This window comes from Archocentrus centrarchus, chromosome 22 (genome assembly GCF_007364275.1).
Source record: "Archocentrus centrarchus isolate MPI-CPG fArcCen1 chromosome 22, fArcCen1, whole genome shotgun sequence".
NCBI lineage: Eukaryota > Metazoa > Chordata > Actinopteri > Cichliformes > Cichlidae > Archocentrus > Archocentrus centrarchus.
Window position 1 is genome coordinate 14,815,958 of NC_044367.1, and position 121,896 is coordinate 14,937,853.

A 121,896-nucleotide genomic window follows, 5' to 3' on the forward strand; every position below is an offset into this window, starting at 1 on the left:
ATTTTAAATGCTTGGCCCAGAGATGACAGCGGCATTTCTATATCATGTTCACATATGGCTTTTTGTTTGCATGATGGAGCATTAACCTGCATTTGTGCATGGCACGGTGAACTGTGGTCACAGACAATGATGTCTGGAAGCGTTCCTGAGCCCATGCAGTGATTTCCATGACAGAATCATGCCTGTTTTTAATGCAGTGCCATCTGACGGCCCAAAGACCACATGGATCCAATGTTGATTTTTGGTCTCTGGAGAGATTTCTCGAGATTCTCAGAATAGTTTGACAATATTATGCTCTGCAGATGATTCAAAGTCTTTTCAGTTTTATGCTTTATGAATGTGGAAAATTATTCTGAAATTGTAGTGATCTACACTTTTTACACTTTAATACTTTTTTAAATAATTTATGTTTTTATTGGTTTCTGGATGTGCTTTACTCAAAAATGCACACGAAAATAAAGCTTTATTACTACCTTGTCAGCAATTACCTGTATCACCACCCACAATTTTTTTTTACTTTCCATAAACAACAAATGAAATAATTAGTGAACAATATCAAAAATTACATTAAACGCTTGCTAGAAGTTGAGCTTTTAAACCTGAAGCTTTCCTCATTTCAACAATAATATTTTGCACTAATCTGCAGCGGATTTAGTTGCATTTAAAGGTAACCTGGCAACAGTCTATTACGGTGCAGCCTCTGAGTCGAGCGATGATGCTGGAGTTGGTACTCAGCTGTGTCTCAGTGTAACTTGTTAGTGGGTAATTAGGTCAGCTTGTTACATCAAACAGCACAAATGCTCTCAAGGCCCAACAGTCCTCTGCATGAAGCCAAATTAAAGCAGCAGCCTTGAAAAGCAGAGCCGTCTTGGAGTTACACATGATGAGGGGACACACAAGATTTATAACTGGAGAGCGTGATCAAGTGAACGCAGATTCATGGGTTTCAAACTGGAAAAATTCTTGAGAAAAGAAAATGAGCACAATCCAAATAAGGCACCTCACATGTTGGGTTTTCATATGTAATTCTGTCTTCAAATACATGCTAAGTGGAGTAAAACAGTAAGTAATTTAGCAAGTAATAAATAATGAGAGATTTCATGTGAAAAGAAAAAAATAAAGAGAAGAATGAATAAAAGAGAGGCAGGGAATATAAAAGTAAAGATGGATGATTTCCACTGACAGCAAGCAGGCGGGTGGTTCCCGGGGGGCTGCAAGGGTACTGTGACAACTTCACAGAAATAAACACACACACAGATAGTTACCAACCATCAGACTTCAAACTGAGCCTCGGCTCCCTTTTTTTTTTTTCTTTCTACCAGTTCTCTTAAAATTTTTTCATCATAATAGCACAATATGTTTCTGATTCTCTGTCCTCTGTCTTAAGGCATTCAGTGAGATGATGCATCCCTCAGTCAGGGCACAAGCACTATTTCCAGAGCAGGTCATAACTCAGTCAAGCTGCCTTGATGAGACTCATAACTACTGTGTTGAATTTACGGTTGCTCAACTTTGCACTCATGGCTGCGTGCTCTCCTCCATTCAACCTCTTTGGTTCAGTGTAAGCCATCACACTGACTTTCACTAAGCCCTTTAGGATAATTAATTTATGGCACAGCACTGTGACATCCTAAAGTCCTCTTTGAGCAATTACAGTGTGGTCAACTTATTCGTCTTGTCAGCAGCACAACTTAAATGCCCTTAATTCTTTCAGAACAGTGGGCTTACTGGGATGTACATATTGGTGCTGACAGGTTGTCAGCATGCTGGATTAAGACCTCCACTGGCCCTTCTGTGTTTAAGGTCAAAGTGCCACTCATGATGTCAAAACACATCTGCCGGCGCCCACAACAAACACATATCAAATTCATTTAGAGTCATGTGGAGCACTTGTCCCCAAACATCACTAGACATTTATCATGCAGCAATCAATTGAGCCATGAGTTAAACCTGATTGACAAAAAGACAGGAAATATTTTCGTAATGTGCCACTTTGACCCTGCTATGAAACAGAAAGCAACTAGGTAGTAAGTAAGTAGTTATTCCCCTTGGTTCTGACAGGCTGGATTATTTAAATTCTAGCAGACTAGTTCAGTAACACTTTATTAACTGTAAAACCAAAGCGAAAAGCTTTTGACATTCCTGTTGTGGATGCGGTCCACAGTTTATTCTTGTGTCACCCCACATTTCCTAACTAAACCTTCAAATTAAATTGACGGAATCTGGACTTGTGTTAAATAAGCCAGTTGTGGTCCACACCTAAGGGCTGAAAATCAGGCCTTCATCTCATGCCACTCCTACACAATTTGTTGATGTAATATGTGGCCGAAGGGAGATAACAATTTGGGACTGATTCCAGCATAGTTGACTTCACACATGAACTCCAGACTATGTCAGTAAAATGTGGTCAGAAGGTTGCACTATTCTCACATTATTCAGATCAATGCAAATCACTACAAATGGGCATCACACAGACTTTGTAAAAAGGAGCTGGAAGTTTACAGAAACTTTATTGTCTGATCCTACTGTATTGGACAATTGCATTCTCACATGCAGCGCTGTTGGGTCATGTCTCAAAAAAAACCTAAGTCATGTACTACATGTGTAAAGCCAGCTCAAGACATGAGTTTCAGTCTTTACACTGCAGAGGCAATGAGCAAATCCAGGTCACTCTTTCCTTCCAGCAGTGCCATAACAATGACTGCACCCTTTCATCATCGTCACACCATCGTAGTCAGCATTACAGTTGATGCTTGTCAAGATGGCAAATGCAAATGCATATCTTGTTTTACCATGAGCATTGTCATTGTTCCTACACTGACATCATCTCTCTCTTTGCAGAATTACAGATGAGTGGCTTTTGCCCTGTTTGTTCTGCGAAGTGGTGAGAGCGAGGAGTGCTGTCCGCAGACTTTGTGAGTTTGTGGTAATTAAAGCTGGATAGAGCCCTATCAAGTAAAGCTGCTTATGTTTAATACAGTCAGCCATGCAGACATGGGCCGGCGGCACACGGCCCTGTGCGGTAGGGAGACGGCACGGCACACAGCCTTCGCACATAATCCCACCCAATGCATCAGCATGAGAGAGGGATGGGAGGAGGGGGGAGATGAAGAGGAGAGAGTGGTTATTACGCTTGGGTATTCAGCAAAAGTTAAAGAGCATTTTATTGTGTGTGTGTGTGTGTGTGTGTGTGTGTGTGTGTGTGTGTGTGTGTGTGTGTGTGTGTGTGTGTGTGTGTGTGTGTGTGTGTGTGTGTGTGCGTGTGTGTGTGTGTGTGTGTGTGCGTGGCAGAGACTGAGAGCAAAAGAGAGGGGGACAGGACAGTTGAGAGGGGATGGAGGGAGTTGCAGAGAGTGAGAGGGATTTAGTTTATGGCAGATAGACTTCAGTGACTAACTCCATTGTGCGGGTGCTCTGTGGCGTGTGGATCAGAGACAGAGAGTGTCCTTTCTGCTTAAATCTGCTGGCATCTCCAACCAGGCAGTCACTCACTCAGTCACCGTGTAACACAGCTGTGCAGTAAAATGTTACTTCGAAACCCTGAAACACAAAGAAAAGCATGTAAATTGATGTAAAGGAACCCCTTGGTTCACACTAGTTCACAAGCTTTTACTAAATATGAAAGGGCTCATTCACCTTTCTTTCAATACAGCCTTTGTTTTCATGTCAAACATGTAAAATTTCATCCTATTAAACTGCCAGGGTACTAGCAGGATCTCAGTACATCCCGGGTGGTCTCAGGCATCTCCAGCGCATATTTTGCCATGCGAATTGCTTCCAGGGGGATGCAGCTTTAAGCCATAATCATAATGTCCCTGGCTATAGTTCAGCAGTGACTTTGAGGGTTGTAGCATTTCAGCCCTGCTCTATTTCCCTTCCTTTTTCCCTCTCTGTACAATCACTGTGAAGGGTAAAAGTGTTTAAAAATTTTTATCACCTAAAATAGGTTCATTAATTTCACTTGGTTAATCAATCTGTGATCACAACTTTGATAACACTTTATAATACAGCTCGGGATTAAGGGTGTATTTCTCCTGCAATCAAATGGAATTTCCATGTATTTTACCTGAAATTAGGATATAAATAATTGCCTACAGTACAAATGTGGTAAATACACTAGAATAAGGGCGTGCCTACTCAAGATTTTACAGGAAAGAGGAAATAATTATACTGTAAGTAATTTTGAGTAGTCCATAATTTCCATGTATTTCAGTGGAATAAAAAAAAAAAATTCTCCATCTTACACTGTAAATCTGCTGTACCTTCAGGCACACAGGCTGTATTATGTAGTGCAGGGGTGCCCGATACGTCGATCGCGATCTACTGGTCGATCGCAAGAGGCGTGCAGGTAGATCGCATGGGACCCCCAGTGGAGTTGGGGGGGGAAATGTAGATTGCACGGCATTAAACGAAGTAGAAGATGATTGATGAACTGTCATCCATCCGTTTCGTTACCACCCTACACACGCACATTTAACCATGCTAGCTTTGCGTGTAGCTCGCGAGCTGAAAAAGTGTGGGCACCCCTGATGTAGTGGCTTAAACTTATCTTTTTACACTTTTATTATGTTTTATTCTGGTATGCATCATGGAAGTTTTGCTATTCAATTGTCCTCTTTTATTACATATGAAAATATGATAAGGACTCTTCTGGGGAAATTTTGTGTTTTCCCACTAACATACATAGAAATTATGCATTGCATTACTTACAAACTACTTAAAATTACTTACACTGAAATTATTTCTTCTTTCCTGTAAAACCTTGAATTATCTTTCCTTTATTCTGGTGTATCTTCTGCTATGTATTTTTAGGTAAATACACTGCTCAAAAAAATAAATAAAAATAAAAATAAATGACAGGAACACTTTGATAACACATCAGGTCTTAGTGGGAATTTTTTTTAAAAATCACACTGGATATCTACACTGATATGGACTGGGTAATGTGTTAGGAAAGAAAACATGCCACATTTTTGATGGAAATGGAAATGTATAAACCTACAGAGGGCTGAATTCAAAGACACCCCAAAAATCACAGGGAAAAAAATGATGCAGCAGGCTAGCCCGTTTTGCAGAAACTGGTATTCAGTAGCTTGCATGGGCCCCACATGCTTGTATGCATGCCTGAGAACATCGGGGCATGCTCCTAATGAGATGACGGATAGTGTCCTGAGGGATCTCCTCCCAGATCTGTACCAGGGCATCACTGAGCTCCTGGACAATCTGAGGTATAACCTGGCATCATCAGATGGACCGAAACATAATGTCCCAGAGGTGTTCTCTTGGATTTAGATCAGGCAAGTCTGGGGGCCAGCCAGTGGTATCAATTTGTTCATCCTCCATACTCTCATCACATGAGGCCGGGCATTGTCATGCACCAGGAGGAACTCGGGGCCCATTGCACTGGCTTAGTGCACTGCACTGCATCCAAGGATTTCATCCCAATGGCAGTCAGGGTGGCATTGCCTCTGTGCATCCATGGCTTCTGTAGACCCTTTCACGTCTGCTGCATGTGCTCAGGGTGAACCTGCTCTCATCTGTGAAAAGCACAGGCCCCCAGTGGTAGACCTGCCAAGTTGCTCTTCTATGGGAAATGCCAACTGGGCTCCACAGTGTTGGGCAGTGAACACAGGGGATGTCGGGCCCTCAGGCCACCCTCATGTAGTCTGTTTCTGATTTTTTTTCATCAGAGACATTTGCACCAGTGTCCTGTTGGCGGTCAAATTGTAGGACTCTGGCAGTGCTCTTGTTCCTTCTTGCATAAAGGAGCAGACAGTGGTCCTGCTGATGCATTAAAGACCTTCTACATCACTGTCCAGCTCTTCTAGAGTAACTGCCTAGAATCCTGCCTAGAATCTCCTCTATGTTCTTGAGACTGTGCTGGGAGATACAAAAAAGTTTCTGGCAATGGCATGTGTGCAACCTCTGTTGAGTCTGTAGTGTAGTATGGACTTATTAAATACTGTATTATAAATTGCACACTATTGCCTGCATGCCCAGCAGTGTGATCTAAAGGAGTATAAAACAGACCTGTGGCATGGATAAAGATGTGGAACATGTTTTAGATTATCAATCGACAGCTAATGATTAAATTCTTCGGTTGCGCCTCCATTTTGCTGCCGTAACTGACCGAGCTTTAACTTGCTACTCAGCATGCATTTACATAACTGATTTCTGAGAAGTGGAGAGGGAGTTGTCCAGCTCATAGACCTAAATGAGAGGCGTACAGTGCTGTAATTTCACAGCTGTAATGTGGCATCAAATTAGCCTTTCAGATCAATGCCTAATCTAACCTCGGCCCAGAAAAAGATCTGAGCGATCCAGTCTTGAAGAAAACTGCCAAATCCCCCAGCATCCTTAGTGGTGGTGCTACGACACTTTAATAAGCTGTAAGCTCTTCTTCTGATTTAAGACAACCTGAAATAACACTAATTCCCTTGATGAAAGGAATGTTATTTCTATAAATGTGACACATGTAACACAAGCTGAGGCAAGAGGAGGAGAGAAGAGGATCGTGTGGGAGATGAAGATGAGGATTTGCTTTCTGTCTAATGCACATATTTGCTGAAGTGGCTTTAGCCAGTGTCTTTGGAGCCGACCTCCTCTCACTCTTTAAAAAAAGGTTTCAGTGTGATATTCCTTCCCACTTTTTCTCAAGACGTTTGATCTCTGAGCTCAGCAGAGGGTATTAGACTTCACAAAGGCGAGCCGCTGATACCCCAGGGATCAATACACCCCGGCTGGTCAATTCATTAGAGCTGTACAGTGATTAATTAAGTTGTCTTAACCATCGGAAGCAGGGAACGACAGAGGATGTTAAAAGGGGGCGAAAGAGAAGAAAAAAGCCAGCTTGGCTCGACGCGGGTGGTGCGGAGTCCTGAAATGTGAAGCTGGGCTCTGATGTGTGCTTTTGAGCTTTTCATCTGTCTTCAACCCTGTCTGCTCTGTCCTTGGAGCTGGGGCTGTTCATTAGAGGATGAAGAGGAAGCTGGATACCACAGTGTGAAATAGGGAGAGATGCTAATCCTGACAGGTTAGTCATTAAGAAGTCCTCAGAGAGAAAGAAGACACTGAGCAGGCGGCGGGTGGGCGGTGCAGGAGAGGGAAGGAAGGAGCAGAGAGGATGAGAGAAGGCATTGCAGGCTTGTTATAAGGTCAGACATAATGTGAAGTAGAGGAACCTTTGACCCCAACATCCTGTTTTCTCTCTGTTCACCTATTGGTGATTGCTTTTAGGTTTGATCAACACTGCGCAGATTTCACTTATAAATGTCACTGACTCTGGCAGTATTGACCTTTGAGTCTGACAGTCTTCTGATGTCGTCATTGCCTTTAACGCCCTGTTACTGACATATAGACAGAAATGCAGAGGGCAGAGGAGCAGAGGTTAACAGGATTCATGCCCCAATTTGTGTGTGTGTGCGTGTGTGTGTGTGTGCTTTCATACCTAACCTGTTGCCCTTCTAGTAGGGTTGTTTTGGTCTTGTCTCTGTGAGAGCACCTTTAGGATAAATTCTTCTTCATCATCACGTCAGGCTTAATTGCTAGAAATTCCATCTACTACTAAAAAACTGAGAAGAGGGCAATGTCCTGATAAGGAAAGTTCATATTTATTCAATTCAATTTTATTTATATAGCACCAAATCACAACAAACAGTCGCCTCAAGGCACTTCGATGAAGGTTCCTTTCTAAATATTCCCAATAGCAAGTGAGTGAAAGGAGTGTATATGATATATGAAGTGTGATCAAAAAAGTTGTCAAATCAAAAACTTTACAATCTCCTTCATGGTGGTGTCCTTGTGCATCTGTGAACCATTTTCAGTTCTTCCGTTATTGTTATGTGGCTCAGTTGAGGTCCCGTTCTGACCACATGCTCATGTGTACAGTCAATCTCCTCCATCTCCTTGATTTTGGGAAATAGAATGAAGTTTAAGGAGAAGGGTAGGTAATGAGAAACACTTCTATTGCTGTAGCCAATACACTTTTGCCTTTACAGTGCACTGTGTGGTATCAGGTGTGCCATGTAGGAAATGTTGTCCTTCTGATGGATGACGAAGTTGCAGTAGAACTCGAACCCATAGTGAAATCACAGATGCGCATGTGAAAGTGGTCAGAGCTTTCTGAGACTAATCTAAAAATAACATTAGCAGTGCTGATCTACAGAAGCATCTAGAGGAACACAAGGAGACAACCTTGAGGGGAAAAGAGGCAAAAAATTAATGTAAGATTTTTTCCTTTTTATAAGTTATGGAACTTTTTAATTGTGATTCAATTTGCTACAGAAACACATGAAAACAATATGGAGACAAAAAGGGCTGCATGGTACTGTCAGATTCTCAATAGGTGCCAAAATATCAAAAACACCACAGAAAGGGTTTTTTTGGGGGTTTTTTTGGCCTGACCAGATGAAATGAAATACAGGTGCATAAAATCCCTCAGTCCCTCTGTCAGTGTGGCTTCTCTCGAGTCAACATGAATCTTCTCCTCACAAAATTCCCTCCAGCATGTCTTTTAACACATATGCTCATTTTAAGAGAGCACAAAGGTGCAACAGTCAATGCTAACACATTACCATAAAGCTGAAGGGATTCAAATTATAGGCCGTTTGAAGCCTTCGAACACAAATTGGGCAAAATTACAACTAGCGCGGGTGGCTGTCGCAGAGGCTGATGTCTACATAATTATAGTGTGCTGCCTTCCTTGGCAGAAAAAGAAGGCTCTGATGAATCTGCCTTGATTGCCAGTATTTAGCACCATCGTCCTGATTGCACGCGTACTGTACATGTGACAGTTCAGGTCTTTCTCCCATAGCATATATCTCTCTTTGTTTCCTTCTAAGCTCTGACTTGGTGTTCATCACTCTTTTTGCAGAGATTTCTGTCCGTCTCCATCTCCAAATGTGTCCTTCAATGTGTATTTAGTGTCTCGTCATCCTGCCGCGCCCTGCGTGACGATGAAGCTGTCATCTCCAGAGCTACGAAAAGGAAGAATCAAAGTGCTTCTATCAATACCTGTTCAATTAGTATGGCTTTCATGTGATTTGATTATGGCAACAATGGGCATGGGTGTCAAAGAATACAAGATCGCGGGGGTGTTCACTAAACAGATACGTGCAGGTAAGACAGTACACCGTAATCCGAATGAGCGGGACAAACACACACAAAACACACACGCACAAACTCGTGCTCATGTGCATCATCTACACAAGTCCACCCACACAAAGCTAATTACTGGTATCCTTTTTGCTTTTTTTCAGCTGTCAACACAGCACATTTCCTGCAAGGTGACAAATAAGCAAATGTAGCAAGTTTTTTCTTTTCAATTATACTGATGCATTGCGAGATTATTGTTTCACACAAGAGATATTACCTCCATTTGGCCTTGAAAACTTGTTAGATGAGCATAATTATATATTTTCATGCAGACAAGTGATGCATTACAGTCTGCACTCTGTGACAGTTGGTATCCAACGTGTGTGTAATGATATCAAGCCGAGTTAGAATGAGGGAAAGAAGAGCTAAGAAAAAAAAACATAATCCACCAGCGGGATGAGGAAGCCTGTGGAATCCAGTATTCCTTCCATCGAGGCCCCTGGGGTCCCATTTTAGATAATCAGTATTTCACAAATAGGACTGTTTTTTGCTTCTGTGGAAATAGCTCCTCAGATGATGGCTTCACAATAAGACAGGATGGAGCTCTCTGTGCTGGGAGAATGCCTTAAATAATAAAAGCACATGGGGTTTCATGAATAGAGTATTATGGGGATGTGAATGGGAGCTTTTGCTCCCCCCCCCCTTTCTGCCTCTTGCCTTTGCTTCCCAATGCTGGCTTCAAAAAACACTCTGCCCACTGTCCGACTTTTCCCTCGGGAAATGCAAACAGACAGATGGAGAGAGTGAGTGAGAGGGAGAGAGCGAGATCGGGGCACTACCACATACACTGCATTAAAGCTTGGATTCATGAGATGAAATCTGTTACATGATTTGAAAAATAAATATTGTCTTTGAAATTAAAAAGTAGCTTTTTTGATTTAGCATTTAAATTACACATTTAAATATCAATAGTATTATCAGTATCAGAAGACCAGTTGTTCACAAACCCAGTGTTGAGTGGGGAAAAAATGTTTATAGAAATGAACTGAAAGTGCAAATATCTGACACTGCATGTTTCTATTATATAACATAAACTTTACATTACTGCTACGTGATTGGTTATTCCTGCAAAATTTATTCCTCACCAAATCAAAGACTTAGGAAGGCAGAACTATACTGCACCAATGTGCTCTTTTGTCCTGTCTCCCTCCCCTCAGCCCCAACCGGTCACAGCAGACTGCATGCCTTATTCACCCATTCACCCAGTGTTTCATCAAGGGGTTTCAGGTCACATGCAAGTGATGTTTCTGCCTTTTGTTTTGTTCTGTGAGTCAAGAGTCTGAAAAAAGACGACTGGACTTATTTGAGTTTTTTAAGACATTTTTACCTCTCATCCAAGAGGCTTCTTCAATTCTAAAACCAAAAGGTTCCAAAACCCTGATGGGGGTTGTTCCCTTTTGAGGTGGTCATTGATCCACTAATAATCATGTGCATCATCACATGTTTGTCTGTTATGTGTGGACACAGCCCTGGTTCATCTCTTGAGTTAGGTGACTTTTTATGCTTAAAAATGATAGGTTCAGATCATTTTAATAACTCAGAGAACAAACACACAACTCTTTTGAACTTGCGCAAGGAGGAGAGATCCGTTCCTTGAACTCAGCTCGCGGCTGAGCGGAAGTTATCTGTCCCGAAGGACCGCTTCCTGCGCAGCGCTTTTATTCGGACTTTCACAATAAGATCACGTGGGTTACACCAAACGCAGTTTACAGCATGTAATAAACAACATTCTTGGCTTTTTCCTTACCATATATGGTCGTAAGCATACTGTGACATGTGCGCATGTAACATGGCGTATACGAGACACGTATCCTATATGTGTTCTCTGCAGGCTTGAAACAGCCTGCAGATAACTACAACTTCCTTTGTAAGAAATGTCACCACGTGTTCCCATTTCAAACATACAAACAACAGTCATATGTACATAAAACAACTTATAGAAAATATACAAACAGAAGATATGATAATTTATAATAAACAGAATGGAATTTATACCATAACTCCAACAGAATGATTCGTAGGTCATCTTAAAAACAGACACATTCTTCTGAAAATTGTCAGGTACAAGGACTGGACTGAAAATGAGTAACTCAAACCAAATGATTAGACAACTACAACTTAAGTTAAAGGATAGGCAAACATCAAGTTTAAGGTTTCTGATTGGACATAAGGTCTGGCCTAGTAGCCACACCCTTAATTTCTACTTCATTACAAATGGAGACACCTGTTGGTTGAACATGTGTGCTGTATAGGTTGCACAACACCCAGTAAGGATAATGATACCTTGGGATATGTGCTAGGTTTTGCCTATGCTTTTTAACCACACCTTCTGCACAGTTTTGCCTCCACAACAATCAGAGTTTTCATGCCGGCTATCACACATGTGAGTGCATGACAATCTGTTCAGAGCTCTGACAGGTGGGTGTGTGTTAAAAGCGCATCTTGCAGCCTGTGGTCCTCTCCAGCAATCAGCAGAGGAATCCACAGCGTAAAGTCTCCTTTCCCCCAGTTCATGCATCACCACCTGGCGCTCTGACAGCGTCTGCTGCCCGTCGTGGCCCCCTTGTCAAACCCTGTTGCCATACCCCTTGACACCTTCCCCCATATCTCCGCTCAAAGTGCCAAAACCTCAGCCGGTGAATGTTTGATTTCTATTTATTCATGTGGTGTTTCTGCTCCCTCCACCCCCTTGCTCTTGAATAACTTTCAAAATATACTGTATATCTTAAACACAAAGCAGGCTGCCTGTGTACGGGAGCTGTCAGGAGGCTGTCATGTTAGTCTGCTCTGCCTGGCATACACACTGTCTTATGAATTCATGAGCTTGAAGTAGAAAAATCTCTGTAAAACTGTGTGTGTAGCTGTCTGTGTGTACACATGTTTGCCTTTGATTATACATTTGCATGTAGGTGCCATTGCTTTGATGACATGTTGCATAAATAAAACAGTGCAAATATGAATATAGGCAATGATGAGAAATGATCTTTACCAGTCTGTGCAATTTTTAGTTGATATATAAACATGCAGCCAGCATGGAATTATGTGCATGATACGACTTTAACCATATAAAAAGATCCCAATTCACCAGCCAGAAAAGATTTTTAAGCTTCTCCAGTTTTTCATGTAAAGGTTTTCATCTAATCAGCCCTCAGTCTGGGCTGATTTAACATCGGAGCCCATCTCTCCCTGTCCTTAATCAGGCTCTCATCATGTTTCCTGCGCTCCATGAATGATTCACTGTCAGTCAGATCTAAGCACGTGGACAGCCTCTCAAGGACTTGTTTTCTGTCTAGAAGTTCTGTAACATCTTCCAGCCTTTTAAGATAAAGCAAAATTATTCTGGAAGCTTGAAAGATGAAGGGGGCATATTATAATATCACAGAAGACTTCTCTCTGATAAACCGTCACCACAGTGCTGCTCTGCAGGTCACCGAAGGTTGAAGAAAAGGCTCGAGTTCTGCTGTTAAACCCTCTAAAAATTCAAGTAAGCTGTGTGATCATCGACTAAGGAAAAACACACAGTATAGTTAACCTTTCATTTCTGACAATTTTCTGACAATTTTCCTTTAATTTGTTCCAAATAAAATGCTGTTTCTGTTCCCAGTAACAAAACTTAAAAAAAAAAAAAAAAAAAAAGAGAGAGAAGAAGAAGAAGCCCCAGCTTGGATGTAGGGCAATCTACAAAAATATTTCAACTGCAGCATCATCACAAACATATCCTCTACATCATCAGTATGGATGAGTTGTTACAATCTGACTCCTGGGTCCCAAAATAAAATGAAGACCAACACCAGAGTTTGCAAAAACAGTATTTGAGTTAATATACAAAGTTAAAAAAAAAAACAACAAAAAAAACAGGAAAACATGATATGATGAGCTCCAGCAGCAAAGTGTGGGGAAAATCACAAACCACCTCCATGGATGCCTTTATCAACACCTTCTCAAGAGTGGATAATTTGGCAATGAAGCCAGTCCACCACCTAAAACTACTCATAATGTTCACATGATGTCACATCATTATAGGAAGGTTCACCTGGAGGGGAAAACAAGGCTTTCTTCTGCTGCCTGCCAGTTATTTTTACCAGGTTTGTTAAGCCAAATGCTGGATCATTCAAATCAGATGCACTAATAGCCAGCACTGCATGTGAACATGTTACATATGCACAGGGGCCAGATTGCACTAATCCTTCCATCTCCACAGCAACACAGGATATCATTCGAGGATCATTTATATGAAATAAGTTTTGATAATCTCATTAGATATTGTGTTAACCTAACCAGAGTATAACTAGAACTCATTGTTCCTTTGACAATAAACACATTCTTGTACTTGGCCTTAACAGCGACATATTATTGGTCCATCCAGATCAAAAATAAGTCACTGTTGCATTATACACAATCAAGCATAACATTATGACCTCTGACAGGTGAAGTGACTAACCCTGATTATCTCTTCGTCATGGCACCTGTTCCCAGTCTGCAGTGGTCAGTATCTATCAAAAGTGGTCCAAGAAAGGAACGGTGGTGAACCAGTGACAGGGTCATGGGCAGCCAAGGCTCGCTGATGAATGTGGGGAGCGAAGGCTGGCCCGTGTTGGTCGATCCAACAAACGAGCTACTGTAGCTCAAATTTCAAAAACAAAGTTCATTCTGGTTCTGATAGAAAGGTGTCAGAATACACAGTGAGTCACAGTTTGTTGTGTATGAGGCTGCATAGCTGCAGACCAGTCAGGGTGCCCATGTTGACCCCACATCACTCGCCGAAAGCACTGGACTCCAGAGCAATGGAAGAAGGTGGCCTGGTTTGATGAATCACATTTTCCTTTTACATCACATGGATGGCCAGGTGCATGTGCTTCACTTACCTTGGGAACACCTGGCAACAGGATGCACTGTGGGAAGAAGGCAAGCCGGCAGAGGCAGTGTAATACTTTGGGCAATGTTCTGCTGGGAACCCTTGGGTCTTGCCACAAAGCAAAACTGGTTCAGAAATGGTTTGAGGAGAACAACAATTTTGAGATGTTGACTTGGCATCCAAATTCCCCAGATCTCAATCCAATCGAACATCTGTGGGATGTGCTGGACAAACAAGTCTCCAACTTGCAACTTAAAGTACTTAAAGGACCTGTTGCTAACATATTGGTGCAGATACCACAGCACACCTTCAGAGGTCTAGTGGAGTCCATGCATCAATGGGTCAGGGCTGTTTTGGCAGCAAAACGGGGACCAACACAATATTGGACAGGTGGTCATAATGTTATGCTGGATCGGTGCATCTATTCTATAAGCATCCATCCCCAAAATGGAACTTTTAGACTTTGAATTGTACAGCCACTACAAGGCCAATAGGGGTTGCAGAAGAGTGTAAAAGACGTCCTTTAAAGATGCACTCTGCTGGTTTTGAAGGTCACTGATAATGACTGAAAATGCCAGAATTACTTTTTTGTCAGTGTTTTCTGTAGTTTGCCGTTATCATAAATTACTACCAGTGCAAAGTGATAGACTGTAACATTAGCTAATCTTTTATAGAAAATCAGTAGTCATGTTTATATACACAAATTCAGCTGACATAAGTTTTCAATATAGACAGAAACACCTGCACTATGTCCTTCTGTTTTTCTTCCCACTTGGTCCCTGTGACATCCTCCCACATTAATCCTTTGTCCTTCCTTTCACCAGCTTTCCTGACCCCCCCAGTTCAACATTTGCTCAGCTAATAAGCATAACGTTTCAGCCGAAACCATTTTTTTTCTCTCTTGATTTACTGCACACCATGGTGGCTCTCCAAATTAGAATGTTTATTTATGGCCATCAATATTTAATTGCGTTTACTCTAATCTTGCGTTAGTGGGTTCAGAAGTCTCTGCATGGCTGTTTAAATATTAAAATTAATTGGAGCGGAGATACTGTAAAGAGGCTTGGCTTAATTGTTCTGGGAGAACAGGTAGCTTCTGAAGCCTTGGCGTAAGGTGCGCATGCACACACATACACTTACACACAGATATTGTGCTTTTACCAGATGAGCTCTTTGAGATTTCCTGTTAAACGCACAAAGAGATTCTTGATCTGCACCTGAGACACTGTGCAACGTGTGATCATTCAGCTGTAGCACAAGAGTTCATATTTTAACTTCATTTATTACCACCCAGGTGATAAATGAACCCAGAGCAAAGCCATGCAGATACGGGAAGACCACGCAAACCCCTGCCAGATGGTGGATTCAAACACAGGACTTTCTTGCAATCAGGCAGCAGTACTAATCACCACACCACCGTGCTGCCCTTAAGGGAAAATGTTTTAAAATATACATCCATTCATCCATCCATTCTCTTCCACTTATCCTTGTCAGAAGCTGTCATAGGGCGAGACTTTGGACAGTTTTATTTTTTCAATATGCAGAGCAGTCCAATAAATTTCAATTGTAGTCCCTCAAGGTCTGAAAACAGCACATCCACTGTATCCACCCATCCCTCTATTTTCTTCCACTTGTCCAAAGTCAGGCCATCATGGCAGCAAGCTATGCAGGGTGTTCAAGACATCCTTCTCCTCAGCAATGTCATGGAAGCATTCCCATGATAAACACAGTTAGCTCCATTAGTATTTGGACATTTTTCTCTAATTTTGCATGTGGAATTTAAATCAAACAATCATTGCCTGTGTATAAATAGGTAACCAGTTAAGCCAGCACATTTTATAAAGCTTAAAGTCTGCACTTCATTCACATCTTGATTCCTTGACTTAAAATCCAGTGTGGTGGTGTACAAAGGTAGAATTACAAATATTGTGTCACTGACTTAACAACAACTCATGCTCTTCATGCTCTTCACTCAGCATTTGAATGGCTTCCCTCAGGCCGACGGCTTCGATGCCCGCCATGTAAAACTGAGAGAAGGAGAATGACTTTTATTCCCAAAGCTGTTCAGCTCTTGACCATGTAGTTACGAGGGTTTTTATTTGTTTGTTTTTTCATGTTGTGGCTTTTTATCATGTTGTGGTTAAATTGGTTACAGCTCAAATACATTGTCCACTGAAACACCATTCTTTTTTATCTGCATTTGTCCATATGAAGCACTGCATTTACTTTATTTATTTATAGTACTAATTAATCTGATGTGATATGTATATCGATATGTTGGGAACATATGTGTATGATTGTAGTGCGGTTTGTGCCTCTATTTATTCTTATTTTTATCTTATTATTGTAGGACTTTTATTTATATTTATATATATATATATATTTATGCTGCTGTTGCTCTGTGTGCTCTTAAATTGCCCCTTGGGGATAAATAAAGGTTTATGAAATGAAATGAAATAAAATGAAATGAAACTGTAGTCTCTCCAAGTTCTCGATCTCCACCCAGTTGGATGTCTCGGAAACCAGGAGGCATCCTGATTAGATGCCCAAACAATCTTAATTGGCTCCTTTCAGCAGGAAGGAGTTGTGGGTCTGTTCCGAGTCCCATCAGGGTGTCTGAACATGTAACCCTACAGAGTAAACCTGTTTCCTCAGCATGTATTTGCAGCCTCATTTACCTAAAATTAATGACCCTAGGTGAGGGTCAAACAATACAAGTTGTAAGTCTAAAATTTGCCTTCTGGCTCAGCTCTCTCTTCACCCCAGCAGACCAAAGTTAGTTTGTTTTTTCCCCTTGAAACTACCCCATAGAATAGTGGAAAACCAAATCAAACTATAAAAAATAGTGGTACCAGACACAACCTGAACTGTCATCTCATTTGAAGTTGTGTGATTCCTCAAAAAAAATGACCCTAAAGGGATACCTCTTGCTTTAAAATATCACAAGAAGGGGTTCTGACCATTCCATCACTATATGACGACTCGAGAGTGACAGCACGTTGGATTGGACTCGGTGTGGCTAAGACTGCGAGCGTCTTTTCGTTAGGTTGTCTTTGTCAGAGTTTATTTAGGTATGATTAAGCTTAGTTCGGTTGGCTGAGGTATGAAAACAGGTCTGGAAAGCAGCAGAGAGCCTGTGTTAGGCCTCAGGTTATGCTGTTGAGGTGATTTAAATAACACTGTCTGTCTCTCATTTCATTAATACACTTTCCCTCTCTCACAGTGCCTCGGGGCATACAGCTACAGCAGCGACTGAATGAAATTCTGTTTTTCAAAATGAGCAGCATACTCGAAAGCGATGGTAATCTCAGATGTAGAAATTGGAAAAGTCAGCACAGCAAATGCATCAGCAGCTTTCCTCCAGACAAACATGCAATATTGATTCCCTTTCTGAACAGGTCATATTTTATGTATTTGTTTTAAAGATTTCGATATTGTGCTGCAGCGCTCGTCAGGTTTCCGAGACAGGACTGCCCATAAATGAACATTAATGATGACTGAAGTAGACATACAGTGCACTCACTGCCTGCTCACCTCAGAAACCTGTTCACTTAATAAATCTTAATTGGATAGGTTTGTGTGTGCGTGTCTGTGTGTGTGTGAACCGCTTCCTGCAAAAGACTGTATGATGTTTTCCAGTCATGTCTACAATAATAACTTTTGTTTATTCCCATCTGCATTTTACTCCTGTAGTTAAACTTTAAATACGCAGGAAATCCAAATATATGCATCACCTCTGTTACTCTCAGATATTTATGAAGCAGATTATTTTCCATAATGGCGTACAAGTAAATAACAAATGAATAAAGGCGGGGGGGGGGGGGGGGGGGGGGGGGGGATACCCTCCAATATTATTTCTGTAAAACGCTGTGGATAAAAGTCCCTCTTGCAGCCAATTCCAGTTACAATGAATTGTCAAAGAGTGAGGACATCAAGAAGACAGATACCTTCATAAAAACTTCCTTCACTGCCACATAAACAGCAGCAGGAAATTAACTGGAGTTTGAATTGCAAAAGACTGGGATGTGCTGAGGTCTATGATCGCTACATCTCTGAGGAGGAGGAGGAGGACCACTGATGGATGGGTGGATGCACTACGTCTGAGTCCCCTGGGGCCTCCGTTCTGAGCTGTCCTCATGCTTCATGCAAGTACTTTGCATTTCTCTGGGCCCATTTCTGCATGCATATCACATGACAGTGGAAACATTTGCAGAGCCGTCAGTCCATCGCCTGACTGTGCTGCTCTGTGGGTTTATCCATACCGACTTTCACGACTTAATGGGCTACATCTAAAAGCAATGCAGGTGTCTTTCAGGGCTCTGCTGGCAACAAGTTCAAAATAATAAAAAAAATCACTTTTTTTTTTTCTATATGCACTTTTGAAACACAGTGGCTGCTAACCTTTAAAAATTACTGACTGTGAAATAAAATGATGGCTCTTTTTGAGCACAAGGCTCTCGCTAACTAAGTGAAAAGCATTTTTAGAAACAAAGCCACGTTTTCAAGTGTTGAACACTTGTGTGCTGAGTGATGAAGTTCAGGTGCTGAAGAAATGAACTCTTCATTGGAATTCCACACGTCTTAACTCCAGCTCCTCAGTGAATAGAAACCAATAAAAGGCACTCCAGCTGCTCCTGAACTACAGCAACTACATGGCAAAAAAAGGAAATAGTCTCATAGTTGTCTTCATTTTCCTTGTTTTCTTTAAAAACCATTCAACATCATCTGTGGTTTGCACATTGAACCTGAATTTCTATGCAAAATAAACATGTTTTCAGATCAGACATGATTTTATTAGTGCAGTGAAGCTCCAAATGCTGTTTAGAAGACTTAAGCAAACACAAAACAGCCTTTATGATTATCTTTGTGTTTATTTCAAAAGAGGGAAGTCACAGATTAACAGAGGCAGACAGCAGAAAGTCAGCATGATTACAAATCTGCTCATGACCAATATTGCAATGCAGGCTTTAGGAACAAATGATGAGGATGATCTGGGCGGGATAGAAACGCAGATGAGAAGAAGGCATGTTGAGATTTAGGGAACAAGGGGAAGGTGATGGAAAAGGAGCGTGGGTGTGTGTGTGTGTGTGTGTGTGTGTGTGAGAGAGAGAGTGTTAAGGGGTCTGACGGCTTTAAATTAGATGGCACATTGCTGCAACGGCTGAAGAATTTTATTAAGAGTCTTTATATCTTCTGCCTTAAGCCGCTCCGATCAACATAATCCCTGTCCAAACATGAGATAATGAATCCTTTCTTTTAGTGCTGGGTTAGATAGAGGAAAGCATGATGCTAGTGTAGGGAGGGAGAAGTGCACAAATTATTGGATTTAGATTAGGAGAGGCCTATTTTAATGGGTTTCAAGTAATACCATGACATTAATGAAAAGTTGCCCTAGGCCTACATGGAGTGTGTGGGGGGGGGGTTGCATTTGAGAGATGGCGAGAGAGCGAAAGAGCAGATTGGCCGATACATTGTGCTTAACTAAGCTCCGTGAGCCGGATGCGATCTTCTTTGGTTGCTTTTGTTGACTTTTTTGTCATGCTGCACAACTGTGCCCATATATGTTATGATTATTTTTAGCAGTTATTCATCATCACTTGTGGCTGTCTTTATGAGCCACACATCCACGTGCTGTATGGGCCGCATCCAGACTGACACACGGCGTTGTCGGAGTCTGCTTATCTTGTGTATGTGATTAATCTTTAATTTACATTTTCTCCTCCAGTTTGTTCAAAGACAAAGCAGGAATATAGAATTAATTAAACTCTTTTATGTTTTCCGGTTTATCTGCGCTGGCGGTGCCGCGTCACATGCAGTTTCTAATGACCTTGCCAACAATGTTTGGTCTCGCTCAGCTCAGTGAGTGGCAATGTTTCTCCAGACTGCTTAAAAATATCTATTGTTGAGGCACTCACGCAGAGATTTTTTTTTTCTTCTTTCACTTGCGTAACTCTCCACATCTGCAGACTTTTATTATTAAAGTACAGCCTTATTGCAATGCCAGATAAAGCAACAGAGGGAATTCCTGAGGGTCTACCTAATTTATTCATCCATATACATAGGATGGAGCGGCTATTATCATGCAGAGCAGCAAAAACACACCTTAGTCGAGTCGTATTTTGGGGGGTTTAAAACTAAAGAGACTGTCCACAATATAAGCTTTATCCAAATAATTTCACTTAGACTGTCAGGAGGTTTATATATGAAGAACAGGTGTTGTAAAGGATTTGAAAACTGTGAGCAATGTTGACTCATCCTTTTATTTCTCAAGCTTGCCTTCATAATATAAAATCAGCCGACCTTGGGCGCTAAATACCAGTTTGCATGTACATGCGCTCTTTGGCACTCTTTTAAGCAGAGTAGTGCCAATTAATCAAAGCAGAAATACTTCAACCTTGGCAATAAAATGAATAACCAGGCAGACAGCAAATACCCTTTTAGAGGAGTTGTGTCTGTCTTCCCCTCTTGTTTCCATTAGACAAAGTGATACAGTGTAGAAGTGGAAAATATGAAAGGAACAAGGGAGCGAGGGGAGACAGTGCTGCTGTACAGGCTGTACTGTAGCAGATATATATATAAAAAGAGCTGGATTGGCAGATATGGGCAAAATGGGAGACAGACAGAGATGCAGACTGTGATAAGAGCAGACATGTACAAGGCTCACTGTGGCCTCAGTCTCCCAGGTGACGAAAGCCCAGACTTACTTCCAACAATCATGAGAAAACGGAAGGCGGTGCAAATATCCTGTTTTACTCAGCTGAGCACTCTGTGTGTGTGTGTGTGTGTGTGTGTGTGTGTGTGCGTGTGTGTGTGTGTGTGTGTGTGTGTGTGTGTGTGTGTGTGTGTGTGTGTGTGTGTGTGTGTGTTTTGTTTTTGTTTTTGGTTGTTTTTATGTGTTTGTTTTCCCCAGAACAGATTTATGAAGAATAAAAGTGGCTCCACACAGGTCATAAAATGAAAGGTCCTTCATGTCTTAATCGTTGAGTAAATTACTGCCAAGTATTACTATGTTAATTATAAAAAAGAAAAAAGAAACAAGAAATTTGGATTCAAGTGCAGCTAATATTCTCTGAATACTTTTGAGCTGTGGATATCCACCAAGCAAATCAATAAATCTGAAGCTATGTGGTGTCATAGAAATGCTTATAGATTGCATACATGTGTACTCATTTTTAGCTTTCCATTTGTCATTTTATACCACTACATGGCTCTAACGACAGTCACAGTGAAGACATAGGACAGGAACAATGGCACATAAAGCAATTTACGTGTTGCTGTAATGTGAGAACTGACTTAATACCCTTCGTGACACCAGGCTGATTAAAGACGACACGTGAGAAGTTTTAATGCGAACTTCTTACTTTTGTGGGCCGGCTAATAGAATACAGATTAATCTATTATTACTGAATATGTCGTGCAGATGTGGGTAAACTTTCATCAGTGAGTAAACCTTTGCATTACTGATGAATCGGAATATTTAACAGCTTTTTACCAGACAACACACAACCCCTGTGATCTAAGTCATTACTGACAGTGAGAAGGACCTTAAGCTTACAGGATTAAGTTAAAAGCAAGCTGCAAAAACAATCCAGCACGTCTGAAATCACATTATATTTGCTACATAGTACACCATAGTTCCTATACTGTTGATTTATTGATATACGACTGCCGGCGCAGTCCAGCAGTTTCCTAAACTACTCCACCACTTGTTTGTATATGTCTCAGTGTTTTTAATCTCTGCCAGCTAATGTCTGAGCAGCTCATCCAGATGTTACATGTAGGTAGTGCAACGTGGATGTTTCATTCGTTACCATGACATCAAACCCGATCATAGAGTACCTCCTAATACCTTCACAGCAAGAGGTGTGAAGCTCCAAATTCCCTCATTTCACTAATTACTCCACAATTATTTGTCCCTCCTGCGCTAATTACAGCTGCATTGATTTAGACCCCAGATCCTAATAATTAACTGGGTAATATTACACATTTCCATGCACTCACTAGGAGGCTTCACCTGTTTAATGGCAGCCTGTTGCTACATTACACCAGCCTGTGAAACTGATGTGGTTGTCAGCTTCAATTAAGAGGCATAATGTCTTGGAACAGAGGAGTGAGACTGGCCTGGAGAAAGGGGCAAAGAAGGAGAAGAGGGTCACGAGGAGGAAATGTTGTGGCTCGGGCTGAAGGACAGCAGCTTAGGGGGAAGGAAAGGTCAGACTGTGATGGCTCGTGTGACGAGGTTAAGAGAGTAACCGTGGACAGGTGAACGCTTAGAGAAAAGAGCTTAGTCACAGAGAAAATTAGCCAAAACACTAAAGGATTAAGGGAAAGAGTTGAAAGTGCACGAGGTTGCAGCCATAAAAGTCTCTGCAGCCTCTCTGTTGTTGTGTCCCTGTTTGCTCTTGTTTTGCTCAAATATGGGAGTAAATGGAGCAGCTATAAGCCACCAATGTGGTTGAGAAAAGCCCCAGAAAATGCATGTGGTGGAAATCACAGGAAAGATGTCATGTTAGGTTAGAACAGCCCTTAAAATACAATCCTAGTACAAACCCAAATGTGAAAATGGGACACTGTGTAAAATGTGAATACACAGCATGCAACAATTTGCAGATCTCATAAAACCATATTTTATTCATAATAGAACATGGAAGATGTATCAAATTATTTAAAATGAGACATTTTACAGTTTCATGAAAAAATATGAGCTGCTTTTGAATTTGATGGCAGCAACACGTCTCAAAAAAGTTGGGGTCAACAAAAGGCTGGAAAAGCAAGTGGTACTAACAAGAAACAGCTGGAGGAACATTTTGGAACTAATTAGGCTAATTGGCAACAGATCAGTAACATGAGTGAGTATGAAAAGAGCATCTTAGAGAGGCAGAGTTTCTCAGAGATAAAGATGGACAGAGGTTCACCAATTTGCACAACAAACATTGTCTGCAAATTGTGGAACAACTTCAAAATAATGTTTCTTAGTGAGAAATTGTGAAGATTTTGAAATTTTCCCTCATCTATGGTGCAAAATATAATCAAAAGATTACGAGAATCTCTCTGTGTGTAAGGGATAAGGCCAAAAATCAAAAATTTTTAATTCTTTTTTAGAAAACATGAATGCCGCATCCTCTGGACTAAAGATCAGAGGAACTGAGCACTTTGTAACAGCATCAGTGCCTAATTGAATTTGGCAACTTGCACATCTGGAAAGACACCATCAATGCTGATAGGTACATACATGTTTTAGAGAAACATGCGTCATTGATTTACAGTTCAAAAATTAGTGGAAAAAATGTGTAGCTTTATAACAACGCCATGACTGCTGACATTTTGACACAGAACATGGTAAATACACACACAACTTGATACAAAGCAAAACACTAAATCTCTTCTTTATTGTGTGTACGTGTGTGCTGATGGGACTGCTGCCAGGCCAGAGTGCTGAGATTTAATGCAGACACAGATGCAACAAGACAGATTAATCCGAGGGAAAAAAAAGGGGGGAAAAAAATTGCCCTTTCTAATGTTTACGCCCGCTGTGCGCCCATATTAATTACAGACACACTCAGGAAGTACAAATCCAGGGACAATGTAGTCATTTGTCTCTCCCCTCTCACACACACGTGGGCACACAGGAAAAGAAAAAGATAGCACCATGCTAATGTGGCATCTCTTTTGTGCCTCGGGGATGTCAATGAGATTATGCCTGTGTTCGTGTATGTGTGAAAGCGGTGTGGCAGGAAGTTCATTACTGCCTTACCAGTCAGCGTGAGGCCACTCGGCAAGGAGCATCTCACCGGGACCTCCTCGGCATGCTGGGAGCTCAGCCTGAGGGGAAACACACCCAGTATGGAGGCGCATCCCTAACAGCAGAGGCGTAAAACGGCATAAATCTGAAAACAAATATTCCCACAATCACTTATACCTGCTAATTTGACTATATATTTGTGTACATTGTTAATATGCACTGCATTATTAAATATCTTTACTGTGCCCGGGCACACTTGGAGATGAATAGTTTTGCTTAAATGGCTTGACATTATTAAATGTAACCAAGTTTTGTGCACAATTATGCAAACTGTAATCTAATTTGGAAGCATCAGCCCAAAGAAAACGTCCACCTTCATGTTGCATCAAGTTAAAAAAAAGAAAGAAAGAAACACGTCTGTGTTTGAATTGGCTGAATTTATCTGTATAGCTGAGTCAGAATACCCAGGATTATGTTGTGTTGGAGGGCTGTACTCCACTGGAGCTGAGGTTGAGGTAGGTGTGTGTGTGTGTGTGTGTGTGTGTGTGTGTGTGTGTGTGTGTGTGTGTGTGTGTGTGTGTGTGTGTGTGTGATTGAGTGCTGGGCCAGAGTGCAGCGAGACACAGGTGTATTAAATTGGGTCAGCGTTTTCATTTCCCAGGGTGAACGCTCTCACACACACACACACACAGATACACACTAACAGAATTGTGCTGTTTCAAAGTAAACCTTGATACAAACACACCTGCACATGTTACGTATAAGAATACACACACACTCAAATAGCCCATACAGTATGCACACAAACATTAACTCACACACTTCTCAGATAAGCAGGATTAGGAGTTATTTTTATATTGAGACAAAGACTTTCAGCATGAATCAGACACAAGAAGAGGAAGGGAAGTTGTTTGTTTTTTTTCCCCCTCAGTTTGTGATCATGTATATGTTTATGTATTAATGTGTGGAAATAGTGTTTACAGGGCTGGTAAGTCCAGGGTCCAAGCCACAGGGGAGCAGAATTGGAGGAAGGTCAACTCCCTTGAAAGCTTCTGTAAAAAAAAAAAGCAAGCAAAGTTTAAACTGTGAATGCTGGTGTGTTTGTTTTCGCAGTGACCGCCTTTCCCGACGCTCACATAACTGAAGTTTCTCTAACATCAACAATAAGAAGGACAGACAGCGAAGATTAACACTGAAGAGAAGCAAGACAGGCTAGCTTGTGTGCTGCTGCACAGGCAGGACTCCAACCTGTTCTTTACAAGCTAACAGTGCTGCAAAAGCTTTGAGATTAAGTAAAACAGCTTAATCAACTATTTTGATTATGAGAGGCAGCACAGAAAGAGTGAATGGACAGCTAATATACTGCTGGAGCTGGTGACATGCATACAATACAGGCATAATGAGGCTACTGGAAAACTGTAAATGTAGACTAATTACCTTCATTCATAATCATAATCTCTGTGGCTGTACTAATACATTAGACTACACACATGAAAAGTAGTGTTTTTTTAATAAACACAAAAAGTATTCAAACTAACACACACCCCTCTGAAAAAGTCTTTTGTACTATTTGTTTCAGCACAGAAAAACAAAAATTTCAAATAAAAAAAAAACATCTTCTTTTTATAAGGACATATTTGTGTTATTGTTGAAGCTACTCAGATTAATTACTGTGTTTTGGAAGCAGGCTTATCAGTATGTGTGTTTTATACCAGGTAGGTCCATATTAGCTGCAAATTCATCACTTTTCTGCTGCTGGTTACTTAGCCAGCAAAAAAAAAAATAAGTTGCTTTCTCACACAGTGACTGCAGTTATAAGCACAAATTCTCATTACAGTTATTCAGATTGAAGATTTCAGGGTCAACTGTTTGCTTGGGTTATGATTTTATTATGGTCTGGTGAAAGAGCTGCATCAGTCAGACTGTCAATATGGTCTGGCACTGATGCATTTAATTAGAATTTTGCGATATGGATGCACAAAGGAGATCATGATCCTCCTCACAGCTATTTCATCTCTTTGGCACATGTTTGATCAACTTCCTAAAGATTTATATCTGTTGTCTGTTCTGTGCAGCAGTCTTCCATTTATTGTGTTGCTGTGTATCAAAAAAAACAAAACAGGACTGGTTCAGTATGGAAGCCTCTATTTTTGAAAAGAAGAAGACTGTGCATACCCATACATTTACTGCAAGATGGAGGGCATGCACAGGAAGTACCAACCACAAAGCATCCATCCATCCATCCATCCATCCATCCATTTTCTTCCAATTATCTGGGGCTGGGTCACAGGGGCAGCAGCCTAACCAGAGAAGCCCAGACCTTCCTCTCCCCAGCCACCTCCTCTCGCTCATCCGGGGGGCACCGAGGCATTCCCAGGCCAGCTGAGAGATATAATCTCACCAGTGTGTCCTGGGTCTGCCCTGGGGCCTCCTCCCAGTAGGACATGCCCAGAACACCTCACTCAAGAGGTGCCCAGGAGGCATCTTAATCAGATGCCCGAACCACCTCAACTGACTTGTTTTGATGTGGAAGATTAGCGACTTTACTCTCAGCCCCTCCCAAATAACTGCACTCTTCACCTTTTCTCTAAAGGAGAGGCCAGCAGCCCTTTGGAGGAAGCTAATTTCTGCCGCTTGTATCCTCTCATAACCATAACTACCCAAAGCTCATAACCATAGTTGAAGGAAGGACATAGATTGACCGGTAAATCGACAGCTTCACTTTCACACTCAGCTCTCACTTTGTAGACCAGTGCAGCGTCCTCATCACTGCAAACAGCTGAGGACCATGGCCTCAGACTTAAAGGCGCTAATCCTCCACAAAGCAATCAGGTTAAATCTACATGATCCAATTTTTCCTCTAATTACTACATGAAAAGGAAAATTATAATGACACATATGCCTAAGTTCAGTTTAAATGCCTGCATTCCTGGTCTGCTAGCCTACTCTTTACATCACTTCCGCTTTCCCGGGCTGTTAAACTCCATGGCCCACTCATTATTCTTGCCTGAATTCTGCGAGCCAGTCAGTCTCTGTTCCATGTGCTTTAAATCTCAGCCCTCTTCTGTCATTCTGCCTTTCAGACGCCACATCTCTATCTCATCCTGGCCAGACAGAGATCCTCATCCAAGTCTCCACCTGCTTCATCTCTGCCACCACCAGCGTCTAGACTCCAGGGGAGGCCTGTCCGTCTTCCTACCATCATTGGACTCCGCTCTGGCATGTAGCTTCATCAGTCTCTAATGGCCAAATAGTTTATTGCGTTCAATAAATCATGTTCAGTTCCTTCAAATGATCTCTCCTCATTGGAGAGATTTCGCCAGGTTTGGACGTGCTTAGACTGTTTGGGCCTTTAAACCAATTCTAACTGAAACACTGGGTTCCATGCAAACCAGTTAATCTGATGCATCACAGCAGGAAAAACAGCTCACCTGCTCAAGTCGGACTTCCCTTTCAGAAACTCAGAGCAGCAACACTGAACTCAACTTTGCGATCCAAGATTGCAGCAGTTCACATAAAAAGTAGTAAAACTGTAGAGCTTTTTATCTGTACCACCTCTTGTCTATTTGTGACTCACTAAATAAGCCATACACAGAGTACCACCCTGGCTCTATCCGTGAATGTGCTGCAGCAGCATTTTTAAGAGCAAAGAAAAAGAGACATTGCTTGTACTCCAGGTACTCTGTGCACAAGAGCTGTGTGGCCAAGTAGTTCCTGTTGACCATTTCCCGTTTAAGCATTACGGCACTGGTGTTAACAAAGAATAACACAAAGAGCTAGGTAGTGAGTATAGATGAGGGGATTTAGGACTGGGGAAAGGTGACTGGCATTCCAGACAATGAGAAAGTTGGAATTACATTGTTTTTTCCTCATTCTGGAGGACCGAGGAAAATGTTTTTCCACCTACTGCTGCTAGAACGTGGTCAACTCAGATGTGACGTCTGACTTGTGATGTAAAAGGAACGCAGAATCTGTTGCAGGTCAGGGTTCAGGTATCACCCACCATAGCCACAGGCTTGCCTTAGAATTACATCTTCCCCATAATGCTGAACATTTGTGTTTATGTTGAGGAATTAGACGTAAACAGGAGATTGATATATAATAAAGGCTGGGCCAGATTATTCAGTGGGCATTTTGGACAAGTGCCCTAATCTGCAGGTTAGCTGTAGCAGCAGCTCTCAGTCACAATGGATTTATGATTTCTGTTGTATCCAAATGAAGGAGCCGGGCTGCCTTCAGCAGTGGAGGGCCTGCTGCACCTCACACCCACAGAAGCGACTATCCAGGGGATATTTCTTTTTTACCTGCATTACTTTTTTTTTTTTTATTGAGAAAGAAAAAAATGTTTATTCCTTTTCTAAGTGGACACATCCCAAAAGTGCTTTCACCGAGAAAAGGTCTCTGAGGTCTACTTCATTATTGTTTCAACACTCAAATGGGAGCGGTGCTGTGGTGCTGACAAAGGAGGAAAAGGAGGAGGAGATTATCAGGAAAACAGAAAGAATGAGAGAGGAAAACACCCACAAAAGTCTTGCATTAAAAAAGCATTATGATATTAAAAAAAAACATGAAAAATTCTAACTGCTTCATTTCCCATTTAATATAAAGTACTTCAGAGCTTTTAGTAAAGTTGTATTGTGATGGTTTCTTTTCATTTTCCAGTAATGTACACTTGCTCTCCATTTCAAGCAATTCTGTGTATGTCCACATTCCTGTATGATCACTGAAGAAAGAAAAGAAGGTCTGATCATCAGAACACGTTGGCGACCACCAATAAAGAGTGCCCAGGGGTCTGTAACTTGACAATCTAGGCATAAATAAAGGGCATTACAGAATAGATATAACACCATAGATTTTAAATGCCATTCATCTGGATTCCAGGGCAGCATCAGAAGTGTAGCCACAGTAAGTAATGTTTCAGTAAACACCATGTGGCTGGAACTGGGAACAAATAACAGCATTAATAAAGTGACTGTTGTCTCAGGTTCACAATATGATGACTAATATTATAGAATATAATATTAGTAATATGTTATATATTTTTTTTTAAATCCCCACTCAACCTGCAGGCGGTCTTTGTCCTCCAAAGTCAGGTCCTCTACCAGAAGCCTGGGAGCTTGAGAGTCCTGCACAGTGTCTTAGCTGTGCAAAGAGAGGGAAGGCAGTTGTGACTGAGAGGATTGCACTACATTGCAGAGGATTGCAGATGCTGAGGACAATTTCAAGTACCTTGGAATCCCACAGGGAAATGGGAACCACCAAGAGGCTGCTAGGAAAGCTGCAAGTATATGCAGAGAGTAAGGCAAGTCCTGAAAAAACAAGAGCCGGGCAATCAACACCTACGCCCTGCCAGCTGTCAGGAACCCCGCTGGGATAATAAGCTGGCCAAAAGAGGAGATAGAAGCCACTGACATCAAGAGAATAAAGCTCCTTACCATGCATGGAGGGATTCACCCTGAGAACCCTGAGACTGTACGCTAAGTGGAAGGAAGGAGGCCGAGGACTAGTGAGTGTCAGAACCACTATCCTAGATGAAACAACAAAGATCCATGAATACATCAGGAAGACGGCCACAAAGGATTATGTGCTTAGTCAATACCTCAGGCAGCAGAAACGCAAGAAAGAAGAGGAGGAAGAACAGGGACCATCAGGCCTCTGCACGGCATGTACTACCAGCAGATAGAAGAAGTGCCTGATATTGAAAAATCCTACCAATGGCTGGAAAAAGCTGGACTGACAGAGAGCACAGAGGCACTAATCATGGCAGCACAGGAACAAGATCTGAGCACAAGATTGATAGAGGTCAGGGTCTACCACACCAGGCAAGACCTCAGGTACAGGCTGTGCAGAGATGCCCCTGACACAATCCAGCACATAACAGCAGGGTGCAAGATGCTAGCAGGCAGGGCATGCATGGAACGCCATAACCAAGTGGCTGGCATAGTATACAGGAACATCTGTGCCAAGTGTGACCTGGAAGTCCCAAGGTCAAAATGGGATGCGGCCCCAAAGGTGGTCGAGAATAACAGAGCTAAGACAGACTTCCAGATACAGACAGACAAACTTGTGATGGCTAACCAACCGGACATTGTAGTGCTGGACAAGCAGAGGAAGAAAGTCGTAGTGATAGACGTTGCAATACCAAGTGATGGTAACAACAAGAAAAAGGAACACGAGATGCTCGATAAGTACCAAGGGCTCAGAGAAGAGCTAGAGAGGATGTGGAAGGTGAAGACAACAGTGGTCCCTGTGGTAAGTGGAACACTCTGGGCAATGACCCCCAAACTGGGAGAGTGGCTCCAGCAGATTCTATCCATCCATGAAGTCAGATGACACACAACAATTAAACTGCAGGAATGAAAGACCTGGATGACCTCTAATGTCATCCTTCTAAACTCTGACAAAACTGAGGTTATTGCACTCATACCTAAAACCATGCCTTCTACCCAGATACTTACTCTGGATGGCATTAACTCGGCCTCCAGTAACACTGTGAGGAATCTTGGAGTCATTTTTGACCAGGATCTGTCCATCAGTGATTGCTTTTTTTTTTTTTTTTGCATTTGCCCAATATCACTAAAATTAGAAACATCCTGTCTCAGAGTGATGCTGAAAAAAAAACCTTCATGCATTTATTAATTCTATCCTGGACTATTCACTCGATACTCATTATCAGTTTGTCAGGTTATCAAGCTGAGTATTGGGGCTTTATATTGTAGGGTCTTACAATATAAAGCCCCTGGAGCCGACAGTTGTGATTTGGTGATTTATAAATAAAACTGAATTGATCTGAATATGGCTACGAGGTGAAAATGTCAGAATCTGTAATTAAAGATTATGAAAGATAATTACGATTTGTTGCTTTTACCATGGTTGGAGATGTTCTTGGAGATACAAGTAAGTAGAAAACAGGCTGAGGGGATTGCCACCTGCAAAAAGCTCCAGAGGGGGCCAAGTTCAGCTTGATAAAATGGGAGAGGATTTTTCTAAAAGATGTCGCACCTGCTGACACTCGAAACGACTCAAATTATTATCATCTCGGGCTGCTGATGTCTTCTGATTCGCTGTGTTGACACATTTCCTCAGTGGCAGAAAAGTTCCCATCCCTCAAAAGTCCTGTACATCTCTTTACAGCAGCTTGGCTGCCATAACCTGTTATTTTGTGGTCCACTGCCACAACTTATATTTACAGTAAATTCAACTTGACATGAATGCAGCATGTCCTGTGTCACTTCTTTTCTCTCTTTTTTTTCATTATTAAACTGTTGCGAGGGGGGACATGCAGTCAGCAGGGACAGAAAAGCGACAGATCTGACAGAAGAAATCGCACATACACACACACCAGTTAGACATCCTCTGACAGCATTAGGTGACACAGCAGGCCTGCAGTATTCACACCTGTCTAGATCGCTCAACACAGAAGCAGCACAAAAAGCAGTGGGAAGGCCTGTTGGATTGGCGAGGAAGATTCATCATTTCATCCAGACTAGAGCGGCGTGACAGATGGTTCAGCAATTTGAGTTCCTGTAGTGACATCTTTGCATCGGTGTGTACGTGACTGTCGAGGAAAATGTCAGCAGGCATTTAATTATTTTGAATGCTTAATTCAAAATAAGCTATTACGAAGACATTCGAAGCAGGAGATCTTGTGACATGTGTGCCACCTACTGTGTTTTGAAGGGTTTTTCTTGGAAAGATTGATTCTCTTAAGTCACCTGTACTACAAAACCAAGTGACTGATTTCAGAAACAGGGAGAACTACTCACTCCTGTCACCAAATAAGTAATACTTCCCTGACCTGTGCATCTCCCCGTCTTGCTGTCTTAGGATGCCCACACACACACACACACAATCCAGCTGCTGGACTGTGTCACTCTGCACAGGTGCCCAAAGAGCTATAGAGTTTCATTCATCAGTCTGAGCTTGAAACCTACAACAACTGTGCCCACTAAAGCAACTCACTACACACAGACACCCACAAAAACACACACACAACAAGAGAGAGAGAGAAACAGCTGCACTCTGATGAATGCCCTACATTCATTTCACAGGAAGCCGGTTCATCTGTCACCACTGATGCAGCCCTTCCACTCTACCCATTCAAAACACACACAGGCACACACACTGAACTCCAGTTCTCTTTCTCTGATTATACTCCCAGCTGGTCTCTGCGACAAATGCTCCTTTGATGCGTCTTCCCGGGGGCCAAAGCCACCGTCGGTACTCTCCTCCTTTTCCTCCCTTCCACTCCTCTGCTCTCTCTCTCCCTCCCCAGCCGCTTCCTGCGTGACATTAAAAGTTGTGAACTCACCGTCCCATTCAGCGGCAACTCCGTCCTCCAGCACGAGGGTGAGAGAAGGAGAAAGAAAGGGAGCGATGTCTTATGATCTAGATTTTTCATGCAGTTTGCCCAGTTTGAGCTGGAATGAGATGCCCACTTCAAAATCATTTAACCTATTTACTGTATAAAATAAAGGGAATTAGCTGGCTTATTTCACCTTTGCACAATAAGTCATCGGGAAGCACCTAGAAGAGGCAATACCCGTCATTTTCATTGCAGGTTGTAAAAATGTCTGTGTTTTTAGCAGATGTGCCTTCCTCAGTAACCTACAGCAGACATGATATGTTTGATAATCAGGGTAAATGCCTGCGAGAATGCCCAGCAGCCAACAGCAAACATCTTATATTGGCTCCATGAAACAGGAAAAGGAGAGGGGCTGTTGTTTGTTTTGATGAATTTAATTTTCCACCTGGGCTTGCTGTGAGCTGATTGTATACAAAAATACCACTTCACATCCAGTTGACATGTGTACAGAATGAAAATGCAGATTAATGTGTAAACATACATACCTTTAGTCATTCTGTTGATGGGATTATGCTTCTCTTTTCAGCCTCCAAGCCCGACAAAGATTTTATTTATACGACTCCAGGAACAGCCAAGATTTCAGCTCTTACCTTAATTTTGGAGGCTGTCATCTGCACCTGACAGGGTGCTATTTAGATAATAACTCATTGAGTTTCGACACAATTATGGATGTAAAGTAGGGGCTTTGCTGATTTTACTCACCCACTGTTTGGGGCCATGGACCTAAATAGTGTGGAAATAATTACACTGCTCAGAAAATTAAAGGAACACTTTTTAATCAGAGTATAGCATCAAGTCAGTTAAACGTCTGGGATATTGATCTGGTTAGTTAAGTAGAGGGATACACAGACCTCTACAGGCTCATTAGATATCAGGATGAAATCCTTGGACCTCTTGTCAGACCCTACGCTGGTGCAGTGGGTCCTGCGTTCCTCCTGGTGCACAATGCCCAGCCTCATGTGGCGAGAGTATGTAGACAGTTCCGCCTGACCAAAATCCAATAGAACACCTCTGGGACATTATGTTTTGGTTCACCTGACACCACCAGATTGCACCTCAGACTGTTCAGGAGCTCAGTGATGCTCTGGTTGAGGTCTGGAGGGAGATACCCCCAGGACACCTACCATTGTCTTATTTGGAGCCCCGATGTTGTCAGGCATGCCTACAACAATGTGGGGACCATACAAACTACTGAATATCATTTTGAGTTTCTGCAATGAAATTTGGACCAAATGGACTTTCCTCCCACATCATTTTTTCACTTTGATTTTCAGGGTGTCTTTGAATTGAGCTCTCTGTAAGTTAATTTTTGTTTCCATGAAACGATGTGGCATCTTTTCTTTGCGAACACATTAGTCCATATCTGTGTAGATATCTAGCATTTTTTTTCCCCCCATTGAGATCTGAAATACTTTCAAAGTGTTTATTTTTTCGGGCAGCATATAAAATCATTTTCTTCTTTGACCTTTTGAAAGTCAAACATAAAGAAAAGACTGAAGTGCAATGTGCAAACTGAGCTTGCACATTGCATGAACCTTACAAAACAGAGATTCGCATGAAGCATTTTAATTATTTTAAATATTATTTTAATCCAAATAAAGGAGGCATCTTTGATATTTTTTTTAATACTTCTTTTGTGTTAGACAAGTGTTATCTAACACAGTGATGTTACTTATGTTTGGGCCTCTTGGTTAACACACCTTTTAAATAAATAAAACTGCAACATCAAAATATACTTGACACACATTCAATAGCCGCTTTATTAGGTACACATTGTTTCTATCAGGTCAGACCCCCTTTTGCCTTCAGAACTGCCTTAACTCTTCATGGAACAGATTCAACAAGGAACTGGAAACAACGGTGTGATCTTCTGCTGCTGTAGCTCATCCACTCCAAGGATTACTGTGTATTCAGAGATGCCCAATATGTGTTTGCTACTTTTGCTGTAATGAACGGTTATTTGAGTTAGTATTGCCTTCCTGTCAGCAAGAAGCAGTTTGGCCGACTCCTCTGACCTCTGACCTCAACGAGGCATTTTCGTCAAGAGACCTGCCGCTAACTGGATATTTTCTTTTTCCGACCATTCTCTGTAAACCTTACAGATAGGCGTGTGGGAAAATCCCAGCAGATCAGCAGTTTCTGAAATACTCAGACCAGCCTGTCTGGAACCATCAACCATGCCACATTCAGTCATTTAAATCACCTTTCTTTACATTCTGATACTCAATTTGAACTTGTGTTGACCATGTTTATGTGTCTCAATGCACTTGCTGCATTGGTGTACCTAGTAAAGCGGCGAGTGAGTGCACACTAAAAAAGGCATATTGTTAATTCAGGAAGGCCACAGAGTCAAGCTCAGCTGCAGATTAGCTGATGGCTTAGCTTATAAATCTCATATAATGTGCCATTTCAATAGCTGGAGCCTGCCCACACTCCTGTGTGTCTGCAGGAACTGTGAAACGTCTTCTCACGCTGCATCTGCTTTGATGTGATACCTGTTGCCGTTGAAGCCCGGTGTGTTTTGTGCAGGGGGTTCTTGCTGTTGCTCTCCCCACCACAGAACCATGCCATCAAATATAAATATTAACCATCCTGACTGACTGACTGAGAAAATTGAGAGGGAAAAAAAAAGTGCTGTTTGCACCAAATGAACAGTAATTAACTGTTTTACAACTGAAAACGTAAAACACCAGAACTAAGTAATACACAAGCTAAAAAAATATCCTGACGATTCCCCCCCCTTTTAGTGCTGTTTAGCAGGTTACAGGGCCTCCAGGACTACAAATAGCACATTATTTTTAAAATGGAGAACTTTAAAGTCAAAGATCAGTTCCTGTATAGCAGCAGAGGCATGACATATTACATTTTAAACACCTGGTAAGAGAATATCAGCCCTTGTGGTTTTGAAATCATTGACAGATGCAAGCGTGACATTTAATGAGTGAAATACAGCTATTTATAGAAAGCAAGCCACGTCAACACTGCATGCTGCTCATTCAGTACAACGCACAGCTTTTAGCGTGCGGCTGACCTCGTGATGAGTTCACTGTGTGCAGCGATGATGAGATGACACATCACTTTGTGTCGTCAGCCTTTATTAGAACGGATCCGCCTCTAAATAGTAGCACTGCTCAGCTTGCTGTCGAAGTGTCAACTCTTTAACCTGACGCCTGTATACTTCATGTCATCTGTCACGCGTGATTACCGGCGGTTGAAAACGATTGACTGGCCAAGAGAAGAATGAAATACACGGACTTATGCTGCAGCAGCAGCTCTCGGCACATATTTTAAAAGTCAGCACGAACCGAATGCCATCTTCAGACAGAAAGCTTTAACTGTGTGACCTCTCTGAAGGTCAGCATTTTACATTTTTCCAACATCACACTCAAATCCAGCAGAGGGCCTGATCTCACTTTAAAGGTTTAGGTGAGTTATTTTTCCAGGGTTGAACTCGTGCATTTTTGCTTCCTGTAAAATATGGCACACCTACCTTTTAACTCCCCAAAGTCACAGCAAATCCAAAGAAATGATGTCACAGATAAGTGCAGAGGCAAAGGACGAGTCCAGGTAGAGCAGTCAGAGGGAAGCTTGTAAATATGGTTCTTTATTGCACACATAACATTTGTTCTCTTTTATTTTTTTTCCCTTTTTTTTTTTCTTTTGGTGTGAGCAACAAAAACTGGCATTACATGTTTAACACCCTATTCAAAATTCTCAATCTAACCTTCTGTATTTAAAAAAACAAACAAACAAAAAAAGACAAGGTAACACAAAACAAAATAAAGACTACTTCACATAAAAACTTTCAACTCCACAAAAAAAGAAGAAATCTCACAGATATTAGTGCATCACTATATGGATGACAAACTTACATACTAGTATATATATTTTTTTACGAAAAAAAATGTTTTAAACTATTATATGCATATATATCATTATCAAAACCAGAAAAAGAATTTTTTTTTTAAAAATAAAAATCCAGTGGGGCGAATTTATTTCTTTATTTTGAAAGCATTTGCCTTTTTAACCACCTGAGTGCGACATCACTGAGACCAATACTGATTGGTTGACCTGCTGTTTAACTCATTGGAGGAATGTTTGTTAAACAGAGGAAAAGAATTTAAAAAAAAAAAGAGAGAGAGAGAGATTGGCAGGTGAGAAGGTAGTTAGTAGATAAATCCACTGAATGCCCTGTGACAGATTTGGAGAGGCACTGAGAACTCTGCCAGAGATGGCAGCAGTACGCAGCCAGCAGCTCACTGCATACTGTGGTCCTATTAGAAAGAAAGTTCTCAGCAGATCAAATCGAAAACAGGACCCATTAAGCCAAAGTTTAATGGTGGGAAACATCTGTGACCAAATTCCCTTTTTTTTTTCTTTTTTGGTCAGATTTCCCATTTAAAAAAAACCAAAACAAAACAAAAAAAAAAAAACATGTGCATTGTGCTTGGGGGGAAAAAAGCTTGGGGATTTAGTTTTGTGCTCAACAAGAATAAAAATTAAATTAAAAAAAAAAAAAAAAAAAAAAGCTTTTGGTGAGATAAATGGAGACAGAAAATTGGCACTTGAATGATAAAGTACAAAAATATATAATTTCCCAATCTGAGAAAAAAGGCACTTTTTAAACACAGCCACAGTATTTTAGGCAGTGTTTGTAGTTTTTATTGTGCTTCAGAAAATAACTCCCCGCTCGTTGTCTTTTTCATCAGCTCATTTGTTGACACGAGCCACCGAAAACCTCTCTGACATATAAAAGGCGAGGCTCGTGACAGCATAAATAAACACTGACGGCTAATGGACGGATTTCTTAACTCAAATTGCTCATTACGGCGCAGAGGAGCCAATCAAAAAACATTAAAGGCCAATCCTAGATGAATAAATAAAGGACTTATGTCTGACAATGCAAAATGTACAGTGGAAAAAAAAAAAATTGATTTGGCTGCCTGTAATCTAATCTCTGCCTCTACTTGCTGGTGTACAGGAAGGTGTTATAGACAAAAACTCCTGTTTTTCAGATCAAAGCCACAAATGTTAATTTCCAAGTAAAGAAATGTTAGTTTTGATGTTAGACACGTTTAATCCTCACTCTTCGCTTGCCGAGACACGAGGAGAATTGCAACAGTTAAGGCCAAGTTGATTTTTGTTTCTGCAGATATTAAAAAGGAGGAAATTAAACAATATAAAAAAAAAAACCTGGAGGCACCAACTCAGTGGGTTAAAGTAATATTCAGGATTAATGAGGTTAATCTTTTGCTTGTGCGTCAGTGTCAATACCTCGAGTGAGAGTGGAGGAAGAAGAAAGAGAGCTGAATAGAGAGAAGAAAGCTGAATGAACCCCGGACGAGTGTCGTGACAGCAGGAGAATGAAAAACACACACTGGCAGTGTTTCAGACGAGGAAAATCCACCCCGAAAAAAAGACGATAAATACTAGCAAGCTGAAAGCCATATCAGCATTTTACACTGGAAGAAATAGTAAGGTTGTTTTGATCCCAAAGCACTTCATATTGGTATGGTGTACTGGTGTGTGTCTAAGCGTTATAGATGCTCCCAAATGGCCTAGTATTAGCCGTTACATCAATAAGCTGAATGGGGAGAAGTGTTCACCAAACAGGCAACAGCTGGTGATAACAGTAATGCTCCTATCCAGGCATAACAAGCCATGGATGCGATGGAGGGAAAGAAAAAATAAAAATACAGCTTTAGATGCTCACAACTGTCATCTATAAATTTGCCCCCGAGTGTTTGTTGTAAATAACTCACATCTATAATATGCAGTGATGAGATGTTCTGCTCTTCACATTCACAGTAAAATTAATCCCTTTGAGATGACTAATATGCAGTATTTTTGCACAGCTTGCGATTAGTCCTGCACTAACTAATGGTTAGAGATGGGATGTGTGTGTGGGGAAAATAGAGTTTTATCTTAAGGGATTAGGGTGCTTTGACTTTGCCAGTAACCCGCGTGTACAGATAAATCTTTTTAATCAAGAGTGTGCTTTGTTCAAGAGAGAACGGCTGACCCAGAGGTTAACCAGTGACCTCAAGCAACATGCAGCTTGTTGTTTCAGACACTGCGACACTTCCTGCCGTCTCGCGGATGGGGTGGAGGGTCAGTGACACGGGCGGGCAGGACAGCTAACAAAAGTTGCCTCCGAGAGAGACGACAAGACACAGCAGCAGTGTTGGAACGGAGCGGGGCAAGTATGGAGAGTGTCAGCAGATTTCTTTTCCAGCACAGAGGTGAGAGTGCGTGAGCGGGAGTGAGGGACGCTTATCAACTCGTGCAGTTTCCAGTTAGGCTGTGTGCAGGTGGTGTGTGTGTGTGTGTGTGTTGTGGTTTTACGTAGAGCACATGTGCGTGTGTTTGTTTACATAATGTGCGTTTTGACAGTCAGTGGAAGTGGTGGCAGGACACTGGTTTTAATCGTGTTAGTCCGTGAACCAGACCAAGGTAATACATTCATGAAACTGGTTAAAAACACAAGACAAAATATCAGCAAGTTAGTAAAATTCTTACTAAGAATGTTTTATTAAAATAAATGCCAAGAGGTTAATAAGAAAAATAACAGCATACACCATGAAAACTAAATGCAAGCATGTAAAAATACTTGACAAGAAAACTAATAAAGTAGCTAATGAGTTAAACAAGCTGGGAATCAGCAAGAAAACAAAACAAAAATGTAACAGGGAAAAGGCAACACTCCCCACAAGAGACAGTTTTCAAGATGTAAAAGAGATGGGGGGAGGGGGAGAGAAGAGAGGGTCATTTGGGGCGAGGGGGGGTTGCAGTGGGTTTCATTAAAATAATAATAAAAAAAAAAAAAAGCACTCAGAAACATGATTAATATACATATAAAATGAGATTAGAAAAATACATTATAAACCTGTAACAATGGCTGTTAATTACATTATCATACATGTAGTAGGCAGGCCAGAGAGAATACGGTAGGTATAGAGTCAACCTTTCCCCTGATGGTCTTATCCAGCCTTTCACAATGACACAGCAAGTTGTAACATTGCAGAGGGAATTTTCTTAATACTGTCAAATGCTGAATAGCCATCTCTTGCTCCGCTTTAATATTGCATTTCAATTTAAAATAATAACACTGAAAAAGAATATTTCATTGACCTTTCGCTGTAACAGCCTGATGAAAGAGCTATGAATAGAAAAAACAAACTGCCAAGGGTTATATTGGATCTAAGAATTCCTCGATTTAATATTATTTCACCTTCCAGCAATAAACTGTCAGTTGTTTCAATAGCTGAAAACTGTTTGGCTGTGAAACAGGCTTTGCTTGTTTCATTATCCCACGTTTCAGCCGTCCAATTTAAACCTCATGATTGTATTGATACTTTGCTGTCAAGCCGACACTCAGAGATGCGGACTGGATGCTTTCAGTTTGCAGCTGCTGAAACAAAACAGGCGTGACGAGGACGACCCCGCTGTTCCACCCACTCCCTTGAATGTTATGTATTTTTCTCAGCTCATGATCAAAAACATGTTCCGGCAGACTACTGGGTCACTACTGGCAGTTCGGTTTGTTCTAGGAAGTTAGTCACAGTCACGAAAAATCAAGACAATAGCTCGTTTGATCATTAAAATCGAAATAATAATAATAAAAAGAGAATAAAATCTGCTCATATAGCAGAGTAAAGGGCCATCAGGTAAAGGAAAAGAAAAAAAAAAATCATTTCAGGAAGACAAAACCATGGCACATATTTTTAGCTGGTCAAAACGACTGCTATTCTTTTTGCATAGAATAACTTCGGTAACGCCACGTTATGGTGGCAGCTACCCTGCTCATCCTTTCAGAGCGTGTAACACCAGCCATTCCTCTCTGCGCCATCTCGGTGGGTGCTGGATATTATTGAACACAACTGGAATACTAGAAAACAGAAATCACTGTAGATAAGGCACTTTGATTTGATCCTTTTAAGCTCGCTAGGCGTCCGTCTCACTCTGATGCTCGCTAACGTTCCGAGGGTTGTGACTGTTTTGGTCTTCCTTTTCCAATCATATTCAAGCTTAACAGCGCACCCCCAGCCCCCCTCCCCCACTTGGTTTTTTTCCATTTTCTCCTATACGGTTTTAAACTTTTTTTTCTTTATTTTTTTTTCTGATTTTGTAACTGCAAGTAAAGTATCAAAAGCTAAAATTGCCAAAAATAGATCTCATTTTTTTCTCATCTCCAGCACCCTGTAAAATTATCTATTTTTTGTTCTCTTCTGTATTTGTATATGCAATGACATATCTACATTTTTATATATTTATATATATTTATATATATAAGACGTATGTATAAAGCAATTTGAACAGGCAGGCATGGCTTTCACATCCTATTTTTTCTTGAGAGAGTTAAACAAAAGACTGTGGGCTCAGAAGCTAGACTATGATCAGAGGGAGGTGTGACACATTGTGGATGCGCTTTTGGATAGTTTGTCTCAAGTCAAAAAAGAAATTTCATCAGTAAAAAATACAAACAAAAAAAAACCAAAAAAACAATTAAGTTCCTAATATGCAAGGAGGCTCCGTTTACGCCAACTGCACGATCCAACTCATGTAAAGTTTTCAAACTAGGGTTAAAACTTAAAGTACATTAAAAAAAAAAAAAAAAGAATTAGTCAAATGTGGAGATGAAAAAAATTAAAATGGCAAAATAAAACATTTGCTTGGCAATGTGGCTGATGAAACAACTCACTATAGAATCCAGGTAACATGACAAAAGCATTTATGTACAGAACTTCAAAGTGCCCTCCCCCCTTTACTGTCACTGTGTAGCAGGTTGATTTAGTGTTGATTACCATCGCTTCACCTTAGAACAAAACAGAGCAGTAATGGGTGAGAAATCATCTGGCTGACTGTCTGTTACAGCTGAAGGCAGGCACTAAAAATTCACACCCTTTTAAACTCTAAAAATCACAAAGAGAGCCCTCTGTGAGACAGATGCATAACTGCAGATATATAATTCACTGGCAAACCCTTTGGCTAAATATGCACACTTAATACTTTTTTTTTTGTCTTTGTGATCACAGCTCAGCTAACTCATTGAGATTTTTTTTTTTTTTTCAAAATACATCAGGCACTGTATAGTGGATGTAGTGTGGATGGGGGGCAATGTCCCCCGAAGCCTCAGCACACCCTACTTTCATTGTAGTATTAATTAAAACACACACACAAACACACAAAGAACCAACAGCCCAAATAGTGACCTTCCCATCTCACCCTTCATAATTTCTTAGTTTCTGCAGCCTGCATTGAACATTAGTTTGTGTACTGTTTTCCAGCGCTAAACACCTCGCCTTGGTTTTGGCTGGTCAATTTTAAGCAAAGCTAATTAGTCAAATATGGAAAAAAAAGGACAAAATCAAGTGGAGAAAATGACTCAAAACGAAAAGCATTACAAACAGACAGGAGAAAAAAAACAAAACATACAAATCATAAAAAGCTCCTTTAGCAATCATTTCAGCCATGCTTTAAAAAAAAAAAAAAAAACAAGACAGAAAGCTGTTTAGAGGGGCACACCCAGAATGTGTCAGCTCAAAAATACATCTTAGAGCTCAACAACTGAACTACATGTGAAAATGACAGAAATTAAACAAGTTAATGTGAGTGTATGTTCTCTTTCCTTCCGTTTCTTTTTCTCTCCCCGTAGGTGGGTGTTGGAACAGGGTGGGAGCAGGTAGATGCTCTTATATCTATATTTTGAGGGAGGTGGGAGTGGGGTGGGGACATCTGAGGGCCATTACTCTGAAACCAAATGGTTTGCGTCAAATAAATACTCAACTTTGATTCATACAAGTGAGGTCACCAGATCAGAGTAATTAAAGGAGGGGGAGGGTGGGCAGGGTGGGGGTCTTTATTGCTATATAATTCAGTGCAGATTTGTGAGTCATACCACAAAACACATCCACCCAGTATATGATTCATGAAGAAAAAGAAAGAGAAAGAATGGGAATCGAACTCAATGAACAAAGGGAAAAAAAAAATGAATAACACACAACTTTGTTGGGTTTTCGTTGTGTTTCTGTGAAGATTCTGCGTTGTTTCTACTTTTTTTTTTTTTGTCAGAACGTGTTAGGGTAACTGTATGGGCAGGCGCCTCTCTCTCTCTCACTTGCGTCCGAGAGGCTAGCAAAAGGCAATTACCAGTTAACTGATCAGCAGGCAGGCTTGGGGCGGCTCGTCATTGGGTGAAGAGTTCAGAGGTCAGAAGGTCATGTGTTAGTTGCCGGTGGCGGCTAGGTGGTTAGAAACAAAAACAAAACAAACAGAAAAAAAAAAGATAGAAAGGATATTAGTGTCAGCAAGAAGAGACTGGAATGACATCATTTTAACAATAAAATGAATGCAATCTCTTACGTCGCCCCCTGCTCTTAATCCCCTGCCAATATGAGGTGAACCCAACTAAACTCACTGCAATCATGACGCTGTCGCATCATGATCCCAACTGCTAAGCCCCACCCCGAGTAAGGTAGCTTTGTGGTTTTCAATAAAGTGCACATTGCCCCCAAAACCAAAAAAAAAAAACCAGAAGCAAAGAGGTTGAACAGACAAACAAAGTAACAAAAATCTAGTGTTTTAGTGTCTTTCGAGTTGGAATGCAAGCTACAAACAGTGTGATTAGTGGTAAGGAGACTTAATAACTAGTGTTATGTGAAGCACAACTGAGACTAGTGTTATATGTGCAATGAATAGATGAATCGCTGTTTTCCGATTCTTTCTCTTTATTTAGCAGTATATTTTTATATAATATAAATATACACAAAACCATAAATACATTTGATATAAAATGCTCAAATATAAAATGACAGTACCTCATGTACAACTGAAATATTAAAAATGTACTTTAGCTTTATTTCAATATATTTGCAATACACTGGAGAGAATGCAAGCTACCTCAGCTTATGTCTGTGCGTGCCTATCTTCCATAGAAAAATAAAAATTAAAAATAAATTTAAATTTCAAGGTGAAATGGGGCTTGGTAGCAGCATGGCTACTCGCCTTCTGCCTGCTATGTCTTTATGATACAGTATAGAGATGCGTCTCCTTTTTCTCTGCTCCTCATGAGCTGAGGAGATAAATCATGTATGGGAACAAGCGTGCCCCATTTTAGGCTCTAATCTCACATCAGAGGAATGTCATTATACACTTTCAACACTGCCTGCAAAGTACTACCTGTCCTGGCTTCACAGCTGCAAAAAAACCCAAACCTTTCAACATCGCTTTTGCCTGAGCTTTGACATATATATACACAGTCTGCATATACTGTATATGTTAAGTACTAAATGTAAACGAAATGTGCATACCACAATCAACCATTTAGCTGGTGTGTGGCGATATGGGGTAGGACAGGTGGCAGGGGGACAGGAAAACAAAACAAAAAAAACAGGCAATGTAGAAATTCCCAACTAAGGCATCGAGGCATAATATAATAATCATTAAAATGCATAAGTCAACATCAAAGTGTAGCTAAGAGACTAAACTGACCTCTGTCAGCGGTCACAATCCTTTGGTAAGGATGGACCCGCGTGTCATGCCGTCTCACTTTAGTAGCCATTGCACCTAGATTGTAACAGGTCCACAAGGTTAGAAACCATTCACTTTGAGGAGGGCAAAAACAGTCATTTGTACAGTAACAACATTCACATTTTTAACCATTATAATACTCGGATAATACAATAATACACAGAATAACATAATACAGATTATAGTACATATACACACAAACACATATCTTCTTCTTTTTTTTTTTAACATGTAGAAAAAAATGCAGTAGAAAAAAATAATAATACACCTTTTTGGAGATCTACTTGGTATTTAAAAATGCATAACTTAAGTACTAAAATTCCACAGTGCTCAGAGTTATATTGAGGGGGAGTCTTTGAAAAAGAGGGCAGGTAAAGGGTATAGGCTCCAGGGCTGTCTAGAAAAATAATGTGATTCTTCCTGTGGGATCCAAAAGGGGAACTGAGAGAAATTTGTCTCTTCATTTTGAAAGGTGGGGAAATCCAATACAGCTCTGATGGTAATTGAATAGTGCCAGACACCACCTGCCTCTCCCTCTCTCCTTCATTTTCTCTTTCCCTTTTTCAACATTTCTCTCTGGGTCAATCTGCTCACTCGCGGCAGAGGCTGTCATTTTCCTCCTATATTTGCCACAACTGATTTCTTTCTCCTGCAGTGGTTGACACTGCCTCATATGCATGACAAAAACAAACTGTTTGCGTGCCACAGTATGTTCAAGTATTACAAATTTTGATATGTGCATGAATTTAGGGGGGGGGGGGGGGGGGGGGGGCATTCCCGGAGGAAGCAAGGACATGTGAAATAAGTTATAAAAAAAGATTTTGTTCTGGCATTATCAAGAGCGGCTTTTTGGCTGATGACTACACAGCTAACTACACTACTCTGAAGTAGCAGATGGCCTGACATTTCTTTATTCTCAGAGAAGCCATTGGTGGCTTGATACAGTAGCGCAGGAAACTGAGCCAAGTCTGTGAGTGTGTGCGAGTATGAGAGGGAGCGTGTTCCACAGGGCCCTGTGTTGCTGAAGGCACCAATCGATAGTGTGAGTAAATAAAATGCACTAAGCTGGTGTAACCCTGCAAGTTAAAGAGAGAAAAGCCAGTCAGCTGCCCCTGTCTGTTCTACACATGACTCCCAGAGGCACCTCAAATACACAGGTCAGCTAAAACCACACTTGTGTCTGCTGCTGCCAAATGAATCTGTGAACATTAGAGAAGCACAGTGTCAAATTAAATCTGGAAAGCAACTGACAAAGGTTTCTCCTGTCTTAAAAAAGGAAACAGTTTTTCTTTTGTTAACAAGAGCTTCAATATAACACATGGTGAACATATCAGGCCCAAACCTAATCCTTTCTTCTTTGGTAGCTGATGAGCTGAGCTTAAAGCACATTGAGAATAAACATAACATAGATTATTCCCTTGTACTGAACTGTCTTCCCGACAAAAAGTAAGGGGAACGTCAGGTATTAGAACAGACCTAGGTTCAAGAGGGGTAAAGCTAAGACAATGGAGAGAAGGAAAAAAAGGGAGTGAGTGGAGGAATTTAATGAACATCCCCAGTGGGACTGAGAGAGGGACTATCTGCAGGCATCAAGACCTGCCTGCAGAGAACAGCACAGAGAAATGATTTCAAAAGCTGCAGAAATCTGAGGGGATCTGCCGCCAGACTGAATTTACCTCCAGGCCAGTGCATGAAAGGGTTAGAGAGCAGACCTGTGTGTATGTGAGTGCGCTGCTGTCAATGTGCCTCGTTTCACACTGAGGCAAGTGCAAGTCCACCTATTATAAACCTTGCAGACAAGAGGCAATATAAACCTGAGAGCAAAACTGTTTGGCAAGAACATAACTAAAACAGTGAATATCCTTAGTCTATAGAGAACTTCCCAATAGCCTGGCCCTCACAAGGTAATTATTGTCCCCCTTTGCCATTTAACATAGTGTCCATGAGCGACATAGCTGGTCATCCCATCACCAAGAGCTTCATCAGTACATCCACCCTGTGAGTTTGTCTGTTTTGATCCTCAGGTGGACACGACATATTTACCTTTCAACAAGTCCTGACTGTGGCTCATGGAAGCCGCGTCCAGCACCCCGGCTCCGGGGTAAAACAAGCTGCCCTCCTGTCCAGGCTGGCTAAAGCTGGTCGCTGTACCTGCTGCACCCATGCTTCCCCAGGCTCTCTTACCTAGAACCCCACTGTGCTCGATGGGGTACTCCAGCAGGGAAGTGGGTGCCAAGGCATAAGGGTACTCGTAGGGGGTGGTGTAGATAAGCCCAGCTTCCGGTGTGGGAGGCACCAGGGTGGGGGTGCCATTGGGCAGCATGGCAGCCATCTGAGTGGGCCGGATGAGGTTCATGATGGGGGCCCCAGCTGGCGTTGGGGGCCTCAATGCCGGGGGAGGCAACACCTGACCTGCGGGGGCCGCTATGAGGCGAGGGCCCTGAGCGGCTGCTGCCGCCGCTGCAAGAGAGAACGCAAGGGTGGCTGCCATAAGCAAGAGAGTGAAGGACAGGAACAGAAAGAAAGAAAGAGGACAAGAGATAAAGTGTAAAGTGGTTGATCATTATCACAGATGAAAAGTGAAGGGTGAAAATACAAAAGGGGGAAAGGAAGGGTGAACAGGAAGTGGCAGAGAGAGAGAGAGAGAGAGAGAGAGAGAGAGGAGCAAAAGGGAAAATTAGTCCATGCAATGATCATGGTGGTGAACCACAAAAGCGACAATCTGTTGCCACAAAAATAAACATTGCCAAACAAAATTTAAAAAAATAAATAAATCCCTCACACCAAAACACAAGAAGCACAAAAATAATGAAATAATGCTGTCATCCCCAGTGCATGTGAAGCAGACAATCACCACAGCAGCTACACATTCATCTACTGGAAAGGATATGGGTGAACTGAATGACACGCATGCCAACAGAAATGGAGCTGTTGACTTTATAAAGAGCAGGAAGCAGTTTTCACAGAAAAGCAAAAAACAAAACAAAACAAAAACAAAATCTTGATGTGAAGGTCAGTGGGGGAGCATTTAAACTTAAAGAAATGCTGATCCTCTGCAAAGTTAGCAGTTATGCTGGATGACAAATGGACACACAAATATAATTCTTATAGAGGTTAAGTATTAGCATGTGCTTTAAGCTGTGCTACACAAGATTCCCCAAAGGCAAGTCTATTAAATCGAGTGCTATTGTAACTGCAGTTAGGTGGTGGGCTACTTCATCATGGCTACCATTTAGGCAGATGTTAAATGAGAAAAATTCAACAAAGAAATTAATCACTTAAACTTTCATTTAAAAAAAAATGTACAGAATAACCCAGTTTAGTCACACTTTTAATTAAATTTAGATTAATTATTGAGAAAATAATCAAGGTCGAGACAGTACATGCACAAGTTCAGATTAACTTGCTATTAAGTTAAATGTTTGCACTGTATACCATTTACATTTTTAAATATAATTTGGTGATTACAAAACTAACGTGATCTAGCAACTGACATGCAGAACTGAGCAGGTAAAATACAGCAATGTGCTTCATATTTAAAGTCTGCCAGGAGCAAGTAAAACAGGGTGAATGCATCTGGATTGCAGGAGAAAGGATGGCTGAAAGGATGGTTGAGAAGAAAAGAAATATGGAGAAAAATGGAATAGAAATAGTCCTACTTATGGTTGGAAAACAGCTTGAGAGAGAGGTCTGCTAATAGTCAGAGATGGTACTGATGGTATGTACACAGTAGATCTGACTACACATTTATTTAATGAAAATAAACAGTATTAGTTAATGAGAAATGTTGGAAAAATATCATTAAAATATTAAAAGTTTTTATTATGTATGGAAGAAAACTGATGGATTGTGGAAACTGTAGATGTGGGTGGTTTTCACTGCAGCTCACTTACGTGTTTTGACGTTGTTATCTCTGTATGTCCCATTGAGAATAGCTAGCTCCATCAGCTGCATCTTCTTCAAATTGTCCTCTCCCTCTGCCTGTAAATAAATAACAATAATAATAGACTTTAATATTCACAATAACGCGCCCCACATTTGCACGAGCCGAGGCCCGTTAACAGGGCTACTAAAACAATCCACATGAAGACAATTTCACCTAAGCACATGTCTGGGGGTTGCAGTTAAATCATTTGGACATGACATGTCATCTGCTCTCCAGAAGCACTGGTTGGATTGGGTTTAGGGAAACAGCGATGAGATAAGCTAAAGTGCTGCTGTCATGGCAGAGTGCCTTGTTGTTACTAAAATGCTGACAGAGACATTAAGTGTGGGAATGCATATTCATAATCCATATCAGAATGATAATTACTGTAATTTTCTTTGCTCCCTTGTGCGCAATCAAATGCGCAATAACCGCCCTGGCTAATGTCAGTCCTGTCAATTAATGTTTGGATAAATAAATACAAAAGCAGCAGCCACTGTCATTATCGCCAAATTAGGGGACTGAAATTATTCACGGAAAGCAATTAAGATAGCACCCTCCCCACACACACACGCATCCATTCCTCCCCTTTCCCTTTCTGCAAATCGCCCCACCCCCAAAACTCCATTTCCCCTGAAGCTACCGAACATTCAATAACCATGACAACACAATCCCACCACCACCACCCCTGTGATTTTACAGGTTGTACATCATAATATAAGCAGTGTCTTACGCGGCTTATTCACCAAACCTGAGGGTGCATGTGAAGCCTTGCTGACCTCAGATTAACCTTAACTCAGCTATTGATTTTATATCTTCTGCTGGTTTAAGGTAAAATTGTGATGCTTGTTCCCTCACTAGTTCAACTCACAAACACAAAGACAAATGGCTAAAGTACATACATTCTGTACATGCATTTAAATGCCTCACGTGTGCAGAGTAAGGCAAACCCGCCTGTCAGGGTGGCAGCAATGAAAACAGAAAGGCAGATACCGAACCTCCTCCATTTCTCTATTTTGTCTAGGTGTGTGTCTCCTGGACTAATTCACAGTTCAACAACAGTCTGCAGCTCCATTCACAGGACGATAAGGAAAGAAAAGACATGGAAGGGGAGAGAGAAAGAAACGGAAAAAGAACGAGGGCTCAGAGTTAAGCCCTCCCCTGAGACTCCTCTTCAACACAGCCACCGAGAGAGGAAGAGAAAGAGCGAGGTTAAGCAAGAGAAAAAGTGACAGAGGCTGGTCTCCCTTGACTAAATATAAAGCTGTGGCTTCAGAGCAGTTGCAGCATTCAACAGCGCGTGTGTGTGTGTGTGTCTGTGCGTGCACGCACAATGTTTAGTGTACCACAGAGCTGCCAATTAATGAAGCAAGGAAACTTCTTTTTCCTTCACTACCTCCACTGTGATCTGTCTCTTTTCTTTTAATGGGGAGGTCTTACAGCATGAAAATTATACCAAATTATCCCAAGCTGCAAAGACAGATCAAAGACGAATAATAACTAGTGATACAATGGACATGTTTACATTTTCCAGGTGATCAGAAATTAGTTGATTGAACAAATAGCTTTATGTTACCAACAATTAGAAGATAATTATCAATTAAGCCTTAATTTAGTTCAAAATGACATGCTAATTTACAACTCTGAATAGAGTATATTATGTCAAATCAAATCCATAACTTATCCTAACTGGCACATTTGGAAATGAGTTAAAGTAAATGAAAAATTGAAAACAAAGGCGAAAAGGTGGGTGTTAAATAGTAGCTAAGCACTATTGTATTCCCTCACCATCATCATTTGGAGGTGAGGAAAGGGCCACTTGACATGCAGCTTCAACACTAACCGAACATGGCCCAGGTCAATCACTAACACGGGCCAATAAACCCTCTTCAACAAAGAGACAAAATCACTACTAATTAGATGCTGCAATCTCTATGTAAACAATCATACACATGAATGAACAAGCCCTGAAATAGCTTCCCATCACACCTAAGACAGTGCCAATAGACATCATTAAAGCCAGTGTCTCACTGTTATCACTGTTTCTTCCATTTCTGACCAATCTGACCATGATGTTTACAACAGTGCACAGTCCAGACAGTGGGGGACAATAAGTCTGCTGTTATTTAGTAATGACTCGCATAAGTCAAACCACCAATCTATTCTTTCCTTCCTTGTATGTGTGTGCGTCTCCCTGTAAGCTTCGATTATATATGTTCAACGTCTGCAGATGTCAATGTGTCTTGTCCGCAGGGAATTAACATTGCAATACCCCAACTACACAACTGCCGCAGGTGGTGGATATCAAGCAGACTTCAAAAAAATATAACAAGAACGAATGCTATCTGTGTCCGCAATGGAGTATAATCAAGGCATAACAAGTCAAAATGAGAAATGAAAAGTAAAGAGAAAATACAAAATAAAGAATATAACTTCAGCAGAGGCAAATAATGAAGGGGACTGTATGTGTAATGCTTTCAAAGCTCGATATGTTTATTGTGACAACAATAAATCAAACAATCTTGCTCGTATTCCTTGTGTGGAGAGTTGGATAAAGAATATCCATTCTGCTAAAACCATTCTGGCACCTAAGCTTTGCATAACATATAGGCAGACTACCCCCCACAACTATAATTTAAATAAATTGACGTGCTTGCCTCTCAAATTATGATGTAGCCCCTCATAAGTACATAGTATTCCAGCAAGCTGAGAGCAAAGAACTTGGCATCAGTTTGGTTGCAACAGACTAATACTAAAAAAAATCAGACAAATTAATTAGCACATTTCTGGGGCAAAACTCTACAGTATATGACAATACAATTGAGGGGTTGCTTAGTAGGAGGCTGCAGATCAGGACAAATGCATTCAGGGATGTGGGTGTTACATGTGTTTTTGTGTGTGTTGAGCAATGATGGATCTGCAGGGCTGTGGGGGTTAAATAGGCGCAGGGGAAGAGGGTGCCACCATCCATCCAACTCTGCATAGGTGGCACACTGCCTGTTGAGAGGAGAGACAAAATAGAGGGCAGCGAGAGGGGAAGAGCACAGATGCTGCTGCTGCTGCAAGGATGAGGTGTGCATTGCTGTGTGTGAAATGTGTACATCCTCAGTGGAGGGCTGCTGATATAGCTCCAGCCTCTAAGAGTTTGCTAGATAAATCCCCCAAACACAGACAGATGATTTCTGTTTTACATCTGAAACAAGCTCGTTTTTTGCATCAAAACACAAAATCCCTCTTGCAACATTTTCCCCACTTTTCTCTGTAGCAATCTATATAGGGTTAGAAAGTGTTCATTATATTAGCACCACAGTCTGAGCAACACAACAACTTAAAATAACAGACTCAAAAATGGCTAAAGACAGGAACATTTACATGGAGAGAAAACAAAAGATGATGATGGTGGCACTTTAGAAATCATGTAGCTTCCCCGCATAGAAGCACAGATTAGATAAATGATGAACAGTGCCTGGGAGAGCAGTTAACACTTAAATGTTGTCTTGCTCAAGGTGTCGTCACAATTAACAGACTCCTCAGTCAGCATGCACAATAAATAATAAAATCTTCACTCAGATGCTGCACTGTGTGTGTGTCTGTGTCTGTCTCTGAGCTTCTTTGTGCATGTGTGTCTAATGATCTGGCTGCTGGAATTCCCGGGAGAGGAATAGCTCCTGGATTACAGAATGAGAGGAATGGGGAAAGGAAGTTTTCTCTTATCATCTCTTACATGCACAGATGCATGTGTAACAAACACATACACACACACACACACACACAAACTCTCACGCTCCTGTCCATCAGCAAAAAAGCCACTCAATAAAGCTGCTCTATCCACCAGAATCAGATTCAATCAATGAGGCCTATTTGTGAAATCAGCAGAGCGGTAAAAGCTATCAGGGACAAGCAAGACGGAGGGATGAGGGAAGGAGGAGGTGGAGGAGAAGGGAGTGTGATGAGCTAAAGTAGACGAGCCGTGTCCCACTGCCTACCTGACAACCCAGCGATGAGGTCACTAGATGCATGCTAAATTACTGTCACGCTTCAGTCTTCTGTGTCTCTCCTGATCAAAGCTTGTGTCAGTATTTTATATGAATACAAACTGTAGCTAATGCCAGTTTTTTTTTTTTTTTTAAACCAATATTGTTTAATGACACACTGCATCTGCATCACACGAATGACTGTCTGCACCCTCACTCCAGTCCTGACACCCCAACTACAGGTCCTTTCCTTCCCCTCGCACCCACAGATAAACGCAACAGGCGTCTGGATTAGGTTGGATGAATTTCCTCATGTCTATGACTGCAGCTGAGGGGGAGTTTTTGCTCATATCTGGCAAGAGTCACCGTCTATGCAGCTCAGCTCAGCTAACAGCTCAGATGAAATGATGAGCAGTGAGAGATACAGAAAGAGAAGTGGAACAAAAGAGTAACAGGAGGAGAAAAAGCACTGCAGAGCAAGTACAAGAGAAAGCGTGAAAGATTGTCTTCCAGTTGGTGGAGAGATGGAGAGATAGGCAAGAAGAAGAAAGAAATAGCGTAAGAATATGAAACAAGAAAAGACAGACAGAGTAGTGAAAGCCAATTTGTCTGCTCCCTAGTGGGCTGACACTAGCTAAGGCCTGCTTTCCTTCCCTGGCCTCTCTGCCAGTCATCACAAACAGGCGTATGCACACATGTGAGTATATGTGTATACACACACACACACACACACACACACACACACACACACACACACACACACACACACACACACACACACACACACACACACACATATATCTTGGGCCTTAGCAGGGCTAGGGTCAGGCTCTCTCCAAACTACTCCAATTACCTCAGCAGTAAACACAGCCTGCCCTAGCTGCCTCCTGGGGTACAGAGAAGGCAGTATGTGTAGAACTGAGAATGAGAAGGGAGGGAGAAATTCAGCAGAAGGGAGTGGAGGAGGTGGTATTGGGAGCTTAGAGGAGGGAGGAGCAGGTGACTTCATGTATATGGGTGGAACTGGCAGTGGCGGCAGCTGGTTTTCCCCCTGTATCCCTCCCTCTCTTCACTCCCTTTTGGTTCCTTCCCAAACTCTAACATCTGGAGGGAAATGATTACTCTTGCTACGCTGCCAAGACGACTTATCAACAATTCTACACTCTCCAGAAGTGGAGGGTGAGAGAAGAGGATGGAATGGGTACTTGTAGCAAGCTTCAAAACATCTCCACACTAAATAAATAAGTGACAAGAAGTTTAATCCATGCAAGATAGATAAAGCAAACTTGCAATCTGGATTGGGGCAAGAAATGAAAATGCTTGTACAGCAGAAATAATTCCAGTGTTTTCATAGACAAGACTGTAAATCAAAGAGAAGCTCAGGAAAAAAAATCCAACATGCCATTCATATATACAACTTTATTTTTCAAGTACTACAAGGGATCTCACACACACATCCACACAAAACCTTTATTTTTTTTCCAGTGACAAGACCATGTATCAATCAACCACAGGGAAAAAAACAAAGTGCTTTACAAATGCGCCTCACATTTTTTCTATTCTCTTTCATTAATAAAAAAAAACAAAAAAAACTTTAAGGGTTCTAGTGGAGTAAGTGCTGTTTGTCCTTTTTCAAATTCACTGCTGCACTTTCAAAGGCAATTTTCTTGCCTCTGCCTTGCTCCTCAGCTTCTGTGAACATATCTGCCAAGGGAATCAGGCCTCAACTGTATTTTCCTTTTCCCCTAAGACTAACAATGCAATCTCCTGCAACTTTGCTTTCTCACTGTCTCATTCCTTCACAACATTCCCGCAAAGCCTCTTTATTTCTGTTGCACTTCTTTGCTCCCATCCTCACACCCAGACAGCTCCGTTAGCGATGCGCGCCATTAGTCATGCTAAACCACCAACACACTAGCTCATTAGCATAGAAGTGAACCTGACTCCAGTCAGATTATTACAAACACATCACGGCTGCTCCGCCCCATCACTGTCAATCAGACAGCTTACTGAGGTACAGTTGAAAGTGGCACATAAAGTCAGGAGCTAACTCTTCTGTTAATACTTCTCTTTCTGCATCATAACAAAGCTCAAGTGCCAAAGCTCAGGCTCAGAAGTGCCAACCCTGTTCTGTCTACTGAAACATTGGTGGTAACTCAGTATATAAGACACGCTGCAAAGGGTATTAATTTAATTGCATACTTTATTCATACAGTTTCTCAGGGGTTGTTCATAGCATAGGGTTGTAGGTATATGGGTGGTAGAAAGAGCCTGAGCCATGGAACTAGAAATGGTTACTGGATCTATGGGGCTTATTACTGCCTTTTATTGTACTGGAGAATAGTGAAGTGGCCAGCCCTGGTGCTCAGTGCTAACCCCATCAATATCTGCTGACAGACCCATACATAGACTCAGTGCCACCAACAGGAGAAAGGATAAGAAAATAAGAGCGGGAACAGAATTTTTTTTTTTTTTTTTAAACCAGTTTATTGCACTCTCTAGGACCCAAAAATTCTTTTTTCTCTCCCATGAAAAGCATTTCCAATATTACAAAGGAAATAGCTGTGGAGAAATTCTGAGTGATGATGTTTATCCTTAGAAACTGGGCTGGTGTTTCACGTAACATAACAGCATTAAGAGCAGATTAAATTTCATATGAATAACCCAGAGGGAAAATACACAGATTTAACAAAATGATTTAGATATAATTAAAGCTTGCTGGCCTGCACTGCCTTTGACAAACCAACGATGTTACAAGCAAAGAGCATAAGGTATCATGTAGTCCCTGTCCCCGTGCTGTACAACCTAACAGTTGTCTGATTCTCCTGTCCCCACACTTGTCATAGTTTTCATTGCCTAACAATAAAATTCCCTCTGCCTCCTCCCACATTCACAAATTTTCACTCACAAGCTCTACCTTACGCATCCATTTCTATTACATTTTTCCTTCCACTCTGCTCTCTGTTCCTGCCCATATCTTTATCCCTCATTCCACCACACTGCCAGACGGTGTATTGTTCTGTCGCTGCGATCCTTTAATGCCATCCAATCGAGCAGGGAATATCTTGAAGGGATTTGGCCAGGGATGATTTGGGAGCTTTAAATACTGCTAGGGGATTTGCATCAGATTCAGAGATCCTGACTCAGAGCTGATCACTGGAGCTTTCTCTTGAAACAGGGATCCAAGTACCTCTTGCAAGATCTGGATTCAACCCTGGAACTTTTTGGATGGATGTGCACATGTGCAGGCCAGGAACTATTTTTTGAGACAAGTTCCTTGGGTAACCTCATTTTACCTGGCTCAATGCAACCTGGTGAAGCTAAAACTGTCAGTCTTAACAACGGTACAAGTCTCAGTTCACTCACTGTGCCATACAACTCTTTATTGCCTTCATCAACAAGGAAGCAAAGGGAGAAGGTTGATTTCAATCACTAAGTAGCATAAAACTATGAGGCATCGCAGCAGTTCCTACAATGCATTGTTGAAAAATGTATTCAGTTTTATTTAGTATGTTAGTACTGCAGATGTTGACTGCATTCTCCCCTCATACAAAAACACTGGGATTTTAATGTAGCTTTTTGAAGAACAAAAAAGACAACCCAACCCAACTTCTACCATGGGACTACCAGTCAGCAATCATCAACAACTGAACATCCACCCCTAACAAACAAAAGCAGTGTGGAAGAGAAAGAGAAAAGTAGGGGACTGCGATAAACAAATCAAACCAACCCAAGTGAGAGTTTAAAATAAAAAAATAAATAAATATCTGAGGCAAAGCCTTTACACTCAAGAGACCATGGAGGAGGCAAAGAAAGCCATCAGTCCAGAGCTGGCTGGTGGGACTGAGAGAATGGAGTTTGAAATGACTTGAGCGATGGCTGGCAAAGCGAGGCATCACAGTCTGTAGGAGCTGAATTTGATGGGCAGCCTTTGGGCTCTCAAAGCGCTGAGCTCTACACAATCCTATTTTCCTGCCTAAACACTGGGACACACTGTCGCTGGAGAGGCTGAGATGAAAGCACTGAGTGTGTGTGTGTGTGTGTGTGTGTGTGTTTGTATGTGTGCGCCTTCTTCACAGATGCTGAAGCTTGGCCCTGGTATGGGCCCTGAGGAAGTTCAGAAACTACTGTGGGTGGACAGTATAAAGTGGTGTGTTTGAGAGACAAAGAGACAAAGTGGCAGAGAGACAATGTGCACAAGTCTTGATCAGCACTGTGCCATTGGAGACAGAGTTCTAACCGCAACTCCCCTGAAATTGACTCACGGGCATATGCACACTTCTGCATTTCCTTGCCTCTCTAAAAGGATTAAAGGGACCTTCAAAGAGTGGCAGAGAGATTGGCCAGGGGCCTGCAGGGTCCCTTTCCTCACCACTGGAGGACCAGGGCAGATTAAAACTGCCCGGGCCGCTCAGCCTGCCTTGTTACCCGCCTTTACTTCCCGCGCAGCGTATTAGGACACTTGAAACTCCCCCCAGAGGAGCCAAGCACAACCAGGTGGATTAGGAAGGAGGTTATTTTACAATGATGTGAGGGACCTGAGTGTTTAGAGACTGAAGAACATGTGTGTGTGTGTGAACTGAAATTAAAAGGACAGTACAAGTGGGCCAAGCAATTTCATAAGTGGTGCCTGTGTACACAGAATGCACCCTCACAGGGGATCGTGGGTGACTGAAATCTAAATGAATGAGACAGGAGAAGAAACAGGTCTAATTCTCCTTAGACAGAAAAAAAATGAACAAGATGGATTAGCAACAGGATAAGGTTTCAAGGAGAAATGAAGTCAAGAGAGCGCATAAGAGAAAAAGTTGCTAACTGTGGCTTGATGATGCTGAGTTTGGTTCGACAAAGAACAGACCATCACAGGCAAGACCTCTAAGTATTCAACTAGTTTGTACCAACAATTGATTACTGACCAATTACCCACTGTTAAATTTGATGGTCTAAGAATACAGTTATCCTTGTTTTACATCCAGTTTACTTGGCTGTCATTTGTAATTTGCATGACAGCACACATGCATGGTACTGAGCTTCTTCTTTCCACAACTGTTCCCAGTCGTGAGTAGGTGAATGCCAGAGGGATAAAACAAGCGGGAGAAGGTGCGGAAGGAGATGAAACACACCATTCAGCATGAATATTATTGCAATCTGAATCTTCTCCTTGCCTCGGATTTTCACCATTTCCTGTGGCTGGCTCCGTGAGCAGACTGATGATAAAGGAACAGCGGGGAGAGTGGAATACAAAGCCACATAACCACATTCCTTGTTCATATGTCACTATGTGCATGCAAGCAGCTTACTACAGGTACACATCCAGATGGATGCACACAAGCAAGGAATTTTTATCAAAGACTGTTTTCACACCTTACCTGTTTATGTCAATTGAAACCAGGGCTGGTCTGTTGGGGCCACTTTATTATGGAGTGAGAGAAAGCTGAAAGTCAAACCAGACTAAGACGGTTTGAAAATATGGTCCCAGTTTAATTCCAGGCAGAGTCTAATTCACTCTTTTCACAAATTTTCAGTTTTTAGTTAAAAAGCAAACAGACAAATTATAGTATTATTCAATAGCAAATTTATAGCATAAACTATCCTTAAGATGCCATCAAAACTGACCTCTACATGTAAAGACTTTGTGGGAAGCAAGGAGTAGGGCCAAATTGCTAAATCTAGAGATCTAGAGAAATCACTAGGTTAGCAAAAATGAGGTGGAATGAAGCATGATGATCACTGATGTAAGCAGCAGGGATCCTCCTAAGCGTGCAAAAATGGAAACAGAAAAATAAATACCAAATACCTATGAATACAAGCAAAGTTCAACTGAATATTTACTTCCAGCGCTAATGCTAACAGTGAACAATAAAACTAGGCTGGACTCTTACAGACTTTGAGGCTGAAGCCTTCCAGTCCCTCATCATTTCCAGCAGCTGTCTTTGCAGTGGTGAGGAGAAAGGAGGAGCACATCATATGAACACAAAGCTGTTAGTTCACTGTTAAACGCTGCAACCTTTTCAAAACGGTTTGGTTTAGCAGGTTATGTAACCATTAACTAGTCCCAAGACTACCTAAGGTACCTAATACGTTCTTAACCTATCTGTGCTTGTTAATGTATTTTATTATATAAGACGATATCACCAAAATGCATTAGTGAACCGCCCATCTATATGACATGATGTTATACTATTCTATATTTTTCACTCGTATTTTTTATACATGATAGTAATAGCCTTCTAGTTAAATGGCCTGCAGCTTTATTTCATCAAATCTCCGGTAAACTGTCCTGTTTGTTCTGTATTTTCATCTACATATGGGGAAAAGAGTGGCCAATTTTAGTTAGACTAAAACTGGTTTGAACTGTAGGTTTGGTAAATTAAAGAGGAGAAGGCCAGGGAAGGTGGCCAAGATTAGACAGGTTGCTCCCTACGGGATTACAGTTTCTTTAGGGTCAAACCCACCTGTCTGCCACCCAGGAGAACCATAGAGTTGGAGATGAAGAGAGATGGACAGATGGAGATGTGGAGAGATGGCAGGGGAAGAGCCCTTAGGGGCAAGACCAGACTGAGTCCCTCCGGTCGGCATTTGAGCTGACAGGAGGGACTCGGCACACATCATTTTTGAAAGTTAAAAAAAGAGAAATTAAAAGGTATGCAAATAGATTTATATGCCAACAAGGCTGGCCTTTTAATGTGATTGATAGCTTCCCTTTCTGCACATTTCAGAAGTAATACACAGAAATATCTTCTTTTCTTCTCCGCCTCTCAGAAAGGCACAGAAGTAAGGCTTGAGTTTAAAAAAAACTTCTGAGATTCTAGATGTGTGGTCATTTATTTCATACCCAGTCTTCCCTGGTATACTGGAATGCTAGCGAAGATCTTGTCTGAGCCTGCTTTAAAATGTTTGAAGTTAACACCAACATTTAAGCTAGAGGAGGTCTGTGTTTCATTGTTGTTTCAGAGTGTTGCTGAAGGAAGGCTACTGGGCTAAGCTTGCATTTATACAACTAAACCAAAAAGTTAAAAGCAAAGTCTTTGAGGAAGGAATGTATAAATGTCAGTGTCCACACTTGATTAAAGACCGTTTCACCTGACATGGCCAATCACGGTCACTAACCCATTAAATGACATGCACTAGTAATCATTATTGGCATAAGTGTCAGAAAATCCACATCTGTTTCCTGTGGTAACAGTTCAAGTGGTCCATTTCAATTACCCACTTATCACATCTAGACCATTAATCAGAGCTGCTTTATACATCACTATTTTAGTGTTTGCTCTTCACTGCTCTCCTGGTTACAAGGTTTCAATACGAGTCTGTGCGGTACTTGTCTGAAATGTATTAGCAAGGGCACAGAAAAGGTTGGACAAATGAGTGAAGAGTGTGAGTGCTGAAGATGGATGATGATGAAAGTAGAGGACAAGAGGATGGTTGGAAGTCAGAGGTCACAGTGCCTCTAGGCCACATTCTCTACTGCTTGACTACACACACACACACACACACACACACACACACACACACACACACACACACACACACACACACACACACACACACACACACCAAGAAAACAGCATAATTGCACTGAAGCAGGAGCACAGTGATGCAGCCTTGCAGTCTCTAGCAGAGGTCACCATGTCAAGGAAGCCAATTAAAAAGATGATTAACATTCATGTGGGAGAAGCATCGTTGACGTGCAGGTGGGACAGGCTCACCATTCCCTCAACCCACATACACACATATATAATGGGAACACTGAACAGTGCAGTCCAGCCAGTTGTAGCTGTGGTGTCCTGGGAGGTGAAGATCCGGAGGTTAATATGATCCTAGCCAGCTCTTTCATTAGACTGATGAAGGTAATAACAGCCTACAGGGAAGGAAGGACTGCCAGAATGACTAAAACCATATACCCACAACCTGCCAGCAAGATCTGTAAGCCTACTTGAGCTGGCTGGCATGGTCGGATAATAGCTACTTTTGTCATTCATCACATTTAAATGCAGATGAACAGAACATGGATCAAAAGCAGATATGACGTGGTGTGGTGTGTGTGTGTCACCCATTTATTACATAGCCACACTGCAGGCCTTACAGCTAGCTTAAAGGTGGCAAAGAGAAAAGTGCATAGTATGACCATTAAGGTGCCGTTTACACGAGACCGTTTTCATTTTGAAACGGTGTCGTTTTGATGCGTTTCGGCCTTGCGTTTACACGACAACGGTGTCGTTTTGATGCGTTTCGCCCTTCTGTTTACACGACAACAGAGTGAAAACGATGTGTTTCAGAAACGGGGTCCAGAGTGGAGCGTTTCAGAAACGCACCGGCTTGCGTTTTCGTGTAAACACTTGAAACCGGGGTGATTTGAAAACGCTCGACTCGCACATGCGCACTATGGTTGCGACGGCCAGTTTTTCGCGCACGCGCAAACTGATAAACAGTACTCGCGGATTCACGAGTGCTTCTTATGCTTTTCCTGTGTTTTTACCGTTTTGTAATTCAGCGTTGTGTGCAGCAGCGATCCAACCTCATCATCTGTCCACACAAAACCTCTCACATTGGCCGTTTTGTAAGTAATGAACAATTTGCCGCACTACCTACTGTGTCACTCCACGCATGCGCGTCTTGCGTAAACAAACTGCAAAGAGAAAACCAACGCCAACTTGTGGCCTGGCATGGGAACTACATCGTTTTCATCGTTTCACATGTCCTCGTGTAAACGCGGATCGTTTCTGAAATGCCATCGTGTAAACGAAAGGCTGAAACGCATCAAAACGACACCGTTTCCAGTGAAAACGGCTTCGTGTAAACGGCACCTAAGTTGTAGTTTCACATAACTACATACTACCTGTTGCAAAGTGTTTTCTTTATTAGTACTGAAGTCATTTTTATTTAGTACAGTTCAAGTGCATGCATCACCCAAGCACATCAGTCAGGTTAAATAAAAACTGTGAGCTTCTCTTCATGGATATAGCTGATATCATGCATGACTGAGGATGTGAGGCGGGGGAGTAGATTAAGAGTAAATAAGAGGAGAATGGTCGTGATAGGTAGCCCCAACAAAGAATAAACATCATTAATTGGGGAGGCACACATGGATGGACACAGCCAGATGGTGTTTTATGCTCATTTGTCATACACTGCTGACAGAGAGGAATAAGTGAGAACCAGAAAGAGAAAAAGAAAGGAAAAAAAAAAAAAAGGAGGTGTTTATTGATTGCAAAAATCAGCACATTGCTGCCTAGAACACACTTTTACAGTTCAAATCTAGCTCCGCTTGTTCTGCACCATCTTCTCTGTGCCTTTCCAGACTGAGTGGTTATGATGGTGATGCCACTGTACACTCTGCCAAGCCGGATGCATACTGGTGAGTACAGACCCAACACCCCACAGATAGCCAAGCTTGGCATCCATTAAGGTCCATCTGTCTGCCTTTCACAAAAACACCATCTACTGTATGTTCTTTCTCAAAGGTGGCCCACAGGAGAGAGGAGAAAAGAAAGAAGAGTGACAGGAGACTCAGGAGAGTAAGAGACAGGAGCAAGAAAAAAGGGGTTGTGTGGGTTTGGGGAAAAAAGAAGCCCGGTGTTGGCATAAAGGGACTCCAAATGACAGCCAACTGGGCTCAAGCTTGGCTACTCACTGTTTAGGCTTTTATAAAACTGAAAAAAGAAAAGCGGAGTGAAAACAATCTCTTATTTTGCATTATGTGTACTAGAACTTATAAAGAGGAAAAAAATAGCGGTAGGATGGAGTGGAAAGTAAGAGAGATGTAGCACAAGAGGGAGCAGTAAGTCTCAGCCAGGACTGGGTTTCCACCATCCCACAAATGCAGAGTATTGCTCAAGGCCATGGGCTGCTCAGGCAGCTACCGTGCTCACTTTGTTCTCTGCGATGACAGTTTCATTCAGAGAGGCATGCACTTGGCTCCCCAGGGCCAGAGTGCCCCTGCACCAACTAGCTCTTTCTTTCTCTGCTTGCTGTTCTCCTTTCAAACCCAACCTTCACTGCCTTTTGGATGCCCGATATATGTGTATATAAGAATGTTAAAAGAATCAAAGCTAACCAGCTACTTCTATTAATACAGTGTGAATACCTTAACAGTAAGCGCTTTGCTGTCACTGAACTGAATCAGATCTAGAGCTGGTATGCTTTCGCTATGTATCAGAGCCTGCAGACCACATAAGGTAATAAGAATGCCTGAAAACATAAAACAAAAGACTTTCTTTTTTTTTTTTTTTTTTTTTAGTAGTATAAATTCTTTTAAAAGCTCAATTATCACTACAGAGCCTAACAATTTGCTGTTAGAAAAAACAAAGTGCTAATTGTTGTTTTAGGATTGGCCAGACACATTCTAAGACACATTCAAAGCACTCAACGAATCCTGAATAGAAATCTATTAGAGAAATTTGTAACAGCAGAGATGGTGGCTATCTCGCCCCCATCTTCTTGACAGAGTATACAAGTATATAAGCATATAATATAGAAGACTGAGTATAATATATAAGAATTGTATTTATGTCTGTTAAAAGCACTGGAACAGCTTGTCCAGTTCTTGTATCAAAAATCTGAGCTCTATGCAGAGGTTTTTTTGTTTGTTTTTTTTTAAAAAAAAGGAACCTTTGCTGCTCCTTTTCTTTCCTCCTGCACACCCTCATATACAGAATGTTACACAATGCATCTCTTGGCTAACATAGTTATTGCCAATTTAAAATAAAATAATTTGGAGGCAACATCTGCCCCACAATTTGTGGTGAAACAGTCAGGCCACATTCTCAACGGGCACATTCTCCTAGTTATCAAAGGTAAAATACCTGCACTGACCTGATTAAAAAGGGGTGTGGCTAAAAGTGCATCATGCTTAAATATTTTATGCAGAGGCCATGTTATTACCTTTAATGAGGATTATAAAGAAATTGCTTAAAAACTACAGCCAACTCAAGTCATGCATTTTATTTGGCACCCCCTGTGTGTGCAGCTGCCAAGCCAAGACTTGATTATGCACCAGAAAAAAATGCTTGCCATCAATGCTTTGTTTGAGGTGGTGAGTACAAGTAAGCAGAAGATCATTAATAACATGTGGAAATAATTCAGAAGGATTTGGATTTAAGCATGTGTCTGTTTACACAAGTCAGCTGTGAGCCGATTCTTATTTGTGATGACAACCGCATTCTACATAATCTTGGCATACACAAAAGTCAGATTTTTTGCCTTCCTCTTAATTGGCCAGAATCTTCTGTCAATCACAGGACAATGCCTTCCTACAGGCCAATAATTTTTGCTCTCCTGCTCTTCTAGGGATACTGAGGGGAAGCGCAATGAGCCATTCAGGGTTTATGCATACAGCACTGCAAGCTGAGGTTACCTAAAGTGCAGTGGGGTTCTGCTGCTTGCTCTGTTTGAGGCCTTAATGAAGGACTCAAGAGATGAGAGCAGCATTTTAGTCAAGTGTGTATGCGCATGCATGCCTGTGGAAGCATTTTTCTGTGCGTGTGTATGTGTGTGCCCACTAGTGTAGGATCAGTGAAGTAAATCCACACTTGAAAGCGTAGCTCAATCAAGCTCTTCCACCCATCTCTCCCCTCCATCCTTCTGCCTCTCTCAACATGCCGATGTTCCCCTGCTCCCAGTTCATTTAGAGTTGAAGAGTTCAGAGGACTAAGGAGCAAAAGAGCAATATAAGGGGCAAAGATGAACAACTATATATTTAACAGCTACTATCACCAGTGCTTTTCAACTCTACATCATCTGTGTCAGAAGCAGCCTTTGGCTAACCGACAGATATTTACAACATAAAAACCCTCACATGCACCAAATGAGTTTACAAGTCACACTTTGTTAGCCCTAGAAAAAAGAAAATAAGCTCATATTGTTACTGCTAAATGCAGCTATTTAGCTTAGGGACTTTGAACAAATCTTCAAAATAAAGTTCCACTTTGAATAATTAAAATTAAATTACTGTTAAACAAGCTTCTACAAACAATTTTCTTAGGACTAAAATAAATACTATAAGCCTGACTGAGTTTAGCTAAGCGGGTGGGAGGAGAGGATTTTCAGTGCCAGCCATCCTGGTGTTTAATCCCAATTCAGCCAATTGTGAGATTATTTAAGAGCAAAATTATTATTATTATAATAAAGCCTTTAACTTCAATTTAGGACCAGATTTGTAGAACTTTTGGTTATCACGCTATCCTCCCTCTTTGTTTCTTTTCTGCAGCTGGGACCTCTTCAATGACACGTAAAGCCTTTTTCTTTGAAAGGGAATAAAAAGCATGACCTCATTTTGTGTCCTGTGCGATGTAATAAAGGCGATTTTACGCTGCCAAAACGTAGAGGAGATGCCCTTCATTAGAACCGTGCATGCTCGGCGTGTCCATACTTTAATCCAATTTAGTTTAGCATGATAAAGGGCATTACTGCCACCCAATCCCACACCCACTCATGACATCTAAGCATTCAGATGCAAGAGACAACATTTTTTGGGGGGGTGGGGGGTAGTAATTCGTGGGTAGATAATGCACCAACCCAGTATTGAGGAATATCAGACAATTATACTGAACCCAGAGGACAGTGAGACACCACTGTGGTGAGCAAAATCTATAACAGAAAGTCAAACTTGGTTTATTTCATACATCAATATAAAATAGGAATATTAACTGAAAATATGCCTTAGTCTAACAAGCTTTAGCTTTTTTTTTTTTTATACATATATGAATGTGAGGAAAACGTGTTCCCCTTATTTCATAATATTACAAAGCAAAACAGGATACAGTGATCCTCAGATCAGAACATTTGTATGCAAATTTGATAAGTTCAGAAAAACACCGTCTATCTAATGTCTAACTAATGGAAGGCACTTTTCATTATGTTTAAATGAACAAAGATGCTTTGCCTAAAGGAAAAATAGCCTTTGCATCTGGTCATTAATTAGGTTCATAAACCTCTTATTCAAATTAAGAGCAAAACTTTATGAGGAAAAAGATTTCATTAGTGTCTCAAGAGAGCAAGAAGCTTTCTTGAGTTTGAGGAATAAAAGAGCACCTCTTTACCCTACTCAGTGGTTCAGGTACCGACCATGTTTAATATAGTTGTTAGGGTGCAAAATGTACAGAGATTTCTAGAAAAGTGATGAAGTTATTTTTGTGGCACTCCATTTGGATGAGTTTTAGCATCTGGCAGCTGTCATTATCTTAAAGGGTATTGCTGTGTCATGTTGACACATGTGCTAGTGACTCATTGTTGCCTCCAGATATGGCCTTCATCCTCAACTGTGCATGTGTATGTACATGTGAAAGTCTTTCAACATTCTCTATACATAGTCACAAGTCCTGAAATTAAAGTCAGGAAATGAGAACCGGTTCCAGTTGAGAACCGGTTCCAAATTGCCCAATCCATCAGAATCACATGCCTCTAGGCTTAATGATTTCCTTACACTGATGCCAACATGTTTTTCTGACTGTTGTGTCTTGCAAAACAATGTTGTTAAACTCTTGCATGCACTTTGCCGGAAACTTGTAACAACAAGGAGTCGTGATGAAGAGGAAGAAACAGTGCAAAGCATGGCTTCATTTGAGAGGGAAAAAGATGACAGTGCTAGTTTTAATGGCTTTAAAATGATCATTTCAAGTAAGGGTGGAAAAACCAGCAATATGCTGAAACATCTGTCTATGCAACATGGGCTTAAAGCAGGAATCCATTAGACACTACTGCTTCTCAGCCAGGCAGCATACGTGTTATAAGGGTGAATATTGCATGCTATAGTGGCACAACACAGCCAAGCTTAGCAAATGTTTTTCTTTGACTTAAAAAAGAAAGAAAAAAAATGAATGCTGTGCAAATATTCTCATTGTGTCCATTTTAGGTTTTGACTAACTGTTGCTACAATTATGTCTTAGGCTGCAGTCACTGACAGTTGTGCTAATAAGAAAATTGATAGCAAATACAACCAATAAGCAAAATCAATGAAGTTTAGGATCAATGAAGTCATCAATTCCCACCCTTAGAGGAGATCTGAAACACTTCAGCATTCAGAAACAGTCAGTGCCTAAACAAATGATAAGCCGAACAAAGACAGGATACTGAGACAAGATGGTGCCTTCCAAACTATCAAACTGGGCTAAAGCCTTCTTGAGACAGACTAGAAACATCATAAACAGGAAATGCATGATGCGCCTCATGCAGCAGATATGAAGTTCAGATGACCTAAATGAAAAGATGCAGTCCGTGGCCCGAGAACGATGCAATAATAACCACTTGTTTTAAACCACATTTGTTCTAACATTTACTTGCCTGCTGTGGCAGATCCCAATAAAATAACCACTAACACTGAGCTTACACATGCAAACATCTGACTTAAAATATAGTGATTTATAGACTAAATGCATTTTCCTAATACAACACCAATATTCAGAGCACCTTTACCATATCAAGAATGGCCGTGTAAAGTTTCAAACATGCTGATTTTGTAGATAAAGGGGTGACTTTGACTTGACCATCGGAAGGTTTCCATTTTTAGCAGTTTGAAGTTCAACTAGTATAATCTGATTCTCATGCAGCACTTACCAGTGCACATTTGAATAACAAAAACTGTTTTCATCAAACTGTGACCCAAAGTGCATTTTTAGTTTGTGCATGTACAAACCCAATCCATTGTGTAACCAGAAAGCAACACAGATCACATGAGAGACGAAGAGACAAAAATCACCATTTAGAAGTGGGTTCTGAATGGCGGTCACTATCTGCAGCGTGCCCCCACATTTATGTGAATAAAGACTTCATTCCATATAGAACAATAACAAATCAGCGCCAATAATAGAATCACTGCAGATGTTTTGAGCATCCCTATTTTGATGTGTTCAGATCACGTTCAGGCATCTTTTTCCCATTGAACTCTGGACTACATACACAGTGTTAAGGTAATTAAGACCTCATAACTGACACTGAAAATAAGAACATGCTTGTAATTGTAATACAGGTACAACTAGGACAAACGTCGTCCTTGTTGTGTATGTTCCTCCCCGGGAGAAAGAATCTAAATGTGAAGCACACGTGTAAGAATAATTTTGCATTAACAGGATAAACTGCATGAAGGAGAGCAGCTTAACAAGGGTAAAATGCAAGTAACGCTGCATGCCTTGTTTAACCTTGTAGGCCTGACATTGGCTGGCCCCATTTCCACATACCACCAAGTCCTGTGCATTGCCACCTGGTGGTAAACCTGTACCTTCAGCTGTCCTGCCCACCTGGTCACCACAGCTAAAAGTAAAAATATGCACTGTATGCCAAAAGCACTACCAGCAGCTATCACCAGTGGCACCATGTAAGAGGAAGTCTTGGCAGAGGGGAAGCGGAGATGAAATGTGGCAGTCACAGGAGGTGTGTACAGCTAGCTATGTTTTTCCACTCCACTGGAGGTACAGCCAACCTGTTCTCCTTGTCTATATATGGAAGTAAACAGGATGCTAACAGTGGGATAGAGGTAGTGTGCCATATGTAGGTCGATTATCTTGTTGTTTTGACCAAAAGCTTCTCATAGGACTATAAATTCAGAGCTAATGTAAGTCCCTCATCTTCTGGGAAACTCAAATGGAGAACATTAAATCTCTCATTAAACCACAAGCTGCTACCAGTGCATCCATCTATGCATCCATCCTACGGGCGAAAGGCAGAGTACACAATATGTACACATAAGCTTGTGTACAGTATGTACTTACTGCAGGTACAAGGAGCTTCTTGACCTCCTCCACCGCTCTCCTCATCTTGATCTCTGCTCTTGCCTGTGTGTCTTCCACTGTGATGAGGACATGAAGGTCTTCATTTAGGTGTTCCCAGTTTGGCTTCCCTCTGTTCTGCTCCTCCTGGACAGAGAAATAGGAAGAGCAAGAGAGATGGTGAGTGAATGTGACAGTGTGGGTGTGTTAGAGTACCGGTGCAGTAACACGGCATATCAGAGAAAGTGGAGGCGAGAGGCAGGCATACACAGAGGACGACGGGGCCCTGTGAAAAGAGAAAGGATGACAGGGCCGGCCCTTTAGTCAGCTATTTAGCTTTAACTTTGAAAGGACACCCTTCTTTAATAGATCCCTCGCTTCGCAGAGACAAAGATGACAGCTAGCCCTGCAGCAATTAATATCAGTGAAAAATGGATGGATCAGAGAGAGATGGATGGGAATTTATTTTTTTTAAAACCACAGCAACTTTACTAGTAGTAATAAAATTATAACACATGGCTATGGTTCAAAGTATGTGAAAGTACATGAGTGTGCATCTGTCTGACACTTTGGACATACACTGTAAAAGGTAAAGAAAGCTCTATGAAGGAGTCATTTTCCTTCCTATAAAAAGGCAGCAGCGCAGCACTTTCAGGATCCCAAACTGTAGCAATAGCAGCAACTAAAAGGCAAAATGGGTTGCATTCAAAACCAGCCATCACTGCTAGATAGCCTTTCAACACAGTTAAATAGGAAGCAGGCTCAAAATTTAAATTGAGCAGACTGAAGTTTGGAAAAGCTTTATGTTTTCAGTTGCCTCAATGAAAAGCCCAGTCATACCCAACTCTTGTGAAAAGGTAAAATGGGATACATACAGACAAAAAGCCTTACATTTACAGTTTGTTTTCTTTCTTTCTTTCTTTTGTAAAATGGATCCTCAATTTAGCATAGCTACTTTCCTCTCTCTTCTTATTGCCTGGCTGACAGTAAATCTAGTGAGCAGACAGAGCTCTAAAAAGCTTTTGAGGTTGTATCGCATGTCAGCGTACAACCATGAAAGCCAGTGGTTTGAAAGCTGACTACTTCCCCTTGAGGTGAGGAGTTGAGGTCTAGGTTGCCTGGAAAAAATACAACCTCAGATTTTGATGTGTGACACCGCATTATAGCATTATAGGATTTTAATGCTCGAACGTTTCAGTTTATGAAGACAAAACGTGTAACGTGGAAATGAATTTGACTGCATTGTAAAAATCAGAAATGTTTTCCAAAGGAGGCCAGAGTCTCAAGCAGTCAACTGCACACCCTCCTGCTGTTGTTCATAAATACTGTATCGTTTACGCCCGCCCATACAAACTACCTCAACTCCAGATCATGGCTCATTTGTGAGTAGTGAGCGAGCTGCTGCAAGGGTGTCTAATTACAAACATTGCATTGCAGTGCTCTGCATGGGGTCCACCTGACATGATTTCAATACACTCAGCTAGCACCACGAAGTAAGATGGAGCATGCACGCACGCACGCACACACACACACACACAACCACAGCTAAGAGCTTGAGCTGAGTGCCACCCACCTGCTTTCTACTCCACAGAGAGCTGTTGCCATGGCACTGCTCTTTACGACACACACACACACACACACACACACACACACACACACACACACACACACACACACACACACACACACACACACACAGAAGAAAGTTCAATATTCCACTCTCGTTTTCCCCTTTTCCACACATGGGTGTGGGTGGGAGGGTTGGTGGGGGGCTAGGTTTCAGCAGTCAGGCCATTATTTCACCATGGCTGTTTGCTTATGGCCTATTAGGGGACATAGGGACTGGAACGTGACTCAGCACTTTCTGGAGGGGACAAGACAGAAAGGCCACAAGGGCTGCCACTGTATACAGGGCACAGTATGAAAAAACATGGTGATACATAAATGTATTTACACTGACAGATTCCTGCTCAAGTTGGAACCCCCCAAAAAAAAAATTTAAAAAAGATTACCACATGCTTGTGTACATGTGTAAAAATTGTGCCAGTACCAAAGATGGGCAGATTCTGATTTGGTAAGGATTTTACTCAAATAGATCTGGCACTGTGAGGGGGAATGCGCGCACCCACGCATCTCGCACCAGCATGACTGCCTGTGAACAAGGTCACTGTGTGCCTCTGAGAGAATGTGACAGCATGACAAACAGGAGGAAGGCTGGAGGGGCAAGCAGGGGGAGAAAAGAGAGGGGAGGTAAGAGGAGAGCTAACAGAAATACTGGGAAGGCCTTTGAAGACAATGTCCACTCTGGCCAACATCAAATGCCACGGCAATAACCACGTACCGGAGGGCAATGGGTTTTGGCAAAGCACGGAGCATGAATAAATAGCATGGGTATTGCATCTATAAACACCATCTAAGAACAGGATCAAGGGGAAAGGCTGCTAGGCAGTTATGTCGCCTGACTTCCAACGTCTGTGCAGCACCTGTTGGCCTGCTGGACTTCACACCTCTCAGCCTGAGCCCAGTAAAACTTTAGGCCTCAATTCTCACCACGTGGTAAAAGGTTACAAAAATACAACACTGATATTCTGGACTATGCGCTCCCTTTTTTTGGTTGTCCTAAAAATTGTGATTCAGTGGTAATAAAATGTTATTTAATGGCCTAATTTTGTTCACACTTTAAGGTTGGGTACATGACAGGCTCTTCATCCATGTTAGGCTACAATTTTATTCTTGTTCTGTTACATTTTAACAGTATATCGGCATGGTTTCTATAACTATCTACACTATTTCAACTCTTCCTCTGCTACTCTGAAAAGCCCGTCTGCTTTTGATCCTGAAGGACTTCCCAACTAAGGTCATTACATGTGAGGCTGAATGCAAGCAGGCCAAACAAGTGCAGCAGAGAGCTGAAGGACATGGAAGGACAAGAGAGAGCAGGGCTGGAGAAGAATGATCAGCACTGAGGGGAAAAGATCTAATTAAATGTTAAATGTGTAAACACAGAAAACCAACACATTCGCTCCAAAATTGAGGATGATGGTGGTTAAAAAAATGAACTTAATAATGGTTTTGGTCAATACATATACATATTTTGTTGATATTATATGTCAGCTTTAACCCTAAAAAGCGTCGAAAAAAAAAAAAAAAAAAAAAAAAAAAAAAAAAAAAAAAAAGGACACAGCCACCTATCACAGCAATTACATAAATTACTGGACAATACTGCAAATATAGCTGCAGTTTCTGCTAAATGCCAATCATGAGTCAGATTAAGGGAGGTCAAAATAAACCAAAAACAGCCTGCAAAACAACTCAGTTACAAACAAGGCTTTTCAGACTGCAGGGAGTACAGATCGCTCTCTGCCATCAATACCATATGGTTGTTGTTGAACATTCACGTGTTCGGCTTGACCAACATTTCATTTTAAATCCGTCAAAGTGACTTTGTGTGACACCCTGTTTCCATTAGGCGTTCAGTTTCAATCACTCAGTGTATTGCAACCAGGGCTAAAGTGACCCCACAGGCTCTATGCAATGGGAAATCTTGTTTTTCACGGTGTCTTTTATACATAAGCTTACTTAGTTAGCTAATGTTAATAATTTAACATTACTGTTGAGTGCATTGAAACATAAAAACAGCCTGAAAGAGTTAGAACTATAAATATAAAATAAGAGAAAAGAACCAGGCAGATATTTTGACTCAACACTATTTACCTTTAGTTGTTTGGCTTAAGGTAAACAGTGTTAATAACCGTCCACTTATATTAACTAATTAAGTCAGACTAAATTATTCACTGCTTTCTCTCTCTGTGCACCAGCATCTGTGCACCAAAAGCATGAAGCAGCAATGCCTGCATCTGCACTGCTCTGCTGTTCTCACAGTTTGCCCTTCTGCGGCTGGATGGTGCCAAGTTAACCAAGTCGCAGCCCCGATGTCTATCGGCTTTTCTGGTGTATAATCAGCTTGGCAGTCTGTGCTTTTTCCACAATCAAATATTAATTTTGACAACTGAATGACTTTTTTTTGTTAATTGGATTTTTAAAAATTTTATATAATATATATATATTATATATATATATATATATATATATATATATATATAAAAATAAAAACACACACACACACTACTGACTGACTGCCCCAGTCCTTTTCCACGACAGTCACCTTTTAACCTCCTAAAGCCATTTGCAGAGAAAAACTCTAGGGCAACTAAAGTAATACCTGGACTCTACAGACTTAATAAAGCAGAAAAAAAAAGCTATTTGTTGCAGTATTGAAGTGGGACAAGAGACGGGGGTGGTGGTGTGTGTGTGTGTGTGTGTGTGTGTGTGTGTGTGTGTGTGTGTGTGTGTGGGGGTGGGGGTGGGGGGGTGGGGGGGCAGTTTAAAATGTAAACAAAATAAGTAGGCATGCTGCAGTGCCAATGGGCTAATGGAATTTGGTGTACAGACTGCCAATGTCACATATTAAGTCTTAAGCAATAAATGTGGGAGCTGTAGTGTGACTCAGTCTATTGGCTGCCAGAAGCTGATGGTTCAAATTGGAGTCCGATTCTGTTCCATCAGTGACCGTGCTGATAGCACAGTTTTAGCCATTATGTTTTGGGACAATCAGCAAAAAAACAAATCAAAGCAAATTCACTTGATGGAGAACATTTTTCAAAGTTCAAGTCTGAAAGGAAATTTAGTGTTGCTCTAAATAAAACAGCCATCTACGTAATTTCACTGTGTAGCAGCCAAAATAGAATTAGGGAATTGGTTTTTGCAAAAGGGAAGGGAAATCCCTTTTCTGCTTGTGCAGCGGTCGATACAACGTACCTGTAATTTAATTGCAGTTGTTGTTGCTGCTGTTTTGCATTAAGAACAACTGCAGAAGCGAAAAACAGAGACCAAAGCTGCCACGTCAGATGAACATTTGATTGGAATATGGCTGCAGAAAGAGTCCTTTTTAACTGTCAGGAAAATAATTACTCAAATGTGTCGGAAAATCTTTCATCTTTCCAACCACACTTCTCCATACAGAGAAGCTGTAAAAATGTACTTGCACCAGTCACTCTTACAGAGATCTTACTAGTTATTTTCACGTGTTACATTACTCTGTCTCATTCTATTGAAGCTGGATTTCAGATCCTGCCCACACATGCACACAGATATTTTTAGTAATTTCACCATTATCATATTCTGTCTTTGCCTACCATACCAAAACATAAATGATAAATTTACTTCTGCTGGGCTCTGTCCATTAGTGCTGCCCAACATCATTTCAGGATCGACACTAAGGTGCACACGCGTGCAATAGTTCCATCGCAGGTCACGCTACAACTCATTTGACACAGAAGTATATTGCCTCAGTCGTGAGGAAATGACAATAACGTCTCAGTCACAGGCACAGCGGAGTTTCTGGTCTAGTGTCTGAGTTGAAAGAAACTGTAAAAGGAAAAAATAATAAAATTTAAGAGGATGCTTTGCATTCCAAAGGTCTTCGCCTAATGAAGTAATTCTCAATTTTGGAAAATGATTATTTTCTACGCAACCACAGAAAATCAACCCAGCCATTACTCAGTGATTAGAAATTCAAGTGATTTGGGGAAAATTCATGAAAATTCCTTTTTTTTTCATGCAGTCTGGTATGTTTGAATTTGTACTTTACACATTCTAAATAATACACATAACCCAACACTACACCATTTAAACACAGACTAAAGAAGCTGTTTTACTTTTGTTAACTATGCCTAAACACTGTGTGTGGAAAAATTTAATGGCTGCAGTATTTATAAAATAAATACTACAAAATACTACAGGAAACAAAGGAAAACTAATGCAGAGTAAATTTATGTTTGATTGATTTATATATTACATCTTACAACCCATCTATAAATAATTCTAATCTGTATCGTTAAACGTATTTAGGACTGAGAAAATCTGCATTACACATCATCTATCCATCTACCCTATTTTTCTGTTTGCCTGCTTTTTCGCCTCTCATTTATTTTTTTTTGTTTTTCTTCTCTCGTCATTGTTCTTTGCTTTCCTCTTTCCCGTTACGTAGCTCCAGTGAACTGACTCCCTGTCAGGCAGCGCGACCCAAGAGGGAGTAACCAGCTGAATTATTGAGAGCATAAAAATGCTGCTGCTAATGGATCCTGAATAAACACACTGGCTAAGCTGCTGCCGTGGCATCCTCTTCTGCCATGGGGCATCAAGCTGAAAATACTGAGGTTGAGAATGCAGTGACTGGGAGCTCCTCGCGCAGCTTTGTTTGCGGCTGAACCACGAGACACTTGGAGCTTTTGGGGTCCTGTAAACAAACCTTATTGTATCTATTGTGATTTAGGGATGCAAAAATAGTCATTTATTAAAACATTTTTACAAATTATCCAGCTTAAGCCAACCTTACTAGAAAAATCTACATTATTTTAGGGCTAGGTGATTAATGAAATTATATTTTCAATCATAATTTTGTGGTTAAAAAAAAAAAACAATCATGATAAAGGAATTATCATGCTGCAATCATTTTTGCAATGCCGTTCCAGTCTTGTCTTGTGAATTCCAGCAAATGCCTTTTCGCAGCAGAGGTGAGCTCTGGCCCTTCCTAAAAACCAAAACCTTACTCAATGTTTTAAGTTTAGCTCGAGCCAAAATGATAAAGAGATCCACCGGTCAACATATGAAGTGTGAGGTGAGTGAGGTCTGCCTTGGCATCCATACACCAGCAAACTCCTGAGGTGGAGGCTGCAGCTGGTGGCCCTCAAAGACCAGCTTCAAGGTCAAAAATACCTCCTAGTGTGGGTCCATCACAACAATCCTGTAACCCTGCCACCCCCCGTTCCTTTTTTTGTTCTCCAGGTGAATTGAATTTAAATTGCAAAGAAGTCCACAATTAAAAGACAATTTTTAAATTCAATAAATGCACAATGTTTTTAATCCTGATGAATAATTATGTTAAATAATGATTTCTGCAGCTCTACATCAGGGTACATTAAGTCAAGGGCAGAAAGCTAGTAAGGAAAAAACAAAAAATAAAAACACACACACACACACACACACACACACACACACACACACACACACAAACAAACACACACACACGCACACACACCTTTTCCCTATTTACTTGAAAACCTTCTACATAAACACAATATTCAGGACCATCTGTGAAGCATTTTTAACATCGCTTTGCTCCCTGAGATCATTTAATATCCAAATGTCGAGCAGAGAAATTTTCCTACTTGTGGTGTATTTTTGTTTGTGTGCACCATATTTCCCTTCACAGGTCCCATCACAGCACCACACACAAAAACAAACTGGCACACGTCATTAACTTTTAACACAGTAAGAAATAAGGAAGGTAATCAAGGATTCATGTAATGAGCTAAAACAAACGCGTGCGTGGGCTGGTACATGTATGAGCATGCTCAGTCCCATTAAACTACTTCTGGATCCAATTCCAAAGAAGACTACACACCACAGCCTCTCCATCTTGTTCTGTGATAATGAATTTACTCAAAGGGGAATGAGAAGAAGCGATAGAAATTAAAATACGAATGGAGGAAGCCATTTAAAAAAAAAAAAAAAGTGGGGCAAAAACATTGGGCCTGCAGCAAACTGGGGCCTCTAACATATGACTCAGCTAGAATCTGTATGTCTGACTATTTTATCTGTTGGAGATTTTTTTTTTCATTTTAAATGCAGGAGAAAGCACAGGCAAGGACAAAAAAAAACAAAAAAAAAACTGTTAAATTACAGCCACTTTCATCACAGCCCCTACATTTACTCTGGCTCAAACATAATTGGACATATAAACATGGCAAATCTGAGCAAGTGGAGGAAACGGAAAAAAGGAAAAATAAAAATAATTCATAATTAATTAATTAATTCAAACAAGCAGCCTTTTTAGAAGGCTTTGAGGCAGATGGCAAAATTTGAAATAATTAAAATACCTCAATTTTTAAAACTGTCAATTTGTCCTTGCATTAACTTCAAAGTACATGAGTTAAGTTGATCTGACAGACTTAGAATCCTCCTTGGGGATGCATTTTAGTTGCTGTTGCCTTGTTGTCTGGTGTCAGTCAAACTTACGGGTTGAATTCAATCTTCAATTTTCAGAATTGACTATGGTGTGATGCATCTTCTTTATTTTTTTTTTTTTTTTCAAATATAGGACTAATAAAAAATGTTTCACACAATCAACATGCACCAAGTAAAGGTGAAGCCATATATTGTATTTTTATTTATCTAAAAAAAGCAATATGTAGATAAAATTGTGCAAAATGGTTTTTTTTTGTTTGTTTTTTTTAAACTTCACTCCTCTTGGGATATGTACGCAACCAACGTCAGCTCAGTGGGTCCAGAAATAGTGTCTGCTCCTGGTCTTGGCCGTCCGGTTTACTACTGCCTTCAATACTTTCCACTGCACAGCATTTTGCAAACAGCACTATCAGATGTCAGGATGCAGCCACTGGGCATTAACTGAGCGCATGTCTGCCTCATGTTTCTTCAGGACTAGTGGGAATTTTTTTTTTTTGTGCAACCACTGGCCCGGAAACTTTCACAATATTGTGTGAAATTTGTAAAATATGTGTTTTCTTTTTTTTTTTCGTATACCAGGCGCATTGCCATTGATGATCTTACCTTCTTTTTGTCTCTCATGGAGCTCTTTCCTCGCACCATTATTTTGCATCCCGTTTCTGCTTCCAACTGTTTGGCTGTGAGTCCCCGGGGGCCAAGGATTCTCCCCACAAAGTTATACTGCAGATACAGAGAGAGAGAGAGAAACTTGTGAATCTATGTGCAGATACATAAAAGACAGAAAAATGCACATTTTCTTTACCTTAGACGAACCATTCATAAGCAATAAGCAGTCTCCATGAGCTCTCAAAAAGCATGACCTCAGCTTTGTTGGATATCACGCCTCTGCTACAAAGACTACATGCACTTTCTGCCTTTCAACAGCCATTTTCACACATGCACTACAGCCCTGAACTCTTCTAGACACAACACTGGTGTGTGTGAGAATGCAAAAGTCCATATCAGTCTGACAGGATATTAAACTGACCCCACCTTGCCAGCTCTCTAGTCAGTGTAATGTTCACTGCTCTTTAAAGTGAGCAAGTAGGCGTGCAGGTGAAGTCTATAATGCCCCTTCTATGCTCTACCCAGCCACCACTATGACCTTGCCTAAACCAAAAATGAGTCCACCCCCACCCCCGACACAAACAATCTGCTGTCTGCTACATGTAGGAGAGGAAAAGTTGGTACCCAGAAGCCATCGTTCATCCTTTGTTTCCTTTTCCTATTTGGGCACTAACGGTGCTAAAATAGCTGCATCAGTTGTATTTTTCTCTCCTCACCACAATGAGAACACAAACAGAGGCTACAGTAAGGTTGGCTTGCCCACTAGATGTCAAAATGATCTCAAACAAAAATAGAATATTAACTACAGGGGCTTGCTCTGGGTGGGAATGGTTTGAAAGGAACATGAGAAAATGAGGTGGAAGGGGTGTTACGGGTTTTCAGGGGAAGCAGAGTTGTGAGGTAGGGTAGTGTTTTTGACACAATTCTCTTATCAAGCCCCCCTTTCACTCGTGAGTGGCTTTGGAGCTTTGGAGCATAAGGAAACAAATTTACCAACATAATCCTCTTGACATGAAACTGGCTTCCAACAGGATAAAGAAAAAACATGTTGAAATAATCCAAATCAATTTTCGGCCAGAATAAAAACAGAAGGTAAGGAGGAGCACGGTGATGCATAAAGAGGTAAACAAACCTCCCTGGTTTCAATGGCACATGCAGCGGCTGGTAGAAAGCATGATGGGTAAAAGATCCCTGACAACACTGAAACAGGACCCCCTCTTATATTTTTTTTTTTTTTTTTTTTTTTAAACATGAGCAACTTTTTCCTACCTGAAAAATTCAAATGCTCACTGGCATAGCGGAAAGCTTTCTTTGACAATCAGAAGCACAACTATTCGTCTCTTGGGCTGTCGCAATGAACTGTGACACCACAGCATTAAATTCTTAAAATGCAGTCACATCTGCTTACGCACTCCACCGCACCAGTGCCTCTGCAAAATCCAAAAGGCTATCAGAGAAGTCACATTTAATTACAGAGGGATTACAAATTTAATGTGGTGTTGGAAGTATTTCCCCTAAACTACGTAAACAAATGCTAGTGAGGACAATCGAAAACTCCAGGCTTTTGTTTTTCTTGTCCCTGTCAGTGGGTTTGGCTGCATCCCTGGCCTGTCTCTAACAGGAAAGACACACCCTGTGGCTGGAGAGACGCTGGAGTCCCCACAGATGATCACAGTGCGCGGCTACACAGGCTTTAAGCGTGCTTTTCTCTGTCACAAGGCAACTGTCTGTTTGGTTAACACTAATGTAAGAAACTGGTGCAGGGGCTACACCGGGGAATGTATGTGTGCCAGCTGAAGGATGTAAGGACACCTGTCCTCGGAGGTCAGCCACCAACCAAGTATGGTGGCTTGCTTCTGACTTGTACGTAAACGCACACGCGCGCATGCAAAGCCTCAAGGAGCACAGAAGAGAGAGCTGTCTGTCTGCATCACAGCTCCCGCTGCAGACAAGGGTGAACCCCTAGTACTGTGGTACTCCCACACAGCACACAAACACACACACAGCTTCTAACCCACTAAACTCAAGCTACAGTGACATGTTACACTCTGCCAGCAACAGCAGTGCAATATTTGAAAAATGCTTGCCATCATCTGCATGACACAAATTAGCAAATACATGTTTTTTTTTTTGTTTTTTTTTTTAAACGTAATGTATATGTAGATTTCTGTGCAGATATGACATGTGACTGCTCTCACTGGCCTGACAGGCTACAATATCATCCATCAGTCCAAATCCCAACAGATTTATACACCATGAATATATTAAACACATACAGCAGATGAATTACAGAGCAAGCTTGAAATAGACTACAGAAGGGGGTAACAGAATATCTGATTAAAAATCTGAGGTAGCAGCTAATTTAGTTGGACCACTCTCCCTTTGACTGGAGAGGTGTACACTGTGAACACGATTATGCGGCATTTAACAGAAACACTGACATGAAGGATGAAAGGAAGAAATAAAGAGCAAAAAAGGTAAAGAGATGACATCACATTGTGCTTTACCACTACTTAAAAAGACATTATGAGTAAGAAGGGCCAGCACCACCAAATTCTCCTTTTTGCACACTCTGCACGTAGACAAGCTAACTACTCAACTCCATCCGAGAGGGCGCTTACAGATAAAAGAAGTGTGTGTATTGTTATGGCCCCGGGCCCTCTTGCGGTGGTGTTACAGGGGTTCCTGTGTAGAGCTGAGTAAGACTGGTGGAAATGCAAAAAACCCAGCGAGTGTTCTGCGCAGCTATTTAAACTCTGCCATCCAGTGGATCTGCTGCCACCTCTGCCTGCCCCGTCTCCATGCCACGTGCCTCGCCTGGTTCCTTTTGTTTGAGTTATCTTTTGGTTTTGTTTCACACTTACATCACAAACATTTTTCCAACACATCCATATATTGTATATATGGCATATATTATAGCCCTGCAACAGGCTAGCGACCTGTACAGGGTGTGCCCTGCCTCTCGCCCTACGGCAGCTGCCCCCCCCCCCCCCCTTTTTTTTTTTTTGTGGCCAGACTGCACAATCAAGTCAAATTGGGGCGTTTTTCTGCTTCAAACATTTCAGCACAGTCTGAATAAATAACAAGTGTCTCATCATAGTTAAACTTTGCGATCTGAAATGTAACACTGCTGTAAAGAATGAAGCCAGATTTACTCAGTAATGGAATAAAGCTCAGCGTTTTAATTGTAGTGGATGGCTCACTTTGCTCCTGGTCTGCAGTGAGGGTTTGACACTCTTTTCATGGCTGTTGATATGCTTTTAGAAAAAGCGACCTCCATTTTAAGCCACTGGAATATAGAGACAATGAACAGCCAAGCGGGTGAGTTATCAGAAGGGTACACAACCACCGACTCTGCCAGGAACCACACTCTGTACAGCCAGAGGAGTAGGATGGATACTGTGCCCTGACTGCCAAACACACCATCCACTCTTCACCCGGTCCTGCTAAATTATTATCAAGCTAGTTTTCATTTTCTGTCTTCCTGCTGTTAAATCAACTTGGTGCTTCTCCAGATTGAGGGCTTAAAAACATCTGGGAGCCATCATTTCTCTTTTGTGGACTTTCAAAACTTTATTATTGATTATCATCAATAGCTCTATAATACCCCACCCTTAAAATGGGGGGTGGGGGTTAGATTATTTACCGTAGGAGAAAAGTGCACTGGGACCTTTGGTGAAAAAGCGCTTTTCTTCAGTTCTTGATTTCAGTGTCACTTTATCTGAGTTTTCTCAAAGTTTCACCCCCAGCCCCAACAACAAACAAAAACCCCACAAATATATAGCGTATTCAAACATAATTCATTTGTAAACACAAAGACATACAGATGAGCACACATTCATACACACAAAGCCCCCTTCAGGACAAAGGCTTACACTGACATTAAAGGGCCTTTGTTTAGCCCCAGTTATCGCTACTCCACAGGCGGGTTATGCTGTGAGCATCTACATCTCTGTCACTGTGTGTTTGTAAGGGTGTGTGGAACACAATGTATGGGGTGAACTCTTGCAGACACCCTCGGCATACAGAGCTGACTGTTGCATGGTTTGTGTGCACGGGCATTCTGGTTTGTTTTTGTGTGAACTACTGAGAAACAACAGCAGTTCCACCAACAATGCTCACAGAAGCAGAACAATTGTGCCTTTGACGGCGTTTGTTTGTGGTGGTGGGGAGACAGGAAATGAGATCATGCTGAGGGTTCTGGCTGTGTGCGTGGAAGGCTTATCGAAGAGCCGGGCCAGGCCAGGAGCAGAATACCAATCACTTATTAACCAGCCTTGCTGGGCTTATGGAAATGAGAAATAGTTCATTCAGTGCAATGCATCATGGAAAGAAGGAACCTGGTTACACTAGGCACCATCATCTTGCCTAATTTTTTCACTTACTTGACTTTAAGCCTCCCTTAAAGTCAGAAAGTCTTATTGTGAAACCACAATACTAGCCATTTATTGCAAAAGTCCCATTTTGCTCCTACGCAAGATACATTTTGTATCGTTCATCTAAAGTAACAGTTTATGGAGGCTTTACAGAGTTTACAGCATGCTTAGTTGATAAAATACTTCCTGTTTGTTTCCATACATTATCCTTTCTGTATCCATTCATAGCTTCTGGAAACTCAGTGGGCTTCCTTTTCCTCTTTGTCTGAGTACACAGGATCTTGCCTTTTCCTTTGTTTATCTGTGACCACCCCCACCTCTGTGTGTTTTTTTTTTAACCACAAGCAACCTCCCTGCCTTTAATCACTAATTCACCTTTGGGCGCTAATGTTGCATTGCTGAATTATATTTACCTTCACACTCTGGCCTTATCCCCAACATCAACACGCAAACCTTTTCCATCGAGAGGGGAATTTAAAAAAAAATAAAAAGGATGGAGGGAATATGAGATGAGGAGCAGACAGGTGTATAATCTACTGAAACCTGCATACTTGATCTACCAGAGGGACAGAGGACACAAGGCCATAGGCTGATGAAGGAGTGAAAATTAGACTTAGATTCCAGCGGTGACATTTACGCCTCAAAGCCCTACAGACTTCAAAGCTCTCTATTCAGCACACCCAGCATTTAGTGCCTAATCCATAGCTCCTTTGATAATTCTGTTTGGGTTTATTTTGGGGTTGCAGGCAGGGTGGAAATACAGAGGGGTGAGGATGGAGAGATGAAAAGCATAAAGATTGATGTTGGCTCAAAGTTGGGAAGATGTGAGCAAAGGAAGCAGGGAGCAAAGTTTGTGAACCTTTAGATAAACAAGCAGCTGGGATAGAAAAATATAAGTAAAAACGTGCCGAGTAACATTCAATCCCCCCGATGGTTGAACATTGCATAATCACACTAAATCAATAGAAGACTGAGAAAGATGTGGAATACTGTTATTCATGTGATGCTAGCTTTTTCAGACATCACTTAACCAGAGGAAAACTGGATGCTGGTTAGTCACATCTCAGTGTCTTTTCAGTTTAACAGAGAATTACGCAAATTCAGGTAAAGCAGTGAAGTCACACTTGCATCAACTGATTAGCCATCAGCTTCTTAACTCACTTAAGACTCATTCATAATGTGATATCCGATAACAGCTAGTCATGCGCATTCACAACCTGACCTGATGCTAGCAACACCTTGTGATGCAACTCCCTCTACCATCCCCACTTCCTGGTAGCATTAATAATGTTGATATCCAGTGTTTATGCTTGGATAGATGTCCCAGCAGGGTCCTGGTTTATGAACCATTTCCAATAAATTTTTGATTCCTTCCCGAGTAGCTGTTTAGAAAAAGGTCGGTGTTGACACAAATGCCAAATCAGTATGGTCGATCTTGACATCAAAGTTTTGTTGCTCAGCTACAAAATACCTTGCTTCTGTGTGTATCTTTGTAGAAACTTCTTTAAAATGGATTGGTACCTGAACAGCACTTTTCTAAACATTCAAAGTGCTTTTCAAACTGCAAGCCACATTCAACTATTCTCATTCATACAGAGATTTTTTTCTATGCCTTTAAGTGCCAATCATCACACACAAGCACACTGATGGATGCATCAGGGGCAATTTGGGGTTCAATATCTTGCCTGCCCAACTGCCCTGTGGGCAGGAAAAGCCCGGAATCTAACCACTGATCTTCTGACTGTTAAACAACATGCTCTACTGCCTGAGCCACAGTCCAGATAGGACAGTCTTGCCAGCTGTTTCCATGTTTTTTGCATTTTTTTTTTTTTTCTTTTTGTGGTCCAAAGCATGGATATTACTTGCCTCAAAAATCCTGTATCAGTGTAATCTAGTATATGCATGCAGAGAGCGTAGTACTATTGATACAAGCTGACATGACATCCTTGGTGCAGCCTCTGATTCCGGTGTAGTCAACCTGCTTCATTTTGTCCTTGATTCTCGCTTTTCACCCTCCGTATCTGTCAGCTTAATGATGCACAGACGGACAGGCCAAAGCAGCACGTGGCATCATCCACTCAAAGCATGCAAGCACAAGCTGGTGCTACACAAGCCGGAATTAATGCAGTAACACAGGCACATCTAATAGCTTATAGTTTTACTCTGTCATCTTAACTGACAACAACAAATAGAGTTCTCTCTGCTTAAATTATTATTGTAATTACCTTCTTATCAAACGGCTAACTAGAAAACCATCCGTTCATCAAATTATCAGCATCATGCATGGCTGGCTATCTACAGTTATCAAAATCATCCTCTCTGCGGCTCTACCAGTGTGCTGAGGTGAGGTGTGGGGTGGTACATTTCCAGAACTCGTAATGACTTAAGGGGGTCAGAAGGATATCAGGAGCTGGCATGATAAGTGATGACACCCTCATGGGAGCAAGCTTAATGACTTTCCCTGTGCAGGGACCTGGCTGGTTTGGCCGGGCAATTTTTCCGCAGTGAAAGAGAGAAGGCCAGGACATTCTGTCTGCTCGAACCACCAGAGCCTCTTTCTTTGCTGTTTGCAAATCTGGGTGTCTTGGAGCGAAGCACCAGGATGCAACAGAGCACACACATATGGTTTAATATTCTAGGAATTATTGGAAATGTTAGTTACTATACTGTGTGTGTTTCTTTGTTTTGTTTTTGTTTGTTTTTTTGCAACTCTGAAATGATTAGCTTTCCTGACAATTCATGCTGGTTTTAACTTTATGGATGTTTTTTAAATCTACAAAAGATATGCAGTTAAAAACATAGTTGATGCTTAAATTTTACGTAACAAGGAAAAGGTCATTAAATTTTTTCTGGAATACCTTGAAGAGCAAAAGATAAATAAAGGATGATGATGATGATAATAATAATAATAATAATAATAATAATAATAATAATAATAATTCTCCAATTATAAAGCACATAAACCAAATATTGATAAATTCCTCCTTTGCTTTTATTAATAAGACTTTATTTGCACTGTGTCGTTTGTCTAATTTGCCTTTAAAACTTAAAAAAAAAAAAAAAAAAGGACACTTGCATGGACATCAAACATCTGCTCCTCTGAGGTTCTTCGGTTTGGAGACAGCTGGTGTGGTGCAAGAGTGGGAAATGGGGTGGGGGCTTAAAAAGATTTCATTACTGAGGTAAACAATCTTAAGTGCCATGGCAACACCCAGAACGCTAGACAAACAGAAAAGACCAACAGCAGAGCTTTATTTGGGGTGTTGCTTTTACAGTCATGGCTATACAAGTGATCATTTTCACCTTTTGGATGCCTCCAAGCCAGTGGGGAGTTCAGACAGTCCTGTTTACCACTTGCTCAACAGCTTACAGCCAACTGAGGGTCTCGTTTCACAGAGTCAGCACAGCAGAGGTGCCCCCCCCTCGAGTGTGTTTTCAGTTCTAAGCATTTCTCAACACCAGGTGACCTGCCCACAACCCACCTGGGCATTTAAGAGTTGGCAAATACAAATACACAGGGAATAAAGTGGAGACAGACACCATCTTAAAAAGATATGTCACACATCCTATCAGATGCCTCAAGGTCAACGGAAATGACATGCTGAGCTGTCAGTCAGCTGCCTATCAATGTGTATGTGAGTGTGTGCTTGGAAGAGAAGCGGAGCCACAGATAGCATTTAATTGAAGGTTGAAGTTATCAGATAGCCTGCGACTCAGCTGTCAGTCAAGATGCAGTCACCACAGTGACGCTTCGCAGTGTTCTGCACCGCTGACGACATCAGGAAATGGCTGACTTTGAAGAATAGTGAGGGGGTGGGGGAGACAGACACGCAGGCAGACAGAGTGATGGAGACACACGCATACACAAACACATTTACAGACAGATGTGGGGCACGCAGGCCAGAAGAGGGACACACTTAAGGGAATTAGAGTAGGAGTGTGCTGGCAAGGCAAGTTATTTTGGTAGAATTGACATGCTGCACTGCATCCAGGCACCACGACAATCTAATTATCTACTGGTGAAACCTGAGCAGGGTAAACATAGGTGATCTGACAGAGAAAGCCCCAAAGAGAGAGCGTAACCTCGGGCTAAGGATGTGATAAGGAATAAAGGGAGTTTTTAAAACGGTAGTGAAAACTGAGAGGAGAAAAAGTAGAATCCAGGCGTTCCACAGATGGGGAAACGGTATGAATGACAAATCATCCACGGCAGGTGAGTTGATGCCAACAACAAAAAAAAAAAAGAAAAACGAGACTTGGAACGACATTCATGTTTTCTTAGGAGAGCCTTAACTTGTATCAGCAAGCTGCACATGCAAGCACTTTCAGTGGGAGGAATCTGGGAAATTAGACAGAAATGTAAAAAGGGTGGTAATATTCCCTAGTCTAATAATCTTCATTACAGTTTTCTATCCTTTAGAAGTGGGCAGATGGGGATAAAAGGGACATTTTTCCCCCCTTTTCCTTCTTTTCTATCCTTTCGCATTTCCTCCCACTTTTACTTAAAACTAAAAAGGTTCTACTCTTTATCATCTTTGAAAGCACAAACTGTAGAAACACTGTCTCCATGTTAAGACAACAATTTGTGGAGAAATCGGTTTAACACGCATTAACATTTTATCTCCTGTTGTCTGCTGTTAAAATAGTCAATGCCAGATTTCATTTCCTTTCTGTCCACCAACTTAAAATCCTAAACGCAGTGAGAGCAACAGTGCAAACAAAGGGATGACTACACAACTTTAACTGGTAGCATAAAAAAATATATTATATCTGGCACAAGACTATTGTTGGCACCTGCACAATTATGATTTGGCAAGCATGTTGAGGAAGTTTTGCACATGGACCCTGTTCCAAAAAAGAGAGCTAAAAAAAATAATAATAATTTAATCTAGACTTGCTGCTGATTTCCCCTGATTCCTGTCATCACGTCTAAATTTAACAGCAACTGTGGCATTTTCCTCTTTCCCTGCTGACTGAATGACCACGCTTGAATGTGTTCACCTAAAGTCAGAAACAGATATTCATTTGAAATATGTCCTATTTTTGTGTCACTGGGTTTTAATGGTTTTTTTTGTGCTCGTGCTTCTTTATGTGCATGTCAGTGGGTGTGCTAATTTGTGTCTGTTAAGGTCATCAGTGAGTCATCTTGACCACCAGGGGGAAGCCTAATTAATTTAGTAGCTTTCCAAACAGCTCATAACCAGAATACAAAAGGTACAGCCCTACTCTTCTCAAATCAGTGTAGCAAAGCAAGTGAAGGTAACACGGGTGCCATCTGAGGACCTCAGGACACTGAGGTCCTCAGATGAGTGTGTGTGTGTGTGTGTGTGTGTGTGTGTGTGTGTGTGTGTGTGTGTGTGTGTGTGTGTGTGTGTGTGTGTGTGTGTGTGTGTGTAAAAAAGAGTCGTTTCATTTGCATCTCTACAGTCACAGGTGGCACCCACTGCTTCACACATTTTTACAGAACTTCCTCATTCTTGTAAAAATCTTATATTCCTGTACAGGGATAGCACAAAGCCCACACGCAAAGAACAGATCCAGACACACACACACACACACAAAGAAAACAGAAACTTCAACAGAAAGCAGGATTTATCTCTAAATAGCATGTTACAGCAGACGATCTAAGACGACGACACTAAGACGACCACAACAGGCATGCTCTATGAGGCAACTGCACACCAGCTATGACCATACATATCACAATTACTGACATGAATACCTAAAACTAAATACCTAAAAGCAAAACAAAGTGGCACTTAAGGGTCATTTAAACTGACTGGAAGTCACTTAAGAGGTTGAGCTCAGATCCTGGGTCTGGTCTGAGGGTGAACTGAAGCTAAGCTGATCCCAGCCAGTCCCTGGTGCCTTTTATCAATTCTGTCAGGGGGAAAATGCAATCCATGCCTGGCTGAGCTCTTGGCCTGCTCTACGGTGTCTCTTATCCGTCGTCACCTCCCTCCATTCATTTCCTTGCTGCCAGCTGCTGGGATTATGAAGAGAAACGCGGCTTCTCAGGACGTGACACAATCATTCATGTGTGTGCCAAAGATTACCATGAGGACATGAATGTGGCCGACTGTGGTAAACGCCTTACACACACGTTTCAAAGCTTTACACATACACACTTGTCACTCTGCAGAAAAGGCTTGCATCAACTCTCCTCCTGTGCTGCCACCATCCTCTTCATCGCTAGAAACACCATGGCACCCCCACCATGTGCTGTTCTTTCCCAGCTGTATGCATCCATCTTTCCATCAGAGTAAAAATCAAGTGGTTACTCCAAAAGATTTTCATTCCCTTTAACTGAATATTTATGAAACTGCAGTTTACTTTTCTTGATGCTTCTCTTTTCAATCCCCCGCTTTCTCTCTCAGCACTAATCTGCTACTGAGTTGGCTCATAAACACCCCAGCATGCTGTGTTTTCCACAGACAAGGACCAAATTAGTGTGCAGTTTGATAAAGTTGTATCAGAAGTACATTAACAACTTGGTGCACAAGTCTAGAAGCTAATAAAGTAAAAACAGTCAAGAATTGCATGCTTACCAACTGGAAGAAGGAAAAAAAAAAAAAAAAAAGAGCAAAAACTGAAAGGCCAAAATGACAGAACTGAGAACACAGTGGATGAGCAGTGAGCAAGTGCCTACAACAGAAATGAGGTATGTCCTCAGTGCTGACAGACTGCAGAACTATCAGCAGCTGTCGCTCCCATGATGACACATCACAAAGACACATGGCCTAAGGCAAGAGGACCAACAGTGTGTGTAGAGATATCTCTGTGTACGAATCCATGTGTGTGAAAGAGTGCCTTTATCGGTGCACACGAACACATTTAAAAGAGCCTTGTTTCTTCATAAGATTAAATATTAGTGCAAAAACAATTAAGGCAAATGCATCAGTTTTATTGGCAATGTGATGCAGCAGCACAAGTGAAATGTGTGTAACCTGGATTACTCACATCTGGGTACTCTTTGACAGGCACAAACAGTTTTTCCTGCAGGTGAACGATGGGTCCGACTGGTTCGGGCAGCTCCAGCGGGTGTTTGTCCACAAGGCCATTCACTGTGTCGCTGTACATGTCTTTACGCACTCTGTTGATCTCTGAAAGACAAAAATATGTAAAGTGTGGTAAGAAACTGCATAAAAATAGAGCAGGGACACTTAAAAAAAAAAAAAATACTATGCTAGATATATCACTGTCATATTGATTTTGACTTATGGGGAAAAGCCTAATGTAGCATACAAATCTTTGCCTTGCGTAATGTTTGTCTTTTACAGATAAACAACTGTGTAACTAGAGTAATATTAACATAGCCTTTGAGTACAAAAATGTATGAGCATTAATGCTTCCCACTATCTATAGGAAATAGCTTTAGCCTAGAACAAACTGCTTTGAGTGGAAACAATGAATCTGTGCTTGTGTGCAAGTTAGTCCATGAGCTAGAGACAAAAGTTAAACACTTCACTATTCACAGGTTAAGGCCATCGACTTTCCTTTCTGTGTCCTCAGAGTCTGTTCCCTAATAGAGCAGCCTCTGCAGGCATCTGAACAGGAGACCAGATACAGGGAATCACTAAGGCTTAGCTATATGCCACCTTCAGACCTGATGCCTCTGTCAGATAAAACTAATGTACTGCTATCACACACACACCAGAGTCATCAGCTCCAAAATTCAGTCATACACATGTTCATGCACACTATTTTTACTGCATGTACAGCTCAAAGCTGTGCTATGTGGGTTGCAGGAGAGCATGAATTCATGCAATCAAACTAGTGTGTCTGCCAAATTGTCGCAGCTGTAACGCCCATTCACAGAAGACATGCTTTTTGCTTTCCGGGTTACGATCAGTGTACGGTCATAGTGTCAGTTAATCTGGAAATGCGAAGACATGATTTTAGGTTTTAAAATGAAACAGAGCTGTGCCATATATCTTCCGTGATAATCCCAGTACAAATTTTTATGTGATTTAAAAAAAAGAAAAAAAAAAAAAGTGTCATATGACTTATATAGTGACACCATGTGTTTACCTTCCATAGCATGCACAACAAGTCAAGCTCAGACATGTCTGATGATGATTTAGTTCCTAAAAACCGAGTTACTTTCAACAGCCTCCACCAAAACACAATTCTTTGCAAAACATGCAATAAAACACGTCTAAGAAGGCACGTGAGGAGGAGATTCTAGCAGCTGGTGATGTGTGACCCACACGTAAACAAATGACTCAACCAAGCATTGCTAGAGTACTTGCCAGTTGCACGCCATATGACAAGAAGAGCAAACAGTGGATGGAAATTACTGCTGCGGGTACATGGTTGTAAAGGAGCAACTGGTTAAAAAGCTTGACCCAAGATACCGGCACCTTGTTTCAACAGAATCACACTTTGAATTAGGCAATCTGCCACCATATCAAAAGAATGATAGACAATGCCCTTCATTTACTTACACCCATAACTGCTGCTGCCTGCAAGCATCAATAAAACATTGTTCAGTATCTTTTCATCTATATCATCATCACAATTTTTTTTTTGAAATACTGTGATATCATTTTGAGGCTATATCGCCCACCTTAGTATCAAACAGCATGAACTAAATGGCGGAGTTGGCGAGGCCTCGAGGAATCGTGTGTGCAGGGTGGAATGGGGGCGGGTGCTAGGCACTTTTTTCATCACCCATGAGACCTTCTGGCAGTAGCGAGCTCTATATTAAACTGCAGCAGGGGAACCTGACACTCAACTATAGATGCCCTCAGTGAAGCATGCATGACAGGCGAAGCATAACCCTGCACTTATGCAAAACTGGAAAGGTGGGATGAATCTTATATACCGGTAATAATAAGTTCCTTGTTATAATTTACAATTTAAACAAAAGACAAAATGCACCAACAGCCTTAATGGAGAACCAAGTTGCCAGTGCCAAAGTTCCCAAAGCTGCACCTCCTCTAGGTGCCACAAGAGGCTGGCTCCAAAATTACATCAATCCCCAAAGACTCTGATGTTAAAATGGCCAACTTTACAGCATTACAAAGTGTATTTATAACCTGGTACAGATAATGGTTTTAGCCTCTATGGATAGTTCCTCTTCACAGCAACTCTGCATTTTTAGAAGTAACAGGGTTAAGGGAGTGTCTGCTTTTATTTACAGATGTCCTAACACAAGCAGCTGAAGCCCATCAGTGTCTGCTACACCTCACCTCCACTACTTCAACTGGACCTCCTCATTGTGTGTGTTTGATGATAACGACACATTTCAGAGGTTTGTAGTGGAAAAAGAAATTTGATGCATTTTAATCTTGGCTCATTTCACATTAAGGACAACATTATGGTCCATTACGGTTGGTTAAAACAACAAAAAAATTTTATTTTTGGACAGTGGAGAAAATGTTTCCACTCATATAGTCACCTTATGTCCTAGAAGACATTTAAATGCATCAATTGTACTGCTGAACTGAAAAGGGTGTCATTTCCAGGCATGGCAATGACAGACTGAAATTTGTCACAAGTGAGATCACAGACACTGCTCAGCACACAGATAAACATCTGGTCTGCAGCTGTTTGGACAACACCTGCAGAAGACATTGGAACAGAACAAACAGGGAGCCAGGAGACTCGGCCCAACTCCTTTCCAAACCACATGACCTCAGTACTGTGAGGACCAGAGACACTCCCAGCCCTTCCCAAAGATGAATTCATCCTCATGGTATCTAGCTCAGAAAACAGATTACATCAGTCCTAACCAAAACAGCAGTCAGGCAACATCTTAGCTTTGCCTATGACACATTACACAGGGAGGAGACCAAGACATATTATCAAAATGAACAGAATAGGGAAACACAACATAATTAACTCCAAATGTGTTTCAAAGAACTCTGAACATGATGATCTCATGTGTTAAAATCCTTCTACAGCAGGTTTGCTTGTTGTTCCTCCTTAAAAAATAAACACTCACCACTACAGTACAATTAAATCCAAGTACTATAAACCATCTCAAGACAGCGAGGGTGAATGAAAAAGAGCCAGCTAAAACGCCACTGATGGGTTAAAAACAAGTCAACGACAAGAAGAGCTCTGTAACTTAAATTAAGAGATCACTTCTCTGTATACGAGGGTGTAACCATGCACAAAATCCACAGCTTGATATGAGCTTCAAATCTGGAGTCACGGTTCGGTACATTTTCTCTGCATCGGAGAAATAACCCACAATAAAATCCATGCAATTGTAAAACTTTAAAACTAAATGTTGAACTGGCCAAAATTCAACTGCAACAATAAGGACACTCTTATTGTGAACTGTGAACTGTCAATAAGGAAATGCTCAGTTTAGACGCAAGCATAAATAAATAAAATAAAGAAATTCTATTCATTAAGAAGAACATAACACAATTAAAACTTAAGTGAATAAATAAGCAATTCCTGCTTGTTGCTTCTATTTGACAGACATTGAAATGTATCAGCAGAATCTTTGGTATTACTATCCTTATTGCAACTGTAATCATAACTACTCCTGCTATGGGCCAATTCAAGAAAAATACAATTACCATATTCTTCTGAATACTGCTTGCAATAAAAGCAAATGTATTATATAATAATAAAAATATAAAATATTATTTACTATACACGAGGTCTGCATTCAGGAATTCTTTTTCTTTAGATAACAAAAGAAAACAAAAGGTAATATTCATACGTGACAATGCAACCCAACAACCACCACCAGCAGCACCACCTCCTCCTAATTCTATTTCCTCTTGCTGAAATGCCACATTAACATAAGGAGGCCGCGCTGGGCCATCAATGGAGACGTGCGGCATTTGACAACCTCTAATTTCTGTGTGGCAACTCTTTTCTGAAGCACTGCGCTCACCTAAAAATTACCCCCTGCCTCACGCGGCCGACAAAATCATTTGTCTAGCTGTCCACCCCGGCAGAAAAGGCTGATTTTGTAACAAAGCGTGCGTGTGGGGATCACTATCTTGGATTGGGGGGGGGGGGGGGGGGGGGGGGGGGGGGGCTGGGATGGTGTCGCCCTCTTGGAAAAGAAAACAGGAAAAAGAAAAAGACAATCATCCAAAAGAAGAGGTAGGTTACTGAATGAGAACTTTTCTTGATGTGGCATTAAATGCAAAAACCAGCTAATGCCACAGAACCAAAGCAGTAAACCCTGCAACTCTGGTCAGACATCAGCCAGCTTAGTGCAAGTGTGTCATCTACAACCTGACTCAGCTCTCCACACAGACAACTCTGACAGAAAGAGTTGTGTGTTTATTTACCTGTGGGGGTGGCTGCACATGCACACAGAAAGAAATCATAATATCTCTGTTTAGTTTTTTTTACTCAGACATCTGTCAGGAAGAAACAAGTATCGACCTTGAGAGCAGGATGAGGGCACGACAGAGGATTTGATGATACAAAGACAGAGGAAAGAGAGAATTATAACCACAGTGCTGAACAAGCAGAGTTCAGCTGCATTCCTCTAGACTCATGCTGCTCTTTTCTGCCTCGATTTCAGTTAAAAACACATTTCACTTTATTGTTCTCCTTCTTTTGTTTCTCTCGGTTTCTGCCCTTTCTTCTCAAATTTGCAGAGAAAAAAGAAAATGTCACAGACTGAAGCGGCATATCTGTCTGCCCTTTGTCAAGCAAAAGAGACAATTTCTCCTCATCTTCTGTGTGAGCTTAGCAATGGTTAGAGATGTGTAACTAAAGGGAAGGGTGTGGAAGTGAGGAATGGCAGGTGGAGCAGTTTTAAGAGGCAGTGGACTGAAAAATATGGGAGAGGAAATGTCTGTGAGATGGGAGCCCATATTCAGTGAGGTTTGGTGAGTGGATATTAAGTAAAATGTTCATTCTTGACCTTGGAAGAAAAAAACAGATTGGGAAAATAAAAATCCTGAATCAAGGTCTGCTCACTACCTTTCAGTTATTTCAGCCTCCCGTCAGTGTGTGGCTGTCAGCACAGCCGTCTGTATGTGGCTCAAATGTTGTACTTTTTGTAAATGCCTTCTAAGGTTTTTGATATGTAATAAAAAAAAAAATGTTAAAAAAAAAAACATTTTTGAGAAAGTCTGTAAGAAGTGAACGAAACCTCTGGGAGGAAAAACAGTGAGTAAATCACATAAGAATTATACTGGCTCTATGTGACCCTTTTATACTGATTATACTATAATAGGATCACATAGACATAGATACATATTGTAGGGGTTTTTTCCTGCCTCAGAACAACAAACACTTAACCACAACTGCTCCCCATATAGCTAAGGCAGAGTCCATCAACTTACTTAACAGAAGTGCATTTCCTGCTATTTTTGACAATTTTATAAACAAAATGTACCCCTAATTTAAAAAATTGTGATCTTTGTTTGATGGGTGTCAAATTCTTTTTAATGAACAAAAACCCAATAGGACTCCAAGTGACCTGTAAGACGAATGCTAATTAATGACTCTTGATTTTAACTGCCTCTACATTTAATCAAAATCTAATTCACCACATTAAAAAAAGATCAGGAAAAAAAAAAAAGAACAGCAAAAAAGTCAAATGAAATCTGCTGGCATCATATAACAAAACTTGAAAAGACCATACATATGGTGATTTTAATTTATCCTTAAGATATAAGCCAATTAATGCCTCAACATTTAATCAAAATGCAGATAAATTAGGCAAAGCTACATTCACAGATTGAAAAAAAAACTCTTGTAGCAAAACAGCATGCCTTAGAAAGGATGGGCACAGTTACTGTGCCATCTTAGCTTCTAATTGGTTCTTAGCAGGCAGGCAGACTAGCACTACCACAGAGAAGCCATTATCCCTCATCAGGGCACAGCAGAAAAGGGAATAGGCTTGGGAATCATGTGCATACTAGAGCCAAAGATCGAGAACAAATCCATTATGTGTATCAAGTCATTTAAGTGTGTGATACTGTCGGCCAATCACAACCGGCCACTGTAAACTCACAGACATGGGATAGAGAAGCTTTTCATGTATTTACCCAGCCTGATGCTAAAAACATGATCACAGAGAGGCAGGCCATGCTGAACTAAGGCAAACAATCCATTAGAGCTTGTGATGAGAAAAAGCTTAAGACTAGAGAAGAGCCAAGTGAGGCAGGACAAGTTTGTGATCTTGCAGCCCAATCTGATGCAATGAATTCCACCACAGCATGAGGACAAACATAGGGAATGAAATACAGAGGAAGAGAGATATTAAAAAAAAAAAAAAAATTGGAGCAAAGGGCTAGGGGAAAAAAAAAAAAAAAAAGCAAGCACAATTAAAAACAATGGAGCGGTCCAGAAGGAGATCCTGTAATCAGGTTTAAGACAGGTGAACATCACTCAACTAGACCTGCTCCATAAGAGAATGGGAGCAAGTCTATTAAGAGCCCAAAAATAGACATGTTCCATAAATGCTTTGTCCTCACCCTGTAGCTCACAGCAAACCATCCTCTGACCATGCAGAGCACATCTGTCCCAGTAAGTATGTACTATGCATGCGTGAGAGACTGTCAAGAGAGGGACTGAAAGCAAGAGAAATGTAATGGTTGAGCAATCAGTGTGATCAGCTTTGCCTAAGGAAAGCTGCTTTAGATGCCTTGTGATGCCTGGTATTAGGCTGATATTATCTGGCACCTGAAACAGATCGAGTCTAACACCAATTAATCTTCAAGCCAAAATGATCAAATGTTCAACCCTGCAGAGAGACTGAACGAGTCCTCCTAGTTTAGGATGATTTAAGATCAAAAACCTGTAGTGTTAAAAAAATAATAATAATCCTTTTCCTGCTTGCACGTGCATGAATGCTCAATTCATGATTTAAACAGAAGAGGGGGAAAAACAACTAGGATTCTAGGTAAATATAGAATGAATGTGGTTGCACCCAAAAAACTACAGCAATCATAGATACACCTAAATATGCCGGCGCTGAGTGAAACAAGACTCAGGCGAGGAACAAGCCTTTTCACTTAAAAGCTGTGCACTTCAGCAATCACAAAGCCTGGGTACCCGTTGCAAGCGAACGGATTTGGGCATTTAATGCATTCCTGCCCTTTATTCACGGCACAGACGACTTTATCCAAGACGACACTCCACTTCAACAGTTTAGGGGTTTGGCAGGCCAAGCATATGAAAGACGGGGGTTTCTTTTAAAGCAGAGAGCAGAAGTATAGCGCGCACTGGTGGGGGTGACTGAGCCATGAAAACGTATGCATTTCTGGGTCTTATCGTCAACTCACAGCTGTCTCTCTCTACCCCTCCCCATTCGTGGAGAGGAAAAAGTTTTCCTATGCTTCTGTCTTATTTTTACTTCCATATCTTTGATTTAACAGCAGGCCTACACTGCAAAACCCTTTGATGTTAATGCACAATCTATTCCTGCACTGTTAATGAGTGTGCTGTCTTATAAGCATAGTAACAAAAATAGGGTTAAGTTTTCCGCTGGGGAACAATAGACCTTGATCACACACAGTGCGTATAGTCAGTATTTTCATACCTGAATTTACTCATACTCCAAATTAAAAATAAATAAAAGCTCAAGACAAAGACAAATGTGCACTTACTAGTGAATAAGGCCCACTGATGTCAGTGAACTTTAATGTCAACATGCTGTAGCAAGAGGGTTGTTATTTTATTTGTTAATGTTTGTAATTTACTAGACTCCAAATTAAATTTTAGCTATATTAGGAGTGACAGTCCACATATTAATCAGTACAGTATGTTCTCTCTAATACGTAATTTGTTTCACATTGGTAGGCCCTGTGAAGAAGGTAATCATGGGTCATGGGACTTTATGGTTTCCAAGTAAACAGTAGCAACACTGTACAAAGAGGATTAGATAACTGTGGACCAACATTATTCAACCCAATTAAGCCAGTATTGTGTCTCTGGAAATGGCTACATCAAACACACAGACTCATTTACGAAAGCTTTACCCGAGTGTGTCAATTAGCAGTATAGGAGTGCTTCTTGCAATGGATATGTGGCTATATTGAGCAAAGCAGACTGTTATTTGTCCCCAAAAGACCTCCCAAAGATTTGTCTTTTAAGCATAAAATTCACAGTTTGTCTCTTTGCTGACCTGCAGCAACAGCAATACAGAGAGGCAATTTTGCACAATACAATTTATTGCTGGAAGATATACACTTGGTTTGAGTAACCCAGACAGCTGAAGCACAATATAAACTTTGGCACAGAACATTTTGGGACAGAATGAGGCCAAAGGATTTTGTCACCCATCCCTTACATATGAGTTACTCCAATAATAAGGGGCTGCTCAACAGTCAGCAAGGACAGGAGAAATATGCAACTGCAGTGACTAACAGCTTTTTAATGTACATAAGTATTGAAAAAGGCTTGAGAAAAGTACTCATTAAGTTTAAAATTTGTGCCAAGAGGTCTTTGTGAACGTTAATGTATCTCAACTGTCAAATTCTAAGTAGTACTAAAAAATACAGTATATCTCAATTTTACTTTACAGCGACTTATCTACACAGTTGCTTAACCCTGACATGTGGATATAAGCACTGACCCCCACAGGCTGAGGGGGACTAAAAGGCTCTAGACAGAAATGACGGTGCGGTTTGCAGCCAGAGGGAGAGATTTATGTTGTGTGTCAGGGATTTTCCTGAGGCAGGCTGGGTAAAAAGCTCCAGCGTCAGGTCTTTAAGTAGATGGGCCACTAAATAAACGAGTGGCATAACAAGGTTTCTGGATTCTCTCCTGCCTGAGCCTGGTTAAAAAAAAAAAAAATACAGAAAAACATTCATATACACACACTTTTACCCATCACATAGGTAAACTGCAAGCCAAGACAGAGTGGAGCTACTCTTTCATCCAAATTGGGGACTGACGAATGAGGATTTTTACAACGAAAAAATGCTTACGCACAGCAACATTAACAATCCCTGTCTGCAGCATATACTATAGCTCAGAAATAACAGCAAATGTATAAATGCTGTGTGATGGTGTACACACACACACACTTATATCCCAACCAACTGAAAGCTGCACGTTCCGCTCTCTGATCATCAATAATGAGCAGAAGCTGCCTGAAAACACACGCATAGATAATAACTCACAACATTTAAGCTACAGCTAAGCAATACACTGAACGCGTGTGTGCAGACACAAACTTAAGCACATATAATACATATAAAAACAAACACCCAGCTAAACATTAAAACACCCCCACACACATGAGCTAATGAGCCTGTGTGTGTTTGCAGGCAAGGCTCCCCTGAGAGAGTGAACCCACAGAAATAACACTACACACGGAAGGAGGAGGAAAACTGCCTCGGAGAAAATCTGCTGAACAAATACAGCAGGAAACAAGAAGGAAATGGTGCTACATCTCTCCTCTAGCTTGCCTTAATGGCCACTGCTTTATATTTAGTCTGGTGACAAAAAGACAGATTAAAAACAGAGATTAGAGAAACACACAGCTGCTCTATATTACGCTGTTCTCCACATTCTCACGACTCTGACTGGTGAATTTATTTTGTGATGATGACTAAGAGTAGGGGAAAAACAGAGCTGCAAAGTTGTAGTTTATTGTTTAAAAAAAAAAAAGAAAAGGTGAGCATTTTAATATATATTCATTTACCTTTAATAGCTGAGCATTACGATCATTACAACTGTAGCCATAATATGTTATGATATGACAAACACAGCAGAAAAAACAAACAAAAAAAAAACATGTATCTTTGAAATAGAAAAGGTGAGATTTTGTGAACAGAAGGCCCAGTTTGTTTGTCGAGATCATTTTATCCAGACCTAAAATCAGAAGTAATTGAGTCTAAGTGAACTGCACACAAATACGTCAGAAACACTGTGACGTTGAAGTCAGGGTTTACCACCTCCTCTAGTCACCCGTGAAAATATATATCCTCAAAGCAAAGTGTGTAGGTGTCTTGGTGGCAAAGAACAGCAATCAGTAAAGACATTAATCATAACCTGTAGCAAAGGCTAAGTTTTCTGGGGCTCTTAAGAGTGACTATAGGCATGGGGGGTGGGGTGCCAAAGTGAGTATAGCTTTCCACAGAAGCTGACACCAACAGTGACGGTGTGCTGTAAAAATGTGTCATAGCACATTAGTTTGGTGATTAACCCAAGTAAACAGACAGTGAAGAAGGTGAGAGAAGGACCAAAGGAAAGGCAGAGCTGAGGGTGAGGCGAGACACAAGCAGAAACAGAGACCTAGTAGGTTACAAGGGACTAGATACACTGCAAGGTAAAAGAAAGAGCAGAAATTTAGATGTTTATACCATCAGATCTGCATTTGACTGGTAATAAATACCTTCAACAGAATGGTTACGGCTCCAACTATTCAGACAGGGTCATAAAGAACCATCTTCATGTACAAGAACAACAAGCTCTGCAACAGATGGTGTAATAAACAGAGAGAAAATACTGAGATGGCCTAAAATCCAGAGTAGAACAGTGGCTTAAAACTGTTCATAAGTACACTTAGGATACTTGCTGTTATTTTAAAAACCTTGAAGCTGATTGATAAATTTAAAAAAAATATATCCACTTCATTTTTTACTTTCATTTCACTGACATTTTTTTCCTTTCAAAGTTCTGTAAGGAATGACAGTAGCCTGTATTGTATATGAAATTTAAAAGGCTTGGGACAATCAACAAAATGTCTTTACTTCTCACAGCAATAAACACTCCTTGTAAAACAAAAGAGGCCATTTAATTAGAGTGACTGCTGTCACTTCACAACTCGCATCAGCAGTGAAAGCTGAACAGGTTCAAATAGCCCTAAAAAAAACTTCAGAAAAATATCCTGGTGTGATCTCACGGCTGGCAGCTTTTGTCTTAGTACATACCTAAAATAAAAAAGAACAGGATTATTACTAAAGGGTGATTACTAAAGCTATTAAGCTGCAAAAACCTTCAAGGTTTATGCAAAGTGCCTTTGGGATGGTAAACTGGAAGTAAAAGGACAAGCAGAACATTTCTTGCTCTTTTGCTAGTCAACATTTTCTTTTAAAAACTTGCCATTTTTGTTTACATATGGCACTACATTTTAAATCACAATATCAGTTTTAGTAAAGACAGGATTATCTCTTCCAAACTCCTGACGTCAAACATCAGGAAAGCCTTTCATCCACGCCAAGGTGACATTTTCACTTGTGTTAAAATGCAAATAAACTGTCAGAAGAACAAAGTCATATAAAAAAAATAGCTGGGATAATCCAAAGCTTTGATTATCCTACAGTAATGATTCACAACAACTCAAACTATCAAATAAAGAGCACATTTAAAACCAAGCCTAATTCAGCTGTGTGGCAATTTTTAACAAAATGGCCCAAATAAGTACAAATATTTCCATTATTTTTCTACAATATTCAGAAATTCAGCTTGATAGTTTTTTTGTGGGAAACACACAAATAGCAGTGATCATATACCTTAGCCTAATAATAAAACGAATCAATTAATAATAATACATTATTTAATAAAAAAAAAAAAAGATGTCTTGATGATATTCAATCAGTCATATCTGGCCCAAATAACGAGGTAAATAATTTACATGTTTCCTGGATGAGATGCTGCAGAAACCTATCCTCCTCACTTTCCTCAGCTCAAGACTGAAATTACTGTTTCAGGCAGTATCTGCAGAGCTATTAGGACTTCAGTCTAAAATTAGAAAAGGGGATCATCACATTTGATGATGTGGAACTGCTTTATGGGGCTGTCTGTTGGTGGGGGGCAAGCTGGCAGCTCAATGAGCCAGAGGAGTGCCAGTTTTGTGCACTCAGTGGGGTCTACCATAGAGAGTGAGGCAAGGCAGGGCAGCTCAATACCGAACCATAATGGTTTACTCTTAATAGCTGCCCGCGAGGGGCCAAAGTTCATTACTCTCTGCGTGGGGGAACTTCTGATCGGTCGAAACTTATAAGTGCAATCACACTCACACATTTACACTTCGGGGAGGCACCCCAAGGGGAGCGAGCAAAGGTGGAAAGCTGTGGAAAAAGCTGTGTTTACTTCCCTTCACACACACTCACACAGATACAATTCCCTTACAGGAAGCACCGGAGAATGCAGTACTTAACAGAAAGCTTAAACCTCTTTCTCATTGCTAATTATTCAGCAGTTGTGAAAAAAAAAATTAAGTTCTGTGCTAATACTCTCCTCAGTTCACCTTTCAAAGTAGCCCAACATGCTAGCTCAGCTGAAAACGCCAACCTAATGCACACAAATGCAGACTCAGACTCCATCTAAAATACCAAGCAAAGGCTATTTTACTGCTGCTTTTGCCATCTAAAGAGGGAGCGATATGTAGCGTTAAATTGGAAGCCAAAGCAATAGTCATTTAACAGGCTGGCTTTAAGAGAGAAGCCTCATGAGCTGAAAATGGTTTCACAAATTTGAGAGGATGTACTTGGTCCCAAAAAAGTAAAAAGCCTCCCTCCACTGAACATCAGCACAGGGAGAAGGCACATCCTGCTGCCAATAGATATAACCTGTGTCTGTGTAGCTCCACATACTACAAAGTACAGTTAGTTATGACAGGAGCAGTTAAAACTTGTGGGTTAATTAGTATTAACCCAAGCACACATAAAAACTTGATTCTTCTTCTTCATCCTGTGGGAACTCATTTTCACAGACTTCACCTGGCAGACAAAAGAGACCACGCAGTGCGGTGCTACACAAAAAACTCTTTTCTTATTTTGCTTTTTGCCCATTTAACTCAAGTTTTAATGTTTCAGTCAATGTACACGCAAGCACCTAGAAACAACCATTTTATCCGCCAACGCCCCAGGCATTACTCTTACAAATGAGGACTCACACTTGGTGAGACAGACACTCTAATATACAGACACACACACACACACACACACACACACACACACACACACCTCACAACAATGCGGGGGATGCTATGTAAAATGAAGCACAGGATGCATGCTTTGAGCTCCAGTAGATGTGAGAATATGAGATAAGAAATGGGAAGAATAACAGGATGAAGAGTCAGGAAGCTTGCTGATGTGGTATGTGTGTATGTGTTTCAAGTTGAGCCGTTCTGTGTCAAGTCTGGACGGTGAAAAAAGGAGGTTTCCATTTCCTCTGTCCACTACCTGGAAGTGGGGGGTTCAAGAAAAGTGCGATTTCCTGTCAGGGACCAGATACAACACTATACCTCAAAAACGCAAACTGTGTCTGGAAGAATAACTTAAAGCTTAAAAATACACAACCACTTAAGAGGCTGAACTACTGTTCATTTCATAACACATTTTCACTGTGTGTGCACACAGCTGCCTCCTTTGTCACACAACAATTCCAGGAAAGGTCCAGCTGTCAGAAGAGGAAGCAAGGGGAAGGAAAGGCTCTGACTGTCAATGTGACTGGAGGAGATAACATGCGCTCTGCTTCCTGTCCCCACCCCTGTAACTAAGGAGACCACAGTGCACACAACCAATGGCGAGGATGGGAGGGAGGATCATTTGGATAATTTGTCATACCCCCTATATCGGTTTTCTCCTTTTTTTTTTTAAAGGATGTATGACTTTATGCCTCTATGTGAACTGATCTTGGTCTCAAATATTTGTCCCCTGATGATATAATTTGCCCATGCTTCAATTCTTAAAAAACATCTGAACCCACAGGAAGCTCAATAAAAGCCAGTTAACGTGAAGGTTGTGCACTGGAAGATGGGCAGATTCAAAAGATCATTCAATCACACAAATGCTGCCAAGTGACGGCACTGAGAGAGACTCAGACAGACGCACATTTTAACTGTAAACCTTGGGCAAAGCCTAACATCAACTGAGACTTCTGATTTTTGGCAAGGAACAGATGGGAGCAGAAGTCTGCAAGAAGCGCAGCATTGAGAATGTCAAACAGAAACAAAAATGTTTATTTAAAGGGGCATTTCACTCCTAAATCAAATTCATGCATTTTCCATTGGTATGTAGTGCTTTTTATCTCAAAATACCAAAACACATCTGAAAAACTCAGCAGAAGTTTCTTTTTTAAGAAATCACAACTCAAAAATACCCGAATCTCTTTGTAAGCAGTTTCATGTAGGAAGTTATTTAGTGTAGGAAGTTAAATTCAAAAAACAAAAAACAAAAACTCGGCAATAAAGTATGTTTCCAAAAATGTTTAGCCTGGTTACTCAAAATTTTTTTACAAACATTACTATGCACAGTTATACGTGGTAACTATGTTATTTGTAGCAAACTAAAACTGTTATATTAGTTCAGTGTAGGGCTGCAACTATTATTTAATAATTGAGTATTCTACAAATTATTCATTGATTAACTGAGTAGTCATATAAGAAATACTTTTGTCTTATTAACAGTTTATCTGCATATTTTAACTTCCGTAGATTTCCTGCAGATTTTTCGCTGTGTGAAACAAACAGCGGTGGATGTGCTACAAAGTTCTTTCTTCAAGTTGATGAAGGGCTCCTCCAGCTGTTCCCCAGTAAAGGTTTTAATGAAAATTAAAATGAAAAATATCGGTACTGGCATTCACTGAGATTATCGGCCCAGTATCAAGTACGAGACTGATCCATTCACAGTCTCTTCAGGTGTCCACAGAGCAAACTCAAGCTCAACACTTACTTAAAGCAAAGTAAGCAAAGCAGCTTCATCTTTTGATCTGGCTGAAAAGATAAAGCTGTCATAAAATTTTTACAATAAATATTCTGAAGAAAATACAAAATAAAATCTGGCTCAATTACATTAAAAAGCAGTGCAATAACTCCTGCCTTTAAGAATCTTGTCATATTTGGTTACTGGCTTAATAGGCGTGTGCAGCTGTAATCACTGCAGTCTACTCTTTGATATAGACAATGTGGATGTTTGAGGATATATTTTAAACATCTTTTAATACAAACCACTTCAAATGAGAACATTAAGCTTTAATAATTACTATTAAGGTGGCTCACTCCCTCTCTAAACACTATCAGAAGACATTACACAACAAGACAGGAAGATTCAGCAAGTATTGTGTACCACAACTACAAGAAACCACCGAAACATTTAGTGAATTCATAAGTTAACAACCAATCTGTAATGCTGGTGCTTTGTCTTTCTCCTTCCTGTAGTTTTTAGTAACAGGAAGCTCAAATGCGTACCAGCACAAAATTGCAGTCGCCCTGCTTTGACAACTATATTCACCTGTCATTAGAGCAATACAAGTGTTTATGAAGCATTTTAATACAATGTGGAATTTGAGCAAGGTGTGTGCTAAGACTCTATGCAGAAAACGCCTGAGGAGGACAGGAGTTTTATATATACACAGGAAGACAAACAGGTTACATCACAGATTATATGCATGTGTGTCTGTATGTCAGCTTCTTTCATCCCCAGGCGCAGGGCCTGCTGGGGCTTGTAGCTACCATCTTAAGTTCCAGTCCAACAGCCACTCAGTTGCTGTCCCTGGGTGTGACAACACACAGACATCCCAGCTGCTGTTGTGTCTTTGTGCCGGCTCTTCATCAGCTTCGCAGTCTGATGGGCCATTTTTTTTTTTGTCCAGGATCTGAATCTTACCACTTCAAACGCCTACTCTTGTTCAAAACAAATTAGGCACACACACAAAAAAATGTGTTAAATATCTGTATAGATATGCATGGTCCTCTGCCAGAACAGGAATTATTCTGGACCACGTATCCAAGGACGCATTGTGCAAGTGGTAGATAGTCATAAGTCAAACTGTTCTTTATAGAGAAGCTGTATGTACCAAACAGGCCTGGCACAGTGCAGACACACACTTGAAAAGTCTCCTGTTATCTGATGCACTTCCAGATTGCTTATCTTGAAGGACACACAACAGCAACAAAAAAGAAAGAAACAAGTCCCCCTAACCTACCCTCTCTTGTATCTGTAGATCATAAGAAAAACTGCTCTTTTGCTATGCATTTGTTTGGTCTGGCTGTCCTGCAGATCAGCCATTTGATCTGTTTTGTCTGCTAAGTCATGTACCTTTTAGAGTATTTACACAGAAAGATTTTGGAGGGCCGCAACAACTAGGTCAGAGTGTCAAAATGGGAGGAGAGGGATATGAAAGAAAAAAAAAAAAAAAAAGAGGGAAGCGCTGTCGCTGACTCAACTGTCATTAACCAAGCTTCCACAATGTTTAAGCCTTTAAACATCGATCTGCCTCAAAGTGCTTGGGTGTGGGGAGGCTTAACAAATCTGCAAGTGCAATGTACATGTGCACAATTACAGCCAGCGGGTGCAGGCATGTTGTTTCCTACCAAATGACGATTGAGCCTGGCAGTGAGTGAGTGGAAAGCTGAGTGCACGCTTGGGTCCAGAGCGCAGACAGTTAGAGCTGGGCTGATGCAAACCGACAGACAACGTTACAGGCCTTTAATGTCACCGCTGGTCCTCACATGAAAGAGGCAATGTAGCCCCAAGGCTGGATTTTTGCCACACATGTGAGTACAGAGGGAAGCTGTAGAAGTAAAAACAAATGGAAGCGGAGAGTGGGTGAAGAAAATAAAAAATCTGGAAAAACAGGAGATGAGAGGGGAGAACAAAAGGCAGAGGGGAAATACAGTGATGGGAGCTATAGAGTCAGCCTGCTAAAATAAATAGGTGAAAAGACAAAACTAGGGAAAATTGAGTCATTCCCTGGGGAGAATGGATACTGATTTTTCTCAACGATGAAAAAGTCTCTTTTGCTGAGCACTACATTATCAAAATGGAAGGCAATGTAACATAAACAGATGAGACGGATGCATGTGCATGTTTAAGGCAGAAAGGAAGAAATAAGAGGGAGAAAAAAAAAAACTATGTGTATGTGCATGTCAGATGCAGACTGAGCAGGACTGAGCAGGACTTTACACGGTGATGAGGAAGGAGGAGACAGAACCAAGGTCTGGTTCATTCAAAGTGTCAGACGCTCAATAAAAATAAGGTTGCACGAAGAACTCCCATCACAGCCTAAAGTAGTGTCAGACAAATACTCTCCAAGAAAGCAGAGTAGAGGAGAGCAGTGAGCTGAAGAGAGGCTGGAGAGAGGGATTAAAACGGACAGAGAGAGGGACAAGTCCATCTCCTAGCAGACTATTCTTCACCTTAAGGTGTCAACAGCAGCTGGCACCTTGGCACCCTTCTCATGCCCACACCTGTCTCCCCTGCTGCGTCTACACACCGCCCATCCCCTGCTGCAATAAATCTTTTCTTCCCCTCGGAAGGCCACTAAAAAATATATTTAATTTACCAACACAATGCAGGCAATCACAAACAGAATACAACAAAACAAATCTCTTAAATCACCACGTTCTGTGTCAGTGGGCTTATGCTGGCACCTTCTGTAATAAAACATACACACCAGACGGAGAGAAGCAGCTGTATTCGTACCCAGGATGTGCTGACGCCAGGGGTGGGTAGTACTTCAATATACGGTCAAGGTTAGCAAGGTAACATTTATCTATTCTAGGAACCACAAACATAGAAAATAAGGATTTAAAAGCCTTTTTCACTCACCACTTTGGCAGAAAAAGTACTTATAGATGGAGGCTCTCAGGCTGCGTAAACCCTATTAATCAGCAGTAGTGTTTGGTGGTATAGCCAAAAAAAAAAACTGTCAAGCTATTTTTTTTTTTTTTAAGATTGTGGTGGTTTTAGGGTATATTAGTGCTCATTATTTAATTAATAACAGGCTTATTCTTCTGGCAGAAGCTTATGGAATACAAAACACTTCAAATTAAACAAAGAAAAAAAAATAAAACAGCATGACAAAATAATAAATCTACTCAAGATTTTAACAGAAAATAAATACAACATTGCACAAGGCAATAAAGTCAGTCCTTAGCAGGGTACCTGTTAGGGTTTCTGTTAGATATAATGGCACTTTTTGTTGCCACTGTTTTTAAACAAAATCAACATCTGGCTCATTAAGTCTTAATGTGTCCTCAGCCGAGAGCGGCTTTGAAACCAACTCTGTTTGGACTTATTCTTCCAAACTTTGCAGCACAAATTATTCTGTCGCCTGGAAAAAGCACCTGTTAGCCTCCAGCAGTGTTTCTTCTTACTCAAAATGAGCCTTTTGGCGGGTATGCTTGTAAGCACAACTGGGTCTGGTTATAGTTAAGGCAACAAGTGTGTATAATCTTACTTAACAGAAGTCTGTGCCCTTGCCTGTTATTTCTGGCCATTTGATATCCACCCCCCCAAAAAAAAGCCCAGTGTATTTTAAGTTTAACTAAATTAAACCCCACTTAAATCAAAACAGTTAAGAATATTTTCTTTTTAATCTTAGTTCTGGTGATTTTCCTTTAGTGGACTGGTAGGTACCAAGTTTGTTTTTCTATGCAGGAAAAACACTTGTTAACCCTGAGTAACATGTTCATTACGCTGAGCTCACCTGGAGCCTTAAACATAATGAGTCTAATTTTTTTAAAGACTGAAAAACTTACTCTTAAATGTAGCAACAGAGCCCCAGATGCCACCTGGCTAGTTAGCATCAGGCATTTAGTGAAGTTTTGTAAATCTGCTGTTTTGGGTGCTACAAATACAAATTACTTTAACAAGTTACTGTATGCCTTGATATTTGTCCTATTCATTAGAGTTAGCTGTATAATATTGTCTTAAATCAATTTGTGCATCATATTATTAGAATTGTGGATATGCAGTATATGCAGGTCCAGAGACATAAACCCTCTGATCTGCCATACTGGTTGTTTTTCCCTGTTCACCTATATGATGGTACATGCAAAAACTACCACCCAGCACTATTCAGCAGCTTTAAAAACTGGTACATCCAGGTCAGATTATTAACCAAGTGGTAAATACAAAGTGTAAAAATGCACTGCAATCCTCTGGGCTTTTTTGACAGATAGCACTTGTATGCATGCTGCTATGTGAACCGGTAGGAATGACCCAGTGTGTGTGTCTGGCCCATTAAAGCACAAAAAGCCATTGTGCATCATTTGCTGAGGGGAGGAAGAGGGAGACAGAGGGGTGGCGTGTGGAGCTGAGGGAGGGGTCAGTGACCTTCTTCATAACCAACCAGATGACCTCATTCATAGCACATAGGAATCCTCTGTCTCCCCCCGCTGTTCTTTATCACGCTCACCATTCTCCCATTGCTCTCGGCAGCCTAGCTCGCCTTTTTTGCTTTCAGTGAACACAATAAATCAACTGAGTGGGGACAAGCTCATGCTCACTAACCCTTTCATATAGACGACACATTCTTTCCTGCCAGTTATCTGTGTTTTTTCTGCCAGTCTTTCCCATGTTACACATGGTGCGACAGGGACTCTTTGTTTCGCCAATTAAAGCCTAATCATAGGAAAACACCTATTGTTTCTGCTGTGTAATCGCCTCCCAACCCATGCACTGATAAGGACGAGCAGACTTAAGCCTCACCACAAACAGACAAGCAGCAACAAACAACAGACACAAAACTGGTTCACTTGCAGTGGCAGAACTTAGTTCATGAACTGCTACGTCACTGTGGACTGGATGTGCTGCACATGGGCATAAATTATGTTAACCAAGCCATGTTTTGCATTACAGCATAAGACTGCAGGGCAGACAACCACTGTAAAATACAACTGTGCAACACATGTAATTGGTGTTTGCCCAGACAGTTACTATGTGTGACTGTGTCACTGAGACAGAGTAGACCCTGTTCAATCAACTGAACCGCTGCTGTGTAGGTTGAGGGAGCAATGGCATAAAAATCTACAGGGAAAAAATTACTGTTTTTTGTGACAGAAATGTGTGCAACTCCTTCCAAGACAACAAACCTCCATCACTATAAACAAGGAGAACAACAGTACAGGATAGTACAGTAACAGCATTTTTATCCCTTGTCTCCCTGTCCCACATATTGAGGCAGCATACCACATTTTGATTGGCCCAAGTTTGCAAAAATCAGCATGCGAGTCTCACAAGAAATATGGCTGGTCAATATAAAAGCCAAAGATGATTAGCAGACAGAACAGCAGCTGAAGTAACACTTTGTAACAGTAATGACAATAAAAAAAAAGGACAGGCTATCACTATCATTAAGGCTCAATTTAGCTTCTATTTATGCTTATAAGAAGTTGTAAAAAACTGCATTTACATACAACACATCTGTTCTTTAGGTAACTGATCCCAAATCTCTAACCTGTCTAAGATTTACAACCATCTCATGCCACATAAACATCTTTGCCCCACAGCATGCTACAGGTCAGCTACCTGTAGCATGCTGTTTTATTAGATTAGAGTGACAAATGTGGGCTGGCATTAGTAATAGAAATACTGCAAACTTGAATAACTTCAGAATGAACTACACTCCTTTACCAACATCTTAACTTAGAAACTAGCAGAGCACATACACAAAGGCCTCTGTGCCTGAAAAAGAAAGAAAAAAAAAAAACTTGATTTCACTGAGGATATCCTCCTTCACTCTGCCGCCATGCTTCCATTTTACACTTCACACGCTGCAAGTGGGACAAAAACCTATTTCCCTGTCTTTAAACCAAGCTTTATAATTAATAAAAGGTACACGTGTCAAAGGCACCTCACATATATATTTTTTAAAAGTAATCGAAGTTGTGCTAATATGATATAATCCTTTACCCAAAAATACATCAAGGGCTGAAATGTATAAGCACTTAAGAAAAGCCTGTCTGATCGTGAAGTACTTCAGAATATTATTTTCATTACGCTGAGGAGCTTTCTAGAAGATGAACTCAACTTTTTATTTTATTTTATTTTTTTGACTTCAAACAACACCCTGAAAGTCTTTATTATATTTACAGTTGTTTGGAACAATGCTGACATTATTTTTGGCACCAGTTTGTTTTCCTCAGAACTGTCAATTCTGTTCAAAGCAGGACCAGAGAAATCTAAAGGGACAACAACATCTAAAGAACAATGTAGCAAGCATCTTTACAAGAGATCGTCTGCATTCGAGATGAAAAGCCAACTGCCCTGGGTAAAAATACAAACAAAACACGACTCGCAAAATTCTGCATCGTCGTGTAATTAGAGCTCCCAAACCAGAAAAAGTCTAAATGTGAAGGACACATCAAACATCGCAATCTGTGTCTTGTGAAACTGGACGCTGGAAAGCTTGTTTACAAATATATCTAAGCCAGTGACACATTAGAAAAAAAAATTTTAATAAGAAACTTGTGAAAAACACAAAGTCATAATAGCTCTGGTGACAGCACAAAAATTGTGCAAAAAACTGCAGCTTTTAATCGGTAGTGCAGATGCCAGATTAATATACAGCATATAGGCATTGCTTCACAAAATTGCGTAATTTACAATGAAATCTTCACTGCGTGTTGCACAATGACGCCACCAACAAGCAACACAGACTACTCTGAATAGTAAAGTATAGATTTTTAAATGCAAGGATGGGAAAATGTGCTGAAAAATACGGTGGCAAAATGCTCAATAGTGATCTCACTGCCTCCTCCCACTTTGCTTCCTGTGGCCCTACAGGAGGTTATGGCAGCACTGCCTGCTCTTGCCAAGCTTCACAGAAACAACAAGGGCTGCTGAGGAACGGTTAAATTATTCATCTCAGATTCATCAGCCAGCCTGCGACTAGTTAGAAACCACTGCAAAGGCTGAAAACCACAGGCAGACTGATTTAACGGTGGGTATTATGGGCAACGGGGGTTGTATGAGGGTATGGAAATGTTACATAAACAGGTTACAGACAAAAGGGTGAGTAGGAAAGGAGAACGCTTCTGCACTTTGTTATTTCCATAGAAGTGGAATCCAGTTTCCTGTTGCCAGCTGTTAGGAATAAACTCAGACATTTCCAGACATTTAAAGCAAAGTAGTAATTCCTACGTGTCATGGTGGCATTCGCATTAAGCCGAGCTAAAACACCCTATGAGAGCAAGTGTGGGGAAAACAAACACCAGGCTGGAGGTTAAGTGTTCTGACTGCGCTCCCGGTGAAATTCCTGAGCTGGCTGCCAACGCTCGCTTTGCCATCCCTCCTCTGAAAGGAGAAAGAAAATGAATGCAGATCAGTGGGCGAGTGAGACGGGAACAGAGTGAGCATTCAGCTCATTTTTTTTTCCACCCCATCTCTTTTTATGATAAAAATAGGGGCGAAAACAGGAAATGGTGCTGGTCAATTATAACCAGTGTATGTGTTCGGACAGTTCAGAAACTTAAAAATGGAGACAGAAACAGAAACAGGGAGAAAATGAGGGGGACTTCTGTGAGTGAGGCCGAGGGGGGGGGCTATTTGAAGCATGCAAAGAATGTAACAGGGTGGGGCCTACTTCTAACTGAGAAATATAGCACGAGTTGCGTATTCAAACGACTGTGCAATGGAGGAAAGACAAGAGATGATTCATTATGTAACCTAAATCAACAAAAACAAAAAATAACTGAGGCCGACAGACCCACCTCTGTGGGTTCGGGGGGAAAAGAGAAAAGAGAAGAAAAAAACAAATTAAAAAAACAAAACAAAACACAGAGGCTTCTCTTGTCAACACAGCAAGAAAACGGCTCCCCCTCCCTCTCCATGCTGGTCTGAAGGAAAACAAACCACTGACTCCCCTTCTTTATAATACTCTCTCTGAACTGGGCTTAACTTTCCAGATATGTTTTTCCATCAGACATGAAGCTTTCAGACAGTAGATCGTAAAAGCTGATAATACTTGGGTCAAAGGCAATGGTGGAGCTCCATTTTTAGAGAGGGGAACATGTTACCCAATTTATTGAAAAAGTCTGTGTCAATGAGCTGTTTTAAGACTACAACATCCCTTAGTTCATCTTCCACTTTAATCCTGCTTGTCATCATTTAATAAAACACAGAAACAACTATGACTCCCACTTAAACACACGCCACGATTTCCAGGAAGATTCCCTGCCCATCTGGTTACCTTATTCTCTTATTGTTTATTCTGATGCAATGGCTCTGCTTTTAGGCTCAGGAAAAATGAAGAGAGATAAAATGCCTCCAGCCATGTGTCGCCTAACAGCCGGCAGGATCATAAGGATAGACACTTAGTCTTGGCGACACAAGGCTGATAGTCAGCCAGGCAGTTGGGGCAGGGCATGAAGACAGGAGGCCAGGCAGAGGAATCACTGATAAGGAGTCCCCAGCACTCACGGGATTGAGGCCTGAGATAAGAGCCTGGAACTGTCAGTGGATGACTTTATCATACAGCATCCACGGGGTGGGAGTGGCATTGTTGGGGCGAGAGCAGCACCAGGGGAGCGAGATGGCTCCAGGGCCAGAGCCAGAACAGGGACAGAAGCTCTGGTGGGGGTAGGAAGAGGTACATCAGAAGAAAGGCAGTGAAGGAAACACTGTGTCCTGCTACAAACTCGCCACATCAACCTGTCAGACTTATGCCACCACCTAATTTATTACCTGGGGAGGAGAGATCGAGTACAAGGGACCAGGGCCTCAGCAAGGCATACAAGTGTGGCTACATGATGTCATTGCACAAGCATATTATATATATATATATATATATATATATATATATATATATATATATATATATATATATATATATATATATATATATAAATAAAAGGGGTGGGACTCGATTAAAAAAATTAATCTAATTAATTAGAAGCTTTGTAATTAATTAATCAAAATTAATCGCATTTGAATCACATTTAAATATTTAACATGATAAATATTAAGTTTGGTTGATGAATAAATCAATATACATAAGCTTAAACTTCAAAATTTTGTTTATTTTCCCACCAGTCTACTACACAGACCAATGAAGGGTGGAAGTGCTCCTGTGATAAGCAAACTCCTGAAATTAAAGTTAAGCATCATAACTGGATAGTTTTATTCCACATTAATGTCTCACTTAATATAGCTGGAAATTAATCATTCGCTCAGCTGTTTCCTTGATGTTGAAATGTGTTATGCTTGTTTTAACAGCTAATTTTGAATTAAAGACTTAAAATTAAACCACAAAAAGGAGAAAAAGTTCGTTCTCCGTTTCATCAGCTGCTTTTACACAGCTGTGCTTCGCACTCACGGTTGCTAGGCGACATGAGCTACGCAGAGGTGAGGGCAAGCGATGCTGATATGAAGGCTAGCCGCTCACTTCCAGCCTTTGCGGTCTTCATGGGCTGCGAAGGACGTGGGCCGGGTCCTTCGAATGATGCGGCCGCTGAATTTTTGACATCGTGCGTCGATATAATCTGTATGCCTGGAACTCGTGCACTGAGAAACGTTCCGGTGCAAAGTGCGATTAAAATGCGTTAAAATTTTTAATTCGTTAATTTCCCCGTAATTAATTAATCGAAATTAACGCGTTAAAGTCCCACCCCTAATATATATATACATATATGCAACAGTTTATGGCACATTATGTATGATTTTCTACTGGATTATATATTTTATAGTTTTTCTTGTCTCAAAATCAGCCTTGGAGGGGGGAGGGGTGACTGCACATGTACAGTAAACATGACTGATCAACATTTAGTTAAGACAACGAGTCTGCGTTTCCTTTGTAAACAGATATGTGCATTTCCCTTATATTTTTTGATTTTCCTTTGGGTGTAAGTGAAAACTCCGGTGTTTTTTAATTTTATTATTTATATGCTGGGAAAACCCTAATTAACAGCGTGAGCCACCTTTTCAAAATCAGGGGACATGCACTGAGAGTGACCCAATTTCAGTGCTAATCTCAGCATGGGAGAACTGGAGGAACACTGGTTCAATTAAGAGCTTTAGTGGTACATTTCTAGATCAGTGGGATGAACTCATAGGAGTTTGATGTAAAAGTTTTGTAAAGAAACTACAGACTAGGAATCTGGGGGACTAGTCAGTCAGACTTCTAAATGTTACTGCTCTCTCTAGTTGGTATCCGAAATAGTACTTTGTTCAGATAACTTTTGTGTTTTATTAGTGTACAACCCAAGGGAACTGGTGGATCTAACATGTTACGACGCTACCTGCCACTAGCCGGAGCTGCAGCCCCAACGGACAATGGCGCCTCCCTCTCTCTCTAACGTGAACCTCTGTGGTCCTACAGTACTTGGTAGAAAATGAGCAGCCGTATGATGACTGCAGTAAACAGTATATAACTAGTCAAATGGAGCAATGTATAATTACATTCTGCACAGGCATGTGGATGCCAGCCTACAAGAAAGAAAGGCTACTGCTGCTAACATTTGCGACACTGATCTGACATTCTGCGTGTGCAATGTGATGCACGAATCAAAGCGCCACATCCTTCAGCAACATTTAAAAACCAAATTTTATTATTGAAGAATGTGATTAACATTTTTAAACGGTTCTTAAATACCTTTAGACTAGTTGACAGTCTGATTCCCTCTGTACAACTAGTAAATTACACAGTGCAGGCCAAGAGAGCCAAAGTAATCATCCGTTTTCCATTTATCTTTATTGTTTGATAGCGCATGCATAAAACAATCTTAAGATTAATTTAACTTCAGACAGCTACGTAAGAGCCATTGTTTGGTTCATATTCAGAATAATCAATAATAAACTGCTTATTCAGCAATCAAAATAGACATTAGTTACAGCTCTAGAGGATTTAACAGGTTTCTGCTTGCAACAACAGTCTTGGCCTAACACCCCCAATTTTCTCTTTCTGTCAGTCTATATCTGTGTTCTCTCACAGCTCTGAGCAGTATCTCACTTTGCGAGCTGCGCTCAATCTTGTTAGCTGCTAAATTGATTGCATGTCAGAGGTTACTGCGGGTCCAGCCCTGTGCCGAGGACCGCCAAGGGTCAAGCTACAGTGGGAGCGCAGTGCTACAATGGCAGACACAGGCATTGGAGGGGGGGGCTACCATATAAGAAAGACTGACAGAAATGTGAGACATCAGGTACAGGACAGAATTCAGACTTCTAGGAGTCCCCCATTTATCACAATCTGTTCTCTTAACAGCTGTTCCCTAAAGACCAATTCCCCACAAATATACCACAGTGGACAACAGACAGTTTGTCCTCCAAAACGCTGACAGCTCTCCCAGGAATGTCCTGTTAAAACGTGACACACAGAGACAAACAATTAGACACTAAAACTGTATGCAAAGGGAAAGAAGTGGTGTAGCTAGGAACAAGTGGCACATTGCACCACATGGCTTCACTACATAATGGCACATTTAATCTATTATAGCAACAAAGCCCCAAAATAGGCACATTTCTAAGGCTGGGTAATGTGGCCCAAAATGCTAAATTTCTATTTTGCAGGCTTATGTATGATTTACTATGTCAATGAATTAGTTTACTCGCCACTCAAGACAAATCATGACTCAAAAGCAGCTTATTAAAATAAGACTAAAGGCCTCTGCAAAACAAACAAAGAAAACAGCACCACTAGCAACTGGTAATGTTTACATATTGCAATTATAAAGAAAAAACTAAGAGTAGCTGGGCAACAATAACAAAATAGCAAGAGTGGGTACAATGTTATTCTCACCGAGCTAATGCTTGTGTAATTTCTCTTTGCTGGTGCCCGGTCTTGTTATACAAAATGAAAGTAAGGCCACTAATGTTAGCCATTTTTCAGCTGTGGTTTTGGAATTGAAACAGAAGCTAGCGTGTGAATCTCATTGGTCCCATTTTACAACATGCCTTTGTCTCAAGTGCTGAACAGCTCTGCTGTGCAGCTTCTGTTAGTTTTCCTAAACTTTACAAGTCTTTGCAAAACTGACCCATTTTCATATCTGCGGAGTAATCTAACTGCATTTCTTCATTCTCATTTTGTCATGACAGGAGCCCAGAATAAATATTTCTGATTAATCTAACTATTTAGCCCCCCGCAGACACTCAGACTTCATGGCAACAACTAATAAAAATCTTCCCTTCCTCTTCAAGCTCTGGTATCTTACATTTCCTGCACTTCACTACTAGGACTACATTTCTAGATGTTATACGGTCTGTCTCCTTCTGCCAGGAGAAAATATAGCAATTTGAAGCAGCTTGTTGGCAGGCAGATCGTAAAGAGAAATAAAAAAACTCCATAGCAGGTGTCACCTCAGGGAGATGAACAACTGCTGTGCAAGGGGATTTCAAAAAGGGGGCACGTCAATCGGCCAGAGTGACCTTGAGGGACGGCATACATTCTGGGAATGTAACAGGGCCGTCCGTGCATGCACGCTACTAACGCAGGGCAGGAACGGTGGTCGCACAGGAGGGTGGTGTCGGCTTTCTCGCGCACATGGAAACAGCTGTGTAGAAGTGCACAAAAAGTTGGGCGGGTAGGCGGGGGAGAGGAGCAGCTGTCGGAAGGGCGAACTGAGAGACAGAGGAATTGGGAGCGTTTAAAACATTCAACTGCAACTGGTTATATTTTTGCTCTCATTAGCGGCATTTAAATCTGACAAAGTAAAGCATTTAAGCTGTTCAGTCACATTTAAGCCCACCAAACAGACTTAGAAAGGAGGGCCTGTCACGGGGAACTTGCTACCAACAATACACAAAAACTTCAGAGACTAATGTAAAGCTTTGCTGGCTACTTGCCTTCACAAGACACCTTCAATGGGCAAAAAGTGACTGAGAGATCAGGCGCGCACACAACACACCCCAAGGAGAAAACAGAATAACTTGTTAGGTCAAACATAAGTCAGACCACAGTCTATCCAGTCTGACTAGAAGTGGGAGGAAGGAGAGATGCATATCTTTACTATTCAAATGTCAAACATCATCGGTCATTAAAAATACTTCAAAAAAAAAAAAAAAAAAAAAAAAAAAAAAAAATCACACCTCTACAACTTTTCTAAACTTCTGGAAGAGCAGAAATCCAACAGCAAAGTCCACCAATCACATTAAATGGAACACATGGATTACTTTGGCTATCACCCCCTTAATAAAATAAATAAATAAAAAGACATAAGCTTGATTCTACTAGATGTGGTGGGGCCTGCTTACAATAGCAGGGGACCGGGATCGAGAGGAGGTTTGCTCCAAATACCACATCAGAGCTTCCAGCCCTATCAATACCGAGATGAAACCAAACAAACCAGACAGTCTTTCCGGCCTTCTCTACCTTCACCTCACACACACATGCAACTTTTAGCAGCAGGGTAAAGTTTGGGCTGGTGTCACGGAAACCCTTGAAAACATAAGAAGTGCCGTTTTAGAGGAGTGAGACAGGGAAGTTATGAGCGATTTTGTTAAAAAAAAAAAAAAAAAAAAAAAGAGGACGGAGGGTTTTATAAGTTTTTTTTTTTTTATCCCAGCAAAGAGCTGCAACGAAGCAGACTAGACCGCCAGGTTGTTGCAGAAAGCAAATGCAATTTTTATGTAACTCTTTCTTGGGTTAAGAGTCAGTTTAATGAACACAACTGCGAACTTTTATCAGCTCAATCTTTTTAGCTTTCCTGAGCTGCAAACAGATACATTTTCGTCACTTCTATAAATTAAACGTCAGTGAGATGGAAATGCATTGTCCATGTGGAATCTTAAAAAAAAAAAAAAGCTCACTTCCTTTTTGAGGAGTTAAACTCAAAGTTTACCAAAAGCAGCACGGCAGGGCTCCTAAAAGTGTGGATGAAAGAGGAAAAAAAAAAACGCACCTGCTTCCTTAACTCTCTCTCACAAATGAAAACACGAACACACCCAGCATTCCCACATGAATACAATAAAAGTGCAGGATATTTCATCAGTTTTGTGAAGTATTTATGGGTTGTGGAGACATCAAATTGGAGGCTGAAAATCATTGAAAAAAAAAATGTGTGGAAACTATTACAGTTGCATCTCAGAAAATCTGCAGCTCTTAAAATATTATGCATGAGACTTACGCATGCCTCACATTAAAAAAAACCAAACAAAAGTAGTGCCATTTTCTCCTAACAAAAAGCACTATAATGTGTCCTATAGGCAAACGACATGTCCCCACTACTTATTGCACCGGGGTTTAACTTAAATTCAATGTACATACTTTAAGTGTATGCAACTTTTCCTTTTCTAGTAGTGGGAAGTAAGCAGCTCTGCATTTACCTTAAGTGTCTTGTTTATCACCCATCAAGACAACCAGAAAATCTTTGCAGACCGGTTTGGCAACTACATACTACAAAGCCTACTCATCCAGACATGTTACCGAAACTCAGAAGCGTGCGCTACTTTCAGGTCCTCTTTCGCCTTAAGAAATCGCCCGTTTTTTACGGGGTAACCTTTTTTATTATTATTCATCGTGGTGTCCGATCCAAAGCTACACACAATATGCATGGGGACAACCTGCCAGGGGGGCTGTGGCGCTCTCTAGTGTCCCTAGCTCAGTTACATAAACCACAGGTCCAACCTTCCGCTTAGACCAGCTTATGGTAATGATACTACCAACATAAATGGCAAACAATCCCGGGTTATCAAAGCCACTGGGGGTGCCAAAATCAATGACAGGGCGCAGGACACAAATTCCGGCTGACAAATCCAGTCTGGACGGCGCCGCCGACAAATAGGCGACGCAGTTTTGGCAATGCAAGCTTGACTGGTTAAAAAAAAAAAAAAAAAAAAAAAAAAAAAAAAGAAAAAAGAAAGAAAACACGACGGCAGCTGCAGCAGGGTAAGGAAATACAGAGAAACCCCCCTAGCTTTAAGACAAATGTTTTAGTAGCCGAGCGAGCGAAGAGAGAGAGAAAGACAGCGGTGCCGTGTTTAATGAAAAAGTTGGACGGCTGAAATAATCTTCGAGCACCCCCCCCTCCCAGCAGCAACTCAGTGGCCATTGTTTGGGCAACAAGCAGACACATTCCGCCGTGCTGTTAGACTCGGCCGCTGGGCAACAACTAACACGACCCTCGCAGGAGGAAAAAAAGAAAACAAGCAAACCGAACGACCCCCACAACACCTCTTTATAGCTGTATTAAGCACCGCAGTGGTTGCCTGTTTATTACATACGTGGCCAAGTTTGCGCCACTGCCTGGTTCCTGAAGAGTTCAGCAGACACCCAGACAGGCTAGCTGAAAATGTTGCTAACCCGAGCGGCTAAGTTGCTGGGGAACATGTGGAACCAGGGCCCCAGATAAACTAACCGAGAATAGCATTTGTGTAACGTTTAGTGTTTTTTGTTTTCTTAACTTGTCCGCGAGCACGTTTGTCAGCATGACAGTGATATGTGGTTTTTATCTCCTAAGTAAGAGAAAGTTTTCATCTCATCGTCAAAAAGTCAAAAGAACAGCAGAAAACTCCGTGGACTATACGAGCTACGGGTAAAACAAACTCGCTCCGGCGGGCTACTACTGTATTTCTCGGTTTGTACCGTGGGATAATTCTCACTGGAAGTTGGTACTACTATGCCTGCCACCGCCGGGAATGTCGGGGTGCCCGCTGCTAGTGTGTCTCCGGGTTTCGCTGACGTTTTGCAGCAGGGAACCCCAGCGAAGCTGCGCCGACACCGGACTGCGCCGTGGTCATGCTTTACCCCAACGAGGGGGATGCTTTGGGGGAAGGGGGTCTCTCTCCAGAAGGCCACTTACCTTCATCCAGAAGCCTCTCTAGGTGTGTGAAGATGCCGCAGAGATTTGGCAAACTGGTCATGAGCTTCTTCTCGTTCAATAATTGCATTAAATAGTCGGGACTCGGCCTCGGTCGCTCCTTCACTTCGACCTCTCCGACCATCATCTTTGCGGCGAGAGCGGAGAACAAACCACCGCGAAGCACAGAATCCTCTTTTAAGGAAAAGAGAAAAAAAACGAAAAAAAGAAAAAAAAACTTGCGGCTCCTCGCTTCCCTCCTCCTGATGATCAAAAGACTCTGTGAGACCCCCCCTAAAAAATCAGGTTTGGTTCGTTCTTGTTGTTTCAGTGGAGAGGGGGTAAAAAAAAAAAGAAACCGTTATCTCCCTTCCAGAGACTCGTGCGCTGTACTCTCCTCTACGCCGTGTGCGCTCGGGGACGTTCGATTCCACCACTGTAGGCGCGACAGCCCGTTCCACCAGAAAGGGTCCGTCCTCCTTAGCGCTCATTGGTCACCATGTTTTGCAGAGTAACCAATCAAAGCTCAGATTCGAGCTAGAAGGGCGGAGCCGAGTCGTTAGTGGCATGATGGACGTGAATTCTGGCCAATGAGGTGCAGTGCGCAGGAATGCACATAATGCCTCTAATATGTTGTCAACAGAATGGCACACATTTACCTCCTCCTTCCTCCAAACTAACAGAAACATTTTCCAGATTTAATCTTAGTTTCTCAAGCTTTGCTCCTTAAAAGCCTGACGCTGTCAGTCAGGCTATTAAGCAGGTTCATAACTGTCATACCACAGGACTAATATGTGTGTGAAAGGTTCTTGCAGTAGTAGTAGTACTTGCAGTTTTGATTTGAAAGAACAAACCTTAGACACAGTAATAAAGTTCTTTTCTTGTGTTATACAGCAAGATAAAGGAGTCATCTTTCTGTTTCCTTGTTTCCTTTTGATGTTTGCAGTATCCAAACCAAATTTGTTGCTTGTGTTTATATGATCAGATTTTTGTGCCCTTTGTGAATGTATGCACCCTGATGGAAACCAGAATACTGGTGCCATGTCAAAGCCTTTGGCTTCTAAACATTCCTTATTGGTCAGGGGATCTGAATAGCCTATTTTTCATCTTCCAATAAGATTATATGTCATTATTAGACCCTCCCCTCCAGTAAAGAAATTTTATCATAATTCACTTTCCTCCCCCTAGAGATCCAAACCTAAGTTGAAAGTAAACATGTAAGAACAGAATTATTGTCTCTCAAGTTTCTAGATGTAGAGCACTTTCAGCCATTAAGTCACTCAACTGTTTTCATTTCTGATTGCATTAATTTTTTCAATAGGAGAAAGAACAAAGAAGTCCTTTATGTTGCACACGGACATCCATGTTGTGTCAAAACCTCAGTCCCATTTGTCGTTGAAATCCTATGTCTCAGTAATGACGTGTATGGGTCTCCTAATCTCTGGAGTAGTCAGCTGATTTGAATAGTCATACGTGGGTTGAGTGCTTCATGCTCAGGGTTTGTGTGTGGCAGAGGCAGTATATACTTGCCAAGACCAACCTACGAATCGAGCTGATTGTGGATTTTATGTGTGGGCTCCACTTTGGGGTGCTAAAATATGAAATAAAGATCAAATGTGCAGTCTATAGCCTACAAGCCTATTGTTACTCAAGACTTGTACATCTTGTTATCTGTCCTGGGACTGATTGATCAACGGTCTGGTAATCAATATAGCCTTTTCATTGTCCTGTCCTTGGGAGAACCTTTCTGCATGTCCTTTGAAGATTACCATACTTGATCGATGACATGCACACACGCAACCAGCTACCTCAACTCATTCACACTACTACTACTTTGTGTGAAAATAAACCACAACTGGTGAGATTTGAACAGCTGTTGGTTAAGAGGCCATGACCTCAGACTCCATTCAGTTTGTCCAATTACAGCTCACCCACTCATGTTTTTGTAAAAAAAAAAAAAAAAGCCCCCACAATGGGTGCTTAAACAGCTGCATCATAACCCCCGGTTGTACTTTGTCGCCACTGTGTTGCTATAGAAGACAGACAATCAAGTCCAAGGTGTTAGAATCAGTGCAGCATGTCCGATAAACCGATCAAACAAAACTAACTGCATGTGGTGATGTGGTTGGACAAACACTGTCTCACAGTATTATTAACTCAAAAAACATATGCCACACACTTACAACATACCAATCAACCAAATCATTAAAACCACTGAGACGTGAAGCAAATATCGTCGATCATCTCGCTGTAGTGCAATATTCTGTTGGAAAACCTTGGCTCCTGGCATTCATGTGGGATGGGTGTGTGCAGATACAAAGCATCTATACACACCTGTCCCATTGCAATGCTTTCCCCTGGGGGTGGGCTTCCCTCGCAGGATATTAGGTACACTGGAAAAAACAAACTTCCCTCATCCAAATCCAATTGAGTCTCAGACTGGATCCACAGAGGCTCCTCTGTAAAACCCACAAGCCCAAATGATCTGCCTACAGCCCAGTGTCAGAACCACGGGACACCCCAAAGGACCTGTGTCTGTCTTGATGTGTTTTGAGCTGTTCTGGTGAAACGAGGGGGGGGGGGGGGGGGGGCTAGACAATATCAACCCGGTGATTTTGATGTTAGGGCTACATTCAAGATCCAAGCCTGTTCATCAACAAAAGAAATAAAATCTCTAGTAAAACACTCATAACCAGCTGTTCGGCCCTAGACAAGGGCATTTAGGAGAGCAGCATGCCACAGGAGGCTTCACGTCAAAGCAGGAGGACAGATTAGAGTTGCCTTAACAACTGGTGCAACACATTCACAGATCCCGCTCTCTGCCCTTCAGCCACCGTCTACATATAGTTACAGTATGTTACTGCCATAATTACTGAGCTTCGGTTCAGACAAACTGAGCTCATAAGGAGCAAAATATTGCTTTAAATTGTTTTTGAACTACCTATTATACATCAAAATGTCTTTAGGATCTGAAACTCTATACTTGAAGTGTTTGGAATTAACTATTTGATCATAATTTCAACCAGTGACCAGGGGAACTCAGATAGCAAAGCTTTTGCATAAAAGCTTGTCACTTACACCGCCACCAATTACACAGGACATGAAATATTAGTCCTGTCGTCCAAATGGTCTGCATTATCACAGTGCTATCTTAAACCCCAGATGATAAAACATCCCTTGAAGTCAAACACTGATAAGTGATTTCAGTGGATAAGACTAAGGAGATAGGCAGAGGGAATGAGAAACCCAATTTTTCATGTAACTTGGAGATAGCTAAATTGTTCACGGTGTTGACTTTATGTCCCCACCCCCCACCACCACCTTCTTCTTTGAATATAAGAGATGGAAAAAGTCATAGTCTTCTTGCATCAAAATGAATCTGGCATTTATTCTGAGCTTTGAAAATGGGTTTAGTTCTTATCACTGACGGTGTGCATGGTAATTTGCACCTTGCTTAGCACTCATTCTTCTGAGATGGGTCACATAAGCCTTGTGTGTGTATGTGTGTGTGTCTGTGTGTGTGTGCATGCGCGCGTTGATATGTGTGTAAAATAGCAACAGAGAGTTAGAGGAACTGAGAGAAATGTAGCAATAGACTGGCATAGCATACCTAAGTGTGTGTGTGTGTGTGTGTGTGTGCACATGCATGCTCGTGTCTTCTGACAGCCCGAGAGTAAACAGAAACGATATTAATCCCCCCTTTTGCTCCCCCTGCCCTTGTGTTTTCGTCATTTTTAATAACACGGTTTCTATTCAACAATTAATCCAATTAACAAGGATCCAGATAATTAATGAACATGCGTTTAGGCCCTTTTGAAGAGAGGCTGTTAGCTCACTCACAATGAGCTCTGAGAGCGCCTTGGGTTCTCGACTGAAAGTGTGCTGCTGGAGACAATCGGGCCCTCGGTAGGGCCCCTGCAGCTTTTTGCGGCTTGCCTCGGGGGCCACAGCCGCGGGAAAGTGAGTTGGAGCTGCCGACTCTGTCGAGGCAAGGCTGTCTGCGATAAAGACTGCGGCTCTGGAGGAGGTGAACAGAGAGACCCACGGGCTCTGATAACACGCATACATACAAACAAGTACAACATCTTTCCCTTTTTCTACTGACTTGCTAGTTTGGGGACTGTGGGGAAAAACTGCTTGCAGAATCTGGGTCATTTACATTTTGAGGAAGGTGTGAGCGCAACAAGAAAGAAATAAATGTCCTTCTAGCAACCACAGCATATACAGAGAAACGCATAATGCACCTATTATTCATTTGAACTTGTATCATAGGTATGGCATGACAAATGCACTTTTC

The 121,896-nt window shown here is 41.2% G+C and overlaps 1 protein-coding gene across 5 annotated transcripts; it reads right to left on the minus strand.

Annotated features, from left to right (window-relative positions):
- Window positions 1-39,780: 39,780 nt before the first annotated feature.
- On the minus strand, window positions 39,781-118,018 carry qkia (QKI, KH domain containing, RNA binding a). 5 transcript variants are annotated; one of them, XM_030718118.1, is made up of 8 exons: window positions 117,603-118,018; window positions 87,215-87,357; window positions 75,876-75,992; window positions 67,248-67,391; window positions 47,538-47,625; window positions 45,829-46,104; window positions 43,606-43,680; window positions 39,781-42,356 (listed from the first exon to the last, which is right to left on the minus strand). In XM_030718118.1, exons 1-8 carry the CDS (start codon window positions 117,745-117,747, stop codon window positions 42,340-42,342), a joined length of 1,005 nt encoding a protein of 334 aa, XP_030573978.1. In that variant the 5' UTR covers window positions 117,748-118,018; the 3' UTR covers window positions 39,781-42,339. The 5 variants fall into 5 exon arrangements, with proteins under 5 accessions (XP_030573978.1, XP_030615081.1, XP_030615082.1 ...); XM_030759221.1 differs by having other exon boundaries at window positions 45,688-46,104; XM_030759222.1 differs by having other exon boundaries at window positions 45,829-46,128.
- Window positions 118,019-121,896: the final 3,878 nt, after the last annotated feature.

Excerpts from the sequence above, each read along its gene's own strand:
- qkia (XM_030759219.1), bottom strand. The coding sequence starts at position 117,747 with ATGATGGTCGGAGAGGTCGAAGTGAAGGAGCGACCGAGGCCGAGTCCC. Across the intron at positions 75,993-87,214 it reads CTGTCAAAGAGTACCCAGAT|TATAACTTTGTGGGGAGAAT; the intron begins GTGAGTAATCCA and ends CTGTATCTGCAG. Across the intron at positions 46,129-47,537 it reads AGATAACAACGTCAAAACAC|CCACCCTTGCGTTCTCTCTT; the intron begins GTAAGTGAGCTG and ends TGCTTATGGCAG.